Below are 144,179 nucleotides of genomic sequence, written 5' to 3' on the forward strand. Positions count from 1 at the left end.
ATCACGGTTAAGCAACCAATTTTTCGTCCAGGAGGTCCGCTTCTTCTTCCTATTGCTCGTACGTCGTCTCAGAGCCAAAACTCCAACACTAACGACAGCAACGGACGAATTCACGGTCGCCATAATAAATTCTCGAACGATGTCGCGGAAAATAGCGAAATGTCGTCAACCAAACAAATGCTACCGAAATCAGCGCGAGATTCCCAGAAGGGTCACGGCCAAACACTCATTTCCTCTTTTGTAGCGGCGAACGTGCGTGGAACGTAGTGACGTCATTTTCTGTCGGAAGACAAATGTCCTGGGCAAGTTTAGAGCACTTTTCAACAGACAAACAACAAACACACCAGCCGCGAACATTTGTAGGACGTTCTGTCGGCCGACGATCGGTACGTGTGTACGGGGCTTCAGTTGTGAAAAAACATTGCCTGCTTTAGAAAAGCATGACATTACAGAGGAAGGCTGAAGCAATCTCCTGAAGGGGGAGGACAAGTGCAGGGTGTGTGTTAATGAGGTCAGCTGGTGAACTTCTTCCCTTAGTTCACTTCAGTTTTCCAATCCCACATACCAAATACCAGGACAAGTAATAGAGGAGTTTTCTCTAGGAGACTGGAAGGCCTGTCCTAGAAGACAGAAAAAGCTTTTTTTTTCTGCAACAGAGGTACATTAATGGTATATTGGTACACAGGGAAGCTGGAAGTTAGAAAAAACTTAGACTTTAACAAAGAAGTTAAATTCGTTTTATTTTTTAAACCTTTTTTTTTCCCTATTTGCACTTGGTAATACTGCCAGCAGTATACTCATAGTCCTAGGATGACAACACTTCTTCACCCTTCTGTATTAGGACAACAAAAAAACAGACACCAAAAAAAACACTTTCAGTGATATAATTACCATATCAAAATGTGCCAAATAGAGAAGTTTAGATAGGCTTTTAATAGTTTTAATGTAGTATTAAAGCATAATTTTTTTAAAATAACAAACATGTCATACTTACCTGCTCTGTGCAGTGGTTTTGCACAGAGCAGCCCCGATCCTTTTCTTTTTGGTTCCCCCATTGGAGGTTCTTGCTCTTTCCCCTCGAGCAGTGCCCCCAAAGAAAGCCGCTTGCTCTGGGGGCACCACTGCCTGCTCGCTCACAAGCTGCTGCTCTATAAATCCAAAGGAGTAATAGAACTGCAGTGGGAGCAAATGGAAAGGGAGAAAATCACAGGACAGCTGAGGCTATCGTAAACATCACTCGACCGGAGAGAGCTCAGGTAAGGATTAAGGGGCTGGGGGGGGGTTTGTACCTTCATGCATAAAAAACCTTTAGCCTTTAAAACCCCTTTAAAGTGGAGTTCCACCTAAAACAAAAAAATACATAAAAATACCCTCCGGGACAGTCAGGGCTAGTGCATTCCACAATGGATAGCCTCTGAACTGTCCCGGGTTGCACTTACCTTTTAGAATAAATACTTACCTTGAAAATGTATTGTCCAGCGCTGCCATCTCAGGTGTGGGCAGCTGAAGCCAGCTCGATCCTCTTCTGCGTCCGCTTCGGTCCTCTTCCGTCCTCTTCGGTCCCACGATGCACTGCACCAGCCCCGTCGTCATTTCCGGGGCTGCAGTGTCATCCCTGCACACCTTCTGGGCATGCCCAGAAGCTGTTTAGCAAGGTATGACACGCCTGCACCGGAACTGACGTCAGGGCTGGTGCAGGCGCATTGATTCCTGGGAGCGATGACGTTCAGCTCCCAGGAATCATTGCAAGCCAGGAAGTGACGACTCGCCATGGCCGCCGAGGGAGGAAGAGGATGTAAGGTAAGTATATTATCTTCTAAAACAAGGTAAGTAAAAAAAAATTGCGATTTATCCATTTGTTTTCAGGTGACCCGGAGCAAGAAGATGGACCGAAGTTAAATTTTAGGGTGGAACTCCACTTTAAGTACTACATTTCAAAAACATACACATTGTACTACAACCATCCAAAATGCGCTTGTTTGCAAGCCATGACAATGTCATGTGTTAAAAAAGAAAGATACATACCCTTTTAAAAGAAATGGTACTGTGTTTACAAAAAAAAGATTTTTTGGCACTTGTGGTTAAGGAGCGATGGGGTAGGTGCTGAAACACATGTGCAGGAACAGTAACATGGATGGCTTTTGTGACCAAAAAAATAGTCCACAAATATGGGTTCAGAGTGGCTAGTGCAGCAAGCCACTTGCTTACCATGAAGGCTTTGCAGTAAAGAAGATGGAAGCCCCAGACTATAACTTACTTTGGATGTGAGCTTAGACTTACACAGGACCGCATGCCAAAAAACTGCAGTCCAAACAACAAATGTAAAAACATCTCTACCTCCTCATAAATATTGTTTATACTTATCTTTGGTAATGATTATGTAGGGAGGTTGCCTAAAGGTATGTTAGTTTAGCTAGTGGCTGGCCCAGGCTTGGGGAAAGAGTTAATTTGTGTGCTTCTGTTCCTGGGCTTTTTGTTACAGCCTGCCAACCTGTGATATAAAGAGGGGGAAGGCTGGGGCTTGCTTAGCGTGTTTTGGATGCTGAACAGATATGCTCTAGGTCTGCTACGCCTTGCAGTCCGTTGGAGGGACAGTCAGGACATGGAACATGACAGTCATGCACAGCCACCTGTAGAGGTATGCCTGGGCAGCCAATTGGTTGTAGTTAGGGTCAGGTTGTGGACATTGTTCATCTTGAACTGTATCGCCAAAAATTGTTAAGTAAAGTTGCAACAACTGTTCTGAGCCTGGTCTGACGTTATGCAAAGGGGTGCATGTTGGTTCTGACGTATGAAAGAACTTGGGTCAGTAAGGCACCTGTGGGGTATGAAGCAAAGTTGCTGCAAAGGTCTACTCAGCAAGTCAAGCAGGAGGAATAACGCAATTGCTACAGGTAACCAAGAACTAGCGCAAGATGCAGTGCAGCCATTCGCAAAGCATGGTACCTGATATAGCTGATGGATCTTCCAGTAGTAAAGGGGTTGATGTACTGGCTCCCTTCCCAGCAGTCAGTTTCCAGTAGCAACCTGAATCGAAACCGTGTTACGGAGATCCATTACCTGGTCTCAGAGTGAAGGATCTAACAAGTGCATGCATGAGGTCCATGCTAGGTACACAGCAGGACAACATTCTATTACTGGGAGTGAGGTAACCAAGGTATTCTGGACTGGTTGAGAGGGCGCGGGCTCAGCAGCATCCCTCCTTTAATGCAAAATACATTAAGCTAAAGTGTATAGTGTCACGGCACAGTCATTTTCAAAGGAACTCTGTACTTTTATTGCTGCAAAGAGTGATAAAGCTCATCTCTAAGTCAGGGAACTGCCTTAACGTAGAACTATAGGCAGAACTTTTTTTTTTTTTTTCATTTTGCACAGAGAAAGGGAGGGTTATAACCCCTGTAAGATTGTTTTTGCCATCTGTGTCCTACTTTCGAGATTTCCCTTCACTTCCGGTTCCATAAGTGAGGGGAAATCCTTGCAAACTAAGGGGAATTCCTTGGGGGGACCCCCATGTCACCAGAACTAGTGTTCCTATTGGACGATTTGCCCTCTATTACTTTTCTGGGGACAATCCAAAATGTGGGATTTTCTTTTGCTTTCACTTCCGATGAATATGGTAAACAGGAGAAAAAGAAAGGGTGACTCTCTTTAATGGAGCACAGACAACAATAAAAACTAACAAGCATTCTAATTCATTTCTACTCTATCCAAAACTTTTAAAAAAAAGTTTTGCTTTTAGCTATACTTTAATCTTAGATTTTCACATGACCGCAGTCCCCATCTGGTCCCTGGCATTGGTGAGTGTGTGCATGAGGAAAGGTACCCCCACATGCTGGGCAGATGGCTCTGCCCACAACTATGTTTTGCTTCTTTGGGCCTCCAAAGGCAATGTTGCATGCCTAGGTTTGATGGTTGACTTAATTTTTATTTATTTTTTTCTTTTAAGGGGTATCCACTGTAGGACTTATTATAATGCTGACATGTTCTAATAACTTTTTTTCAGCTCATGTGTCTGTGCTTTTATGCTTTCTGCTGTATAGGTAAGGAACCCAAAGCACCACTTAACTAGTTTTCCACAGAAGGGGAACACAAATTACCTTGCAACAATCTTTTACAGCAGTAAATGTTGCATCATCTGTATATTGCATCAAATGTTCACTCCAAATCTATAAACGTCATGACATTAGTGTGGTTTATCCAGTGCTGCTATACGGAGATAAAGGCCATTATTTAGCTTGTACCGTGATGTTTATTAGAGAAGCACTGCTGCTACTGAATGATAACAATTCCACAAAGGAAGGCTTTAGAACTGAGCTATGAATAGAGGTTTTGTCTCTCGGTCATGCCCCTCATATGTTGTTTGTAGATACACCTTGTACACACGCATTGTGTGCGTATGCTATTTGATAAAGGACGCGTGAATGGGGTTTAAGGCAGTAGTAAATTACACGAGAGAAGGACTTATGCTGCTGATAACACCACTATATATATTGCATCCTGGTGTTTATTTCATAGTAGAAATTCACATTTTAAACAAACTGCTAAAGAATATGTCATTTAGAGTGAATATAACAGGTTTGTTGTTATGTTACTAAAGAGGAAATATAGTTTTGCTGCTTTCCACAGCTATAAGAAACGTATACAGTATATTTACTGTTGTATATGGGAGATGATAGGCAAAATTAATCCACTATTGTATCTTGAGTCCTAACTTAAAGTGATCCTTTACATTCTCCAAATTTATAAACACAGTAGTGTCTTCATAATTTGTCATATCAGCTTTTTCAAACATACTCTTTCCTTAACCACTTCCCATCGCTGCATTGCCTATTTACGTCGGCAGTGTGGCTCTCCCAGGCAAAATCACATTAATAGGCGCCATCTGCCTGGGAGGCCACTAGGGGGCGAGTGCAATATACCTAAAGCCTGCCATACATGGATCAACATTCAGTGGGTTATGCAGGGACCAACCGAATTTCGATCCATGTATGGGCCGGCTGGTTGTAGAGAAGTTGACCTATCGATTGACTTGTCTACAACCAGCCTGTTGGGCTTTTACTGAACGATCAGTGCCACCAGTTACAGCCTGTAACACTGATCATTGTATTCTGACATAGGGGAAGTATTCCAACAGCCAGAATGCAATACCACAGAGAAAAGGATTTCCCCATCCACATCAAATGTGTGGATAAGGGAATCAGCTACTTTTTTTTTTCCTTCAGCTTTTTGGTTGAATGAAAATAAAGCTAATAATGTATAGCCAGCTTAAACAAATAATACAAAAAATTGACATTAACCACTTAAGCCCCGGAAGATTTTACTATAATCAAAAAAAGAGAGACAATTTTGCAAAAATAACAATATTTTTCACATTTTTTTATATGAAATCCCCAAACAAAATTTAAAAATCTAAATTCTTTTTAATTTTTGGCCAATTTTTTTTCTGCTACCCATGTTTGGTAAAAAAAAATCACAATAAGCGTATATTGATTGGTTTGCGCAAAAGTTATGGCGTTTACTAACTAAGGGAAAGATTTTTGTCATTTCTGTTGTTTTTTTTTTATAGAGTAATGGCGGCGATCTCCGGCGGCGCACACCCGCCTGCTATTGGCTCCCAGACTACTGACGTACTGGTACGTCACATTGCCTGGCCAGGGCTGACCGCCGCAATATATGTACTTGCGGCGGTCGGCAACCGGTTAATGTATTAATTCTCCTAATCTAAATGAACAAAAAAGCAGATTTGTTACATGGAAAAAATAAAACCAACCCATCAAAGCCATTAAATTATAGCCAAAGAAATATTATGAATCAGATGTTCCAGATACGGTATCAATGAATGGACCTTCCTTAGGGAGTATGTGGGTCTAGGGCCCTCAGAAAGAAGTATGTGGATCCCTGTGAGTCTGACAAGGGATTAAAAAAGATCACCAAATTATTTGAAACTCCACTGTAAGGAAAATAATCTTCAAGATGCATACATTTCTGGTGACTGCTAACCTGTCCAGTACTGGCCAGCCCAGCAAATTCATTCCAAGAGGTAACCTTGTGATGCTAAAGAAAGTCTCCAATAACCACAAAATTTAATTGTGGAATCTGAAAGTAACTCTTCCAACAGTTGGTGTCATAGTGCATGCATCTAGAATCAGAAAGAGAATTGGGAGTTGTGCCTTAAAAAAGCCTTTGCTGTCTAAAAATATCTTTAGTACAAGACTACAGTTTGCCATTAAACATACAAAAAGACCAGGTTATATTGAACAATGTGCTGAAAACTGATCAGTCAAAGAGTTGTTTGAACACAGTAGCAGTAGGCTGTGTTTCAGAAGAAGATCTCAATACCAATTGTGAAGCATGGTGGTGGAAATATTATGGTTTAGGACTACTTTGCTGCTTGAGGGCCTGGGCAGCTAGTATGATTGAGACAGCTGTGAATGCTACATTATATCAAAGTGTGCTTGAGGAGAATGTGTAGCCATCTGTCTGAAGTCAAACTGGAAATTGATCTTTTAACATAATGATGATCCAAAACACATGAGTGAATCCACCAAAAATGGCCTCAAATATAGAAGAAGTGGAGGGTTATGGCCTAGTCAGAGCTTTGATGTGATTCCCATTGAAAGACTGTGGAGGGATTTGAAATGGGGATAGTTAATGTAATGAACTGAATGAATATTGAATGTGAAAGTGCTAAAAAATTCACAGACTGGTGGGCAGCTTTACAGACAAATGGCGAACACCCCAACCTATAATTAGCTGCTAGTTATAGGTTGGGGTGGCTGCCATTTTTTGTACAGTTTGTGGATGGTGTGGGCATGCACCAGATACCTTTAGCTGCCATTGTGACCATGCTGGGTGTCCCCTGCATCCCCTTGCTCCCCCCAGACAACCTGCCCGTAATCTATCCATTGCTTCATATGCGCTCTAATTTAGGAGACTCCCAAAATTATAGCGTTAGGACCACAGTACAGTGGGATGCCTTGACATGGCCACTGTGGCTTACACGTATGTTTACAAATATGTGCAACTAAACCCTTTGCTTTTAATGTGAACTGTTAGACTGGGTCAGTTTGATTTGGTTGCAGGCTAGCTGGTAAGTGAGCTGGGAGTTTTTGTTTGTTTTTGGTGGGCAGTTATACAAAATCTCTATATGAAGTAATTTCTGCTATAAGGGACAATATCACCTTTTCTTTAGTACACCATTATATCTATGTATATTTTTATAAATAAATGTTTAGAAAGGCCAATTTTCTTGTGTTATTATTCAGAATATCACCTTTTAACTGTAGGTACTGTTTGAATGAAGATTTACTGTTTGCCTGCTCATGTATGTTAAGGAACTCTTTCCATTAGGGATACTTAAATTGGTTCTCAAGGAGTCAGGTTTCTCTCTGCATTAAGGTAAAAAAAAAAACATTCTGTAATCATGATCCCCCCTATACTTACCTGAGCCTGATCTCGATCCAGCGCTGTACCCGAATGCAGCAACTCTCCTAATACTGTCAATTAAATTGTGTGATGAGAGGGCGGGGGGGGGGGCAAGTCGCACTATTAGCCACATTATCTGTGTCATTGGATGCAGGCAGTGCACAGGGGCTGACTGGAAACTTTTGGCCCAGGGGGCAAGTACAAACCAAAGGCCCATGGTGCAGCAACTTGACCCCCCTCCCACTCTCCCTCTTCGTTGTCTCCACCTGACCCCCATTCCAGGCTGAAGCTTCACTCCAGGTACTCTCTACTCACTGGCTGAATCCAGGTTCCCGACCTGGCCATTGGGGAGAGCTGGAACAGCTCAGTCGGGGCTGCCTGGGGGAGGAGAGTCTCCAGTGGGGCATGGCACTAGCCTCTGTTCAGACACAGTTTACACCATCCATGCTGTGGGAGAGGCCTGTGCTCTGTCCTTGTCTTCATCCCACACTCCCACACTGGGGACTTTTAGTTCTTTTCACCAGGAATCCTTTAGGCATGTCTGTGGCAGGAGCGGTGCAGCCTTTTTACAGGGCTTCAGAGCATCCCAGGGGGCAATTTACCCCCCTGCCCCCTGGCCCAGTCCTCCCCTGGCAGGGCGGCTCGCTGAAGAGGAGGAGACAGGGGCACCGGCAAGGAGGCTGAAAAGAGAAGAAGGTTCGGGACTGCTCTGTGCAAAACCATTGCACAGCAGGTAATGATTAAGCACAAGATGTATGTGTGAAACGCGTCTACGTGACTTCATGTTGGTGTCTTTAGTGTCATCATTTGTAACATTTTGGAATTAAAAGAAATCTAAAGGCAACTGGAATTCCTGGATGTGCCTCTATTTCTTTTTCTACAAGTTTTCTACGGAGGCGGGCCGGGGCCAGCACTCTATGGGATACTCCATCTCCTAGCTATCACCACACACCTGGAGCAGAGTTCTCTCTCTTCAGTACATTGCACAGAGCAGGTTAGTATGACATGTTTATTCTTTTTTTTAAATAAAGGTTTAGAATCCCTTTAAGCTGGAAGGAATTTGTCTGGTTCAGCAGGAACCAGCCAAATTGTGATCTGTGTGTAGTCCTCTCTATTCAACAGAAGCTAGTCTAATGACCTGCATCCCTCAAATGGACCTGCTGGAAAACCAGCATTCGATCAGCACATGCAGTCAGTGGGCTGCAGCACTGATCAGAAATTCCTCTGTCAGAATACAAAGACACAGCGGGGAGGATTTCTCCAACCACCTTCAATGTGTGGATGGGGAAATCAGCTCTGATTTTTTCATTCAGCCTGCTGTGTATAGCCAACTTTATTCACATGACATGTCTATTTGTATTTTTTGAGACCTGAGCAAAAAAAAAAAAAAAAAAATCAGCTGTATTAAAATCTTTATACAGTCCGTTTAACACCTAACCCAAGCCATAATATAATGTTTTAACTCTTAATTTCCCTCAACACTTAACCCTTAATCCCCTTACATAACTCTCACACTTAACCTACATACTAAAATGCCTTAACCTTATACACTCCCAGCTCCACCCACTTAAATGTTAATGTTAGCTTAAAACCTTAATCCTAGAATACAAATTAGACCCCATGACTGTAAACCTAGTTTACCTCTAAAAAAACGAATCTCTAACACTAAGTTTACCCTATTTTGTGCTGAGAACAGACCAGTTACAACTTCTGCTCACACATCTGCTGACAGCCCTGTGTTGAAGGATGTTGGTGCAAACCATAAACATCCAGAATTATGGGCCGTACACACGATCCAAAAATCCGACGAAAAATACCACTTTCAATGCAGTCGTACAATAATCAGATCGTTAGTACAGGGCTTTTGGGAGCCGATCACGACATTTCATCCGATATTATCTGACAAGCACGAAAATGTTTCTTGTACGATAACAAATCGTATAATTTTCGTTTAACCAGTACAGTTGTCGCCCGAAAATACAATACAAATACAATACAAATATAATACAACACATTACATCACTTTCCGAATTTTTATCCGGTCGTACGAGAATTTTCATAACTTTAGTAACTTCTCCATTTTCGATATGCGACTAGCATGCAAAAAAAAAAATTTGGATCATGTTTACGGGACATTAGTGACCTACATTTATGGATTTGCATGTACATTATCAGCCAGAAAGGCTTTTGTGTAAAAAAAAAAAAAAAAAAATATATATATATATATATATATATATATTTGTATACAGGGTTCTAGATAAGTAGACCAGTGACAAAATTATATAAGGCTAGGATTAGTGGTCTCCATTACAATTATATCATTATGATTCTACAGAATTACAGTGCATTGTGTCTGTAGGATCATTGTTTGCAATTTGCATTTTAGTCAACTAAAGTATTTACTATTTTTAGGTTTCTGATGCTAAAATATTGTTATTACAAGCAATAAAACAGTATGTAATATTAAACACAGCATACAGTATCAAGCTCATAGCCTCCACTGAATGGAACATGGTCAAGTAGAAGCCTGCAGAAGGATGGGACAATAGCTGTTTATCCCTCAAGTATTCCTTACTGCCCCTCCAGTAATTGTGTTGCTGGTTTGCCAACAAGTGTCTAAGTCGGGGTTTCTCAACCAGGGTCCCTCCTTAGGTTACTAGGGGTTCCTTGAGCAATGGGCAATTTCTCCCTCTCAGATAAGTTTCCAATGACACCATTGTTCCTTTAAGCTATCTGTAAGGGGGTAATTCTTCCCAATGATGTCAAGAGTACGGAGCATTCTTCCCACTAACTGTCACACTAATGTGTCATGAGTTGTAGATTTTTCATTTTTAGCAGGGGTTCTCCCGAGACCAGAAATTTATTTCACGGGTTCCTCTGTGTTGAAAAGGTTGAGAAAGGCTGGTCTAAGTGGATCCAAACAGGAAAAACAATGAATCCAAAGAGTTTAAATGAGGATCCTTTAAATCTGAAGGCTATTATAGGTAATAGCTCATGAATGTTTTATTTAGGCAACTTATTTACATAGCATTGACACACTTTACCAAGAACAACTAAACTTTTTCTGTGATGTTGAAGATGTATATCCACTCATCCAAATGGCGTGTTTTTGTAATTCTGTTGAAATTTGGGGGCGAAAGGAACTCTTTCAAATGCAGGGTAAACTATAAAACTTCAGACAGGTAGCATCCCTAGCAAGAATCAAACTCAGGACCCAAAGATGAAATATACAATTGATTGGGTAGTATTTTAATACAAGTTAGAAGCGGTGGCAGATGCTGTAAGTACATACTCTATGTTTATAGCACAAAATTCTACTACATAGTCAAATTAAAAAGTGTAACAGCTGTATTTACATTAAGTTTAGAGTTTTCTCTTTCATTACATCATTAAGAGAACAGTTTGCAGATTCGTGCTACATCAGCTGCTTTTTAGAATAGAATTGCTTATTTGCTGCATTAGAAACCGAATATAACATTGGTTATATTCACAGCCTTGTAAGGGGGGTTAGTCTGCTACATTCTCGCTGTTTCTCTCTCTTGTTGGGCACCAAGCAAGGGTCACATGAGAGGTTACCCCTTGGGGTGGGCTCTTTGGACTACGCCAGGCATTGAACAGCGTCACTAACCCTTGCATAGGGTAATACTTTGCCTGAGGGCGTGCTCACCAATGCTCAGGGACCAGGCAGGAGCCGTGGTCATGGGAAAAGTCAAACATTAAGGCGGTTTCCTAACTTCATGAGCCACATGTGTGCAGTACCCATGTAAAGGAGTTCCTCCTTAACCACTTTGCCGCTGCTCACTAGAGCTCTACTGCGGCAAAGTGGCTCGATAACGTCTGGCGACGTAGACCTACGTCGCCAGACATTCCCCTCTCTCGGCGACGCGTGCGCGCCGCCGGAGGCTCGCTCCCGCTGTATTCAGTCACAGCGGGAGCCGGGCCAGGGGAGGAGCGGCGGCGATCGCCGCTGCTCTTCCCCGATCGTCGGGGAATCGAGTGTGGAGATCCGCCTGCTTGTGTAAACACAAGCAGGCGGATCTCCTAAGTGACAGGCAGGGTCAGATTGCAGGGTTCAGCATAGCTGAACCTGCGATCTGTCCTTGTATCACACAGTCCCCTCCCCCCACACACGTCAGTAAGCACCAGGCATACATTAACTCCTTGATCACCAATAAAAATTAACCCCTTCCCTGCCAGTGTCATTTTTACAGTAACAGTGCATATTTATAGCACTGATTACTGTAGTAATGTCACTGGTACCCCCAAAAGTGTCAAAAATGTCAGTCAAGGGTCCGATCTGTTCGCCGCAATGTCGCAGTCCAACAAAAAAATTGCAGATCGCCGCCATTACTCGTTAAAAAAAAAAACACCAAAAACGACAGAAATCTTTCCCTTAGTTAGTAAACGCAATAACTTTTGCGCAAACCAATCAAAATACGCTTATTGTAAATTTTTTTTACCAAAAATATGTAGCAGAAAACAAATTGGCCTGAAATGATAAAAAATTTTGATTTTTAAATTTTTTTTGGGAGAATTTCATATAAAAAAATGTGAAAAATATTGTTATTTTTTCAAAATTGTCGCTCTTTTTTTGTTTATAGTGCAAAAAGTAAAAATCGCACAGGTGATCAAATACCACCAAAAGAAAGCTCTGTTTGTGGGAAAAAAAGGACGTAAATTTTGTTTGGGTAAGGCGTTGCATGACCGCGCAATTGTCAGTTAAATTCGCACAGTGCCGAATCGCAAAAAGTGGCCCAGACGTAAGACAGCAAAATCCTCCGGTGGTAAAGTGGTTAAGCTTCTTCATTCCATGTCCTACACATTTAATCTAATGTACGTTTTGCATTCAGAGAGACTGCTGCCCACTTCACCAGTCAGCATACCTGTTACCTCTTTCCCAGTAACAGAAAGGGGTTCCGCCGAGCACATAGCACAGGCAAACATGTGTACTCTCACTTAACTCCGCTTGCCTTACCAAGTGACCAGGCATAGATCTCCAGTGACTGACAGAGACCGACAGCTAGGGAGGGAGTTAAAGCACTGACTCCCTTGCTTCTGGAGAACCTGTCACCTATCAGGTACCACACCAATGACTGGTTGCTGTTTCTGCTTGTAGTTACTCATAAGTCTTTGCCATAGTGATGTTACGCATACCCCATATTGTGGTTGAGGACGCAAGTTCTTTAAAAATATGCCTAGACCTCACATGCACCCCTTTGAATAACTTCAGACCAGGATCCAGCAGTTGAATCAAGTTTTACTGTACCTTGACAAACATACACTATATTGTCAAAAGTATTGGGACGCCTGCCTTTACACTCACATGAACTTTAATGGCATCCCAGTCTTAGCCTGTAGGGTTCAATATTGAGTTGGCCCACCCTTTGCAGCTTTAACAGCATCAACTCTTCTGGGAAGGCTGTTCATAATCCGGAGTGTGTTTATGGGAATGTTTGACAATTCTTACAGAAGTGCATTTGTTAGGTCAGGCACTGATGTTGGATGAGAAGGCCTGGCTCGCAATCTCTGCTCTAATTCATCCCAAAGGTGTTCTATCAGGTTGAGGTCAGAACTGTTCAGGTCAGTCAAGTTCCTCCACCCCAAACTCACCCAATAATGTCTTTATGGACCTTGCTTTGTGCACTGGTCCAAATCATTTGGTGGAGGGGGGTAATGGTGCGGAGTTGTTTTTCAGGGGTAGGGCTTGGCTCCTTAGTCCCAGTGAAGGGAACTCTTAAGGTGTCAGCATACCTAGCATACCAAGACATTTTGGACAATTTCTTGCACTGAATGATCTCTAAAGACGTCAGCGTGCTGACGAAACACGTAGGATTGGAACGCACGTAGCGTCGTCACGTGGGAGCCGAGTGGAACTCAAACCGGAAGGTACATGCTTACAGCTCCAGTACCACGTTCCTCTCTAGTTCATCTGATTACCGTGACGGTCGCGCACTTTTTACATTGGTTTATGTGATTTTATGGATTTTATGCCACCTATTTTATGTAAACCCTAAGTGGGAAATACATTTTTTGTATTGGAAATACTACACTATTTGGACTTTGCTTCCTTGCATGACCCATATTGGAGGAAAAGACATCTAGGAAGCTGCTGACACAGGCCAGATCTATTGGATTGGACCCGTCACATCTTTACCCAGTGGGGAATACCACATAAGCGTTTATGGTCATGCTGTCATATGACAGTCATGACCCACCACATCTGGTGAGCGATTAATCTTTTCACGTGTGGATCACGCACCACAGGAGGAAGTCAGCTTGATTGTAAGCTGAAGGGGAAGAGCACCTATTTTCAAGCACCAACACTTTAAATATAAAGACTGTGTTTTAACAATTGTTTTTGGACATTTGAAAGACTGTTCGCTGATTAACTTTATGTGCACTGAGCACTTTTGGTATAATTTATTGCACCTTTTGCACTTGTTACATATAATTTGCCTATGCAATCTTCATTTATATTTATATTTTTCTTGTATATTCACTTGTATATATTTATATAATTTATTAATGACTTCATTATTATTGCACAACAGTTATTAGTTGCACATACTCATTGATTTGATACATACGTGCACAGACGGCACAATTTTAATTATTTTGGTTTATCAAGTACTTGGGCAAGCGCTGAGGTTGGTTTCTCTACTAGAGGCCATTTTATCCACTGTGGTAGATTAGCTCGGTGGCGGGTATGGATGACCCCTTGAGGGGGTTTGTTACACAGGGAGATAGCCGAGAAGTGGTTGCAAACAGTTTGGTTTATTCATGCAATTTTCTTCACCAGACTGCAAGCTTCAAAAACAGCATAATTCAAACTAAACATAAATAAAATAAATCCTTGCCACTGTGGGCGGCTACCTTCTCACATACAGGAACCTACCTACGGAGTCTGTCTCCAACCTACTGTTGGGCAAACTTTGCCGATCCTACAGCAGACACTCAATAGTCCATTTATTTTCTCTTCTCACAGCACATGTTCATTGGACTTTCCTTTCACATAGAAAACATCCCTTTGTTTGTCTCTTCACACTCTTCACATAGCAACCATTCCTTTGCTTGTCTCTTCACATAGCAAACAGTGCATTTATTTCTTTTCACATAGAAATAGTCCAAGACCTCACCTTGAGTAGTCTTCAGTCTTAATTAATTTCCCCTTCACACAGGAAATGTCCAATGGTTTCTTTTCACATAGAAACGATCCAAGACCTCACCTCGAGTAGTCTTCACACTTGTTACCCTCCTCAGCGCACATCGCTTCAGGAAGTCTTCCCCATGCTCACACAGCTTTCAGGGGGCACACATCTGACTGTCCTCCTCTACCCACACGGCGTCAGGAGGCAGCAGTCCTTCTCCCAGGCTTCACACAGCGTCAGGAGGCAGCAATCCTTAGACTTCCTTTGGACAAATTATAGAGGCCTTAACTTCCTCATTCCGAACAGCTGAAGGCCTTTCAACTTCTTTACACCTTCCTGCTGCCTTTGCAGCCGACACCCTATAGTAATTAGTGAATTTTCTAAACCAGGTGGAAATGTATCTCCTGTCTGTGACTACATCCACAGATTTACCTGACTTCCTGTCACACCACCTACTAATTTACTCTTCAGCTGCTGCAAATCTTAATACTTAACAGATAGGTCTTCATATCCAGTGGCACGAGGGCTATACCCTTATTAGGTATAATACTTGTTATTAGAATTTAATTAATGATAATTACTAACAATGATTTTGACATATAGTGGAGGGGATATTTAAAAATAATCTGCCTGGGCTCGGGTGTAAAGTATGCTAGATACACTGCTGTCAGTAAGAACTCTACAGAGGTTCGAAAACCCTTTATCTCTCTTCCCAGTTTTGGCTGAAGTTTGAAATTGAAGCTAATATAGAGCTCACGTTTCTCTATCCATATTTTTATTACACTAAATTTATACTACTAAGAAATATATATTTTTACAGGCAGCCTGAGTAGAGAATGGAATAAAAAAAGCTTTCATTACTCCAAAGCTCACAACAGACAAAGATATAAAAATTTATTGCAGGAGGCGAAGGGAACTTGTACCAACATTAGAGCACCAAAGCAATAACAGGAAAACCTCAGATGAAATATATGTAGCCAGGCTGTCACAAGAGCTACTGAATTCAGGGAAGAGATGAGGTCGTTTACTTGCCTAAGTATCGGAAATAATGGAGAGACAAACTCAAGGTCACCCAGAAAAAGCCTCAATGGTTCCAGCATTATTTTTAAAATTACATTTAGCAGTATTGAAAACACAGCACAGCAGACTAATGTTGACATATTGTAGGCTTGTATTTCTAAACCAATGAGCATTCAATTTGCGGTTGGCTTATGCAGTGAATCCTGATTATTACATTTTGTTTACTTATACCCTCTGCCTCGGTTCACAATGCTGACCTTCTAACAATCTACAGGACAGATGTCTAAAAGGAAACAAAATATACACATTAGTGTGTCTACACTGCTCTAGACATATAGCAGATAGAAACTGACTAATTACCATGGGCAACATAAACTTTCATTTTTATTATTGCTATTTGAGTGACTGTTAGGCCCCTTTCACATTATTGGTCCGATTGGGTTGGCCTGTCAGTTTGCATGTGGCCGTTTACACCTGCCTATATCCAATCCAATCCAAGCCACTAAAAATGGACAGAGGGGGGTCCATTTCCCTTTCGTCTAGCGCAGTGATTGCCAAACTGCGGCCCAGGAGCTGAATGCAGCCCTTTGCTTGCCTATATCCAGACCTTGGGGTACTATTCCTCACACTTATTTGAGACACTATTCTTCTAGCTGACATCAACAATGGGGTACTATTCCTCCCAATGAGACCAATGATGGGGAACTATTCCTCCCCATAATATCAAACGTGGTGATGTTTTCACCCATTGATTCCAGGAAAATTTCTGTTCTGGCTTCAGTCTGCCCCCCCCTCCCCCCAAATTCTGAATGACATTATACTGGCCCTTTGTTTAGAACGTTTGGAGACCCCCTGAGCTAGCGGATAGGATGGCCATAGAGGAGAGCCAGTTGTGTCTGTGTCCACTCTGCATAAGTGGAGCGGACACTGACCAGCCATCCACCTCCTCATGTAAAAAGTGGAAGCAGCCTCAGCCTCAATTCTGCCCAGGCCACACCCCCACAAGCCCACATATATAGAGACAGAACCTGAGAAAGTCTGAGGACTGAGCAATGAAAGGTCTTTCGCTGTGCTGGTACCAGAGCTGGGGAGACCTGTTGCCATGTTACACTTATGAAAATAGATTCTTGTGGGGACCTGATCGTGAGGACTGAGAAACAGGGGACAACAGACTGCCAATCATTTGGGACCAGATCCATTGTGTACCAGGAGTGGTGAGAGGAACAAATTGTGCCTATCCCATTACTGACCGCAGTTAATTCCACTGTCCCTCACTGTCCCTTACTTAGCAGCCCTACAGTCCTCCACTGCATACAGTTTAAAGAGACAGTAACAAGTGCACCACCATACAGGCGGGCCCCAACGTTAGCTTAAATTTGCTAATTGGGGCACCAAGTACTTTACAGCCTTCCTCAGGGGTACTCTTTTCAGGAACGTGTACACTCATCAACTCTTGGTGGTGCATGGGCAGTGCGACACTTATTGAATAGTTATAGCCAGGAGTTACAGTGCAACTCCTGGCGAGTGTCATTCACGCATTTCATGGTTGATGTTGTTTTTGTCAATGCTGTGTATACCAGTTTAATGTGGTTTAACCTTTTTGCAGTTTAAGAATATTTTTACGACCTTCACCGTGCCCAGAACTGGCAGTGGTTGCCCGGGATGTGGAGGGGGGGGGTATTTGTGATACTTTCTCTAGCCTGAAACTGTGGAAATTGTGAGAGGTTGAACTTGACGAAAACCTCTTCATTTTCTGTTGGGTCCATTCAGACTTATGTGTTACTCGTGTGTTACTATAACATGCTTCGCTTTGTGCAGCCGTGTCAATGGGCTACAATACCATGGTACATGTTATTGCACAGCAACATGGAAAATGTGTAAATGTAGCCTACGGCAGGTTAGAACATGAATGCAGGAATGCTGAATGCTTTTACTATGTGTATAAAACTTACCATAGGTGTGTGCAGCCTATTGCATTAGGGTGATCACCCCAAAGCTCAAACACACATGCCTTTCACAGCAGTGAATGAATGGGAAGTGCTCTGTGCTGAGAGGCTTCCTGTTCAATCACAAACTGAAGCAAAGTAAACACAGTTTCCTATGCTTCAGTTATGAATGTACACAGTGAGTGAGTGTGTTTATTGTGTTTATTTAGAAATGGAACTAGGTACTAGCCCCTTCCCCCACTCTCCAACCTGAAACATCCCCCCGCAGCAGCCAGGGGGAGAGGAGGGAAGCTGGCAGCACTGCAGGTGGAGAAGCCAACAAAGTGGAGGGAAGCCCAGGCAGTAGGGGGAATCAACATAGTGATTTGAGTGTGCCCATGCACATCTGGCACACCCTCTGCGCATGCCTATGAAACGTACACTTTTACTTTTATGGCTTAGCAGAAACATTTTAAAGTATGTATGCAGAAAGCTTTTTATTTTTTACATACATACTTTATTTTTTTCTTCAATATCTCCAGCTGTGGTTTTAGATTGGTATCCATAAATGATAAAAAAAATGTAGCATTTTTTTCTATAGTGCTGGATGTCTGAATTAGTAAAATGTATAAATTAGCTGTCAATTATGTAAAATAATCTACAAAAGCAAAATAGATCATTATTCTTCATCTGCTTTCTGTCCTGTAAGTGTGAAAAAGGATGAACTGAAATCACTTTTATTACAACAGCCTGGGACAACCTTCTGTGGTAATGTATTGTTATGTCCCATAGACAATAGACAGCTTGAATGACACTATATAAAGACCTGTGCACTGCCGGATCTATTAGTGTCTAGTGGCGGAGCAGAGTGTAATCTATATCAGAGCTGACCTGTGTACAAGAGCCAATACATCAGACAGTATGAACCCTGCCAAGCTCAGGAGCCGGACAGAAAATCAGTTCAAGGAAGAGCAAGAAATGGATAATTTGGGGAAAAGAGCTTGGGATAATCCAGCCTATGATGGTTCCCCCTCTCTGAAGATCAAAGCCATATACAATCCCAAAACTATTCTGGAAAATCCATATGACAGTATGGACCACTTGGGGGACCCTCCACCTTACCAGGAAGAAAGGAAAACTAAAAGGGGCAACCTATGTTCACGATTCTGTTGCAACATTGGCCGAGGAATTAGAGGTAAATTCACTGATCTTCAGCAAAGTTTATCTATCCATATTCTCTGGACAATACTTGTGCAAGCTGGAGCACCACAATTATAGGAAACTACAATTTCCAGGGGGCTTTGTCAGCTGCTAGCAATGCTGAGACATGTAGTGCATCAACATTTAGAGAGTATATTTGGTTCAGGTAGATGTTTTAAACGGATGTTAATATAATGACAAAAGAGAAACATTACTACTATGCAATTTGTGTCAATCTGCTATGCTATTTAAATTGCCACCAAAATGAAGGCATTTGAAATGTGTCAATTTTTCTCAAATGAAACCTGTACGGGAAAGGATAGAAGATGCCGTTGCAGGCTTCCTCTTCTGAAAATACTTGTTTTCTGGCTCTTGTTCTATTGCAGTACTTTAGTGCAGTGCTTTAGTACTTTGAATCACTGGGGTTGATTTATTAAAGGCAAAAAGGCTGTTTATTTTGCAAGGGAAGTTACACTTTGCAAGAACTTAGTTATTGTGGTGAAGTTTCACTTTGCAAAGAAAAGCAATCATGAGCAAGGAAAATGTAAAAAAAGAGATTAAGGAATTTTGCTATAACATGTTTGAATGATGACATTCAGCAGCGCTTCACCTCATTCACTAGATCTGGGGAAAATTCCCATGCAAAGTGCAACTTCCCTTGCAAAGTAAACAGTCTCTTTGCTTTTAGTAAATGTTCCCCACTGACTCGGAGATGGAGATCATGACCTTTGGCCTTCCAGATCTGAATGTTTCTTCCAGGCCAGTGCCCTAGAGAGGATTGAAGTCAGACACAGCCAGGTAGCTAGCAATATCAGAATGTCAACAATGGCAAACGTGACAAATGTTGATAAAACTATATAGATTTTTTATGATAAATTTAGTTGGGTCTCTGTCTGTATATCTCATCTATCCCTTTCTTATATTTCCTTAAGATCTAAACTGTATAACAGACTATTTTGCATAAAATTAAATAGCTTAAATAATGCCTGCAACTTTAAGATGTCTATTCCCTGATACAGCCATAATTGAGACATTTTTGCTTGATACACTTATTTATTAATTTGTGTGTTCAGGCACTTAGACTCACTTGGGATAGAGCAAGAATTCCGTCTTTGTGCCCAGTGGACAAGACCAGGCCAGCTAGACACATTTATATGATTAATCATAGCTCTCCTTAGTGTTCTACAAAATGACATATTTGGGCTTTTTAGGCTTGTTCTTTCCATGTGTAATTTGTATTAGTCATTGGTTGTGGACTGCTATGAGTGTATTTGTTTTAGGTTGTTTTTATGAATTTTCAGTCTAAATGTTCTGTATAGATATATGTTTTTTACGGGTACTGTAGAGATATTTAGTCCTAAAATACAGTTGTATCTTGACAAGGGGTAAACGTGATTGAATCCTTCTCTTTCTCTTCTCTCTCTGCTTTCTCATTCTTTTTCTCTCAAATTCAAATTATCTTTTTTTTTGGCAGGATCAAATACATTTTAGCATTGTCAGAGCAATTGAAGAATGGTTAAGGGTTAGATTTGGGGGGTGGAGGGTTGTGGAAAGAATGTGTTTTAAGACATTATTAGGGGTAAAGGATAATATAAAGGGAACAGGACGGGAGTCCAGGTATGTTATCATGTTAAAGGATAACATAAAGGAGGATAGGGGGAGTCCATGTAGGGGATTTATGAGTCCCCATCTTTGCAAGTCCCTATCAGTCTGTGAAATGCTGCAACAAATTGTGCAGCTTATTTGCAACACTGGCTCTTCTTCTCCTAGTAGAATGTGGATTTTCTACTCCTCTTCTATAATCTATAAAAGTGAGTGTTTCTCACTGCTGCATACTTGGGGCACCAGAGCAGGACATGGCCTCATCCTGGGCCACCTGATTACACCACTGGCATAATCTACTCTCCATCAGTTTGTTGGTTGATGTCATCCTGATTCGATTTCCCGACTCTGGGCACTCAATCTGTACAGGCTCAGAGTCTTTCTGTCTTCAGGTCTCTCCTGGTCTTAGATATTTCATCTTTCCTTCCTCTGACATAATTATCTCTGAAATTGTTCATTATGTCCTTTATTGATGGGCCACATTTTTTTGTTTTTTGAATGGACATTGTGCTGATAAGTTGGGGCAGTGTGCACGGTTTTCCCTGGTCGTTGCTGGTCAGTAAAACGTTATGATGATATGAGCTGGGCTGCTGTTTGTTAAGCGGCCCCAGTATTTTAGTGCCCACTTCTGTATTGGGAGCAATAGAGGTAATCTGACAGGTTTAGACCAGCAAGTATTGTTGGAGGTGCTCCAATGGACTTGCTGCTTGCTGAATTCAAGATTAGATGAAATAATTATATTGGGTTGGAGTCCCATTTGAGAAGGTCTAGGTAGTTGACAGGGACCTATGCTTCACTGCCTTAAAGGAGGATTAGGGTGATGACACTGTCAAAGATTTTAAACCAGACAGTTAGAGGTTTAAATCAAATTCTTAGATGCAAGTCTAAAAACTCCTCAACAATTCTTTTGGAACTAGTAAAAAAATAAACTTCCATGGATTATTGTAAATTATGTAAATGAGATATTGTCTGATGTACTCAACAAAAAACTGTTGGAGAACGTTTGAACATTGTGGATTAAATATCTTAGATTCAAAATGCATGCTGGTTGCAGGGTGTCGGTGGTTGCAGAATTAGGTTGGTTGGAAATGATATGTCCAAAAACCTTCTTCTTTCCTTTTTCTCTTCTCATATACATCCTTGTTTGCAAGGTGCTTCCAAAAAGGCCCAATGTGTGCCAAGAAAACCTTTCCCACATTGTTGATCCTGTCTCCACTGTGGCCTTGCTTTCCTGCTCTTATCTGACAGGAAAGAAGATGGCATCAAGGTCTTCTGCTCCTGTAGCAATCAAGGTTTAAGATGTTGAAAGTACAGTATACCCTGTGCACTGCATTGTTGTAAAGAGAGGTTCTTTGAACCCCTCAACAAGATGTATTTAGCAACAGAACTGACACTCACTGGATGCTTTTTGTCCCCAAATCATCTGGAAATTATAAAATCTATTGTGTTGGAAAATACCAAGAGGTCAGCAGTTTTCAAATGCTAAGACTACCACATCTAGCTAGCTAAAGTCATTGCAGAGGTAGGTTATTCTGTACAGTACTTTTCTTGGATGCATTCCACTGAATTATTTATAATTGAAACCTTCACAAACTCTACCCACGCTTGAAATATGAATAGTCCAAGGGCAGGCAAGGCCAAAGGAATACACCATGTATAATAAATAGACCACAGTTTTTGTGGAGAATGAGAGTTCTTTCACTTAACAACCCCACCTTCCCCGAGTTTTATAGCTGCTGGCTAGGTCACCATTGGGGTTGTTTATCTATTAGATGATTTGACATCAAGGGTTTTTTGCTAATCTATACTAAATAATAATGAGTAGAATTTAATTATTTTCGAAGAAACTTGGATAAGGCTTTGATGGTAAATACAATTAGATCCAAAAATGTGGACATGGACATCGTTTTTAAGTGGATCCACAGTGGATTTGTATTAAAGCAATCAATATGTGATTTGTAGACTTTCAGCTTTAATTTAAGGGGTTTATTAAAAAAAATATTGCTGCCTGTTTGTTGGTCTTTCTGCCTTCGGTTTTGTCTTCAGCAAGTAAGATGCATGTTCAGTTGGGAGCATAGAGGTAGCTCTTCCAAATTTTAGACGGTGTAGGGAGACTAGTTGGCTATTCCTGGTCTGGCCCAAGCAGACTTATGCCTCGTACACACGCAACGATTATCGTCCGACCGATCGGCCGTCTTTTGTCCAGTGTTGTTGTGTTGGTTGAAATGTGCTCTAGACTGCACACGAATTTTCTCGGCCAACAAAAACCAACTTCAGAAGTGATGTCATGTGCTGGTTTACTTTCCGTGTGTTTTTTCTTCTCTGAGCATGCCCAGTCTTGCTCATCAGATTTTTGTCTGCCGAAATCTGTACTGACTGACGGAAAATCGGCCGTTCTGTTGACAGCCAACAAAAATTTTATAGCCTGCACACCAGATTTTGTTCGGCCGAAAAGTCAGAGTCGGTTGTCGAAAGCATCATACTAACAAGCCGAAAATCGGCCGATCGGACGTTGGCCCAAAATTCACGGCCAACTTTCGATGCGTGTGTACGAGGCATTAGTGATGAACAGGCTATTGCTGTAAAAAACATTGTAATGCATTTGGCTATGTGTACCATAGAAAAATGTGTGCTCTTGATCTACAAATATTTCAAGAATGTATATCTGTTTTGGTATGGTGGCCCTGGAGTTCGGTTTGTACAAGGGTGCCAGCCCAGGCCCAGACTGGAGAATGTTATATTTCATGGGAATTGTGTTTTAGTACTGTCAAGCTGGAATGTTTTCTGGTGTGCACTACAGTGGATCTAGAAAGTATTCACAGCGCTTTACTTTTTCCACATTTTATGTTACAGCTTTATTCCAAAATTGATTAAATTCATTATTTTCCTCAAAATTCTAAAAACAATACCCCATAATGACAATGTGAAAGAAGTTTGTTTGAAATCTTTGCAAATTTAAAAAAAATAAAAAATGAAAAAAATCCCATGTACACAAGTATTCACTGCCTTTACTCTATACTTTGTTGAAGCACCTCTGGCACCAATTACAGCCTCGTGTCTTTTTGAGTATGATGCTACAAGCTTGGCACACCTATTTTTGGGCAGTTTCTCCCATTCTTCTTTGCAGGACCTCTCAAGCTCCATCAGGTTGGATGGGGAGCGTTGATGCACAGTCATTTTCAAATCTCTCCAGAGATGTTCAATCTGGTTAAAGTCTGGGCTCTGGCTCTGCCTCTCAAGGACATTCACAAAGTCGTCTCGTAGCCATTCTTTTGCTATCTTGGCTGTGTCCCTATTGTCGTTGTCCTCTTGAAAGATGAACCTTTGCCCCAGTCTGAGGTTCAGAGTGCTCTGGAGCAGATTTTCTTCTGCCACTGAAAAACATCCCCACAGCATGATGCTGCCACCATCATGGTTCACTGTAGGGATGGTATTGGCCAGATGATGAGCAGTGCCTGGTTTCCTCCTGACATGATGCTTGCCATTCAGGCCAAAGAGTTCAATCTTTGTTTAATCAGACCAGAGAATTTTGTTTCTCATGGTCTTAGAGTCCTTCAGGTGCCTTTTGGCAAACCCCAGATGGGCTGTCATGTGCCTTTTACCGAGGAGTGATTTCTGTCTGGCCACTCTACCATACAGGCCTGATTGGTGGAGTGTTGCAGAGATGGTTCTTTTTCTGGAAGTTTTTCTTCTCTCCAGAGAGAAACACTGGGGCTCTGTCAGAATGACCATTGGGTTCTTGGTCACCTCCCTGACTAAGGCCTTTCTCCCCCGACCGCTCACTTTGGCCAGGCGGCCTGCTCCAGGAAGAGTCCCGATGGTTCCAAACTTTTTCTATTGATGGATGATGGAGGCTACTGTGCTCATTTGGACCTTCAATGCTGCATACATTTTCTATATCCTTCCCCAGATCTGTGCCTTGACACAATCCTGTCTTGGAGGTCTAGAGACAATTCCTTGGACTTCATTGCTTGGTTTGTGCTCTGACATGCACTGTTAACGGTGTGACCTTATATAGACAGGTGTGTGCCTTTCCCAATCATGTCCATTCAACTGAATTTACCACAGGTGGACTTCACATAAGTTATAGAAACTTCCCAAGGATGATCATTTGAAACAGGATGCACCTGAGCTCAATTTTGAGTGTCATGGCAAAGGCTGCGAATACTTGTGTATATGTGATTTTCTTTTGTTTTTTATTTTCAATAAATTTGCAAAGATTTCAAACAAACTTCTTTCATGTTGTCATCCCTAAAAAATCTACAAAATGAAGAGGCAGTCAGTCTTATATGGGGCAGAATTTTGATGTAATGGAAAGGGGCAGTTAACAGAAAGCAGTTGAAGCTAAACTATTTATTGAGACCTTTGTGTGCTGCAATTTGAAGGTGGGTATTGGGTGATTTCATTCAAGAAAATGGGGTGCAACTGGCTGTGTGGAGAATCAGGAAGACAAGGCTTGTCATATAGCTGATTGCTGATCATTGAAGTGATCTCTTAATGAAATTATGGTTTTGACCACATAATACAAGCTGCACAGGCAACAGAGTAGATAGCTCACATATTCTGGGGTGCTTGTAAGTCTATGCTTAATAAACATTTGTTTAGATTGAGGGTGTAAAAAATACTGTCCAATGAGCCAGTGCCATTTTAAGAGCATTAAAGGACCCAGGGCAATGCAGTGCACTGGAACCCTGCCTACACAATCACCCACGAGAATAAAAATGCAAAATATTGATAAGGCGATATTTATTGGTACAGCAGTGCCAGGCTAATGACAGCTTCCAAGTTTGGCGGCTGGGTTCGGTGAACACACACATGGACGGGAGTCAGACTCGACTGTCCTGTGTGTGCCTGTTCCCGTGGAGACAGACAGGCATTCCTGCAGTTGTGGGCTCCCCCTCCACGACCCAAGTGGCCTAACAGCAGCAGAGGGCCGACAGGCGCTTGCCACCTTTCTAAGTTCAGCAGTGGGATGCATACGGGAATCGGCACTAATGCTTGGCTGGGGCTGGGTCGCTGGCCAGGTGGGGCCCCACGGGCAAGTGGGGCCCATGGGCAATGGCCCAGCGTGCCCAATCAGTAAGATGGCCCTGCAATGAGCATATTTCTAACTCAGATCTCAGCATAGACAAGCCAGCCTAGTCCTCTATTAACCCCTGTCATGCTGGAAGATTACAGATGCGGGGTATGGGAGGGTGGCAGAGGACAGGAGATTTCAACTATGACAGCCGGCACCAGCAAAAGGTACACTTTGGACCTAAACCAAGGTTTTAAAGCAAACCTGTACTGAGAGAAATATTGGTTTGAGTGGGGACTGCCATTGCTGACCTTCTAAAAATGCCAGGTGCCTGTCTTCCATAATTGATAACTTGTTGACTCAGAATGATCATACGGGAAAAGTCAGGACTCCTGATATGCATACTCAGTTTGATTAGGTTGATTTGAATACTTTCTCAGTCAGTGACCCAGATTGAAAACTCTGATCAATATCTTTATATTTCTTTTTTTCAAGTATACACTAACTATACAACTATCAGGACTAAATACACTAAAACATTTTTGTTTTATATTCAGGAGTATGCTTGCAGTGTAAAAGTCAGTATGCTAAATTAGTTCAGATCTCAGTGTCTGTGGTCCAGTTTCTACACTATTCCAATCAGCAAATGAATTCTTAAAACATTACACATTACATTAAAACAAGTACCCTCTATTGCTCTCAGCCTCCAAATCTCCAAACTATTTTTTTTAGTTTTTTTTTGCTGCTGTGATTCAACTTCCTGTTAGAAGGTGGCTGCGGGCATTCTCGATGGTCCCCCAGGCAGAAAAAAACTGTAAGAAATAATTTCATTAAATACAAAAATATGTGCAGCGCTAGAAGAAAAAAATTCCCAACAAAATAAATTGTCCAATCGCAGGAAACATTCCACAAGTAACGTAAACAATTGATGGTGAGAAAAAGTCCAATATATAATGGTGCAAATCATATATAAGTGCAGCAAATCCCGTCACCAGTGAAGGTAGAAATATATTGCGCTCACCAGATGGATGGGACCCCAAAACACCTTATAGTGTAGGAGTCAAACAGGCTTAAAAATGATGGAGTGTCCCCACAGATTTTTCACCGATTCCAACGGCAACCATGCAAATCTCCGGTAGATGGAATAGTTCAGAGATTCCCCTTCCACATGGTGGGTGGTAAAACCGGAAAAAATGGAGGGACATATAGCGTAATATTGCTAAAATCAATTTAATATCAATAAAGCTGATACACTTACAGACATCCGTGAAAGACAGGCATATAAGATGTAAAACAGCTGGGCTGACCAAGTCCTCTTTACATGTTTCGGCATAAATGCCTTTTTCAAAAGATAAAGTCAGCAGGTAGCCAGTGTTCTAGAAATAATTTCATGCAGGAACAGTGACGTATCCATACCAAGCTGGCAGGATCTGGACAGCTCCATAGAGACCTGATCTCATTGGAAGCCTTATGCTTGCTTAATGTGGACTGTCCATGTGCCCTCTCTAAGCTATACAGCATCCTGCTTTTGAGAGCTTTTCCTAATAGCCCTCTCTGTGTCTGAGACTGAGAGCAGGAACTGAGACATATCATCTCTGAAGGGGATTGAGACAAAGGAGGAGGATTAAAGGGTAACTCTACTTTTGAGGGGGGGAAAAAAATATAGCCCATAAAAAAATAAATAATATGGTGTAGCACCATACAGGTAGGTGCTAGGTAAATGTATAGTGGGCCCTGTCTGCCTAACAGCAGGACTGTGATCTGTTTAGATAGGGTGTCAGGGCTTCCAGATGTGCCTGCTGAGGGGAGAAGTATCCCCACTGGCTCCTGTGAGAGGCTTCTCATAGGGCAGTGTGGGAAGCCCAATCAGGGGACACATCCCAGCTTGTAACTACCCCAGAAGGCAGATTATGCTTCAAAGGATTCTGGGAGTGGGTATAGGTTTGGGGGGGAAGTGCCTGGCATGGTGTCTTTGGTGGGAGCAGAGTCCCAGGAAGGAGAGTGCGGCTGTCTCTCCTCCTGTCAGAGGAAGGTGGATGTCTTGGGGTGTCGCCTGAGTATCCAGAGAGAGTGCTGAGTTGAGCTGAGGAGATCTAGTGTGCCGAGAGCCTGCGGAGGGCGAGAGAGAGGTCCAGTCCCAGGAAAGCCTACACAGGTTGTGAGTACTGCGGATTGCGCCTGGGGGTCCGCCTGAAGTTAGAGGGAACCACTCCGGAAGAGGTTCTGGGATCCAGTGTCAGCTAGCTTTAAAGGGGGTATCTAGGTTGAGGACCCTGAAGCTACAGAGGGGGTACATAGTTAGTGGACCCTGAAGAGTTTGAGGTTAAAGGGGGCACCTGCAGTTTGGGCCCTGAATTGTATAGTTACAGTGACAGCTATACAGAGTTCTACTATATACTACCTCAAGCTGTGCCAGGAGGGGGAAAGTATTCAGTGACTTTCACAGTGCAACAGTGTCAGGAATTCTACAGTTCTCAGTCTTGGATCTTCTGGACTATAAGTCGAGGATTCAGCACTTCTTCTGTTTTACAGAATATTCTCAGTGTCGGAGAGCGTTGGCTGGTGTCGGCTGGTGTCAAGGAAGCGCCAACGGGCATTTCAGAAGTAAAAGTCCCAATTGTAATTGGTTTAAGCCTCAAGGAGTATCCCACTCATTCCCTTCTCCCATCCCCTTAATTCCAATAAAAACCACAAACAAAGATGCCGGAGTTGTCGCTGATTCAGTTATCACACCCAGGGTCACAGCTAACATGGGCTGGAGAGATTACCGGTACTAATGGCAGACCCACGTCAGGCCATAGGCCTGGAAACCTTGCTACAATATACAATTGCAAAATAAGTCATATTGAATGTGATTAGAAATTACCTTTCCTCTTCAATCTGCAGCTCTGTAATTTTCTGTAAAATGCAATGCAATATGGCTACCTGGAGGTGTTCTGTACACAGAATGTGAACAGAACGCCCCCCCAGAAACATCATTTCCTGCTTGTGTGATTGGCTCACTGATTTTCCTGGATTCCCAGATTTTCCACAAAAGTCAGGCTTCAGGTATCTTCTGCAACAAAAATGTGATTTTTGATGAGGTACTCCCAATAAGAAATCACGGCTAGGAAATCATGTCTAAAGGGATGCAGAACCTGCAATTTTCCTCACTGGAGTCCTGCAGGTGCAGCAGCTGGTTGATAATTATGAAGCCACTCCCATCAGACTCACTGAGCACATGGGCAAAGACAAACACACAAAAAGTTCGAATCTGCAACAAAGTTTGTTAAAATCCTTGCAATGTACACAGATTCCCCCAGTGGAGTTATTTTTCAATGCTTTGACAATAAAATCTAAAAGCTGATTGGTTACTATGCACAGCTGCACCAGTATCTATGTGTACCAGTTATAGTAAATCTCCCCCAAAGCCTTTCACTTCACCTTTAACCAAAGCCTCATAAACCCAAGAGAGAAACTTCAAACTTAACTAGGTGGTATAGAAGCCCAGCCATGTTATGCAAGATTATATTGTTGATTCCAGACCGATGCTGGAGATGCGAGGAGCCAGGGGGCGCACACTTACAATTGTGGTGGTCTTGCTCCCAGATCAGACCTTTTTTTGAAAATCTGTATTTCAGTTATTGTCATCTAATCACTGGGAGGACCTGGCCAGAAACCCCTGGAAGGAGCTCTTGGTCAATTATACCAAGGTCAATTAAGAAAATAAAGAGGGGTTTATTTTGTTTTCTAATATTAGCAGGTTGTGCCTTGATCCCCAGACACTGGAAAACAACCACTATCTCTACAATTAGGGAATGGGTGGCAGAACCTAAGAGTATTATGAGGTTGTTGGAACTAATAGCCTGCCTTCGTTAGAACAACTCGAAGTTCCTGGAACTGTGGTATACCTGGATCGACTTTTCAGGCTCAGCTAAAATCCTACCTTTTCTCTAACAATAACAAGGTCTTTTATTCAACTTTCCAATCAGCCTCCCTCTCGGGGGAACCACCTTTCCCCGCTTTTTCCTTTTTTTCTTTTCCTCTCTTTTCTATCCCTCTCCTTTTCTGGTCTTCTTCTTTTCATAAGTGGCTTCCCACCATTATTTTTTGCTCTTCATCCATGTGCAAGAGAGAGCATGGGCTGTGATCAGGACCTAGTGCCGCCCTGGTGGTCAGCTTGGTACCTTGTACTATTTATTCATAACCAGCTCATATTTTACTTTGTAAAAGAGATTGTCAACCTTGCCTAAAAACCTGCACTAGTCTTAACACATTCACAAGTGAACCTTCTAAGGATTACAATTCCTCTGAAATATTATATTTATGGCTGTTTGTTACTCACCTGTTATTTGTAACAGACAATTGGTTAATTGCACTGTTGTAGTGAGTCACAAAAGCTAAACGTTACCCTTTAAAAAAAAAAAAAGATTAACGATTTCATGAAAAATTAGGGACAGGGCCATTAAGTAGTGAATATGTGTGAATTATTTTTGGAGAAAAATGATTATTCTAAGGATTATTTAATGTCACTTTAATAACTTTTTCTGGCTGTTTTTTTTTTCTCCTAATCAGAGCCTTAGAGGTAATAAATAATAAGAAATAGCTCATTTGTTGTATTTTTTTATAGGACTTTGGGGAACAACTTTGACTGAAGATACTGCAGAAAACCGGGAGCTGTTTGTGAAAACCACACTAAGGGAACTGCTTGTCTATATTATCTTCTTGGTGGACATTTGTCTGTGTAAGTTTCTTTACATTTATATTATTTGTATTGTTTTGGATGTTTTTATCTCAAGTTACTCATGTCACTCTAGCGATCCTGTCGCTGACCCACCAGCAACACGTTTACCAAAGAAATGCCCACCTGCTGCTATGTCGCTCCTTGGCCGCTCCCTCATTCGCAAGTGAGTTTCTGCACCATTTCGAGCGAGAGAGCAACACCATAGAATCAATTCAGCGCTCTTTTTAGCGTTTCTGTTGCTGGCAGGTGGTTAATAGATTCCTAACATGACACATGACACAGCCCTATACAGATTGCATCTGTCTTAAAGTGTATGCAGAGCCCAAACTTGTTATTATTTTTAAAAGAGTAAAGAATAAATTATCTGTCAATGTATATATTTTTTCCTTTCCTTTTCATTTTTTTTTTTGCTGCTTGTGTCCCGTGGGAAGATTTTCCATTACTTCCTGTCCCAAGGATGCAACAGGAAGTGAAAGAAAAGCCTCTAGAAAGTGAGGACCATATCACTCTTAGGCTGGCCATATATTATACCATTTTTTTGTTCAATTTCCTTTAGATTTACCTTTAAACTATGTAGTGCAAGGGCCTGCCTGACTGCATACAAATTGTGTTTAGGTTTGACCTCATATTATATGATTTTGGTAAAACAAAAGAAAAAATGCATTTTTGCATGCATTTTTACACACATAGGGCAACCTATTCATTTTAATGTGCTGCCCCATGCATGACAAAAGCACCAGAGTAGCTAACATATCTTTTTGAACATCCCAAATTTTGTAATGTGCATTTTGTTGTGTGCAAAAACACACATCTACTTGCCGCATATAGGGTACCATTAGCAATGAATGACACCCCAAATGTAACATGCATTCATGAAATGTGCTTAGGTGTGAATGCAGCCTAAAACTTTGGATTTTTTTACCTGTCTTTCTTGGTGATAATGGTCACCAGGACAAATAGAGAGGGAGAACCTCCCCAATGGGGATTAAGACAGTGGTAAAACATGATACAGGGTCTAATCCTGTAATATGCATCTAAAACTAAAAAAAAAACTTTTACTAATGAAAGGCTATGCCCATCAAAAAATTTTTAGGTTCTTTGCTGGACAATGGAGAGCTGCATTTGCTTGCAGGTTTTTACATCTCTTGGGGAATAATTTGTGAGATATCCCCAAAAAAAAATTACTGGATCTACTTAGTCCCCATTTTTACATAATGAAGCCAAGCTAGAGAATTCCAATTCTGGTGTAATCAGGAACAAAAGTCTTCGAAGGGTGGACAGAAATTTTGCTATCTTCGTTCCCAATTGCTAAAAGTATGCCAAAAGTATGGAATCACCACTCTTGGAAAATGTTCATTCAATTGTTTAATTGTGTAGAAAAAAAGAATAATTGCAGACATGCCTCAAAACTATTATCATTTAACATTCAAACCTTCTGGCTTTAAGAAACACTTAAAAAAAAAGAAAGAATACTGTAGTCAGTTGCAACTGTTTTTGCAGATCAAGCAGAGGAAAAATATACAGATTCACTCAATTCTGAGGAAAATATTATGAAATCCCCATGTAATTTGCATTAATAAAACAAACATCTGCATAATTAGTCTGCAGTTAAAAAAGAGTGCTTGCACTCCTTGGTGAGCCGTTGCACCAACCTGATTGACATGAATCAAGGCTCCAACACAAGAGATGTCAGTTGAAACAAAGGAGAGGATTTTAAAACTTCTTCAACAAGGTAAATCATCACCAGTTGTATAAAGTACTCAAAACCCATACTTGAGTAAAAGTACAAGTGCTCGATCAAAAAGTGACTTGAGTAGAAGTGGAAGTGCTCGATCAAAAAGTGACTTGAGTAGAATTAGTAAAGTATTCAACATTTTTTTTTTTAAATGTTGCTACTCAAGTACTGAAAGTAAAAGTACCAGTAGTTTTGAAAAAAATTGCTACTCAAGTACTGAAAGTAAAAGTACAAGTACCGCGTTATGTAGTTATTAAAGAAAGAAGTCAAAAGTTTGAACATCATATTGTTTTTTATTATTTCAAATGCAGCTTTTATTTATACATACAGTAGCATTTATTTTCGTATGCGCTGAGAATACACATGTTTTGAGCTTCATGAAACCTGCCATCTACTGTTCTGGCAGGGGTAATTTTTATAATTGTAACGAGTAACTATGCAGCACAAAAAAAAAATATCGGAGTAGAAGTATTGAAATCATCGAAAAAATGTAGTGAAGTAAAAGTGGAAGTAGGAGAAAAAAATTCTACTCCAGGAAAGTACAGATACCGCCTTTCGGTACTTAAGTACAGTAGTGAAGTAGTTCTACTTAGTTACTATACATCTCTGATCATCACCTAATGTTGCAAAAGATGTTGGTTGTTCCCAGTTAGCTGTGTCTAAAATCTGGACCAAGTACAAATCAAATGGGAAGGTTGTTAAAGGGAAGCGTACTTGTAGACCAAGGAAGACATCAAAGCATCAAGATGGAAAACTTAAAGCAACATGCCTTGAAAACAGAAAATGCACAACAAAATAAATGAGGAACAAATCGTCAGAAACTGGAGTCAATGTCTGTGACGGAACTGTGAGACATCGCCTAAAGGAAATGGGATTTACATACAGAAAAGTCAAACAAAACCATCAACACCTAAACAGAAAAAAGCAAGCTTACAGTGGGCTAAAGAAAAGCAGACATGGACTGTAGATGACTGGATGGTGATATTCAGAATGAATCTGCATTAGGCAGGGTGATGATGCTGGAAATATTGCTTGGTGCCATTCCAATGAAATGTATGAAGATGACTGTCTAAAGAAAATATGCAATTTTGCACAATCATTGATGATACAGGGTTGCATGCCAGGTAAAGGTACAGGGGAGATGTCATTAAATCTTCAATAAATGCACAAGTTTATATTGATATTTTGGACAATTTTCTTATTCCATCAATTGAAAGGATGTTTGATGATGATGACATCATTTTTCAGGATGATAACGCCATAGGGCAAAAGCCGTGAACACTTTCCTTCAAGAAAGACATACAATGTCAATGGCAAAGCCTGCAAATAGTCCAGCCCTCAATCCAATTGAAAATCTCTGGTGGAAATGAAAGAAAAATGTCCATGACAAGGCTCAAATCTGCAAATCTGATCTGGCAACTGCAATAAGACAAAGTTGGAGGCAGATTGATGAAGAATACTGTCGATAGTTAAATCCATGTCTCACAGAATTCAAGCTGTTATCAAAGCCAGAGGTGGTGCAACAAAGTACACCTTAATTCTAAGTCACCTTAAGAATTGAAAGCACCAGCACCTGGTCACCTGATATCTGCACAGCACAGAAAGGATCACCTATTTTTATGAACTTTGCACCATTTGCTGATGACATTTCACTTGCACTTTTTTTGTGGTACTTACTATTCATGTATTGATGTTTATTGTGGTACTCACTTATTTATTTATGGATCTATGTTTGTAAGACACTTGATATTCACTTTGTTTTATTATTTTATCCTTTGGCGCTACATATCTTATTGGTTTTCTTATGATTAGTGTTAGGTGAATGCACTTTATGTAAGCAGCCTTAGGTACCCTCATTTGGCGATCCCAGCCGACTATTGGGGTTTTATTGATTTTTTTCTTTAGAGGTCAGCGCTGATTTACCATTTATATATACTGATAGGTTTGTTGCAATCTTCTAACTGCCACTATCCGGTCAGTTTGGTCTGTTAAAGTTAAAAAATAACAGACTTACTGGCTGGTTACCCAGGTGAAAATAAAGGGCGCTCTCAGCTCCTCCTCCCTTCCAAGTGCCCCATAGAAAGCTGCTTGCTATTGGGGTACTTGTGCAGGCTCGATCTCGAGCTGGGCTGTATGCGATTATTGATACACACAATGTGGTTCAGCCGTGCCCCATGCTTCCTCCGCAAAAGATTTGATTGACACGAACAGAAGCCAATGATTCCCACTGCTCTCATTGAGTCCAGTGAGGGGAGAGAGAGAGAGAGATCAACGCTGCTGCTCTTCGGAACAGCACTGGATCAAGATTGGTCTCAGTAATTCTAACTATTTCGCAGAAGCTGAACATGGAAGGTGTTTTACCCTAATGCAGAAAATGCATTAAACCTTTAGCCTTTAAAATCACTTTAAGGTGCAGTGCTACCTCTGTAGGAGCCACTGGATAGGATGAGTTCTCTGTTCTTTGCCCCAACCTTTTTAAGAACCTAAGCCCATCTGACACACCAGGTTGAGTGTACAAACATACAATATCATAGAAAACCACCAAACCAGGTAGAAAAAGCGAAATTAAGCCGGGTACACACGGACCGAATGTCAGGAGGCATTTGCTGGTTAAAAAGAAACAAAAAAACAAGCGACATTCAGCCGTGCGTATGTCTGGCCGGCTTTTGTCAGACATGCATGCTGGAAAACCAGCAACAGACTGACTCCCAATTAGCGCTCTCAGCCAATGGCAGAGAGCATTGATCGTTGTGTTCTGGCGGGGGGCCGTCCCTTTGTCAGAACACAATAGCTCAGCGGGGGAAGATCACTCTATTTACTTCGCATAGTGAGTACAGCGGATCCGACCAGAGCAAAAACTTATAGTGTGTACCAGGCTTTGATATATTGTCACCCAATAAGCTTGGTAACTAGGCAAGCGCAAAATGGATTAACAATGGTAATAAAACAATTTAGCATACAAGACCACCTCTAGTGCAGCAGTAAGCAGTAGTAGAGCTTAATCTACAGAGTGCTGGAACTATACTGCCAGGGATCATTTATGATGGTAATGCTAGTCCTATACCGAATAGGTATGCACTGTCCAAAAGAAAAGGACAGTAGTGGAGGGGGCAGGAGAACAAAGGTAGCTTGCAGAATAATTTTTACAGGAGGGGCAGTCCTTTGAGATGTTCTTCTGCCGGCTATCATTGTGGCCCTTTAAGAGCAACTTTGCACTTAACGACAGTCCCAGTTAACCTGCATGCAGTATAGGTACGGTATAGGCTTGGCACAGGTGCAACGTAGATGTGGTTCAGGTATAAAGGTCCAGTACTATTTGGTATAGGGTTAGTATAGGTGCAGTCTAAGTTTAGTATAGAGTGCAGTATGGGTACGGTATGGATTGGGTACACTTTTTGACCTGCTCTGGTCCAGTCCCTGCTGGCAGTATCAACATTGGGTGAATAGCCCTCTTACTAATTCAGGATGCTGCGGTAACCTCTCGCTGTATAAAGGGGGCTCCCTTGGTCTCTCTCTGAAAGCTGTAGGTATCCATTGGGAAGCAGATTATGAGTGGATGCTCCAGTCTCTCTGCTGCAGCAGTGAAAGTGCTGTGATATGGCTAGTGCTGCACTGCCCCCCGGGTTTCCTCTCACAGTCTCAGGCTTGAATCTCTGCTGGTATGGTCTGCAGCTAGCAGGTGAATATTCAGACAGAGGTGCACGCTAACTCTCGTGGTGCCAAAAGGAAGCGCTTTTCCAGGCAGTTTAATAAAAATCATCTTTCCACTCCTCCTACTACAGAGTGCCTATTGGGGTCTGTAGTGTAAGGGGTCCATTTGTCCCATTATATGGCTACCCTCTCATACTACCATTCTCAGGATTTTCAGCACTCTGCATACAAGTTTTTAAGCTTTCTTGGCTTTAGTTATCCCCCCCCCCCCCCGCTAGCCAGAGGAGGATGGTACAGCATAACATTAATATCACAGTAGAGGGAGAGAGTCAAATAAAGACCAATGGCTCCTTTTCCATGTTGTTGTAGACCAGCACCTGGCTACAAAGGTTCAGTCTTTCCAAGGCAGATACCAATGGATGCTTTTGTTTACACCTATGCCACTCTATCAGTGTGTAGAGTTACTTTTTGCATAGCCCATTCTTCAGAAGTCTGCAGAGAAAACAAGAAGATGGGTATGTGCTCTGGTGCCTGGTTCACACTATGGGTTATTTTTTTGTTTTCGTTCAGCCCGCTGGAAAAAAAAAAAAACTAGGAGATCTCTGCACTAACTATGCGATCTTAGTACAGCGATCTCCCCACTGAGCTATTGTGTTCTGACAGGGGGACTTCTCCCTGCCAGAATACACCAGTCAGCACTTGCAGCCATTGGCTTTGAGTGCTGATCGGATGTCGATTGGCAGATGTTTTTCTAGCATGCCCTTTCTACAGAAGACGGATGTTCAGCCGGCTTCTGTCGGGCAGGCTGCCATACACACATGCTGAATGTCAGACGGTTTCTGTTAAAATGGCCGATATCCGGTCCATGTGTACCAAGCTTAAAGCTGCAGAGGATCTTGTGTTTACACGTGCACACCAATTACCTCCTACAAGGGTCCAGTGGCTGCTATATAAGTAAGGAAACCTTCTGTTTAAATGAAAGTCTAGTGACAACTGGGGATTCAATTACATATCTCTGAGTGTACTCTCTAAAATCACAATACAGTGTACAAACACTGAAAAACAAACAATGGTACTTATGTAGTCCTAATGGTAAAATCAATTGTTTGGTGCAAACATCTGTTTCAGTGTTTGTAGCATGTAAGCTAGTAAAGTTCAATAGAATTTGTGGATTAATGTTAAGAAGGTATAATAGTTTTATTGTAATGAAGAACACAATTTAGTTTAGAAAGTTAACCCCTTTCTGACCACCTAACACATATGCAGAGGAAAAATGGTGGGCTTTAAAGGATAAGTTAACCTTTGGAACATGTAACATGTTCCAGCCCCTTCCCCCCTTCACCCCCTCCCCTTTCCATAGACAGCAGGCTGTCATTTTATAAAAACAGTGCTCCGCCCACATGGCTGCATTGTTCATTTCCAGATTCCTGTGAATGAATGAACTACAAGTACCATCTTCCAGAGCAGAAGAGGGACTTGCAGTTTCAATTGGCTGCAGGGGCACTGACGATGAGTGCTCTCATAGTCCACTGACATTTCCTTCTTCTTTGAAACAGAAAGCCCATACAGAGGTGCAGGCTGAAAGCTCGAGGACGTGTCTGCAGGAGCCCACATTGCGCTTGTGATCTACTGATCGTGGGTACAATGCTTGCAATGCTCCTGCAGGAAAAATTAATAACTGCACATATTTCTTTTCTGCAATGCATTTTTGATTAATTCTTTAAAGTGAACTTAGCCTTTAATGCTTACACACCACACATATGCATTGCTGGGTGGCCAATGTTTTTGTGAGAAGAGCGTGCACCGTGCATGCTTCCAGCACAGTTACTGAGCTTTAAAAGGCAGCTTTTGGTCCCTGCTAATGATCTGTAGCTGGCGGAACAGCATATCATAGTGGTCATGTGATCATGCTTTCCACCCCCTGGCATTCAGAACTTTTTAAAGAGAGATGCTGGAGTGGGCAACAAAAAGGGTAAATATGCCTTCTACTTATGTAATGGAAGAGCTTCCAGCTGTCCCTAATTTACAAGGACAGATTTGTGACATAAAGATTTGTTAGTTCCAAAAGGCCCTTCTTTCTGCATTTTTTTTTCAATTTCTTATTGCTGATTTTTATCTTAAATTAAGAATATTATTTAATTAATGTTTATGACATGTACGGTATATATACTGTATATATATATATTCAAGTATATTATTTTGCACGAACCCAGAGGTTTGTTTATTAGCTTAAATATTCTTGTTAATTGTATATATCTCAGTTATTTAGGTAATAAAACAAATGCCTGGAAGCCTCTTATAGACGCAACATTTAGTCTGAAAAGCTTCAGCATTGGTGCTTGTTTGCAGTCGGGAAATCTAAGAATAGATATTTCTATCAAAAAACTTCTCACAAATGTGTTTTGATTCCTGACAGTTACTGTAGATGTTTAAAATGATAGCACAAATAGTAGCAGGGCATTTACTGTTTAGAGATTATTCATACTTAGGATTTAAAGATACAAACCCGATTCCAAAAAAGTAGGGACACTACAAATTGTGAGTAAAAAAGGAATGGACTCATTTACAAATCTCATAAATGTATATTGTATTCACAATATAATATAGATAACATATCAAATGTTAAAAGTGAGACATTTTGAAATGTCATGCCAAACATTGGTTCATTTTGGATTTCATGAGAGGTACACATTCCAAAAAATTTGGGACAGGTAGCAATAAGAGGCCGGAAAAGATAAATATACATAAGGGACAGCTGGAGGACCAATTTGCAACTTATTAGGTCAATTGGCAACATGATTAGGTATAAAAAGAGCCTCTCAGAGTGGCAGTGTCTCTCAGAAGTCAAGATGGGCAGAGGATCACCAATTGCACCAATGCTACGGCGGAAAATAGTGGAGCAATATCAAAAAGGAGTTTCTCAGAGAAAAATTGCAAAGAGTTTGAAGTTATCATCATCTACAGTGCACAATATTATTCAAGATTCAGAGAATCTGGAACAAGGGTCAAGGCCGGAAAACCATACTGGATGCCCGTGATCTTCGGGCCCTTAGACTGCACTGCATCACATACAGGAATGCTACTGTAATGGAAATCACAACATGGGCTCAGGAATCCTTCCAGAAAACATTGTTGGTGAACACAATCCACTGTGCCATTCGCTGTTGCTGGCTAAAACTCTATAGGCCAAAAAAGAAGCAATATCTAAACATGATCCAGAAGCGCAGGCATTTTCTCTGGGCCAAGGCCCATTTAAAATTGACTGTGGCAAAGTGGAAAACTGTTCTGTGGTCAGATGAATAAAAATTTGATGTTCTTTTTGGAAAACTGGGACCCCATGTCATCCAGACTACAGAGGACAAGGACAACCCAAGTTGTTATCAGCGCTCAGTTCAGAAGCCTGCATCTCTGATGGTATGGGGTTGCATGAGTTACATAGTTACATAGTAGGTGAAGTTACATAGTTACATAGTAGGTGAGGTTGAATAAAAACAATAGTCCATCCAGTTCAACCTGTATAGGTGTGTGTGGCTGTAATCATCTCACATAGCCCTGAATGTTCTGATCCTTGAGATGTACGTCTAAGAGTCTTTTGAGAGCCACCATACTTCCCGCAGAAACCACCTCTTGTGGTAGAGAATTCCACAATCTTGTAGCCCTAACAGTAAAGAACCCCCCACGTTGCCTGAAATATAAACGCTTCTCCTCTAATCGCATTGTATGCCCTCGAGTCCTTATGCAATCCCTTCGACTGAATAGCTATTTTTCTATGCCGAGATCCCCATTGAGATATTTATAAATTGCTATCATGTCCCCCCTCAGGCGTCTCTTCTCCAGGGAGAATAAATCAAGCGATTGCAGACGCTCTTCATAATTAAGTTCCTCCAATCCCCTAATCAGTTTAGTTGCCCTTCTCTGGACTCTCTCCAGCTCCAACACATCCCTCCTGAGGACTGGCGACCAGAACTGGACAGAATACTCCAGATGCGGTCGGACCAGAGTTTTATAAAGTGGAAGGATTATAGTCTTATCTCTGGAATACATCCCTTTCTTTATGCATGCTAATATTCTGCTGGCTTTGGCATCTGCCGCTTGACATTGCATGCTATTGCCTAATCTATCATCAACCAAGACTCCCAGATCTTTCTCCATTTTTGATTCCCCCAAGGGTTCCCCCCCTAACGTGTATTGTGCTTTTATGTTTTTAGTCCCCAAGTGCAAAACCTTACACTTCTCCAAATTAAACCTCATTTGCCATGTCGTTGCCCACTCCGTTATTTTGTCCAGGTCATTCTGTAGGATATCTGCTTCATGCTGAGCAGTTATTGCCCTGCCCAATTTTGTGTCATCTACAAAAATTGATATCGAACTACTGATCCTGTCCTCAATGCTGTTTATGAATAAATTGAACAAGGTTGGTCCCAGGACTGAGACTTGGGGGACTCCGCTTACCACCTCAGACCAGTCTGAGTATGCGCTGTTTATTACCATCCTTTGGACACGCCCTTTTAGCCAGTTCCGTATCCAAGAGCAAACCCTGCTGTCGATACCTGCAGACCTTATTTTGTAGATTAAGCGCTTGTGGGGAACTGTATCAAACGCCTTATCGAAATCCAGGTACACCACATCCACTGGTCTGCCCCTATCTAGCTCACAGCTCACCTCCTCGTAGAATGTTAAGAGATTGGTTTGACAAGAACGCCCATTTGTAAACCCGTGCTGATTACTGCTGATGATGTTGTTGTCTTTAGCAAACTCTACAATATAGTCCCTTATCCCCTCCAGAAGTTTACATACTATCGATGTCAAACTGACAGGCCTATAATTTCCCGGGATATGCCTCTGGCCCTTTTTGAATATCGGAATCACGTTAGCTTTCCTCCAAACCCCTGGTACATCTCCTGTCCTAATACTGTCAGCAAAGATCAGGAACAGTGGTCTAGATATAACCTTACTAAGTTCCTTGAGAACTCTCGGATGTACGCCATCCGGGCCTGGTGATTTGATTTGTTTGTGTTAAGTTTATCTAGCCTTTCCCTGATTACACCCTCTGTTAGCCATAGTGGCAAGTCCTGTGTATTACTACTAACCATACAGTCATGGTCAGTGTACCCCTCCTTTTCCTGTGTAATGACTGATGAGAAAAAAGCATTCAGCACGGTTGCCTTTTCAGTGTCATCTGTAACCATCCTCCCATCATCGTTAATTATGTGTGCAATATGCTCTGCCCTAGTTTTTTTGCTGTTGATATATTTAAAGAATTTCTTTGGGGTTTTTTTACTATCCTCCGCTATCTGTCTCTCAAAGTTGATTTTAGCCATTTTGATTTCGTATTTACTTTTCTTATTTGCCTCATTGTATTGCTCGAAAGCCGATACTGTGCCCTCTGATTTATATTTCTTGAAGGCCATTTTTTTTTCCCCTAATAAGTTTTTTAACGCTACGGTTTAGTCAGCCAGGTTTGGCTTTGTCTCTTCAAAATGTATTTCCCATAGGAATGCACTGCAAGATGCATTTGCTTAATATGTTCTTAAAGCATTCCCATTTTTCCTCTGTGGTCAGTGATCCCAAGGTTTGGTCCCAGTTTACCCTTTCCATCAATGAGTACAATTTTGCAAAGTTTGCCCTTCTGAAGTTTAGGGTTCTTATGTTCCCCTCTTGCCTTGTTATATTGTTATTTACTCTAAATGTGATCATCCTGTGATCGCTAGAGCCCAGGTTGTCCTGGACTCCTACCTCCGAGATTAGGTCTGGGTCATTAGTGATCAATAGATCCAGGACTGCGTTTTCTCTAGTAGGAGAATCCACCAACTGCGACATGTAGTTATCCTGTAAGGTTTCCGTGAATAGACGGGCCTTTTGTGAGTGTGCAGTCCCCTCTTCCCAGTCAATGTTGGGATAATTGAAGTCCCTCAATATGATGACTGATCCCAGTTTTGCCACTTTACCCAATAGTGCTAAAAATTCCAGCTCTACCTCCTCCCATTGGTTGAGTGGCCTATAGCAAACCCCCACAATTACTTTTGCCTTTTCTCCTTCCCTATGGAGTTCTACCCACACGGATTCTAACTCCATACTCATCCCTTCCTTAATGTCACTCCTCTCTATCACCTTTACATTATTCTTGACATAGAGACATACCCCTCCCCATCTTTTTCCTACCCTGTCCTTCCGGTACACCGAATACCCTTGGATATTGGCCAGCCAGTCATGTGAGGGGTCAAACCAAGTCTCCGTTATTCCCACAAGGTCTATATCCTCCTCATGTACTAACATTTCCAACTCATCCATTTTATTAGCTAGGCTCCTGGCATTAGCATATACCCCTCTTAGTTTTGTGGAAGTTAATTGTGAATGGTGATTATGTTTATTCCTGTTTGGTCTGAGGTTTTCCCTCACAGACCCCCCAATTGACGTTATTGGAACTACGGTCGCTGCTGACTCTACTACTGCCTTCGGTCCTTTGCTCCTTCCTGACTGACTCTACTTTTGAGCCCTCCCCCCGTCTCCTAGTTTAAAAGCCCCTCCAACTTGGTGGCCATCTTTCTCCCCAAAAGAGCTGTACCGTCCCCATTAAGGTGCAGCCCATCCTTACTAAAGAGCCGGTAGCCAACTGAGAAGTCAGCCCAGTTCTCCAGGAACCCAAACACAGTGCATGTGGCATGGGCAGCTTACACATCTGAAAAGGCACCATCAATGCTGAAAGGTATATCCAAGTTCTAGAACAACATATGCTCCCATCCAGATGTCGTCTCTTTCAGGGAAGACCTTGCATTTTCCAACATGACAATGCCAGACCACATACTGCATCAATTACAACATCATGGCTGCGTAGAAGAAGGATTAGGGTACTGAAATGGCCAGCCTGAAGTCCAGATCTTTCACCCATAGAAAACATTTGGCGCATCATTAAAGCGGAGTTCCAGCCTAAACACACTCACCTGTCCAACGGTCCAGCGATGCGGCCGCCCGAAGCCTCGCTCTTCTCCCTCTCTGCTCTGCGGTGCCGGAATCACTGGTGTGGGCACCTGGCTGTGACAGTTTGGGGATTCACAGCCGGGTATGCACTGCGCATGCGCGATTTGCTTTACGCGTCATGATTGGCCGGCAATCTTCTGAGACCTCTGACATGTCCCGGAAGATTGCAGGGAGGGAGGGGGAGAGGAGAACTTCCGCTCAGGGCGCCGCGGCGCTCCGAGCGGAAGTGGGAGCGGGTACATGTCAAAACTAGGTACCCGCTACCCCCCCCCCCCCAAAAAAATGACATGCCAAATGTGTCATGTCAGGGGGTTAGAACTACCTTAAGCGGAAGTTCCACTTTTGGGTGGAACTCCGCTTTAAGAGGAAGATGCGACAGAGAAGACCTAAGACAGTTGAGCAACTAGAAGCCTGTATTAGACAGCAATAGGACAACATTCCTATTCCTAAACTTGAGCAACTTGTCTCCTCAGTCCCCAGAAGTGTGCAGACTGTTTTAAATCAAATAGAAGAGGGGATGCCACACAGTGGTAAACATGGCCGTGTTTCAACTTTTTTGAGATGAAATTTAAAATCAACGTATTTTTCCCTTAAAATTATACATTTTCTCAGTTTAAACATTTGATATGTCATCTATGTTGTATTCTGAATAAAATATTGAAATTTGAAACTTCCACATCATTGTATTCTGTTTTAATCACAATTTGTATAGTGTCCAAACTTTTTTGGAATCGGGTTTGTAATTTAATATTGACTTCCTGGTTATTTTTTATTTATTTTTTTTACCAGAAGGGATAAATCTATATTAAAACTTAACAAAGGGATTCAGTAAATAAAAGCATTGATATATCTTGTAGCACTTCATCACAAAGCCTGCAAGCCCCCAGTCCTGCTCTCATCACCGCTTCTACACACCCCCACCTTTGCTCTCACCACTACACCTTTTCTGCATACTGGCGCCCTACAATTCTCCCCACAGTGCCTCAACCTAACCTCCACATCCCACCAGTTTCAGCACCATGCCTGCACCCTGTCTCACTACATTCTAGCATCCCACCTCTCCCCCACACAGTACCTGACACCTTCCTCTTCTGTTCTAACCAACCCTACCCTACACCTGCTCTCACCATCATGTCTGTACTCAACAAGCCCCGCCTTAACCCACCTGCGGCCCCTCAAACACTGTGCCTGCCCCTTTTCTCTCACAACCACATCAGAAAGCTCCCCCCCCCCCCACTCATGGATGTGCCTGACCTCCAAGACCATCTTCACCCATCATCACCGCCAGTGTCTTCACTGCGCATGGCCCTCATTCCCCTCTCACCACTGCACCTGCCAGCACCTAAATCCTGTGCTCTCTCCACTGCAGCTGCCAAAATCTCAACACCTCCTGCTCTCACCACCACACTTGCCAAAAATCCCAATCATCCCCATCCTCAACCTTGCCCAATTTGGAAAGGGCACACTTTTGCTAGTTCATTTCTAAGATAACAGTGATGTGACTATCACGTTAATCACGTTAGAGATTCAGCACTAAAAAAAATAATTATTTTGTTTTATCATTGCTGTGACTGAAGAGACAATAAGTTGTATATAGGGGTCTATACAAGTAGGTTATACAGTAGAAATTATTTTACTATGGCTCAGGAAAGTATTTGTGACTAAGCTTTTTGGGTCCTATTTATAAGAACTGCAAACTGAATTCATATAAAGGCTAAGTTCACCTTTAGTAACATGGTACATGTTACACCCATATGTAGGGTGTAACATGTAACATGTTATTGTGTACCACTTCCCCCTCCCCCATGACAATGGGCAGGGGTTCTTCTCCCTGCACCCACTGTTACAATTTAAGAACAGCTTGGCTCTGTGGGACTCCACTCACACCATTCATTCACAGAGATCTGTGAATGAACTACACATCTCGTCTGCAACTGTGGCGGATGCTTGTAGTTTGCCAATGAACTGCGAAGGTGCTGATCCCTCGTAGTTAATTACACTTCCTGCACTTCAGTAACTGTCTGCCTGTACGGAGGTATGGGCAGACAGCTGTACTGAGTGTTTGCAGGACACTGACATTGCACCCGCAATCTGCTGATCGCAGGTGCAATGCTCTGCAGGCTTTTTTAATTAGTGCAATTCATTTTTTTAACATGAACTTAGCCTTTAAGTTTTTTGATTTTTTTTTTGTGGCTGTTTTACTTCTGTTTATATAAGCTTGAAACTGTTATCTGAAAGCAATCATGGAAAATAGTGTATTTAGGTGAAATACATGGGAGACAAAAACTGAATCCAGCAAACAAAAGAACAAATTTTGCAGTGAACCTACTGAGGGCAGTGATAGAACCTGAGTTATCACAAGGATAGTCCCTTTCCCAGCTTTCCTCCAAAATAGATTACTCCAGGTCAAGTGTACCATAAAAAAGCCTCTATTTTTAAATTGGTAAAAGACATTAAGAAAATGGATTTCACGGAAAAAGGGCTAGTGGATCATTTGGACTAACAGGCAATTTCATGGTCAGCTACTCTTAAAGTATAACTTTTTTTCAGTTTAAATAAAATGGGAACTAGGTAAAACTCCTGACCGAGACTTCTGACATCTGTGTTCCACTAATGAGATTTTCATTTAACTTTTGTTCTGTAAACAAAAATTAAGTAGGATGGAAACTCTCTAAAGTTAGAGAAATGCCTTCTTAGATGTTTCCCCATTGAAATAGCCCTAAAAACATGAGTATGCCCTAGGCCTTTAAATGAGGTGCAGCACACACAACCACTAAATACATAGTAGACATGGTTCACAATTTATTAATGAATAAATACAATTCTTGTCACATTAAATAGAATACAAATAGTTTGATATCAAGCAAATTTGTAGTAATTCCACAACAATACATTTGATACATAGTAAAAAGTTCAATATATCAAGACATGTTTGGATGAAAAATTGCATCTTGAACACTCAACGCGTTTTGTGAGCCAATGCTCACCTCCTCAGGAGTACATGCAAATAATAACAAATGTCTCTAACGTAAAACATCAGTATAAGGTATATAGGACAATTGATATCGAATAATGAAATTCCAGCCTCTACGGCCACTGTAGGGGATCCTATACTTACAAATCAGCTAAAGTTGGATGCAAATGTTAGTATTTCGGACCTGCGAGGACCCAAGGGGGCAAACAATGTCCATCCAATTATATTGCCCAGAGTGATCGCTACAAATCATCGCTTTGAACGATCAATGAAAAAGAAAAATGTTGTGAACAAATATATAAATGTACTGTAAGTCCAATGGTAGAAAAAGAAAGAAGAAAAAGAAAACCAAACCACCAAGTCAACAAGACAAGTAAAGAAAAGATTGAATGAATATTAACAGCAAAACCCACTATGGGTGTAACATTATGGAACTGAAGAGCCAATTGTTGCTTCGCAGTCTCAAGGTGGAAAAAAAAGCCACCACCTCCTATCCCTCCCATTTATACCCCAAGGGGGATCACAAATGCTACCCAACATCATGTGAGTGCAGCCAGAGGGGAGGTGCACACACAGAAGCGAGATTGAAATATCCCTGTTCTGGTGGCAACCAAGAATTTAGAATTTCTCATTACCTGTAGTCCCAGGGACACTGGTCCCTTAGCAGGGACGTGGACAGCAATAAAAGCCTGACAGAGGTTCTAACCCGCTACCACTGTATCCAAGACATAAAAAAAAAAACCCTTCCTATATAAATATGCTAAAATCTATTTTCCTTTGTAACTGAAGCGCTTACCCCCCACATGAGCCGCAAGTGATGGCGGGTCCTCTGTTTTGCTATGACTTTCTTAACTGCTCGGTCCCACACTGACACACTTGGTTGTAAACTAAAAGCCATTTACACCTATGGACTTAAGAGTTAGTAGGTTACCATTCTATAATGATGCACAGGAATTAGGCCACAAACAGCTTGGTGGTAAATTAATATTATAGAGTATGGCAATGAAATTCAACAAGGCATAAATCAACAAACAAGTAATTATTGTACACAGACCTAAGTGCGCTATAATAGATGAATGGTCAATGATGCACTGACTGGAACTTAAAGACAATAGCAAGGGTAAACTGAACTTTAACAGGTGCAACTAGAGTCTCTAGAGCGGCACCAACTAACTCAGAAGAATAAAAAGGGTTCTTAGTCCAAAGCGGTGCCTACCATGTTACTCTCGACTGACGCCGAAAGCATTCGATTGAGTTGATTGGGAATTTATGTCCTCTATATTAGCCTTCCTGGGTCTGGGAGGCAGTTTCCACGGATGGATATCAGCTATTTATTCTCATCCAACTGCTATGGTTAGGATAAATGGGACACAGTCAACCTCATTTGCTCTCTGAAGCGCTACGCGGCAGGGCTGCCCTCTCTCTGCACTCATTTTCATTCTTGCAGAATTAGGAACAGCCCTAATATTAAGGGGATAGTGATAAAATTGTTGTTGTTCCGTCATTTAGTCGTGTCTGAATCTTCATGACCTCATGAACCATAGGGCGCCAGACTTTTCTGTCCTCCACTGCCTCTCAGAGCTTGCTTAACTGTATGTTTATTGTTTCGATGATGTTATCTATCCATTTTGTTTTCTTTCGTCCTCTTCTCCTTTTTACCTCCTGATACCTCCCAGCATCAGGCTCTTTTCCAGTGAGTCCTCTCTTCGCATTAGGTGGCCAAAGTTTTCAAGTTTTAGCTTCATGGTTTGATCTTTTTGCCATCTAGGGGACTTTTAAGAATCTTCTCCAACACCATATTTCAAAAGCATCAATTCTTCAGTGTTCAGCCTTCCTTATGGTCCAACTTTCACAGCCATCGGTTACTACTAGATATACCATAGTTTTTACCTATGGCACTTTGTCAGTAGGGTGATATTTTTGCTTTTTATAGCATTGTCTAGATTTGCTATTGCTTTCCTCCCAAGAAGCAAATGTCTCTTGCTTTCATGGCTACAGTCACTGCCTGCCGTGATCATGGAGCCTAGGAAGATACAAATCTGTCACTGCTTCCATTTATTCTCCTTCTATTTGCCAAGAAGTGATGGGACTGGTTGCCATGATCTTAGTTTTCTTAATGTTCAATTTCAGGCCAGCTTTTGTGCTCCCCTCTTTCACCTTCATTGGGAGACTCTTTAATTCTTCTTCACTTTCTGCCATTAGTGTGGTATCATCTGCATATCTCAGGTTCTTGATTTGATGACCCTGGTATTTCGCATGATGTACTCTGCATATAGGTTAAATAGGTAGGGTCACAATATACATCCTTGTCACACTCCTTTCTCAATTTTGAACCAGTCAGCTGTTCCATGTTCTGTTATAACTGTTGCTTCTTGACTTCTTGACTTGCATACAGGTTATTCAGAAGACAGGTGGGGTGGTCTGGTATTTCCATTTCTTTCAAAATTTGCCACATCTTGTTGTGATCCACACAAGGATGTGTAGTCAGAGGAGACAGATGAGGCAGAGCCTCGCCTGCCATGAACATAAAAAAAAAAAAAAAACATCGAGCTTCAAAGGTCACAGAGACGCAGCTTGTCAGAAGCAACATATAGTGTAGCCAGTTTATATACAAGCTGGCACACACTGTTTACAGCAGACTGAGAGGATGAGCTCACAGTGCCTCTGAGTTTTTGTCAGAGGCACTGAGCTCAATGGACAGCTTGGAGCCTTGGACCAATTGTAAAGCACCATTGGTCCAAGCTGTCCAATAAAAATGCTGCAGTGGTGGCTCACCTCTCACTGCAGTGTCATAGAGGGGGGCATGTGTCTAAAAGACAAATGCTCCCTTCCAGCCCAGCCCTCTTAACTACAAGAAAAAAACATGGGTTTAGGGGTATAAGGTTTACCCATAATCCCATGTTTTTCTCACACAGTTAAGTGGGAGAATCTGCTGCTGCTGAAATGGTACTTTTTTAATCAAGCAAAATAATATATTATTATGCTATTTGTAATAACATAATAATTTATTATTTATTTACTGGTTTGAAGTTATAACTTCAGTAATTTTTCTGTTAAGCCACCTGCTTGAGTAGTTTTTGAAAATATAGTTAATTACCTTAAAACAATATATAATCATTGTTTGTATATTACTTACTTATGGTAATGAACCACTTGCCACCCAGGCCATTTCTGACACTTCTCTCATACATGTAAAAATCACCATTTTTTGCTAGAAAATTACTCAGAACCCCCAAACATTATATATATTTTTTTAAATGGACTGTTTCACTGTCTTACCGTTTGTTTTAAATTCTCCTGCATTTCACCTTTTGGTAAATAACCTTGAATCCATTATTGTTTCCTTGTTTATTACTGAATATTACTGTTATATGCTGGCTTCAGAAAATAAAGAGACATGTTTTATTTTTTTCTACAATCTTTATTTAAAAAAGAATAGCGCACACATGCAAAAGAAATGACTATCAAATATGAAGACAATCCATAAATAAAAATGAGGATTTCGTCCCACCATATGGCCATATCGTGCTCAAGCCCACCACTACATCAAAGTACCCCATTGTCAGTGGGTCCTACACTATCAAAAAAATCGGATGAATCCAGCCTCTCTAACCTTGGAGACAACACTCCTTGCTGGGAGAGATGTGCTAATGCACTACAAGGGACTCCTCCTATATCTACTTGATAGTGGACACTGATAGAGTACAGGTGTGTGTGTGGGGTGGGGGGGGGGGGTGGGGGGTGCTCAACCTCAGAAGTCTGGTCAGACCAAATACATAATAAACAAGCAAAAAGTTGGGGGAGCAAACCCTGAACATGTATTTCTAAAGCTGGTGCAGCTATGAACCAAGCGACATGCATATTAAAAAAGAATAGCGCACACATGCAAAAGAAATGACTATCAAATATGAAGACAATCCATAAATAAAAATGGGGATTTGGTCCCACCATATGGCCATATCGTGCTCAAGCCCACCACTACGTCAAAGTACCCTATTGTCAATCTTTATTGTCATCTTTGCTAGTAATATTGTTTCCAGCATCAACAAAAAGGGTGACTGAAAAGCATCTTTTTTTTTTTTTTTTTTAATCTTTTTATTTGGATTTAAACATGAATAACAATAACACAGTATGAACTTATGCAGGGAAGAGTAAAGAATACATTGATTGGTTGATGAAGTTACTCAAACAGTATGCATATAAAATGAGGTAATGCAGATGCAAACTATCGACATAAATTGAAAGCATAATAAAAAATGCGTGATATACAGTATGGGGTAAAACATTTAACAAGGAGGAGATAAAAAGGGCATAGGTAAAGGGCGCAGACAGATAAGGCAGGCAGGTACTGTACGCTCTCCCGGGGACACCCAAACGGGATCTCTTTACGTCCCAGGGGGGAGCCAGCTCCTCTGTTTACTAGTCGCCAAGCCAGTTTAGGGTACACCACTAAGACTTCTTGTTTACAAAAAGTTTCCACTGAAAAACATCTTAAAGGGACAGCATTTGTAAATATTTTTGTTAAATGAGTATAACTAGTAGAACTGCAATTGCCTACATAATGAGGCAATTGCAGCTAGACACCCTGAAATTAAGCCCAGGCCTGTACAGCAGTGTGCCTCTACAGCAGCTTCTTGGATTCCAAAACTCATTTAAAGGGACTGAGTGAGTAACTTCAACTCCTACATACCCCAAGTCTGTATACAGTAAGGACATTAAAGCATTTAGAAGCTTATAAAAAGCCAGGAGGCAGCGGCAGGAAGGGGTTAAGTCCTTCAGCATTTTTCCACAACTGCATTATTGTGGATGGATGTACTGTATGAATTTTAACTGAAAATTAACTGCCTATGTTACCATGTTGACGATATAATTTTGTAACATATTACCATAATAATTTTAGGTAATCCACACAAAGTCATACTACTTTATATCCCTCCAGGATATTATTAAAATTACTAAAAAGAGCTGGACCTAGTACCATAAACTATACTGTTAACTTACCCCCCCAGTTTAAATATGTTTTCGTTTGTAACACCCATTTCTCTTCTGTCCCTTATTTTAAATATGTTGATTGTATATTTTGCTGACAGTTATCCCAATTTAACTTTAAACAAATGTTCTTTTTCTAGTGACTTACGGGATGACAAGCTCTAGCACTTACTATTACACCAACGTGATGTCCAACCTTTTCCTGCAAACTGCTTCTGATAATGGAGTCACGTTCCAGAGTATCAACGACATGAATGATTTTTGGTCGGTGAGTGGAAATTCTCAATCAGTATTAAACTATTCTAGGTTTAGAAATAATTAAGTATTTAAAAATAACATCTATAGTTTAACTAAATGGTCAGCCTATCCAACTCCTATTTCAGTTCTGAGTAGATGCTGGAACATCCAATTCACCTTCTGGCTTCCTATAACCCTTACAGATGTTGGTTAGGAGATCTATGGAGCCAGTGTCATCAGTTGTCAGGGAGATGGGGGAGTGGCTTGGAGCAGAGCCTTGTGAGTTAGTGTGCTATAGTGATTCTATTGTGAGTCTAGAGAGTCAGTTTAGTGTGAATACAGTGATAGTGCAGGGTCAGAGTAGTGTGTCCGTGCATTTTTACTGTGGGGTCAGTGTAGTGTGTCCATGCAGTTTTACTGCAGTATATTGATTTGTGTCAGGGCAGTTTTACTGCAATATATTGAAGTGTGTCAGTGTAGTGTGTCCATGCAATTTCACTGCAGTACATTAAAGTGTGTCAGTGTAGTGTGCCAGGGCAGCTTCCCTGCAGTATATATAAGTGTGTCAGGGCGGTTTTACTGCAGTATATTGAAGTGTGTCGGTGTAGTGTGTCAGGGCAGTTTTACTGCAGTATATTGTAGTGCGTCAGTGCAGTTTTACTGCAGTATATTGTAGTGCCTCAGCGCATTTTCAATGCAGTATATTGTAGTGTGTCTGTGTGCTTTTACTGCAGTATATTGAAGTACGTCAGTGCACTTTTATTGCAGTATATTGTAGTGCGCCAGTGCAGTTTTAATGCAGTATATTGTAGTGTGTCAGTACAAGTTTACTGCAGTATATTGAGGTGACATGTCTGTCAGCGGCAGTCCCCAGTTTAAAGTGCACCAAACACCACTTTCCATTGATTAAAATGCATCCAATTACACATTTCCCCGTCTCTATTACATTTCGTAAATAAGCCCCCCCCCCATCATGTCTGGGAGGGCAACAAAAAGAGGCAGATGTTCCCATGCCACTGTGAGGGGGCCATCAGTGTATGTGTTGTATTGTGGCCTCATCATACAGACTGGCTCCTCAAGCTGTTGTTTACAAAATAAAGAAAGCTTGCATTGAAAATGGCATTTTTTTTTTCTTTACAAAGTTCATTTTTGCTGCAGCAGGTTCTCTACATGGTACCGATGCCCCACTTTATAGGAAGACTAAGATGTCCCACCAGGCACTATATTTAAAAGAATTTTTCATTTTTATTGTTTCATTTTCATCATCATTAAATCACTGCTCATTTAAAAATTATCTTTCTTAAAAAAATGTTTTATGCATTGATACATGTCCCTCAGGGCAGTATCTGGACCCCATTTCCTTTGTATGCCCAATAACTTGCATATAAGCCTTCAAAATGGGCACTTTTGGTTTTCCACTTTGGACCCCATAGCCTTTAATGGGGTTCTTTGTTCAGTTCCGAACTTTTGCGATGTTTGAAAGTTCTGGTTAGAACCAAACAGGGGGTCATTCGGCCCATCTCTTGTGAACACATTTTTGGAGCACTTGTAAACCAGGAGTGCTGGTGATCGGGGACATTGTTGACCAGATATCAGGGACACTGGTGACCACATCTGTAGAGATGCTAGTGACCAGATGTCTGCATCCACATTCCCAGCTCATCGCTATATAGAAAAATAAGTGAGAAAAGCTTTGAGCCTTGAGCTATGAAATCTAGCTCTCACTACTGAAGCTCCTAAGGTAAAAGAAGCCAGCTGGTGATAAGCCCATGAGTGTCCACACTCTGCAATACATGTTGTAAATGGACTAAGTAAATGGTAATATATAATGCTAACCACAATATACTATTTATTTCCCTCTAGTATACACAAGGGCCATTACTAAATGGCCTTTACTGGACCAAATGGTACAATAATGAAACTCTAGATAACAGCCAACATTCATTCATTTATTATGAAAATTTACTTCTTGGAGTACCGCGGATGCGCCAGCTGAAGGTGGAAAATAACTCTTGCGTGGTACATAAGGACTTTAGAGACGACATTTATGGGTGCTATGATGTATATTCAGAGGGTGAAGAAGACAGGAATCCATTTGGATTGATGAATGGAACACCGTAAGTAAAAATATTTTTCAGATCTTTTTAGGTCAAGCAGATAACAAGGAGGATGTTGTGACGTGCAGCATAAACAGCATATCCTGACTTTGCTTCCAAAAGACAGAAGGGAGTCATGGTGAGAAGGCTAGTATGAGCTGTTAGCAGCACCATTAAAATGAATCTGTTGCTTTACCCCGCATGGGTCTGTTATGTCTCAGTTCTCTAGCGATTCCCTATAAAGTATAGCAACTGTGTAAACTCTGTGTAAAAATCAACAAAAGTCTGATTTAATCTCCATGTTTAGTTTGCCTAGATACTGTAACATTACTTATTTTCCCAATTGGCTGGAATTATTATTTATTTTTTGCTTATTAAGGGACAAAGGATTCAGTTATTCTGATATGATTGGGTTATATTCAGCTCCCTGCAGGAAGATTTGGATAAAAGGCAAACAAAAAGTAATTGTCCAGCGAGGTATAACACCTCCCACTCCCAGCAAACTTCAGTTTTTTGCTTGTGTCCCAGGAGGATGGATACATTTTTTCTATTGAGAAGAGTTTACCCCCTTTTTTACTTACCATTTCATTTTTTTTCTTCAGTCAATACAGCTATTCGATGCTGAGCTGGGTCTTCTGTGCAGCTTTTTGGATTGGCTTATCCTTGGTGAGGCCTTGGAGGCCATACCCATACTCCACTGTAAAATTACTGAGGCTGCCTGGAATGTATCCTTTGGGCTCTGGGCTCCAACAGTGGTGCTTCCAAAACTCGGGTACTGTGTTAGATAGCCACAGAGTGCTTAACAGGACCAGAGCCATAGCCCAGCTTCTGGTGTGACCCAGTCTCTGAGGACTTTCAAACAGTATGTTATTGATCTGAGCATTGGGAGCTACCACACTATGCCACAATTACTCCCCTACTCCGTCGGTTTCTAAAAAGAAAAGGTTACCATGCTCAGAAGTTACATTCTGCATCAATGGCTTGAATGTCACCTGCACACCCTCCCTGTTCTGTTCCCAAAGTTTTTTTCCTTCGGCACGAGGTAGCTTCTTCCTAACATAGGTCTTATCTACATGTGACATGCAGTTCTTACCTTGATCAGTTCTTGCTGCTGTCCACATTGGCCTGGTCCTATCTGGCCATTAACGTCCTTTTCTTAAGCAGTTGGTTGTGAGTAAACAAAATCTTTTTTTTTTTTTTTTTGGTCATTTATTTATTTTTTTGTAAAATCATTTTTATTGTTTTGAATTAAAAAATAGTACAAAACAGTTCACACAGCTACCACATAAAAAAGAAACAGTGTATAAAAACAAGTCACATTGGTTCAAAAGGAGACATTTCCTACAGCATCAGGTCTCTGCAGCTCACAATCCACTAACAGTTGAAGGATGATCTAGGGCAGGGATATGCAAACTGTGGCCCTTCAGATGTTGCAGGACTACAAGTCCCATGAGGCATAGCAAGACTCTGACAGCCACAAGCATGACACCCAGAGGTAGAGGCATGATGGGACTTGTATTTTTGCAACAGCTAGAGGGCCACCGTTTGCCTATCCCTGATCTAGAGGGAAGCACAGGCTTTGTCAGCAGCTAGTTTGGTAACAACTATGTGAGCCAAAGAATAATGCTTACGTATAAGACTAAATAGTGTCAGAAAGTAGCAGGCTTTTTATTCTTTATAAGCCTGGCTCTTTTTTGCTCACATTGTTGCTGCCAAACTAGCTGCTGACAAGGCTTGCACTTGTAATCACCCTGAAAAAAGTAAGGTTGCTTTTCATTTCCCCACCAGATCTTATCAATAATAACTTGAACTAAAGCCAGCCATATATGGATCAAAATTTGTCCGGTTTAGCAGGAACCGACCAAATCTCAAACCATGTATGGTAGGCTGGTTGTACAAAAGTTGATCTACCAAATCACTTCTGTACAACTAGCTTGTTGGAAAATTTCCATGATCAGCACTGCCAGCGATAGCAGCGGGGAGACTCAAAAACGCAACAGGGAGGATTCTTCCATCTAAATCGTGTGTGGATGGGGGAAATCAAGTGTTTTTCTTTTCTTCAACCCGCTGGATGAACGAAAAAAATGACTCGTATGAGCTGCTTAACACGTAAGCTAGCCATAGATTAGTCAGTTATTTTTGTTTAACACAGCAGGTTAAACGAAAAAAAAACTGACCTGATTCCCCCATCTGCAATTTCGTGATGGATAGAGAAATCTTCCTACTGTGTCATTGTATTTTGACAGCGGGGAGGCTTCCCCGCCATTAGAATACACAGATCGAGAGAAAATTTTCCAGCAGGGCAGCTGTACAGAATTCAATCAGTAGATCAGTCGCTGCTGAGCCGGCTCAATTTTGATCCATCCATAACCAGCATTGCTCTGCTTTCACTCTGTGATTTCTACAGATAACATTAAGCCCAGGTTCACACTGAGGCCATATTAAAATCATGCGAGTTCAGCTGAACTCGCACGATTTCAAGCCAACATTTCAGACCGACTTCGGGGCGATTTCACAGACATCTGTGCGGGTTTCTGAAGTCACCAAAAGTAGTACAGAAACAACTTTTGGGAATTGGTGCGGCGCCGCAAAGTCAGAATCAGACATGATTCGGACGATGCAATTGCCAGCAGTTGGCTCCGATTTGACATGTCAGAACGCATGTACAACCAGACCAATGTGAACCTAGGCTCAAGGTTCAGTTCACTTCTAGTCCATTCACATTGTTTTCAATCAAGGTAGTTAACAGTTTTAACTCTTTTATATTCATCTTTGCAGTGTATATAACTCACATTAGTCGCTATTTGTGCATTTTCAACTCATGAGACTGCCTGTTTATTAGACCACATCATGCTGATAGGTTAATTGGCTCCTTTCTAAAATGGCCATAGTATGTGCATGTATGGGAAGGAGCTTAGACTGTAAGCTACTTGAGGGCAGGGACTGATGTGTATGTACAATATATATGTAATGAATCAGATGTGTCCTTTTTTCCGCTGTGCATTGACCCAACAGCTTCCAGGTGTGTTGGGAGCAGGGCTGCAGTCCAACTATCTTCTGCCATGCACAGGCCTGACAGCTTCCAGGTATGTGTCAGGGCTGGAGTTCTTCCCTCTGATTTCTCTGGTCAGTTTCAAATTTAATGGGTCCTGAGGGTCTACTTTACTCAGCCAGGAGTCTGTGTGGTCAGCAGCTCACTTTGCCCTAGAGTGATGTATCCAGGGGGTTACCTCGGCCACCTAAATGGCTGCGGGAGTTGAAAGCAGGACAGTATAGGGGCCTCTCCATCTCTGCCCTAAAGGGGTTACATTCCACTCTTTCACCCACACTACATCCCTTGGTACAAAGGAGTAGAATGGGTTGGACAGACTTATGGGGAGTCTCTCCTGAACCCATTTCCCTATGCCCTGCATTTTCTCCCCTAGTTTCTGTAAAAGTTCACCACCCTCTCCCTTTCCCTTGATATCTTTTAATAATGGGAGGGGACCTACCATATAATACTTCAAAAGGGGACAAATTTGTCCTCTTTGTGGGGAGTACTCAGAATTCTCAGCAGAGCAATGGGCAGCATTAAGGTCCACTTCATTTTGGTTTCCTGGCAGAGTTTGGCCAGTTGCAACTTTAGGATGTGATTCATCCTTTCCACTTTTCCAGAGCTTTGAGGCTGGTACGCAGTATGCAGTTTCCAAGTAAACCTGAATGCTGTTGCTAATTCCTGGAGACACAAAGGCAGGACCGTTGTCTGAGCCTATGGAGGAGGGGATTCCATATCTGGGGATGATTTCCTGGATCAGGCTTTTGACCACTTCTTTTGTAGTCTTAGTTCATGTGGGCCAGGCTTCTACCCATCCAGGGTAGGTACAGACTGCAACCAGCAGATACTTATATCCTTCTGAGGGAGGCATGACAGTGAAGTCAACCAATTAATTTCTCCATCGGTGAGGCTGCTTGTATTCCAGGAGCTGGTACAAGCCCTTCTCTGGGGTTGTTTCGGGCACATTATACGCATTTACTGGCTGCAGCTTGTGCCAGTGTGGGTAGCCGGGGAATATAAAATTGTCTCTGTAGGGCCCTTTTAATGACTGTTTTGCCCATGTGTGTTCCCCTGTGGAACTCTGTCACTTATTCAGTTGCTACAGCAACTGGGATGGGAATTCTTCCGTCCTGCAGTTGATACCACCGGTCCTGCCTGTACGTTCCAGGTTCAGGCTTAATCCATTCTTGTTCTGCCTTTGTATAAACCGGATCCCATTCAGAGAGTGGTACTGGGAACAAGGGGGAAATTATCTGTGTGGGGGCCACTGGAGTGCTGCATGCCTGGCTGCTTGATCTGCTTTTCTATTGCCTCTAGCCACCTGGGAGTGATGGCCTTGGCAGTGGATCACTGCAACTTCAGAGGGGGCACATACTGCTTCCAAGAGCTCCAGTATTTCTGTCCCATATTTGATGCTCTTCCCTCCAGATGTAATGAGCCCTCTTTCTGTATACAGGGCTCTGTGAGCATGGAGAGTCAGGAAGGCATACTTAGAGACCATATAAACATTCAGTCTTAGTCCTGCAGCCAGTTGCAATGCTCTGGTTAGTGTGAGTACTTCCGCTTTCTGAGCAGAGGCTCCCTGTGGTAAGGCTCCTGCCTCTATCACTGTCTCCTGTGTAACCACTGCATAGCCGGCATAGCAAATCCCATCTTTCACAAAGCTGCTGCCATTAGTGAAGTTCTCAACATCTGGCTTTCCCAAGGGGCTGTCTTTCAAGTCTGGCCAGCTTGCGTAGACTTCATCCATTACCTGGAGGCAGTCATGCGCCTGAAGTTCTTGTGAGGTGGGAAGCAGAGTGGCTAGGTTTAGGGTATTAAGAGTCTCTAAATAGCAGGGCTCGAGCCCTGCGGGAACACGTGGGAATTGCGTTCCTGTACTTTTTCTACAGCAGGAATGCCCGTTAGCAGCCGTGTTCACCCGACACGATCCCAGTGCCTGGCGCCTACTCTGGGATAGCGGGTCAGCAAGCCCAGATTGCGGGTTCCTGACCCACCATCCCCGAGCACAGTGTGAGGAAAGAAGCCGCACCACAGGAAGCAGAGCTGATGCTTCCTGTATAGTGCCGGCTAGTGTCACAGGCGGAACAATACCAAATGCACTCCGCCTGTGACAGGAGCAATACAGGAAGCATCGGCTCTGCAGAAGAGAGAGGGAGGTAGAGAGAGGAGGGAAGGAGAGGGAGATGTAGAGAGAGAGAGAGAGACGAGAGAAGGAGAGGTAGAAGAAGAGATAGGTAGAAGGAGAGAGATGAGAAAGAGAGAGAGGAAGGAAAGAGAGGTAGGAAGAAAGAAAGAGAGATGAGAAAGGTATATATGTGTATATATGTGTATATATATATATATATATATATATATATATATATATATATATTGTAGAGAGTCAGCCTGGGCCAGGCTGAAGAGAGGGTTAATTATAGAGGGCAGGTACTTCCCTTGCAGACCTGCTTATTAGGCAGCTGGTATGAAAGTGTGTGGTGCAGGTCAATGGACAGAAGGTAGTAGCGCTCCTTGACTCCGTCCGTGCAGACAGGTTACAGAAAACCCTGGTGTCAGGGAAACAGGTTGGGGTCATCTGTGTGCATGGTGATGTGAAGGAGTATCCGGCGCCCTGTGTGACCCTGTGTACACCTGCAGGAACTGCTACACTAAAAGTGGGGGTGGTCCCAGGATTGCCTCATGACTTACTAATCGGGCGAGATTGCCCCATATTTTGGGACTTGCATGAGCACAAGCTCAAAGGTTCGGGGGTTTTCCCCCAAATGCAAGACCCCACAGAGGTTGTGGATAATGTTGCAGAATTTTAATACTGATGAAAAATTCCAGGTAGCTGAATCTGCAGAAAGTGAGCCCAGTCCCCTGGAGGTATTAGTGGGGTTGGAAGCCAGAGTTGTCAGAGCTCCAGGGCTCCCAGGAAGATTTCCTTAGTGCCAGGGAACAGACCACGGTATTGAACGGTGAGCCACAGCAACCAGGGGCGGATACACAGTTTCCCCATTTTGCTGTGAATCATGACTTGTTGTACAGGGTAACCAAAGTCAATGATAAAGTGTTGGAACAACTGGTGATACCCAAAACTTTTAAATCTAAAGTGCTACATTTAGCTCATAGTCATGTACTTGGGGGTCACCTTGGCGCGGTTAAAACTCAGGAACGGGTTTTACAGTGTTTTTATTGCCCCGGGCTATATCTGGAAATTAGGGACTACTGTGAGTCCTGCCCCACCTGTCAAAGAACCGCGCCAACACCCCATTTTCTTAGTCCGCTGGTACCGCTTCCAATTATCGAGGTAGAGACCATCCAGAAGTGGCCCCGCCCACTCACAAAAAAAACAGGTGCGTTCCTTTGTTGGCATTGTGGGGTATTACAGGAGGTTTATTCCCAACTTTGCCAGTCTAGCAGCACCTTTAACAGATTTTACAAAAGGAAGGAACTCGACTGTTGTTCTGTGGAGTGCTGAAGCAGAAGCAGCATTCTGCCATTTGAAGCAAGCTTTGTACCAGGAATCGGTGCTTGTAGCCCCAGACTTCCACAAAGAGTTCCTGGTAAAAACGGATGCCCCAAAGTGGGGTCTGGGTGCAGTTCTGTCCCAGATGGTTGGGGAAGATGAGCACCCCGTTGTGTACTCGAGCCGGAAGCTATCACTGGCCAAGAGGAATTATTCCACTGTGGAAAAGGAGTGCCTGGCGATTAAAATTGGCTTTGGAGACACTCCACTACTACCTGTTGGGCCGACCCTTTAAGTTAGTGTCAGACCATGCACCCCTTACGTTGATGGCCCAAAACAAAGACAAGAACTCCAGAACCACCCGGTGGTTCCTTACCCTACGGTACTTCAATTTTACGGTGGTACATAGACCAGGGAAGGTACACCAGAATGCTGGGGCCCTTTCCCGGGTCTATTGCTATTTTGTGCATGGTGGCCAGAACCCTGGCCTGGAACGGGGGGGGGGGGGGGGGGATATGTAGAGAGTCAGCCTGGATCAGGCTGAAGAAAGGGTTAATTATAGAGGGCAGGTACTTCCCTTACAGACCTTCTTATTAGGCAGCTGGTCTTAAAGTGTCAGTGGAGCTATTTGCTAGGAGTGGAAGAGACACTAGCACGTTGGGAGGGGAGCACCGTTGCTGTCTGTGACCTGTATTGGGTGAGCCAAGCCTAATGAGAGACTGTAGCTCTGGCTAGAGCTGTGTAATAAGTTTCCTATAAGCCTGTTTGGTCCAAAGACTGTGGAATATTATTTCAAGACAAGCCTGTCGTTTTCTATTTGTTTTGCTGAATAAAAGCATATTTAATTTCACTGGACTGTCTCTGAGCCGGCTGTTCACCCCTCTGATCCCGTAGAATATATATATATATATATATATATATATATATATATATATACACACTATCACACAAAAATGAGTACACCCTTCACATTTTTGTAAATATTTTATATCTTTTCATGTGACAACAGTGAAGAAATTACACTTTGCTACAATGTAAAGTAGTGAGTGTACAGCTTGTATAACAGTGTCAATTTGTTGTCCCCTCAAAATAACTCAACATGCAGCCATTCATGTCTTAACTGCTGGCAACAAAAGTGAGTACACCCCTAAGTGAAAATGTCCGAATTGGACCCAAAGTGTCAATATTTTGTGTGGTCATTAATATTTTCTAGCACTGCCTTAACCCTCTTGGGCATGGAGTTCATGAGAGCTTCACAAGTTGCCACTGGAGTCCTCTTCCACTCCTCCATGATGACATAACAGAGCTGGTGGATGTTAGAGACCTTGCGCTCCTCCACCTTCCGTTTGAGGATGCCCCACAGATGATCAATAGGGTTTAGGTCTGGAGACATGCTTAGCCAGTCCATCACCTTTACCCTCAGCTTCTTTAGCAAGGCAGTGGTCATCTTGGAGGTGTGTTTGGGGTCGTTATCATGTTGGAATACCCAGGCTCCGAAGGGAGGGGATTATGCTCTGCTTCATTATGTCACAGTACATGTTGGCATTCTTGGTTCCCTCAATGAACTTTAGCTCCCCAGTGCCGGCGGCAGTCATGCAGCCCCAGACCATGACACTACTACCATTCTCGACAGTAGGCAAGACGCACTTGTCTTTGTACTCCTCACCTGGTTGCTGCCACACACGCTTGACACCATCTAAACCAAATAAGTTTATCTTGGTCTCATCAGACCACAGGACATGGTTCCAGTAATCCATGTCCTTAGTCTGCTTGTCTTCAGCATACTGTTTGCAGGCTTTCTAGTGCATCTTCTTTAGAAGAGGCTTCCTTCTGGGACCAGTATGAGAGAGTGAGAGCGATAACGCCTTATTTAACGCACCTGCTTTCCATTCACGCCTGAGACCTTGTAACACTAATGAGTCACATGACATTGTGGAAGGAAAATGGCTAATTGAGCCCAATTTGGACATTGTCACTTAGGGGGTGTACTCACTTTTGTTGCCAGCGATTTAGACATTAATGACTGTGTGTTGAGTTATTTTTTGAGGGGACAGTAAATTTACACTGTTATACAAGCTGTACACTCACTACTTTACATTGTAGCAAAGTGTAATTTCTTCAGTGTTGTCACATGAAAAGATATAGTAAAATATTTACAAAAATGTGAGGGGAGAGGAGAGGAGAAAGAGAGAGAGATTTGCAACTCAAAGTAGACGTAACCCACCATAGTACCCACCAGCAGTACCCACTAGCAGTATCCGCCAGCAATACCCACTAGCAGTACGAGCCAGCAGTACTCAATAGCAGGACCCACCAGCAGTACCCGCCAGCGTTTACCCAGCAGCATTACCAGCCAGCAGTATCAGGCGGCAGTACATACCAGCAGAACCCACCAGCAGTACCAGCCAGCAGCAGCCACCCAGCAGTACCACCAGCAGTCTCAGGCAGCAGTACCCACCAGCAGTACCAGACAGCAGTAGCCAGCACCCACCAGTAGTACCAGCCAGCAGTGCCAGCCAGCAGTAGCCACCACCAGTACCAGCCAGTAGTTCCCACTAGCAGTACCCACCAGCAGTACCAGTCAGCAGTACCCAGCCTGCAATACCCACCAGAATTTCCCGCCAGCAGTACCAGCCAGCAGTATCCGCCAGCAGTACCCACCAGCAGTACCAGCCCTGGAGGACAACAAGTTAGCAGCCACTACCCATACCTGCCTGGGGGACAGCAGCAGCCAGCGATACCTGCAGGAACCCAATTCAATCCAGTTTAAAAAAAAAGAAGGGGATCGGTCCCCTTCTGTCTGGGCAGATTAGATTGGAGGGCCTATAGAGTAGAGCGGGCTGTGTCCATGTCTGCTCTGCATATGCTGACACAGACCTGTCATCTGATCTGCCCGCTCCATTCATTGTGGCCCACGACCGGTTATCAAGTTGCTAAAGTGGCCCTCGCTCCTCAAAAGGTATATATACACGAACACACAATTTTTTTTATTTTTGAGGTGGAGGGTGGTAATGTTGAGGAAGTTCCCACTCTTTTTTTCCCAGGACTTGACCCCTGGATAAATCTGCTCAATCTCTAGACCAACTTATTTACCTGACACCCAAGACCAAGTCTGGGCTCTTCCAACTTGACCGGATCTCCTATCTCAAGGTCTAGTTTACTACCCTGCTTCATTGCCACTGGTTTTAATGTCATGGCTGTTGAAGTCAAAGTCTTGAGAGACAGGTAATTTCCACACCTATAAAAGCTAGGAAATCTAACTCTTAAAAGGTGTACCATCATACATCTCACCTGCAACTCTTCTGTATAACCACCTGCAACTTGAGGTAGTATTGACACCTAGAGCCTCCTTCCTTCTTAAAGCAGTTTCATCCTTTCATCTTCACCAGAATATTGTTCTTTTACCTCCCTGTCCGGTTCCAGTACATTAGAAGGGAAAAATTTCCCTTCACTGCATGGATGTAGTTCATGCTGTATGTGTTAACCTCTTAGCCATTGTTTCAGTTAGAAAGACTGATTTTCATTTTGCCTTTCCTGACAGTCACTGTCTAGCACAGGGGTCTTCAAACTATGGCCCTCCAGTTGTTTAGCAACTACAATTCCCATCATGCCTTGTCATGTCTGTGAATGTCAAGGTTTTACAATGCCTCATGGGATGTGTAGTTCTGCAACAGCTGGAGGGCCGTAGTTTGAGGATCCCTGGTAGCAGAACAAGCTTCTCATTCCACCATTTCTCGGTGGTTTAAAAAGATTATTTTTCAAGCTCATAGTCTTAGTTCCTCCTTTTCCTGTCGAGGTTCCCTTTGGGCTTTTAGACATCAGACAACTGTTTCCCAAATTTTTAAGACACCTGGTCCCCTGTTCACACCTTTTTACAGGTTTTACAAGGTGACTGTTCAGGCGTCAGCTGATGCCAGCTTCAGCAGAAGATGTTCATTAAGGGACACAGTTTCCTCTGTGTTTGTGATCTTCACCTACATACTGCTAGGAGTACAAGGGATTATATTTGGCTGGCTAATGGCTTTTTTGTTTGCCTTTGTCCAAATCCTCCTGTGGGCAGCTGCATTTTACCCATTCATAAAGAAATAAATGAATCCTGTGTCCCTTCATGAAGTTCAACCGAATTTTACAGTAAGTGCAAAAAAACTGTTCTTCTCCCTACTCCACTAACTGTACAATTAAAGTGGTGCATGAAGGTAAAAAAGCTTCTCTGTGCAGCAGCCCCCCCCAAAAACTTACCTGAACCCCATCGCGATCCAGCGATGTGCACGAGAATCTCCACTCTCCTGGGATTCTCGCTCCTCATTGCCTGAGACAGTAGTGGGAACCATTGGCTTCCACTTCTGTCAATCACAGCCAGTGAGCCAATGAGGAGAGAGGGGGCAAAACCAAGCCACTTCTCTGTGTGTGATTGGACTCGCAGAGCCGTGACTCTGGAGCGAGCCTGCCTGGGTGCCCCCATCGCAAGCTGCTTGCTCTGGGGGCACTGGGTAGGAGGTAGGAGCCAGGAGCACTGGCGGGGGACCTGAGAAAAGGAGGATAGGGGCTGCTCTGTGCAAAACCACTGCACAGAGCAGGTAAGTATAGCATGTTTGTTATTAAAAAAAATCCTTTAATATGTAAGGATGATAAATAAATGAGTAATTAAGGATTTAAATACCACTTATTGGTTGTAGAGAATTTGTATTTGCCCCAGGAGCAGTGGTGTAGTCTTAGTCTTTCAGACTTCTTCCCTCACATTATGGTCCTGTAGCTTAGAAGGTAAAGTGAACCTGTATCCAGACTTTGCACACTAAAGTAGTAGCATCATTTAAGCAAGTAGTAAAACACTTTAAAACAAGCCCTTATTCACCTCTGTAACTATAGTTATTGTGGAGAAATGTACCATTTCACAATCGCACTAAAATCTTGGCTGTTTTCCTACAGAAGCTTTACAGCATATCAGTTCTATAATGTAAACAAACAGCAGATGTTCCCAAGGTGTTAAAGGAGAAATATAGCCAAAGCTTGTTTAGCTGTACTTCTCCTTTGGATCCTTTTTTAGCTGTACTTCTCCTATGGAGCACTTCTCCACCCCTGTTTTAAGCCAACAGCGGGCTGAAATCACAGAGCCAGTCCAGGCTTGGGAAAGATCCCGACTTTACAGTCAGAATCCACTCAGCTGTCTCAGCCTCTCAATGAGTTGTTGAGAGCCTGAGCCAGCTGCTCCCGTCCCCTCCATAGCCCAGTGGTCTAGTGAGTGCTGGAGGGACAGAGCAGAGAGCTGGTGACTGACAGTCAACAGCTCTCTGCAGTCTGAAGACTGATCTGCGGTGTTTGATCGCTTAGTTCTCGGTCTGGAACCGGCAGGGGACAGATGCAGCATCGGCCGATGCTGCATCCACCTAGGTGAGTATAATTTTTTTTTTCAGGAATACCAACTAAAACTGAACTTTAGAGTCTCTGTTGTGATATTTGAGAATTAACACCTTACTGACCCCTCTCTAAAGCCAACAGACGGCTACAGTCTATGCATTAAGGTAAAAAACCTTCTGTGTCACAGAATCCCCCCTCAGCCTACTTATATTTACCTGAGCCCAATTTTGATCCAGGGCTGTGCATGAGAGAAGTGGCTCTCCCTGTTCTCTCCCTCCCCACTGGGCAGATTGAAAGCAGGGGGAGCCATTGTCTCCCACTTCTTTTAATCAAATTCTGAGAGGGTGTAGAACCACACTGTCTGTGTCAATAGACGCAGACAGGGGGGGCTTGGGAGCGAGCCCGTTCAAGTGCCCCCATAGAAAGTAGCATCCTGGGCTTTAATCATTTTTGGGGACTTCGGCCACATGATTACCCCATGGACTTTCCTTTTAAAATATTGTGTAAAATAAAATAAAGGTATAGCTGACAACACTGTGAATTTTTCCAAATGCTTTCAGTACTTATATTTTGTTTAACTATGAAATTTCCAGGTGGACATATTTCCCAGAAGATCAGTTGAAAGGCTCTTCCCATTGGGGTATATTAGCAACCTATAGTGGTGGAGGTTATTATCTAGATTTTAACACGACTAAACAGGACACATTAAGGAGTCTGCAAATACTGAAAAATAATCTGTGGCTGGATAGAGGAACTCGGGCCGTCTTTATTGATTTTTCAGTATACAATGCCAACATTAATCTATTCTGTGTATTAAGGTGAGTGCATCTAACTTATACTTATATGAATGATAAACTATAACAGGACACACCTAAACAGTTTATTCCATCTGTATTCATTCGCACAGACCTTTACAATAAATAGTTGTTGGTAGATCTAAAGGATATTGTTGGTGGATCAGATTGTATATTATATAGTAACTTTTACAATGATTGTAGCTACACTACTATAAAACTGCTCACTGGATAAACACACTGACAGATCAAACATGTATTTTGTAGGCTTGTTGTGGAATTTCCAGCAACTGGTGGTGCAATATCATCATGGCAGATCCGTACCGTCAAGCTCATTCGCTATGTCAACAACTGGGACTTTTTTATTATTGCCTGTGAAATAATATTTTGTGTATTCATATTTTACTATGTGGTGGAAGAGTGTCTGGAGCTAAGAATACACAGGTTCAAATACTTCACTAGCATCTGGAACATTTTAGATGTTGTCGTTATAATGGTGAGTCCACTTTCTGTAGAAATATGTGGCTGCTGTTAAGATTTCTTTATTTCTATAAAGGAAAATGACTTAAAGTGGTTGTAAACCCTTACCTACACCCAGAGAAGTGACTAGCCTAGTAGACGATACACAGAAATTAAATAAATCCTCCTAAATTGTACCTGTTAATCTACTTCTATTTGAAGTCCAGAATTTATACAGCTTGGCTGTCAATTACAGGCTGTGTGCTGGAGCTCCTTCCCCTGTCACCTTTTTAGCTCTTGGAGTCAGGAAAACATGTCAGAAGTGATAGCAGAGGAATGAGGCAGCAGACAGAAATGATAGTTAGTGCTTTGGATTGAGACAAGCACACACTATGGAGGGATATGTTTTCTTCATATTTCATGTCAAAGATTTACAACCACTTTAAGGTAAATTTATTGCAATTTTGGCCAACAGAAACAAAGGATATGTTGAAGCAAACGCATAACCACATATATCATGATATAGATGAGCTGCTATTGGGGATCCATCTCTAGGGGCCACACACAAAGTAACACAATGCTCTGCACAGCATTATTGGGTGTTGGGGTGTTCTGCATTAGAAAGCCTATTTCAAATTAAAAGGTAGCAATGCACCCTATTAAATAAAAAGGTTCTGGTAACATTTTATCACAGCACAGTGCAGTGCACAGGAGACCGGGCATTGTGCTGTTCTTCAGGGTGTTGCAGCACACATTTGTGAATGTGCATTGGGGTGCTATTCCACAATAAATGAAACTGCTGTGCACAAGCACATGTAACGTTTGTTATCAAAATGGGCTGATGTGAATAAATACTAGTTGCCAGGCTGTACCCTGTTTACCTACTTCTTAAGCTGGCCATAGATGGAACTTTTTTTTTTTCCTGCAACCATGGGCTACAGAAAAGAAAATCGCTCAATTCCCCCATCAACAGTCAGTGTTAATGGGGGAATCCCTCCGGCAGAGTTTGTGTTTACAGTGATTACTGCTAGTGGCTGTATTAGCTGCTAACAATAATCGCATGTAAAATCCGACAGGGTCATTGTACCCAAGTTGATTGATCAATCGACTTGGGTACATTCAGCCTGCCCATACATGGTTGGAAATAAATAATTAGACCAGCGCAGGTGAAATGCAGCTGCTTGCAATCAAAAGATATAACACATAATCTTCAATCAAATAATAAAATAAAGGATTGCAGCGCCCATATAGAAACACTTAAAAAGTGTACTCATAAGAGTAGCGGTGAACATAAAATCCATCAAGTCCGTGAATGATTAAAGTCCTTAAAGGTAAAAAGTCACTCACCAAAAATCTCCAGAGTATAATGGAAATACCCGGTAGATTCACCAATAAGGAAATCAAGAATGTCCGTGTTGCATTCAGTCTCTCCCATAAAATCACATATGAGGAAAAAGCAAAGAAAATAAAACTCTCATAGTGTAGCCTATAGTTGTAACGGTACAGTCTTGCACAGCAGATAGGGAAGATCACCCGTGTTGAAAAGGCAAAAGACAGACTCCAGTGCTTTACTCCTGTTGCCCCACATGCAATGCGAACTCACCTGACAAATGATTATATAGCGCTTAGCACCATGATCATAACTCCAATCATCCTGTCACCAGGGTCTCAATAGCGGTGGGTCACACACTCTGTCCTCTCCACATGACAATCAAATAGAACAGACAGTGTGTCACGGAAATCCATTTATTAATATCGCCCAAGTATAAAACAATGTTTACAGAGATGTAAATAAGTAAAGGCCACTCACATGTAAAACGCCGCCATGAGCAATGATCGTGGCGGCGTGACGTCATGTGAGCAGCTCTGCCCAACATGTTTCCAGCCAATGCTCGTCCTCAGGGGCCTCTAGTGTCCAACCAACTGAGATTCGAACCGTCTATAGCCGGCCTTAGAGGCTACCATTGTTCACCTCTCCTGAAAATGCTAGTTGCCTGGCTGAAATGTTAGCTTTATAGTGTATGTAAGTCCTAACAATGAACAATGGCCTCTCTTTCTGAAAATTCTATTTGCCTGGCTGCCATGCTGACCCTTTTGCTTTTAATAGTTTGAGTCACTGACCTGAAACAAAAAAAGAAAACAGGGCTTTAGCTTTTTTTCCATCTTTCCTTATCCCTGAACTGTGTACGTCAGGAACGGAAAAGGGAAACCAGTGGGTCAGCATTTTTACAGGGCTCCATTTTTCACTTGTGATGGCTTTACTCTAAAGAAAGCCTTTACTGAGAATGACGACTGAGAAGACTGCTATTGCGACTCTATCTGAAGATGCTAGCTGCCTGCCAGTCTATGGCATTAGTAATATCTGAGTCTGTGACCTGAAAGGAGCATGTAGGAAGCAAAGCCAGGAAAAGCAGAACTCCTGATCTGCATACTCGTGTCAAGTCAGTGACTTGGAAACTGTGTTGAAGTCAATGGATCAGCATGACAACCAGGAAATAAACATTTTGAGAAAAAGAGGCCAGCAATAACAAACATCTTTACCTTTGCAGATTTACCTTAAAAATGTTGGCCCAGTAGGTCTCATGGCTTTCCAAAAATCAGACTGGTACATTAAACCCATGAAAAGGACTTACTGTATTTTGTTAATCTCGCTTTACATAAGCAAAGGTATCATCCAACCAGGCACAGTATTTTCATGAGTTGATTACGAAAAATCTGACTGGTTGTTGCAGGCTACTATCATTACCAGTATTTACAGAATTTACCAAGCCCAGAAGACTCTTTTATTCAGGACATAGAGATACTGAACTCTGGTAGACATTTAAAAGGACATGAATTTAAAATGTAATGGATTCAATAGAACAAACTGATAGCTTATGCAGCCTGTGTTTATGATACCTTCAACATTACAGAATGATTTCTGTTTTCCTTTTTTGTTGTTGATCCTTTTTTGTTGTTGATATCATGACTTAATACATGAACTGTGGAAGTATAAGTAATTGTCACAGTTTTGTCAAGCTTTCTCTTGTAGCCATTGCATTCCACATCTTCCGAACTCTGGAGGTCAATCGGCTTATGGGGACCCTTTTGGAACAACCCACCATGTACGCAGACTTTGAATTCCTGGCCTTTTGGCAGACACAGTATAACAACATGAATGCAGTTAATCTGTTCTTTGCATGGATTAAAGTGAGTATCCAATGGCAAACAGATAATCAACTGTACTTTAAATTTAGTTGTGTTATTAAAGTTCCATTCTGCATTCATATGAGTAAAAATGGCAGAAACTCAATACATAGCAGAAGATTTCTAAATAATGCAGACAGAAGTGGGGACATGGCCTATTAGTAGTTAGACATATGCCGGTTTTCGGTAATTCGATATATCGCGGTATTGCATAGCCACGGTATTGTTATTGTGGCATTTTTAAAATACCGAGTTTCTCTGCTCCTGGGTCTGACTTGTGAATTGATACATTTCAGTGAGCTGGATGACTCATTCACTCACACAGCTAACGCCTAACTATAAACAAAAATGATTACATTGTATCTTTTCCTTCCCTCTGCCAGGGAGAAAGGAAGTTTAACCTCTTAAAGACTGGATCTTTTTCTGACACTTGTTGCTTGCAAGTTAAAATCAGTTTTTTTTTTGCTAGAAAAGTACTTAGAACCCCCAAACATTTTATATATTTTTTTAGCAGAGACCCTACAGAAAAAAATGGCGATTGTTGTAATATTTTATGTCACACTGTATTTGCGCAGCAGTCTTTCAAACGCAATTAATAGACTTTAAAGAATAAAAAAAAAAAAAAAAAACGTAACAGTAAGTTATCCCAATTTTTTTTTTTTGTTACACAGAAAATCGTGATCTTTATTCCAAGCTAAATAATCGCGATTCTCATTTTGGCCAGAATCGTGCAGCTCGTGCATACATATATATATACACACACATGCATAGCAGCCCACATTACATTATTATATAGCCATCAAGCAGTGTCTGGCCTACCTGGTGATGACTGGTCCTGGCGCTCTGATCCGATGGCCTGGTCTTTAAAGGGGCAAATCCTTGCGATCCAGAAGTGGTTAAACCTGCAGGAGGAGGTGTTTTTACCTATTAATGACTTTACTATTGCTTTAGGCCTGGTTCACATGTATGCGGGTTGGGGGCCCACATTTGCACAGGCATAGCAGCCCATTGATGTGAATGGGCTTGAGCTGCTATGCCTGCATTTTCAGCTGAAAAAAGGTGCATGCAGAATTTAAAAAAATGCAGTGGCCATGAAATCCATCCTTCTTTTGCACCATGCGACTTACCTGCCGTTGCTGCACACGCAAACTGTTTTTAAATGCCGTGCCCACATATACAAAAAATGCAGAAAGCTTGCCAGAGCAGGAACTGCAGGTTAGTCGCATGGTGCAAAAGCAGGATGGATTTCAAGGCCACTGAATTTTAAAAAAATGCTGCATGCACCTTTTTTCTGCGGAAAATGAGGGCATAGCAGCCCGTTCAAATCAATGGGCTGCTATGCCTGTGCAAATGTGGGCCGCCAACCCGCATACATGTGAACCGCCAACCCGCATACATGTGAACCACCAACCCGCATACATGTGAACCAGGCCTAAAGCAATAGTAAAGTAATTTATAAACAACACCTCCTTCAGGTTTAACCACTTCTTGACCACAAGGATTTGCCCTCTTAATGACCAGGCCATCGGATCGGAGCCGAGCGCCAGGACCAGTTATCACCAGTTAGGCCAGACACTGCTTGATGACCTATTTTAGGCCTGGTTCACAGAGTCTGTACTGACTGACTATATAATAATGTGCATAAGTGAACCAAAGCCCCTAAATTCAGCAATGAAATTCAAGTGAGGTAGAAATTTAATAATTTAAATTTAATAATAGAATACCGTGATAATACCGTATACCGTGGCAAAACCTTAATCAATTAATCGCAGCATGAAAATCTGATACCGTCACAAGCCTATTAGTAGTAAGCTAGGAAATCATTTAAATTATTTTTACATGCCATTGTAATTAATATGGAGTTTTGTAGATTAGCTACTAGACCAAAATCTGTGCATTTGCTAAGTCTTTTTGTTTAATCAATAATGAAATACAATATATGATACATAGTGGCCTAATATTATGTCAGACCCCCGTGTACATATATAATTAAAAACTATACATTCGATTATAAATATTAAATCCCAGCTCAAAGATTCCTTTTTTGGTCCTTGACAAGGTTATGTGACATCACAAGCCCTGGTCCTCCTTTTGTCTTCAGAGGTGAATAATTCTGAATGCTGCAGATAATGCTCCTCGTGCTATTATGTCAGTGCCATTCTCTTCAGCATTCTCCTGGCAGCTGAGGTTGGATGAGAGAGTACACTGTGATGTCTGTGATGCCTTGGGCTCACAGAAAGTTGGTTGAATTATGCTGGCCATCAAACCTAGAAGAGGGACCCAGCTTCAGGATGAAGAGGAGTATTGCAGCGAAAGCTATTTTTTTTTTTAAGTAAATGACTGCAGCAATTAATATTTTGGAAGCTGGGCCTTTACATATAATAACAAGATAATTCATATTTTTTCCATAAAGGCTTTGAGTTTTAACAAGAAACAAGAAAGTATGACTTGTTTACAGCTTCAATAATGTCCAAAGAGACAATAAGCGTAAAATTGACATGAGAAATAAGAGAGCATATGAGAGCATATTCACTTTGGGTATGTAGAATGGGCAAGTTCAGATGTAGCAAATAATTTGAGTAAGTCCATCAAATATTGTACCAAAATGTACTAGTAGACTGTAGCAGGTATGCAAGGAGCCACATATTTTGGATGCCTAGTCTAACCGAAGCCTCTTCGTAGATTAGCCTATGAGGGGGGCTCTGATCATAAGGCTGGTAGTAAGGAGGACATTTACGTGAGGGCACACGGTGCCATGAGTTGGAGAAATGTGGGTAACTAAGATATTTGGAAGAGGAGAAAGGAAAGGGAAAAATAAAGAAACATGGTGGAAACTTCAGCATGATAATTAGTATTAAGCTGATTTACTTGACATGTATTTCCTTAAAAAAAAAAAAAAAACATAACATTTAAAAATCCCTATTTAATTATGATCTATGTATGAGAGTTGGTAATAACATTTACCCTGTGGTTCCATTCCAAAGAGTTAATGAATGCTATAAGGCTTTAGGTACTTTCAGTCTGCTTTTATGAGTGAGCCACATACATTCTTATTAGAATTTATATTTTCTTTCAGATCTTTAAATACATTAGCTTCAATAAGACAATGACACAACTTTCATCCACTCTTGCCCGCTGTGCTAAGGATATTCTTGGCTTTGCAATCATGTTCTTCATAGTGTTTTTTGCCTATGCCCAACTTGGATATCTTCTTTTTGGCACACAAGTGGAAACTTTTAGCACGTTTGTTAAATGCATGTAAGTTTAAGCTTTATTTATGTTTCAAATGTCATCTTTGGATATAGTCTGTTTAGGAATAAACAGTTTGCAAACTTTCTATTTTCCAGATTTACCCAGTTTCGAATCATTTTAGGAGATTTTGACTATGACGCTATTGACAATGCTAACAGAATTTTGGGACCAATTTATTTTGTAACCTACGTATTCTTTGTCTTCTTTGTGCTGTTGGTAAGATTGTGCTAAATTGTAATTGAATAAATATTCCATTGCTCCAGCAAAGCAGCACTGCAAGAAGATCGTGGCTTGAGGGAGAGGAAGACAGATTAGGATGTGATTGTAGACAGGGGAGAGTAGAGGAAATGCAGGGGGCAATTCATACTAAGGGGTAGATGGAAACAGGAGCAGCACCTGATCATTGTACACTGAGAACAGCATGTGGGCTGGGGTGGGGAAAGTTGAAGGTGATCATGGCATGACAGAATGTGGTGTGTGTGTCGCCAAAACAAATGTCTGATGCTGCATGCTGTGTTGGTTGATTTAGTAACATCCATTAAACTTATTTCTGGGTTATATATGAACTAATGCAAACACAAAGAGTCAAGATATGTATGACAGAAAAACTAGTCTCATAAATTAACTCGCCCCGCGTACAAAAATATATATAATGCTGATGGCAACTGTAGTGGAAAAATATTGAAGACCCAAAGTCTAAAGCAGCTGCTATACAGTAACAAATGATGAAAAGGTGTCATAGAATATTTAAATCTTAAAAAATAAATCTAAAACACTAGCAGCGCTAAAACCAGAACTTGTGTGTACAACCAAAAAGTCCTTCAAAACCTCATATGATGTATAGGCATTTAGTCCATAAAAATACTTGATCAAACGAAGTCCATCAAACAGGGTAGGGGAGTGAGAGATCTTGACTATTCACCAAGCTTCCACCACCCTTTGGTGCTCCCCCCCTATTTGAAACACTCACCAGAAATCAGTGAAAACAGATCCTTCAAATGTATCCACCAATCGACGGGTGTAGGACTCACAGCTGGACAACACCTAGCTCCTTCCTCCTCAAATAGTCCTCCGTTTTTGTTTTTTTTTTGGTTGTACACACAAGTTCTGGTTTTAGCGCTGCTAGTGTTTTAGATTTATTTTTTAAGATTTAAATATTCTATGACACCTTTTCATCATATATGAACTAATGTTCCTCACACCAGTTACACTGAACCATGGGTTAAGTTACAATCAGCAAGTTGTTTTAAATTTCGAATGATTTCTAACTTGTATATTCTTGAATATACTGCAAATGGATATGAAGGTCCTAGTACACTTAAGTTTGCTAATAAAAGAAGCTTCTATTATTAAAAATGATTCTAACTTTTGCATAGCTACTTTAGGTGGCCATATTCTTTAGAAAAGGTTACTGCACTGGAAATTATAGATCCATTACCAATTTTCTCCAATAAAGTACTAGATTGTATACTCTAACGAGCATGGCCCTCTGATTCCTACTGTATTAAATTGTATTGTAATTGTACTGTCTGCCCCTTATGTTCTAAAGCGCTGAGTAAACTGTTGCCCTTATATAAATCCTGTATAATAATAATACGGGTGAACTATGTCTTACAACCCAAGGATTCAGTATGCATTGAAAGTAAAGCAGAAACAAGTGCTTGGCCTTACTTTTGCAAAATTACTATATTGTGTTTTTTTTTCTTTTCTGTAGAACATGTTTTTGGCCATCATCAATGACACCTACTCAGAGGTCAAAGAGGAACTTTCAAACCAGAAGAATGAGCTACAGTTTTCTGACATTTTAAAGCAGGTGACTGTAATTACTAAACCTTAAATCAACAGCAAATTGTCACAATGGAAATTCATGAATGTCTCAGGGCTTGTGTATATGTCCATTTGTTACCATTAGAACTGTTTTTTTTTCATATACACATCAATTGGAAAACAGAATAAAAATGGCCAGAGTCTACATAAGCCCTCAGGCATGTGTATGTGTAATTTCTGACTATTTCCAACATTTCTAAACAGCAACCTTTCACTAGTAATTGTTATTTTTAAGTTTTTCAATATTTTAAAGTATTTGATAAATGTGTTATCAAGAGCATAATCACTATAAAAGATATGTGCACCTTACTTCCTATATTTAGGGTTACAGGAAGACATTGATGAAGCTTAAGCTTAAGAAAGAACGGATTTCAGATGTACAGAAAGCATTACAGAACGCTTCTAAAGAGGTGACCTTCGAAGAGTTCAAGAACAGTCTAAAAGAGTGAGTGGTAAAAAAAATGTACATTTGTCACAACACATATATCAACAGGTGTCCTAGTCTCTAAACTGTCTCTAAACAAATAAAACGGTGTTCATCCCCTAGCTGTCCCCTATGTGATGTGAAAAAAAAAAAAGTTACACCCACGCACCTAAACCTCAGCCGCAAACCCCCCCCCCCCCCCCCATACACACGAGCATTAACACATGTGTTGTGGGGTGTCTATGCGCAAAAGTTAACATGATGCATACTGCCAAACATGCCAGACAGAGCAATAATTCCTAAAATTTCAAGCAATTATTTACGGTTAACACTAAACTAGTGACATGTATGGGCTTTTAAAATGCCGCCTACCAAAGTTTGTTACGGTTTCACAGGTGCTTTATATATATATATATATATATATATATATAATTTTTTTTCAGTATCTCACAAAAGTGAGTACACTTTTCACATTTTTGTAAATATTTTATTATATCTTTTCATGTGACAACACTGAAGAAATGACACTTTGCTACAATGTAAAGTAGTGAGTGTACAGCTTGTATAACAGTGTAAATTTGCTATTCCCTCAAAATAACTCAACACACAGCCATTAATATCTTTAAACCACTGGCAACAAAAGTTTGTACACCCCCTAAGTCAAAATGTCCAAATTGGGCCCAATTAGCCGTTTTCCCTCCTCGTTGTCATGTGACTCATTAGTGTTACAAGGTCTCAGGCTTGAATGGGGAGCAGGTGTGTTAAATTTGGTGTAATCGCTCTCTCTCTTTTACTGGTCACTGGAAGTTAAACATGGCACCTCACGGCAAAGAACTCTCTGAAGATCTGAAAAAAATAATTTTTGCTCTAAATACAGATGGCCTAGGCTTTAAGAAGATTGCCAAGACCCGGAAACTGAGCTGTAGCACGGTGGCTAAGACCATAGCGGTTTAACAGGACAGGTTCCACTCAGAACAGGCCTCGCCATGGTCGACCAAAGAGGTTGAGTGCATGTGCTCAGCGTCATATCCAGAGGTTTGGGAAATAGACGTATGAGTGCTGCCAGCATTGCTGCAGAGGTTGCAGGGGTGGGGGGTCAGCCTGTCAGTGCTCAGACCCAATGCTGCACACTGCATCAAATTGATCTGCATGGCTGTTGTTCCATAAGGAAGCCTCTTCTAAAGATGATGCACAAGAAAGCCCGCAAACAGTTTGCTAAAGACAAGCAGACTAAGGACATGGATTACTGGAACCATGTCCTGTGGTCTGATGAGACCAAGATAAACTTATTTGGTTCAGATGGTGTCAAGCGTGTGTGGTGGCAACCAGGTGAGGCGTGCAAAGACAAGTGTGTCTTGCCTACAATCAAGCATGGTGGTGAGAGTATCATGGTCTGGGACTGCATGAGTGCTACCGACACTGGGGAGCTGCAGTTCATTGAGGGAACCATGAATGCCAACATGTACTGTGACATACTGAACCACAGCATGATCCCCTCCCTTCGGAGACTGGGCCGTAGGGCAGTATTCCAACATAACTACCCCAAACACACCTCCAAGATGACAACTGCCTTGCTAAAGAAGATGAGGGTAAAGGTGATGGACTCGCCAAGCATGTCTCCAGACCTAAACCCTATTGAGCATCTGTGGGGCATCTTTAAACGGAAGGTTTCACCAGCTCCATTATATCGCCATGGGGGAGTGGAAGAGGACTCCAGTGGCAACCTGTGAAGCTCTGTTGAGCTCCATGCCCAAGAGGGTTAAAACAGTGCTGGGAAATAATGGTGGCCACACAAAATATTGACACTTTGGGCCCAATTTGTACATTTTGACTTAAGGGTGTACTCACTTTTGTTGCCAGTGGTTTAGACATTGATGGCTGTGTGTTGGGTTAATTTGAGGGGACAGCCAATTTACACTGTTATACAAGCTGTATACTCACTACTTTACATTGTAGCCAAGTGTAATTTCTTTGTTGTTGTCACATGAAAAGATATAATAAAATATTTACAAAAATGTGAGGAGTGTACTCACTTTTGTGAGATACTGTATATATATATATCATATTTACCAATTTAGGGAGTCCAGAATTGTTCTTCCTACACTGCTTTTCTCCAGGGATGCCATCCTAAATCAAGATCTGGTGAATGTGCACACACCGTGGCAGTCCTTTCCAGGTCTAAAGGGTGAAGATCCACTTTAAGAAAGTTTGGTTTGTGTACAGTGTGGAGGATTTTGTGACCTAACAATCACATATACTTTTGCAGGATGGGTCATGATGATCACGAAATTACAACAGCCTTTTCCAGATTTGACCAGGATGGTAACCGGGTCCTTGATGAAGAAGAACAGAAGAAAATGAGAAACATTCTGGAGGAAAAGAGGGTAAGCAAACAAAAGATATAACCCAGTATCAGGATGTTATGGTACACACTGTCCAAGTGTATCTCAATGTCCAAATAAATATTATGTTAGTTTTAGGGCCAGCCAAACACAAAATATTTATGTAACATATAGGGATGAACGATATTCTCTATTAGCTTGTATTGACTACAATCTCCAGCAAAAATTGTCAGAGGATTTCTGGATTCATCCCCCTTAAACTGTGGCAAGCTCATTCCTCCCACTACATTATCTGTAACATCAGTATCAATTGAAGTGAGATACTTTCATAAGGACCACAGAAGGAAGGTAGTCCTGAAAAGATCAGAACAGAACTCTCTAGACTGAGTACCTGAGAAATACAATACTTTGGTGATTAACCCTAATAGCATTTAGCAAAGTCAATTGATCTTTTAAAAACTCCCTCTCTACAAAATTTTGGCCACTGTTACACAGAGCTGGGCTCAGGTTGTGATAAACCCTGGAACCCGTGCTCTCTTCAAACTTCGAAACTTGCAATTTAAAATACATCTAATTATTTATAAATGATCAAAGAGCTGCATTGATGTCCATCTTTTATATCGGGTCAGGGTTCAACTTTTAAATGAACAGCTCGTGTAAAAAGAAACAGGTTCAGGGGTGCATTGGGCTCCACTTGGTGTAGTGGGCCTGACTGTGGAAGCAATACAAGCACCAGGAAACTGCTTTTAAAAAGTAATACAACTTTTTTTGTAACATGAAAGGGCAAACAATGTTATGCAAAAACATATCAACTCTTGTGGATGAAAGCAGTTACAAACTAGCAGTGGCCTCAGGAGTAGGGCGATCTTTATCAAGGGAAGCAGATATACACTATATTGTCAAAAGTATTGGGACGCCTGCCTTTACACACACATGAATTTTAATGGGTTCCCAGTCTTAGTCCATAGGGTTCAATATTGAGTTGGCCCACCCTTTGTAGCTATAACAGCTTCAACTCTTCTGGGAAGGCTGTCTACAAGGTTTAGGAGTGTGTCTATATGAAAGTTTGACCATTCTTCCAGAAGCTCATTTGTAAGGTCAGGCACTGAGGTTGAACGAGAAGGCCTGGTTTACAGTCTCCTCTCTAATTCATCCCAAAGTTGTTCTATCAGGTTGAGGTCAGCTCTCTTTGCAGGCCAGTCAAGTTCCTTCACAATGGGGGGCGGGGGAGTGGCTCAGCGCTGTAGTGAGCAGCGCATATAGCTCACCTGTGCTCCTTCATGCTGATGAGGTGACTGGTGTGTCCCCAGTAGGAGTGGGAGATAGGAGCGATACGGACGGCAGAAGGACATGTCGAGGAGCGATGCTTTGGACGCTGGCAAGGTGGCGGTAAGGAGAGAGATCTCTCTCAGAACTCCATCTCAGCAGGTCAGCATCGGTGGTGGCAGTCCTCTGTGACTTCCCTGCATGCCCGTGTTGCCCGCTGTTGATTAGAGGAAGTGTAGCCGCATTGTGGGGGATGAGCGTGGGACAGATTCCTTCGACCCCTGGCGGGTCCTATTTGTTTCTCTTCAGCTCCTGTTGGCTTCCTCCAGATTCCTTCGACCCCTTTCGGCTCCTCTCTGCTTTCCTCTGCCCCCCCCCCCCCCCACTTGCTTTTGACTGTTCTGGCCATCCCTCTCCTGACTTGGAGGGATCCCCTGAGGTTTCCTGGGGATTTCTTTTTTTTTGAGAGTGCATCAAACTCCCTGTAAATTCTCTCTGCCATTAACCCCCTATTAGCCCTCTATTGGATTGCAGAATACTTTCACCTCATTGACTGACTCCCAGACCCTTAAATCTGTACGTATAAGTGAAGTTTATTTTATTTTTATTTTTTTTTACATTAATCTGTATCTAAAATAATTTGGAAAGGGGAGAAAGGAAAGTAACAGCTGCTGCCACCTGGTCAACATGCTTATAACAAAGCCCTTACTTATTATATATCTGAAATACAAGATTAAAAGCAATGACAAGGAGAAAAAGGAGACATAGTGCCACAGGAGGCCTCTAGCTCGCAGCCCCAATGAGCAGTAAAAGAAAAAAGTAAAAAGGAAGCGGTAGCCAAATTGGAATGGTTGGCACATAACCCATCCCAAAATTAAAGGGTCGCAAACCTATGATATCTTTGTCACCTTTTACAAGCCTTAAGTTTGAGTAGCAAGCCCTCCAAAATGGATTCAGCACCCTCTACCCCGATTGCAGGGGGATTACTTGATCTTTCTGTTTCAGAGGTTTCATTGACTGATTGAGCCATCCTTAAGAGAGGTGTTAATGGCAGTAAATGGATGCAAATCTGCCCTGTCAGAAATTACGGATCAGCTGAAATGTATAAAAGAGGAAATGTCATTTTTTAGGCATAACCTACAAAAGGTACGGGGCTGGAAGGCAGAGTTAGTGGAGTTGAGGATGAAATAATACCTATGAATCAAGAAAATAAACTACTAAAGGGAATAGTCGAGAAACAGGGTGATAAATTAGAAGATTTGGAAAACAGACTGAGGAGGAACAATATTTGCATAATTGGTTTACCAGAGAAATGTGAAGGGAACAACATGAGAGACTTTTTGGAAAAATGACTTCTGCAGGTGTTTGGGAAGGAAGAACTGTCCCCCTTTTTTTCTATAGAAAGGGCTCATAGAGTCTCGATGAGAACCCCTGCCTCGGGAGGGATTCCAAGACCAGTGATTGTGAAACACCTTTTTTTTTTTTATGGACAGAGGAATAATATTGCGAAAAGCAAGAGAAAAGAAGGAAATCAGGTTTAATAGGGAAAAAAACTAATTCTTTCCAGACTTCCCTGCAGAAGTACAGAGAAGAAGGGTGAGATTTATAGACATCAAGAGGTGGCTGCGGCAGTTAAATGTGCAATATGCTATGTTATATCCGGCGCGAATGAGATTCGCAGGACATGGTGAGGTTAATTTTTTTGAGACACCTACTGCAGCCGCAACTTGGTTAGAAAGAAATGAGCAGTCTATATAAGTCTTGAGACAAGAGGTACAAATCTTAAGATAGGGACACATGGGTCTTTACCTTAGTTTGGTAATATTTTTTGTACATAGGAGCATTATAATGGAGTTATGATTTAAGAGTGGAATTGTTTAGAGTGTCACAGGTGTTTTGACAAGTTATTTTATATTTGACCAAGTTATTTTTTATAGGAAGGAATCCTGGTATATACACAAGTGGATTATGGGACCACAATTAATACCCCCATGGGGTGAAGGGGTGGGTGGAAGAGGAGGGGGGAAGGTGGAATACCCCCAGGGGGAAAGGGGGGAGCTTTTTTGGGGGGGGGGGGGGGGCAAAACTAGGACAGAAAGAAACAGACTCACTTATTTGGTATAGAAAAAAAAATGGGTATGAGCCAGGCACATTGGAATTTAAACACGAGAGTATGTTCAAAACATTTTTGTAGATCTCGGGTTTAAAGTATAGAGGTAATGAGCTTAAAGAAGATAGCACCTATATATATATATATGTATATATATATATAATATATATATATAGCAGGTCTTCCAGGCCTGTGGCCTGATGTGGGTCTGCCATTGTTACCGGTTACCTCTCCAGCCCATGTGAGCTGCGACCCTGGGTGGGAGAACTGGGGATGGGAGAAGAGAGTGAGTGGGATACTCCTTTAGGCTTAACTAATTACACTTGGGACCTAATCCTAGAAAAATGCCGTTGGCGTTTCCTTGACGCCAGCCAATGCTCACTAACACTGAGAACACACTGTAGCTTGATAGAAGTGCTGGATCCTCGACAATAAGTCCAGAAGACCCAAGACTGTAAATTGTAGAATTACTGACACTGCTGCACTGCAAAGTCACTGAACACTCCCCTCCTGCCTTGCACTGGCTTGAGCTAGTAATCTGTAGATTTCTATAAAGCTGCAACTCTCACACTCTGTCCAATTCAGGGCCCATAAGTGGGTGCCCCCTTTAACCTTGAACTCTTCGGGGTTCACTGACTATGCACCCCCCTCTGTAACTTCAGGGTCCTCTACCCAGGTACCCCATTTCAGCTAGTGGCACTGGATCCCAGAACCTCTTCCGGAGTGGTCCCCTCTGACTCTGGCAGACCCCCAAGGCCAATCCACAGTACTCACGACCTGTGTAGGCTTTCCTGGGACTGGACCCCTCTTTCGCTCCGCAGGCTCTCGGCACACTGGATCCCCTCAGCTCAGCTCAGCTCAACACTCCCTGGATCCTCAGGCATCCACCTCCTCAGACAGGAGGAGAGACAGCCACACTCTCCCTCCTGGGACTCTGCTCCCGCCAAAGACACCCTGTCGTGCACTTCCCCCAAACTTATACCCACTCCCAGAATCCTTTGCAGCATAATCTGCCTTCTTGGGTAGTTAAAAGCTTGGATGTGTCCCCTGATTGGGCTTCCCACTCTGCCCTATGAGAAGCCTCTCACAGGAGCCAGTGGGGATACTTCTCCCCTCAGCAGGCACATCTGGAAGCCCTGACACCCTAACTAAATAAATCACAGCCCTGCTGTTAGGCAGACAAGGCCCACTATACATTTACCTAGCACCTACCTGTATCTATATATATATATACACATATACATAGGAGGGTACACAAGTTATATATATTAAAATTTTCTTTTTTATCTAGAAGTAGGATGTGTGGCGAGGTGACGGTTTGCTCATGGAATGTGAGGGGACTGGGAGACTCGCTTAAAAAATAGCCCTATTTAAGTCTCAATTCTTAGAGTATCTGTCCTTTGTTTGCAGGAGACACAAATGTGGAACTTTTCCACTGCAAGTACCGGCTAGTACCGGCTCGGCTCTACTCGGCCCTGCTTGGCCCGGTTTGCTTTTCCACTGCGGTACCGCATGGTATAGTGTCGGAACGGTTCGGTACGGTACGGTACGGTATAGGTTTGCTTTTCCACTAAAGTAGTACTAAAGTTAAGTGGGTGGGATAACAACGGGGTGGGTGTGATTCTCTGACCAATCAGTGGCTAGTAGTGACTGCATGCAAAGGATTGTGGGATATGGTACCAGTTTGGTACCTGTTGGAACCACAATCGAGTAGGTACTGTTTTTTCAGAGCCGTACCGTATCGTACTGTTCGGTTCCATGCAGTGGAAAAGCAAACCTATACCGTACCGTACCGAACCGTTCCGACCCTATACCATGCGGTACCGCAGTGGAAAAGCACAAAAGCGTGCCGAACCGGTACGGTTCCATGCAGTGGAAAAGCGCCATAAAGAAACAGTGTCACGTTTCAATTCTAAAGCATTCCCTTATCAGTACCACTCAGTGTATACATCATATTCAAGTGGAACGAGTATTTTAATACATAGATCAGTAGGGTTTTCCTGTAGACAAGTTAAAATAGATGGGGAAGGTAGATACATATTTATATATTGTGTGCTGGCCGAGATGCCATGTGTACTTGTGAATGTGTACATTCAACCTCCTTTTAAAATATAAGTAATTACCATTTGTTGAAATTTATAGTTGATAAACCAAGGGTGCCAGTCCTAATAGTAGGAGATTTTAATATAGTGATGAACACTCAGGTTGATAGATTCCCATTGGGAAGGAGACCGGAACAGAGCCCTTATACGCCACTGTATAGGATACTGGAAGAGATGGGGCTGAGGGACATTTGGCGTTAACGCAACCCAACAGCCCAAATCTTTTCATGCCATTCCAATACGCATTCATCACTTTCTATAATAGATATGGCGATAGGGAATGATACCCCTATCGCATTGGTTACAGATATTAGATATGAGGCTAGGGGATTGTCGGATCACTCCCCTTTAGTCCTAACATTAAGGTCGGGGAAATGATGGGACAGGGGGAGTAGAAAGTTAATCCTTTCTGGCTACAGTTAATTTCCCCTAAAGATTACATGATAGACACACTTCGGGAGTTTTTGGGACATAATAGAACAACAGCAACACAAGGTATAGTGTGGGATACCCTCCAAAGGCTACTTAAGGGGAATTAAATCCAGCAAAAATCTAAAAGAAAGAAACTCACCAGGGATTGGGAGCTGAGTATAATGGGGAAAGTGATTGAGATGGAAAAAGTATATGTAGAAGATCCATCATCACACAACTTAGCTAAATGGACAGCAGAGGTACAGCAGTTATACCAAACATTGTCCTTGAAGAAGGCTGAGAATATAATTTTTTTTTCTAAAACAGGCCCATTATGAAGAGGGAGAAAATACTGGACACATTCTGGCCCTCCTGGCAAGGTCTCAGAACACAAGTATGCCTACTACAATGTCAGTTGAGACTCATACTGGAAGGATAACCATGTGTCCAGTAGAAATAGTGAATGTCTTTAAAGACTATTATTCCGATCTACAGTATATAGGTCTAAGGTAGGGGAGAAAATTAGAGAAATGGGAGATTTTAACCAGGGTTTGGCTATTCCGCATCTATCAGAGGAAGATGGGGCATCATTGGAAATGCCTATTACTTTTACTATTAACCACTTTAAGACCGGAAGGATTTGCCCCCTTAATGACCAGGCCCTATTTTGCACGGTCGTGCGATGCTGTACCCAAATAAGATTGATGTCTTTTTTTTCCCACAAATAGAGCTTTCTTTTGGTGGTATTTGATCACCTGTACGATTTTTATTTTTTGCGCTATTAACAGAAAAAGAGCGACAATTTTGAGAAAAAAAAACTATATTTTTCACATTCTGCTATATGACATTCTCAAAAAAAAAAAAAATTAAAAATCTAAATTTTTACATTTTAGGCCAATTGTTTTCTGCTACATGTTTTTGGTGAAAAAAAATCGCAAGGGGTTAAATGTGAGCCTAGGGGAGTGATTCTAACTGTGGGGGGGCAGGGTTTCTGAAATGACCATAGAGACATGAGATCCTTTATAGAAGGATCACATGGGCTCTATGATCTTTGCAGGGAGAAGAACGATCAGCTGTGTTTACTCTCTCTTTCTTCTCTCTCAGCGGGGAACGATCGCGGGTGTCAGGCAGCAATCGGAGCCACCTAACACACGCATCGGCTTCCCTGCTGACGAGCGGGGGCTGTAGCGCACCGCTGGTGTCGCACGCTCACCCCCTAGACTCCAAAGAACGAGTGACATATACCTACGTCACTTTGCCCAGGAGCAGCTGCCTGCCACAATATGTCTGTGGTGGGAAAAAAAATAAAAATATAAGAATGAAAAGAAAAAAAAGGTCCTCCACCCTAAACTTGCTCATCTATGTGGTTAAAGAACTACAAGAGGCAGTAAAGGAATCAGCTGATCATAAAGCACCAGGGTCAGATGGATTGCCATATGAGATCTTTGGGGAATATGGAGAGATAATGTTGCCAGAGCTGCTACAGGTGTTAAATGAGGCATTGGAAAAGGGAGAACTATCATTATCAATGACAAAGGCTACAGTTATAATATTACCAAAAGAAGGGAAAGATCCAACTCACCCTGCCTTATACAGACCAATTTCTTTACTTTGCACAGATGTTAAATTATTGGTGAAAGAAGTAGCTATTGGATTAGGTAAAATAATTCATACTATAATCCATCCCAATCAATGTGGATTTATTCCTGGTAGATCAACATTGTTAAATATTAGGAGATTATTTTTAAATTGACAAATTCCAACAGAAGAGTTGAGATCATAAGCAATATTGTTCCTTGATGCTGTCAAAGCATTTGATAGCATCGAGTGGAATTTTTTGTGGTTGGGTCTGTCGGCATTTAATGTTGGTGCCATTTTTATAAATTGGATTAAACTGTTGTATGCTGGCCCAAGGGCGAAAGTGAAGATTAACGGAAGATCCTCGGAATGCTTCCCGTTGTTCCAGGGGACAACGCAGGGGTTTCCTTTGTCGCCCCTGCTTTTTGCCATGGTGGTGGAACCTTTGGCCATAGCCAATGGAATAGCAGAAGGCATAAGAGGTTTTAGAAGAGAGAAGGATGAGGAAAAGATTTTGCTATATGCGGATGATGTCCTTTTTTTGGAAGATGTGAACCATTCATTGATCGGATTGGATATTATGAAAAGATTTGGTTTGTTCTTGGGACTCTCCATCAACTGGGAAAAATCTGTTCTTCTCCCAGGGGATGGATTGGAGCAGGAGCTACCGAAGAGTGCTAGACATCTGCAAGTAGTAGAGAGTTTTAAATACTTAGGAATAAATATAACAGCAAACCCTAAGCTGTATGTATTGAAAAACGTAGAGCCCTTAATGAAATAATTTAGATTAAAGTGTGTCATTGCAGCCTGATTAAAATTGAATTGTTGCCTCAATTGTTATACATCTTGCATAATTCTCCAATATGGATTCTTGGAGTATGGTTTAAGAAATTGGAGGCTTTTTATGAAATTTATTTGGAGGAAAGGGCAGGCTAGAGTTTGTCTGCGAGTACCGCAGTTGCCGAGAGATAGGGGGGGTTTTGCCATCCCCCATCCCCGGAGCTACTTCCTGGCAGCCCAGCTACAACAAGTAGGGGGCTGGGAAGTGGGTAATGACACCACCAGTTTTAGCTCACGAGCCTTGTTGGCCTTTACCTCACATACATTGCTAATAGAGGATTTGGAAGCAAACTGGGGGGAAGGGGGGGGGGGGTAGGTCAGTGGCCATCGGCAAGGTTGCTGCAGAAGGTATGGAATATAACAAGATCAATATTTCAGTATTCAGGATTTACAGAGTATACACCTATTTGGGATAATGTAAATCTAACTGAGCTTATGAGATTGGAGAATTTTAGTAATTGGAAACAGAAGGGGCTCATAAGACTATCACAATTATATAAAGCAGGGATATTGAGGACATTTCAGGAGCTGAAAGAGGAATTTGGTTTCTCAAACAGAGATTTTTCTATATATTTACAATTGAGACATGCGTTGACAACACAATTTAGGGAAGGAGGACTAGAATGGAGTAAAATCCCTTTGTTGAAAACATTGATAGAGGCCACATTCTTAAATGAGCTGATCGCAAAACGATATAAAAATATACATGTAAAAGTATTGGAAAAAGACTCTCCGCTGTCTAGTAGAGTAAAATGGTAGGAGGACGTGGGGAAATTAACATACGTACAATGGGATGGTATAGTAACCTCAATAGATACATTATTCCTCTCAGCAGCCCAGAAACTTACATAGTTTTACATTATTCATAGAGCATATTACACACCAAAATAGTTTTTTCCGTTTGGGGGACGCTCGGATGCATCCTGCCCCAGATGTAAGGTTGCAATTGGGGTGTCCAATGTAACATAGATACTGGGAGGAGGTGCTGGATAGAATAAACTCAGTGTTAAAAACATATCTACAATTGGATCCAGTACTATGTGTATTGGGGTACATGGAAAAGAAAGTAATATTAAATGTTTGTTACTGTTTTTTGTATGTGAACTTTTGTTTATTGGAAAAAAATAAAAATATAAGAATGAAAAACAAAAAAGCTTCTCCACCCTAAACTTGCTCATTTATGTCTTTATGGACCTTGCTTTGTGCACTGGTCCAAATAATTTGTTGGAGAGGGGATTATAGTGTGGGGTTGTTATTCAGGGGTTTGGCTTGCCCCCTAGTTCTAGTGAAGGGAACTCTTAAGGTGTCAGCATACCAAGACATTTTAAACCAGTTCATGCACCCATCTTTGTGGGAACAGTTTGGGAATTACCCCTTCCTGTTCCAACATGACTGCGCACCAGTGCACAACGCAAGGTCCATAAAGACATGGATGAGCGAGTTTGGGGTGGAGGAACTTGACTGTCCTGACCTCAACCCGATAGAACACCTTTGGGATGAATTAGACTGCAAGCCAGGGTTTCTCATCCAACATCAGTGCCTGACCTCACAAATGCGCTTCTGGAAGAATGGTCAAACTTGTGGACAGCCTTCCCAGAAGAGTTGAAGCGGTTATAGCTGCAAAGGGTGGGTCAACTCAAAATTGAACCCTTAGACTGGGATGCCATTAAAGTTTGTGCGCTTGTAAAGGCAGGTGTCCCAATATCTTCAACAATATAGTGCATCTCTATGTGTATGCTTACCCTGTATGGCAAGAACACAGTGCTGGGAAATTTGTTGTGTCTGGTGAGCTTTATTTTTCTATTATTGAATTTTTTTAGCTGGCACTGAATGCTGAAATTGAAAATCTTGGAAGATCGTATGGCAGCAAGGCTCTGGCTGAAGGGCTCAACTTATCGGACATAAAGAACAACCTTTCTACCAAAACCAACTGGGTGTCACAGGAAGAAGTCACCACGTATGGCACTTTCTTTTTTTTGTTTAACAGTAGAAGTGCAGGTTGAAGCAAGGTTTCATGTGCATTTTTAATGTATAAATCTGATTATATTATACCAATTAGTAAACTAGTCATGAGAAATTATGTAGGTTGCCGATTATGACTGCCTTCTTGAAATGCTTTTAGAGCTATTAACCCAAACCAAGGAAAGAGATGTGGTATTAAAGCAGAACAAATGTTCGGTGGACAAAATTATAAACATTGCTGAACAGGTAAGAGTGCAGAAGAGACTTTGTATGTCTTACCTTCCAGCAATGTTTTTTTCTGAATGTTCACTGAAGGATCCAGAGACTCTGAATAAGAAACGGGAGGTGATCTCTAAACTGAAACACAGGGTTGTTCCTATGCAGATTCTTTACTACAATCATGATTCACACAACCAAACTGAGTGGAACTGAAATGTAAAGGCTGCGTTCACCATCTCTTTATTTTTTTTCCCTAAATTCCAGGTTCCTTATGTACCAATACACCATTTTCCTGGACCTCCTCTTGTCAGCCTACTATGGGTTAGCTCCGCCCCTCTGACCCCTTTAGGACAACCTCTAACAAGCCTTTAAAGTGTGGCTGTCTCCCCTTTTTCGTCCTCGCTCCGGACACCTTTTAAAAAAAAAAAAATTTTACCTTTCCTTGTGGCCTTCCCAGGTTAAACAAGGAAAGGTCCTAACGCTTATGGTTCTGTGAGTGTAAATCAGTATATAGAAAATATAGTTATGGCGGCTGCTGACTAATAAGGTGTCTGTGCCTTTAAAGTGAATGTTGGGGCCAGCGCTGCCTTCAGTGTACAAATTCTTACAATGTATAAATGAATGTACCCCTAAATAGCACAAAATGTATGCATAAATAAATATAAAAATAACAAAGTGCTGGGTGCAAAAAAATGTTCAAACCTCCGTGAATGCTCAATAAATTAATCAATAAATAAATGTCCTTCAATATAATAAGATCAAACAAATGTCCTTCAATAAGTGCCCAAAATTTCATAAAGTGGCTGTGCTGCAAGGTGCTCCAGTGCTCCACTCCTGTAAAAAAAGTGCTGGTGCTCCCCCTTAGGTATCCCTACTCACCGGAGCTCTGTGAGTGTAAAGCCTTGTACACAGATGCTGTTATCAGGTGATCCAACGTTGTGTCTATATTTCACTGCAGGGGCTGCTGGAACTGTGTCGCTGGCTGCATCTCCACGCATTCATTAAAGAAAATAGATCTTGCCATGGTGAAATACGTTTACATAAATTTATTAAAGCAAAAGAATATATATTGCACTTACAAAGATAAAATAAATACTGTGTGTGTGTGGTCCAGTGGATGCTGCTCCCGCAGCGTGCGTTCCACCGACCGGAAGTGCCTGTGACAGGACATTACGTTGTACGCCGCACGCTCTCTGCCTTGCTAGACGCTGGAGTTGGAGGTTCTTTCCTCGTTATTGTTACAGTATGAATGATGATAATGAAGCTGGCTAGCGATTTTCTTGCTGTATTTTTTTCCCCCATGTAGTCCGCTAGAGATGGTGGTTTTGCATTCTCCAGCATGGGGGGAGGGGGCCAGCCTGGGCTTCCTCTGATCACTATGGAGCTGTCGGGACGCTTTTAATCAGCGGAGGCAGTCTCCGGGTGTGGCTAACTTCCTTTTCCCTCTGCGGCCAATACACTGTGTAAACTGGGTCTCTGCCGCCCTCACTGTGAGTACATGCACATACTTGTCTACTTCGCCTGTGTTGAAGCTTGGGGTATTTTTTGTCTAAAGCTGCAGCCAGCCTCAAAGCACTGAAGATTTTTTGAGAAGGAATTTGTTTTGTTTTTCTTTATCTTTTAAAAAAAAAAATAAGAGAGTGATGCATGTGGCCAGGACAGAATACATTTTCGTCAGTTGGTCACTCCGAATAGACCTGATCGAGTGGGGTCAGTTTGACTCAGTCTTGTGTTTAAATTTATGTGTGCTGGCCGGAGGAATGTGTTTCAGCTGCTTTAAAGAGGCAGACAGGATCTCCCTCATATTGTGTGTAGCCACAATCAAGTGCTGTCAGGGTGCGGGGTCGCAAGGCTCGCTCCATGGTGTAGTGGGGATGAATGTGAAATATGCACCCTGTAACCTTGGGTTCAATTCCCCAGTAGATCACATACTGAAATATTGATATGGCTGTGAATGCTGTCACTTGGCGAATGCTTTACAACATCATCTTATCACTAATTTGGAAGATGTGTCAGCAATACCTTAAAGAGGTAGTCCAAGGATCTTCCCCTCATTGTGCCACATTAAGGTGCTGGGAGGCTGCGTTGCCAGGAGGGAGAATGTGTCTATGCCTTAATGGGGTAGTCAGATATTCTCCTGTTCAGTTTTTATAGCCTCAAAGTTACTGTCAACACTGGATGTAGTTACCATACCCAAGTGTTGGCATATAGCTTGCGCTGCTTTACAATACTGTTGCTACCTGCTGCAGAGAGCCTCCCACAACAAGGTTACTTCGGTTGGCAATAGTGTTTGTTTGGAAAAGTATGGACTTTATAGGCACTGATTAGATAAAAAGTAAAATTTTTATTGATTGACAATTTTAAAAAAGAAAAAGAAAAGGGAAACATATACATACATAAAATGAATCGCCTCAAAAAGGCGTTAATAACAGTAGTCCAGCAACCACAATGTTGGTATAGGGATATAGAAGAATTATTTAAATGCAATAGAGATCTGAATATATACGTCACATCATATAGGTCTCACAGACGATGACAGAGACTTGTACTGTCCTCCATGAGGCCCACTGGTGCGACATCTAATATGTAGACACTTCATGCAGCCAGAATGCTCTACATGTTTCGCTTGGAAAACAGCTTCCTCTGGAGCTACTGGTACATTTGTTCTGTATGATAGAATATTAACATTTAGCTCAGATATAAATATCATACATTACACAAAACACAGTGTGATTTTGAACAGGGTAGAATACTGTTATACAAAAGCCAGTAAAACCGGTGAAACATAATAACAAACCAAAGAATATAGAGTACATTTATATAAATGTCAATCAAATAGGTTTTGTCAAGATGTATGAGTGTAACCATGGTAGACACCTGAGAGGGACCAAACATAAGGGAAACCCATATGGGGACTGGTGCATGAAAACTCTAGGTAGAGAGGCTAAGTATAAGAAGTTAGGTCATAATCTCGCATACCTGAGTATATCCAAATAGTTATTCAGCGGTAGCCAGTAAGGTAAAATGTAGATAACGAGGAAGGTGGAATATGATGCCAGAGACGTAAAAAAACTGGTAATAAATATTTATAGGGAAATCACCTGGAATGTTAAATTTAGGATGATGAGTATATATATTTCATTTCAAACATATGATACAGCTGGTATAGGCCAAAGAGGGGGAAAAAAAAAAAGGCCCGTAGTTCCAGGATAGTGTAGAGGGGACACCCATGTGAATAGTTCAAACACCTGCAGAGTGGTGGTTGTGTAAAAAAAACACACAAGGTGATCCTCACATGTTAGTTTGATGAATAGAGCCAACCTAACTAATAGAGTGAACACACACTATCTAGGAAAGTGGAGTGGAACCAGAACCACCAGTAGATAGGTTAATGTAACTAAGAGGTAATGATGGGGTAGAGTGGAGATATTTTTAAATTTGGGGGGTCCCAGTGCTCACCCGGTCATATATGTGTTGAGTAAGCGGGCCTGAAAGTAAGTAAGCCCAATAATCCATATAGTAACACGAATATATACTTGAAGTCAGTACCTAATGGATATAAATCAAGAGGTATAGGCGATTAATATTAAGCTTATAAATTGTTATTTGAAGAGGAATGGTGTGGGATCATACCTGAAGTGTAAAGATTCTTACCAGGGAGTCTCTGAGCATGACATCTCCAACCTTTCCCGTATGGGGAACCGCCGCCATGCAAGGGCTTGTTTGTATGCGCCAATCCCAGATGACGTCAAGCCGCCTGGCCGGTTCGACTGCGCATACGCGGATCCGCACGTGACGTGATAAGCACTGGGCGTGTAAGGGAGATGCACATGCAGAAGAGAAAGGGCTGGATCATCCAGACAAAGTCTGAACTGATCAGCCCTGGTGCCACGAATAGACCACGCCCAAAGGGGCGGGGTACAATGCGCGGCTACCCGGCCGTATATGGGTCCCAATAGGGTCCAAAACAGGACAACTGACAACTATAGTAACAATACATCGAGACAGAAAAACTAGTAGGAAAAAGGAGAACAGTATGGAGAAAAGCATTATATGTATGTGGTGAGCATGTATGTGTGTATATCATCCGGGTGCCAGATAAGGCAACCCGGTGAGAGATCACAATATACTTAACATATAAATCTATGTAACATGCCTGTATAGTGTTCAGGCATAATAGTTATAAATTATAAATATAAAGAATAAAAAAGACTCTATGGATAATGAAAAAAAGGGGGGGAAAAAAGAGGAGGAATGAAAAAAGAGGGAGGTAGAATAAGGAAAAACAGAGAAGGGGGGGGGGGAGAGTAGGGGTGCTCCAATATATATATTGTAAACATATATTTGCTAAACTGGATTTTTACATATGGGGGTATTTTATAAATCCCATAAGGATAAGTGTAGGGGACAGCAATTACCAAGTTTTGTTTAGTAATAAGAGCAGGTATAATTTGATCAAAAACATACGTTACATGGGGGGCGGTCACGTATGAGGGGGAAGGGGGGAGGGGAAAGGGAAGGAAAAGGTAGATAATTATATCTGTCACCAGGAAGTTTAAAATATGCCCTATAGGAAAGATTTGTGTGATTGGGTTTCGTTCAGCCCAGGGCGGCAAGTGGCATTCAAACGCTCAATCAGGTGTTTCCCTCTGGAGGATGCGTTGATTCCAGTTGCCGCCAGGCGGGTCTTGGGGCACGACCTCCAAAATGAAAAAACGAGCATTGCTTGTGTTGAATCTATGGTATAGATCCAGATGCCTGCTGACAGGGGTAATCATTTTACCCCCTGAGGAGAAATATACGTGGTCATTGATACGCCGACGAAATTGGCGAATCGTTTTGCCAATGTAAAATATACCACAAGTGCAATGCATAAGGTATATAACGACTTGGGTGTTACAATCGGCTCTGAATGTGGGGACAAATTGGTCGCCATTGGGCAGTGTGAATTTTTTACCCTCGTCGACCCATGGGCAGAGAGCGCATTCGTGACATTTATATGTGCCCCTAGGTCCCGTATGAGGAGAAATATGTTTCCGAACTATAGGGTCTTCTTGTAGTAGATGCCAATGATGGCTGAGTATATTTCTAAGTGTACCTTGGTGGCTAGAAAATTTGGTTATTAGTTTTACTGTGAGTCTTTTGGGAGTGGAGTGGGTTTTAAATTGTAGAGAGTTCCTGGTTTGGGATAGAGCTTTATTATAAGCTCTACGGAGAGTGCTTTTCGTATAGCCTCTAGCGACTTCGCAAAATTGGCCTGCTTTTTGAAATCCTCAAGTGAGGTACAATTGCGTCTAAGCCTTACATATTGTGCGTAAAGTATGCTACGCACCAGAGCGGGAGGGTGTGTGCAAGAAGCATGGAGAATGGTATTGCCCGCTGTTGTTTTACGGTACAAGTTAGTTGTTACATGGCCCTTCGAGTCTTTCCTGATTGTAAGGTCCAAAACGTTTACCTCTGATTTGTCAACTGTAAGCGTGAGTTTCAAATTGAAACTGTTGATGTTTAGATGTTTTATAAATTCAGTCAAAAGTTGGTGTGAGCCCGTCCAGACTACAAACACGTCATCAATGTATCTTAGCCATACGGCTACGTAGGCAAAGTAACTTCGGTTGGCAGGTGACAGACAACAGCATAAGCTGGCACGTTATGTGCAGCTTGTGGCTATCCTATTAATCCTTATTGCTTATGGCAGATTAGGTTCTCCATGAGTGGAGGAGAAAGGGATCCAGGGCTCTGGTTGGGAAGCTTGTTTTAAGCTTTCTAAGTTTCAGGTTATGGCTTGTTTCCCTGGCTGAAGACAGTGTCTCTTGGAGATGGCCCAGGACTACAGCATCAGAGCTGCCTTAGTGGAGATAGGCTATGGCCACACCACCCTGTATGTGCTTGATCTCAGAAGCTAAGCAGGATCAGACCTGGTTAGTAGATGGACGGGGGACCACCTGGGGAATCTCAGGTTCTGTACTGCAGCACATATACCTCTTAACCAGCAGAGGGCAGTAATACTGTTAATTGTGCACTTAGGTTTCTGGGTCAAGCCGCCCCAGTGCTGTGGGGGATAGTTTGCCACTCTAAGTCCATGGGGGCCCTTACATGTTCTGCATCTTGGGGCTCTGCAAAACTCTAGCAGTCATAGGCATGCCTCCTCAAGGCAGAGACAATAGGGGGTTTGTGGTTTCGGATCAACTGCAGGGCTGCGATTGGCAACCCTAGTTTGCCTTGCTCTGGGGTGGTGATGGCTTGGTGCTCTGGATGCTTTGGGGCTGCATTTCCCATAATGCTCATGCACTCTGCAGTGTGGTTCTGGGGTGCCGGGGTTCACCGTTGCTGCTCTAGGGCTACGGTCAAATGCAGGTTTTAAGAAGAAAGCAGTGTACAATATTTGCATTGCTTCTCATACCCTCCCATACCCTGGCAGACCTTTTTAACTTTTTGAGTATCAATGATAGATAAATGTTCTCATCCCTGCCTCAGTTTCCTGTTCCTTACCATAGCTCCCATGCTCCACCAATCTGTCAACAGTTTAAAGGAGTAATTTGTGGCTCAGGTCATTTTTTCGATACAGATGCAGAGGTGGAGCACGAATATTCATTCCCTCCCTTGGGTCGCAAATATTGGATGGCCTTGGATTTATTTTAGTGCTAAGCACGTGGATGTGTTTATGAAAGGTTCCTGTCTTCATGACAGAATCCTGGAAAACCATTATTCTGGTGGTGAGGAAGGGACGCTGATGCCCTTTTCTGGACTTAGCAGACGCTAGTCTACATATTCCTATAGTCTGGGTTCGCCTGCACTTTTCTAGCAGACGATGACTTGGCCTAGGTCATGGTATGTTTTTTGGTTGGCATTCTCCCCAGAACCCTCTTGAGGGTACTATCAATATTTATGGCATTTATTTCCTCAGGTGATATCCTGCTGATAGCTAAGTAGAAGTGCTGCTGCTAGGTAATGTTCTAGCCTGCAGGACCCTCTAGAGCTTTGAGTATCTTGTCAATTTTTAGTGGATTCAAATTCAGTCTACTTAAGTCCTGGATCGCTGTTCATTGCAAGCGAAGGTCATGTCCATCCTTCGGAGTCCTGGTATGCTTTTTGGTCATGGCACCCACCCCCAGAACCCTCTTGGAGGTACTATCTATCCTTAGGGCATTCGTTTTCTCAGTGATATCCTACTTATAGCTACGTAGGAGCGCTACTGCTAGATAACGCTTTAGCGTGCAGGACCCTTGAGAGCTTTCATCATGTCAATTTTTAGTAGAATCAAATTCAGTCTACTTAGTCCTGGATCGCTGTTCAATGCTAGTTAAGGTCATGCCCATCCTTCGGGGCCTGGGATCCTGAGCATTTATGCAGGAGGAAGGTGGAGGACAGGCTCTATCTATTAGCAAGTGATGTGTGCTTGCTTGGTCTTCCTATCCTCCACCATGCCTGGGCTGGCAAGGGGCAAGCGGTGAAGTAGATGACTTGAATTTATTTTTCCTCTACAATGGGATTGCCATTCTTCACTGCTGAGAGCTGGTTCTTCCCAGTTCCATTAGCCCACTTGTATTGACCCTCTGCCTCTTGCCAGTGACATGGGCGCTAGGAGGCTAGGCCCAATACTAGCCTTAGAGTCTTCGTGTGATCTTGTGGTGACTTCTTGTTAGGTGACAATTGGCATGGGCTCTATTGACCGACCCAAAAAGATCTTTCAGGCATTCCAGTAATTTGGATGGGCCAGAACCTCCAGATATCGTCTCTGGGACTAACTCACCTTTTTGAATATCTGGATATTCCTGCACACAGCTCAGGAGAGGGGCTCTTTTCTGACTGATAACTCTCTCTCTTCCTGGTTCTGCTCTTTTCTGTAACAGGCCTTAGTCCTAGGGTAATGTCAGGTGGGGCATTTCCTGTGCACCCAGGCAATGTATACGCCTCTGTTTCTTCAGTAGACAGGGTGTCTCAGTCTTGGAACAAGTAACTTGCCTATTGCTGGGATTTAGAGGTTTGTCTCTGGAGCATAGAGGAAGGAGCAATTGATGATTGGACAGATGAAAACAAATCGACTGAAAGTGAAGATGATGAAGTAGAAGAACCACAAGGAGCCAAATGTCCTATGTTCAAGAAAAAATCTCATATTTTTCCCTCACTAAATGAGAACCCCTCAATAGCCCTCTTCGTTAGGGAAACGACCAAAGAACTTGAAAAACTAAAAAGCAACAAGATAAAACAAAACCTTACCAAGGAACAAAAAACTGCCCTACAAGGACTCAAAAACAACAAATCCATCACAATCAAACCTTCTGACAAAGGGGGGAACATTGTGTTAATGGATAACGACGACTATAAAGCAATGTGCCAGAGGATCCTTGACAATACACGATGCTACAAAAAGATTATGCCCATCATGGTTGAGACATACAAAGAGGACTTCTACAAAAAAATTGATGGAGCTCGGAACCAAGGAATGATCTCAGAAACACTTTGGCAGTTCATGAGGACAAAACATCCTAGAACCCCGACCTTCTGCGCTTTACCTAAAATCCATAAGGATAAAAATAACTCCCCAGGTAGACCTATCATATCAGGGAATGGCAATTTGACGGAAAACACAAACAAAGTCATAGATGCTTACCTAAGGCCTCATGTAACTAAACTCCCCTCATACACCAGAGACACAGGACACCTCCTGCAGATCATTGAGGGTATCACCATACCAGATGATGCATTCCTCATCACCATCGACGTTGAGGCTCTTTACAATAATATTCCACATAAAAAAGGATTGGAAGTCATCAAACGAACATTAGAAGAACAAAGTGGACAGGACACAAAATTTAATGCCTTTATAATCATGATGTTGGATTATATCCTCAATAACAACTTCTTTGTATTCAACGGCACCTATTACTTACAGACGTGTGGCGTCGCAATGGGCACTAGTTGTGCCCCGTCCTACGCGAACACATTTCTTGGAGCATGGGAACAAGAATTTCTAGCCGAGGAAAAAAACAGTACCTTCGCCAACAATATCATCGTTTGGCAGAGATTTATAGATGACATTTTTATAATCTGGACTGGCTCAGAAAGCATGATACATGAATGTCTTCAAGCCATGAATAAGAACACTTATAATATGTTCTTCACAATCAATTATGACAAGGAAAAAATTCCCTTCTTGGATACGTGGATCATGAAAGACAAAAATGGACTCCTTAAAACAACTTTATATCGAAAAGAAATGGCAGGTAATTCCATATTACATGCATCGAGCTTCCATCCCTCCTCACTAAAAAGTGCAATCCCATACAGTCAATTTCTTAGGTTAAGACGGAATTGTACCACTGAACAAGACTTCCAGAAAGAAGCCGATTCCCTGACTGCCAGACTAAGGAAAAAGGGTTACACAAAGACGACCCTAAGAAAAGCCTTTAATAGGGTAAAACAACAAGAAAGACACGAGATCCTATTCAAAAAGAAACAGATATCAGACAAACAAGAAAACCAAACTAGGGTCATCATGAGATTCACAAACGACCACCCCAAAATAAAGAATATCATAGCCAAACACTGGCAGATCCTACAGGAGGACCCTGCGATAAAACCTTTCATACCGGAATACCCTCAGATCACATATAGAAAAGCGGGATCTATGAAGCAATCACTCACCCACAGTGAGTATAAAGAAACAAGAAAAGATCCCTGCAAACAGAAGGGCACATTCCCATGTGGGAACTGCGGGCAATGTAATGTCATCAAAAAACGCACAACCACAGCACTTCCCAATGGAGAGCCCTTTATACCTCGACATTTTGTAAACTGTCGAACGAGAGGGGTGGTCTACCTCATGAGGTGCCAATGCGAATCCTATTATGTAGGAAAAACCAAACAAGAATTTGGAAAACGTGTAAACCAACACATCAATAGCATGCAGATGTGTAATTTTTATGTACCCCTAGGCAGACACGTAGCACATCATCACAAAAACAAAATGCCTAAAGTCACATTCACAGCACTGGAAAGGATTCACATACCGTGTAGAGGGGGGGATTGGAACAAACGCCTGCTACAAATGGAAATGAGATGGATAAGACGTCTCCAAGCCACAAAACCACCTGGATTAAACGAAAACGAGAGTTTTCGCCCCTTCCTAGAAGGGTTTGCATCAGGAAAGACAGATTAATAAACCAATAAACCTCTCCTAGGTAAATATAACAGATGGCAAACATTGGTATAATTATCGACCAACACACCCTTCTGTCTTGAGTTATCACCTTCCCTCCTCCAACTGAGATTGTATGGTCTATGGCAACCCAATCTATAAGATCTATCCATATTCCTTATTCCCCCTCTTTTTCATTTTCTCATTTACGTGCTCTTTAACAAATTAGACTCGGAATGAGACATTCAAACCTGCCCCTTACACAAGAGGTTTCAACCTTTCAATGTATATATACCCTATATACACTGACCTTCCATGTCCAATCTTGTTAAACATGATCCCGGGACAACCCTGGATGATCATGCTATCGGGATTCCCTCTCCCTATCCATCAGGTTCACTGTGAAGTGGGTTTTTAATGTTTTTCTGCTGCAAAAAATACTCCTTGTTTGTACTATATTTTGTGTATATTTTTCGATTTTCTATGATAAATGTGTCTTGGTACACCACTAAGTTTGAATACACACGACTCTGAGTTTAATAAACGATTATCCAATCATTGTAACAAGCATATCTTGCTTACATGATTTGTAGCTGTCAGTGCTGCAGACCGGCCCCTTTTCATCCCGGCAATCACACCCAGCACGGGTAGCCCCTACGTATCCTCGTAGGGGCTGTCCGGGACCCATCCAATCACCCTCGGGGAAAGGAGGGCCCCTCCTCCCGTGCTGGCAGCCTATGAGCGTCTCCTTACCATATACTCCAGCGCCTGCGCTCGCACCCTCTCGGCGCAGGCGCACAACCAGGTGCCACGTCACGCTCGGAACGAGCCCTCCGACGTGCAGCAGCCACTGCGCATGCGCGGAGGGCTTTAAAAGGCCGGGGATCGACGTCCAGTCCTCACTTCTCTCCAGCAGAGGAAAGAGGACGGACGAAACCTGCGTTAGCCGGACGGATCATCTCCACCAGTTTCTTCTACATAAACGTAAGCTCCCATGGACTCCCTACTTTTAAATAAACCTTGGGCACCGAAAGTCACCTTTTTATTGTATAAACACAAGGAGTTTCCAACACCTACATTGGGGCAAAAGTCACTATACCAATATGTATACACAGTGAATTGAGGTAACAAAGACCACTTTTACTGCATTTCAATATAGACCAAGAAACTTGACAAAGAGAGAGGGAAAAAAACATTCCCCGTGGAGGAAGTATTTAACCCCTTCAGCTCATACAAATGTAAGTGGTCTTACCTTCAAGAGACATCTGATACAATGTGTCCCATAACCCACTAACAAATTCCCATCCCATTACCATCCTAGGCAATATGCATAACACGATCCCGCTGCGATTGCAACAGGATGAGGGGAGCCGTGCGCAGTAACTGTTAGCTACATTCATGTATGTAAAAACTCTTTTCACAAACCGAATTTAAATTATACTTGACGACAATAAGGACATAAACCTATATATATATATATTATCTCCATAGATTAAAGTACAGAGTGACCCAACGCTTTGAAAAAGGCTCAGAGAGAGCCGAAACGCATCAGCCAATAGGATCCCTCTGGGGGACAAGTGTCCCTTCAAACATCTGCCGGAAATCCTATTTATATGTCACTAATTTCACCATTGTCACTGATTCCTTGCTGAATCAACTTCTTTATTACTTCCTTCACACCGGGGTCTCTACCCCCAAGCACAATTGTTCACCAATACATTACTTTACAATACTTGGAATAATATCTGTTGTAAATAAATTTTTGTTTATTTTTGCCAATTTTCTATCATTTATGTATATACTTTGTTCTATACCTATGCACTTGCCCATAAAGTCCCATTTTCTTTGGCCTGAGGCACCAAACCCCCCCCCCACAATAGTTTCACCTCCTTTTCTTTTAGATGGAGTTGGGAAGGAGAGTATGGTTGACTTTTCGTGGTTTTTTTATCTCCGTCTTGCAGCTCCAAACTAGTGTCTACACACGGCAGTCCTTGGGACTGGGGTGCTCAGTGTGTGGGTCTTTATGCCAAGGATTAGAGAGGGCAAGAATCAACCTCAGTTTGAGTCTGTTGAAACCAGAAGCAGACTGATTTGTTCTGATAGCAATTCGGTCTCTTTTAGGAGGTCAGGGTGTGCTTTTCAGACAACAGGACCATGGTAATTTGCTTAGTCCACCAAGAGGTAGTAAGGAGTCTACCACTCTAGAGTGTATTGTGCTGATTTTATCCTTTGTCCCGAGTGCAGGTATTATCTTGGAGGGTATTAAATCTTCCATGGTCACAGTTTTACCAGTCTGATTTACCAGAAAATTCATAGATCCCTGTGAATTCACTCTCAACCTGGAACAAGGGTGGTTCTTCTTAAAACATTAGGTTACGCTGCCCATACATCTGGTAGGGTCAGCAGAGATATCCCAGTGTCCTTTCTACTTTTCCTGATCCTGGGACTCTCAGACCATAGGTCAGGGCGCCTTGACTAAAATGTGGAAGCTCCACCTGGTGTGGTTTTTCCCTCCAACTCTGCTGATTTTCAGGATGATTCAAAGATTTGTTGGCCATTTCCACTATTGTGCTGCCATGATTTCATATTCCAGGAGACTAGTATTTCCATCCAGATTTGGAAAGGCAGAAATGGATGGTCTGTAGGTTGAAATGTGGTACCGGTGATCATTTTATATTGCCAGAGGGAAAATAGGCTCCATATTGCAGAATCAAGTGGCTATTCCACTTATCCCCACAGGTGGTAGTCTTCTTGCGCGGTTCTTCACGGAGGATTGTCTTCCTCAGGTTTAGATTTTGTTGTATGCCACCAAATTGGTTAGAGAATGATGTGGCATTCAACTCATTGAATACCCTACATCCTGCGGCAATGGATACTTGCTTCTCTAGAAAGTATCAGGATTATGCGTTTTGGTAAAATAAAAATAAATTAAAAAGTCTTCTTTAGGTCTTTTCGGCCAGATGGCTTTTTCCCAAGTTCCAACATTCCATGGACTACGTTCCAAGTGAACTGAGAAACCACTCTTTTCAGAAGATTAAAGAGAGAGTCTATGAAAACGAATTCAATCTGAGTCTTCCCCTTCGGCTTACTTGGGATCAGTTTGGTCTTTTCAAACGGAATGACCACTTGGTGTCCCAAGTGGGTTTAGGGGAGTTTCATAGCATTGGCAGGGGTTAGTCCTTCCTGAACAGTCAGAATGGTTCAGTTTGACTATCTCCCTGCGGCTTCCTCTGTCTTCAGAAATTACGGCACATTGCACAAAACTAGAGCAGTTCCTTGAGCATATAGGCCAGGGGGTTGGCAGAAGTTGAGTGTAAGCATCGGGCTATGCTGGTAAACACTTTCATTCACCAATAAAAGAATAGGCCTGAACTTGCTGCCTTCTGAGGAACTTCTTCATATGATTTTCTGCGGCTGTCTCTCGTGTAAATAGGTTTAGACAGCAGGTTGAGTTATTTTGTAGTCTTTATTCCCTCCCTTCCTGAAATATTGCTTGGTATGTCCCATAGTAGGCTGACATGAGGAGGTCCAGGAATAAGTAAAATTGTTTTCTTACTTACCGTAATTTTCCTTTCCTGGATCCTCCTCATGTCAGCCGAGAATTTCCCACCCAGGTCTCCGTCACGAGGCTTGTAAGGGAACAGTTTCCTAGGGGAGACAGCTGCACTTTAAAGGCTAGTTAGAGGTTGTCCTAAAGGGGTCAGAGAGGCGGAGCTGACCCATTGTAGGCTGACATAAGGAGGATCCAGGAAAGGAAAGTTAAGGTAAGTATGAAAACAATTTTCCTTAATTGTACCTCTGTTGCAGAAAAAAAAAGCTTTCTCTGTCTCTTAGGACAGGCCTTGCCTCAGCCTCCTATTAAAAACTCCTTTATTACCTGTCCTGAAATTTGGTATTTGGGAAGGAAAAACCGTTACAAGGAAGTACTTCACCAGCTGATCTCATTTAACACACACCCTGCACTTGCCCTCCCCCCTGCAGGAAATTACCCCACCCACCTCTGCAGTTACATGCTTTTCCAATGCAGACATTGTCGGTGAGCCTCTCCCAGGGGTAGGCAATCATTGAGCAGTGGAGATCTGTTTGAACAACATATAAGAGATCAAATATTACATTGGTTCAGCACCCTTTTTTTTAGGTTTTTAAGAAATTTACTAGCAGTGCCTAACTAAATAGAGGAAATCCTACAAACATATAATAAAACAAATTCCACTGTAAAAATATAAACTTACCTTAACAGTGGACAGTGTCAGTCAGTAGTGCAGTGGACAGTGTCAGTAGGGCAGTGCACGGTCAATTAACCACCAACGAGAAAGCCTCTCCAAGTGAGCACATTAGCCTTTTTATCCACAGCATAGCCAGGGTTTAGGTGAAGGTACTAGCACAGCTCCTCTGTAGATACACAATCGAAAGAAATCCAGAATTCGCTGAAAGACTTCACCTTTATCGATCCTTCACGCAAAAGACATCACAAGTTATATCAACATGGGGAAGTAATATATTCACAAATAAACTACAAAAAAAATTAGAAGTTGTTCAGACCCCCATTTGTTCCCATGAAGTCAAAGTACAACCCTCATGCAGCTTAGCATGGGACATGCAAGGTTTGTCTAGTACCACCAGGCCCTTTGATGTATCATTTATAACAACATATACATGTATAAGTAGAACAATTCACCACAAAAGAGATTTCTGAAAGCATAGTTTACTATATTACCAACTTTAATAACTCCTAAAGATGTATAGTTATAAGTATCAAAGTTGGAGTTTGGAATATAAAAGCCTGTATATAACCTGTATTCCAGAATTCTGAGACGGCTTCAGCAACTTGAAATGTCCATCGGTGGAATAATGAGAAAAGTTGAAACGGTAGAGATGAAACTGGAGACGATGGAAACAAACAAGATGAAACAGACAAACCTGGTAGATAATCTACAGAACAATATAGTGAAGGTGAGTTTATGAATGCTGAGCTTCTACAAACACAGCTGCTCAGAGAACTATGTAACCAGAGCTATCGGCTAGATCACCATACAACCTAGAACTGTGCTTTACTACAGACCTTAATGAAATTCCTTAATTGACAATGCCTTAAGGTAAAAAACCTTTAGAACCACTTTAAAGCGGTATTAACCTCCCTGGCAGTCTGATTATGTCCAGATTTCTGTGCTAAAAGCAGTACATTCTTTTGCATGGAAATCATTTGTTTTACATTTTAAAACTCACCTTCCGCTGCGATCCCCCTCCGTCCTCCCGCTGTGTGCTTAGCCAATGCCTGCACCTGTCTTCTGGTTCCCTTCCCTGTGAGCGTTGCGTCACAGGGGGTTGGAACTGGCGGCAATTTAAAAAATGTAAATACACAAATGACATGATACAAAGTTGTGATCCTAACAGGTTACACTGTATCATGCTATTTCACCACAGGATTTCACCTGGTGACTTTTCCAGTGCCCTGCCTTGTGCTTTTCCAGTTTTTTGTGCCTGGAAAATTTTGAACGACCATGGTGTCCAAGAAGCGCTCTTTTTGCGCAAAAGAGCTTTAAGACCAATTGGAAGACAGCAAAACTGAGTTACTTGAAGAACTGAGCGATAGCGAATCATGGGAAAATTCATCATCGGGTACGGAAAGTGACGACAGCAACGATTCTGATGCCTCTTTCTGGCACATAGCTCCGTTGGAAATTCTGAAGAATCATTTGATATACTTCCCAAATTCCACAAGCTATGTGCCAGAAAGAGACATCAGAATCGTCGCTGTCGTCACTTTCCGTACCTGATGATGAATTTTCCCACGATTCGCTATCGCTCAGTTCTTCAAGTAACTCAGTTTCGCTGTCTTCCAATTCGTCTAAAAGCGCTTTTGCGCAAAAAGAATGCTTCTTGGACGCCATGGTCGTTCAAAATTTTCCAGGCACAAAGTACTGGAAAAGCACAGGCAGGTGCAATCCTGTGCTGAAATAGCATGATACAGTGTAATCCGTTAGGATCAAAGCTTTGTATCATGTAATTTGTGTATTTACACTTTTGAATTTGCTGCCGGTTCCACCCCCCTGCGCCGCAACGCTGGCAGGAGGGAACTGGAAGGCAAGTGCCGGCAATCGGCCGTGCACAGAGCGGGGAGAGAGTGTGAGGACGCCGGGGAGGACGGTGGGGGATCGCAGGGAAGGTGAGTAACATTCTTGGGTAATCCCGAGTGTGGCTCAGGGTTACAGCTTTTGGTACTGAAATTTAACCTCGAGCCACACTCGGGAATACCGCCAGGGAGGTTAAACCGCTAAACAAAATTACTTGTTTTTGTTTTAAACCTGCAAGGCAATGTCATAATGTGCTAGGATGCATTGCATCCTAGCATATTATGTGAAATGTACCTTAGAACGAAGCCATCCAGCGGCGAGCTGTCACCGCTGAAGGCGTTTCCATCTTCACCTGGTCTTCCTTCTGGGTTCACGGACTCCAGCTGTGTAAAGTAGCCAAAGCCGTGATGACGTCACTCCCACGCATATGCGCAGGAGCCGCTGTTTACAGCACGGGACTCTGAAGGAACGACACCTTTAGGAGATATTTACAGTACCTATAAGTAAGCCTTATTATAGTCTTACCTATAGGTAAAATTCATGCATGGGAGTTTACTCCCACTTTAATGTTGAGAATTTCAGTTTTACTTTGTTCTCTAAAAAAGGTCAAAGTTCATTTATCCAGAACAGTTTAGGGTGGATGCAGAAAGTTTAAATTTTTAATTGGCAGGAGACAGGATTTGAATGAGGAACCTCATTGGGAATACAGACAGTATTTGAAAACCTGACTTATTCTTATCTTACCCCACTATCCCTATTACAGGTACTTATATAGAGCCATCAATTTATGTAGCGCTTTATATCTACAGTGTATTGTACATTTACATAAGTCCCTGCCCTCAAAGAGCTTACAGTCTAAGGTCCCTAACTCACATTCATACATACACATATCCCATCCCCCACACACACCTGTACTCTATTGGTGTCCTCTATCAAGTAGATATAGGAGGAGTCCCCTGCAGTGCATTAGCACACCTTCCCAGCAAGGAGTGTTGTCTCCAAGGGTAAGAGAGGCTGGATTCGCCCCTTATTTATGGATAGTGTAGGACCCACTGATAATGGGGTACTTTGACGCAGTGGTGGGCTTGAGCACGATATGGCCATATGGTGGAACTAAATCCCCATTTTTATTTATGGATTGTCTCCATATTTAATAGTCATTTCTTTTGCATGGTTGCGCTATTCTTTTTTAATATACATGTTGCTTGGTCCATAGCTGCACCGGCTTTAGATATACATGTTCAGGGTTTGCTCCCCCAATTTTTTGCTTGTTTAATACATACACATACTAGGGATAATTTAGACAGGAGCCAATTAACCTACCAGCATGTTTTTGGAGTGTGGCAGGAAAGGGGTACCCAGAGGAAACCCACGCAGGCACAGGGAGAACATGTAGACTCCAGGCAGGTAGTGCCATGGTTTGGATTTAAATCAACAACCCAGCACAGTGGCTAACCACTTAGCCACTGTGCTGCCATCAGGAATCTCTATGTCTGAGCCCACTGGGATAGGTGGTGGCAGGTGTTTAAAGTCCCTGCAAAAAGGAAGAGCTACGATGAGCACCAATTAAAACATTAATCCTTGTATAGTAAAAGAAAAAAGCCTCTGGCATGAGGAAGGAAGAGGAATAAGCAGCTGAAGTTAAAAGAGGGACTCTGGCTGCCACCAATGGATGTGGATCAGAATATGGGTCTGTAGCAGGTGCATAAAGCACAATCCTTTCCTGTACTTAGTTTAGGCCTTGCAGAGTACAAATAGGCTGGCTCTGGCTATGAGGAAGAGGCACGGCCTCGAAACACATCAGCCCTCCGTCTTTACGAGATATTGGACTCCTATAAAGATGCTGCTTTATGGAATTGAAATGCTTGACCTTTACGCATGTTTGTGAGTAGCTGATTTTAAACTTTTTTATCATTAAAACTCGCTGAGGATAATGCGCTAGGCTGGTGTGCCCCTTTCTTTGTTTTCTATTTACAGAGTACAAATAGGGCCCTGGTTAGATGGTTCACCTACAGTGGCAGACATGCTAAATAGCATGGACTGCTGTAATAGATGGAAAAGAGACTTCCCCCCAGAACTTGCTGGCACGACCTTTAAAATGGTGGGCAAACAAAAACAATGCTAGGTCACCAAAGGAAGAGAAGAACAGTGAAATGCTCCTGTCTCTCCCCAATAGAAACAATAAATGGAAACGTATCTTTGCTTAGCTGTCAGAAGCAAAGGGGACAGTTTAACAATTTACAGCATGAAGCCAACATTGGTAACTACCAACAGTCAAAACTTGCAGTGCCCAGCCTGTATGTAGAAATCATTGAAAAGTACAAAAATATAGAAAAGCTACAAATTTTTTTTTTTTCTCTTCACGTAAAATTTCAGCCATTGGGGATACAGGAATTCAGAAACAATCAGGTTATACTTCCACCTACAGTAGGTTGGGACAATCTCCATCGTCCATTGAGGGGCACAGGAATTGAGAAACAGTTCAAAAGAAGTCTATCTGATAGAGTGGGCACCAGCCTTGGATAGGAACAAATTTGGGAACCATCTGCATTTTAGGGGTATCTGAAGGACCCATGCTCAAATCAAGGCTAGATCGGTAAAACCCTTGCAAGACAGGGGAACTACTACGACCCAGGAAGGGCACAGAGGATCAACCTGGTGTTCCAGATCATGACAGAGTCACCAAGTGGGAGCTTCTACATGAAGGAACAATGGGCTCTGACCAGTGAGAGACTGGAAGGCCCCAACAGTCCACCAAAAACTGGTGGGAAAACAGTATCTAGTACCTGAACAGGAAGAACTGACCTAAAAATGAGATTTGGTTAGCAAGTAAAAATTCACATGGTCCAGCCCCAGATCCCTAGAGGAAAGTTTGGGCAAACAAAATAAGTCCAAAAGAGAAAACCAGAAAGTCATCAGCAGAAGGCTCAAGCCTAGCATTCCCAACACTGAAATTCAGGGAATAGAGGATCTGCAAGGAGGAAAGTTTTTGTCCAAAACAGACAACCATTGTTGCAACAAGACAAAAATGGTTTTTAGAGCGCTCACAGAATACTAACCCAAAGGATAGAAAAATGTATCTCCAAGACAGGTGGAAAAAAAAACTAAGGGTACCAACACTGAAGTCCACCTAAAGGAAAGAGTAAGGTGAGCAAGCAGGGGTGAGGTATACCAAACACTAGTGCACAAAAAAACAGGATGAGCAGGACTTCTTCCAACCAAACACCATGTGGTGTTTCATTGGGGTGCAAACCTGCATTACCAAGTACAAATTCCATAATTCTAAAAATAAATAAAGTGGATGTAAACCTGATTCATGAAATTTGACCTAGGCACATATATCTGCAGTGTTTTCTTATCTCTCTTTAAAGCCCTGAGTCCTGTGTGTTTCTCCAGCGCTATTCTTCTGTTACCAGCATGATAACTTCTGATGTTCTCCAACAACCAAGATAAAACCAGGCTGAAATTTGTGTTGGGTAGGTGCTATAAATAGATTGGCAGAGAACTTGTTCACAGCGCGTATTCACAGCACATTCCTTTCTTTCTTTACCTATGTGGAGTGACGGTGTGTGCCTTTCCTCCAGTCAGCTGTCTCACAGTGTCTGCCAAGACTCCATACCCAGTGCTGAACAGGAAGAGAAAAATTCTAACACAATGTGCACTATCTAAAGAATATAGCAATCTGAAGACAGCAGATATACATGTAAAACTTATGTAGGGAGGTTTGTTTCATCTCTGTGTATCATCTGAGGCTGTTCATTTCGCTTGGTATATGTGAGGGTTTACATGCACTTTAAACCTATCCTGGATCAGTGCAGCATCCTTAAACAATAAGTAAGTGGAGCCGCTGAGAGCCTGAGCCCGCTGCTACCACCCCTTCCACAGCCCAGCGCTCCAGTGAGCAAAGAGAGGGCAGAGCAGAGAGCTGCTAACTGACAGTCAGCAGCTCTCTGCTCATGGAGCTGTGAGAACTGAGCGGTCGGTGGTGTTCAGACTGATGCTGCATTCACCTAGGAAGGTATAAATAATAAAAAACCTACATCTCTTTTAATCACACTACTAAGAACATTCATCTCTTTGGGAACAGAAAAGAGTAGGAATCTAAGAGGACTTAGTTCACCCACAGAAGAGAAACCTCTTTCCCGGAGTTGATCTCTTAGGTCTTTGGATTTATCCCATTCCCACGTAGGAAAGACCTTCACCAGCAAGTTCTAAACAGGGCAATCCAAGGATTGACTCTTCCTTTCAAACAGGAAAAGGGGGGGGGGGCACTCAGGTGCTAACCTTTTAACCTTTAATGTGGAGACCATCCACTGAAGGATCCAGAAGACATGCGTTGTCTCTAGGGTAGGAGATGTCAGGAAAGACACACTCCGTGGCATTTGACAATGATAGCAGGTCATGCTGTCACAGGAGAATTCCCAAATCTTCTCAGAGCATTTGCAGTGTTCAGGTGCAGTGTTCAGGTGATGTCCAACCAAGGGATATGGACCATGTCAGGATATAGACCCAATGAAATACCCACAAATTGGTAAGTGTCTGTTCTGGGGACCGAAAACAATTTCCTAAGCATGAAGATATACCCATCAGAAATCCCCCCCAGGATGGAGGGAAGAACCTGTCCTACTTCCGCTTGAGATCAGCAGATTGTGTTGGGGAGTTCCTGGTCCAAGGAGACCAATTGGATGTATCCCATAGAGTCCAAGTTCCTAAAAATAGAAGAGCCGAGTCCGTACAAGATGGAGAAACCATTCCGAAGAGGCATTGTCCACCCACACCAAAAACCCTAAATGGGGAACATGGGGGAACTTCTGTGCAGATGCAAAATGTCCACAAGAAGTGGATTACCTTAGCAAGGGTCTAAGTACAAGAGCTTCCTCTTAGGTGACCCAAGGTTACCAGTGCTAGATACGTGGTATAACAAGGTCTGCAGATGATGAAACTCACAAAAGGGCTCAGACTACAAGAGTCCAGAAAATTGATCTTATTCAGGGAGGATCTTCTAAATATTCCAAAGTGGTGGGAGTGTCAGGAATAAGCACTAGCATAGGCATGAGAACCAATGCTAAATACAGAGACTGGAAATGCTGGAGGACACTGAAGGGGCAGGTCCTTACTAGGGACAGGAACAGAGGAAACTGGTCCCTGTCAACCTTGTAGGTCAAGAGGTCTCTCAAAAGAGAATGGGAATGAGGAGTATCAAGTACTATAGTACTTGAGGCCTCATGGCGTGGTGCACCCAAAAGAAGCCTGGGAAAATACATGATTTTTAGCAATATGAAGAAAGGAGGAGGAACAAATAAAGGAGATGACCCACTCAAAAGTCAAGCTTGAAGGCTACAGGGGGTTACATGTGCACCCAAATGATAGAAAGGCAAATTACCAGGAGATCGAGCTGGATAAACAAAGATTGCCCCACACGTGGAAGTGAGGGGTGCACATTTATGCAGACCAGAAGGGTTTGATGAACTCTGGCTTTGAGCCATACCGCCTGAATGAGATGTAGGCTCTTAATACCTGTGTTCTACTATAGTTGAAGTAGATGCATTATGTAATGGGTTCTTCCACTCCTGGTTGACGCAGAAGTGTGACTTGGCCACCTGTGGCATTTCTACTGACATTGTCAAGAGTAGCCTGAAGAGACAACGTCCCTCAAAGAATAACTGAGTCAGATGCTCCTTAGCTGTGTCATCAACATCCCAAACACAAAGCCAGAGTGCCCTATGCATGTAAACAGACAGTAGTCCTATGTGGGACAAGTTTAGATGCTTGTAACAAGCTATTGCAACTAAAGTGCAAGGCTCCTGACATTTGCTTCAAGCACTTTATAAAATTATGTTCTACCACAGTGATGGAAGGATTTTACTCACTCCGATACAGTTTGACAAATATAAAAGTAATTGGCACGCATGATAGACAGCCACCCCAATTAATTCAAACTGGGATCTATGAAGGAAATTTAACATTCCTTCAGTGAAATTGTGGAAGGTGAGAATGCCATCAACCCATTTTTATTGCTGTTAACGTATATCACTGGAGCGGGGACAAAAAAAACAGAGTAGTAAAGTACCTCTCAAGGGTAAATAGCTCCGACACACACTCAGGAGGATCCCAGGATCCTACAGTGTGCCTCCAGTCCTCATAGAGGAATGACTTAAAGTATAACTAAAGCAAAAACCTTTTTCTAAGTTTTGGACAGAGTAGAGGTGAATTGGAACCCCTGTCAGGTATTATTGCTATCTGTGTCACCGTTAGAGCTATTTACCTTCTTTATTTGTCCTAAATACAATTATCAGTAAAAGTAAAAGAAAATCTAAAATTCTGAGTTATCCACAGAACAGTAATAGATGGAAAATTTTCCAATGGGGACACTAGTTCTAATGACCTGGGGGCCTCCAGAAATTCCTTTCATTTGCAGGGATTTCCTCTCAATTCCTGTTTTGGCAATGGGACAGGAAGTGAAGGGAAATCTCATTAATGGGACAAAGACGGCAAAAAAAATGACTGACCATACATGGATCTAAATTCAGCCGGTTCAACAGGGGCTAGCCAAATTTCGATCCATGTATTGGCAGACTGATTGTATCTAAGCGAATCCATCAATGACTTAGGTACAACCAGCCTGTTGGATTTTTATGCATGCGATTACTTCCAGTGGCAGTATTCAGCAACAAAAGATGAACACAGGAGTCACCAAGAAAAATCTTCAAGTTACAGAAAATGTTTCTTGTGACCTGTATAACTGTTCTGCTGTTATCAAAGAAAATAAAATGCAGCCTACAAATGTAGTCTGACTCCTGACAAATACCTTTAGTAAATCTAGTCCCCTTCTGAATTTCCTGACAAATATCATTAGTAAATCTAGCCAGATTCCTTGTTTTCAGTCCATTACTGTAATCTATGTAAGGATCTTTAATAAAAAATCCTTTACTTTTCTTAAAAAGGAGAAACATCTTAGCCAGGAAGAAGCTCTGCAACACAAGGAAGGCTGGGAGTCTGAATACAAACCCAGGAACATAATGGAACCATCATACAGAAACAGTAATGCAATGTATCCGAATATTAACGGCTCACAGAACTCTTTGAACTACCCTTAGATTGAGGTAGTGTGGAATCTGAATGTGAATCACAGACCTGGTACCTCTAAATTAACAATGCACAAATGTTGAAATTCTGATTAAATGTACAGTAACTGTCTGTTTATGCTAAACATATCACTCAGAGCCACTTTAAAATGGACTGCACTTTTTTTTATTATTCCATCCAATATTTGGTACATTGACTGCACAATACAGTTAGTTGTACCTTGTTACATACTGCCTCAATTTACAATAGATGAGGACATTTTGGATTAGTCCTGAAAGTGAGGAATCATACCCTTTTACTGGTACAGGTAATGCCCACTAAATCTCTGAAAGCCTTGGCTTAGAATAAAAAAAGGCTTCATTTATGTTAAAAAAAATGCATAATTTTTGCCAAAGCAGTTAAAAAATAATTAAAGTGATTCCTCCTCTACTTCTAAAATATTAAAAATAGAGCTACCCTGTAAATGGAAGATAACTACAATATTTGTTCATTAGAGCTATAGGCAATGCCAGTATCTGTACTTACCTGGTCCCCCACAGGGAACTGTGATTTCTCCTGCAACCTGCTACATTACTGCGTTGTCCTGTGATGATGTAGTGGCTGGCGGAGGAACCGCAGCACCAAGCAGGGACATGCTATACAACACTGGTAGTGTTCAGCTTTTATGCAGGCTGTGTAAATTATGAATCAACTAACCATAGGACTGGTCCATTCTAAAGAATGGTTGTGTGATATGTCAAATTAAAAGATTTCACATGACATTAAAATATTATGTGCAGTTGGCATTTGGAGCAGTGTTCTCTGCTGTAGGTCTCTATGTTGCCAATGATTTGAATGCTCCAAAGCCTAGGAGTCACTACCGCATTCATTCCATTGGTGAATTTAGGAGGTGGATCTGTGACCACTTATGTTCCACAATGCTTGGAGGCAGAATGGAGGTGTGAACAGCATCATCCTTAGAGAACTGCAGGAAAGTGCTAAAATAAGTTAAAAGAAACCTCTACTGAAAGGAATATGGAAGCAGATAGTGCTGAACTTCTGAATATAGTAGTGGCCTGGGTGCCCCTGGTTTAATACCTTGGAGGTACTTACAGAACAAGCATGCAACAAGTGAAGTCAGAACTGCACGCTTGTTCCATGTCAGTTACTCTGAAAATAATGAAGGTATTGGATCAGCATAATAGCTGGGCAACAAGCACTTTTTAAAAGGAGCACTCAGCAGCAACAGCCCACATATTACCCCAGTAAAGGCGACCTTTAGACTTGAGCTACACACCTCTGTATGGGATTGCTGTTACAAATCTGGAGGAAGAGTGAAAATATTACGAGCGTACTGATCAATACGCTCATATTCCTTTGAGAACTGCAAGCCCATCTGCCCGGACCTGAAGTTTCTTCATTCACAGAACGCAGTGAATAAATGACATTGCTGTGTGAGTAGGGGCCCGCATGGCTATACCGATTTTAAATGTGGCAGTGGGTGTGCGGAGGCTCAGGAAGTGAGGGAGAGAGCTGGAACATGTTACACCCCAAGTATATGTGTAAAATGTTCCCAATATGAAATTATCCTTTGACACTAAAAAGAAAAATAAATAAACCTGTGCTAAATGTCTATGTAAATAACAGTGATCTTTTCAGCTATCTGTAAAGGAGGCTATTCTACTGACCTCTAGTGTAAGGAACATTCTTCTCAATGGCCACCAGTGTTAAAGGATAAACTTAATTTGAAACCACAGCGCAAACCCAAACTCAACAGTCAAACCTCAAAAGTCAATAAAAAATGTACCCAACGTAACACCACCAAAGTGCTAGTTGTACAATAACTAATATAATAAATACACCTTACATAAATTATATATGGTGCAACAAACATATACATTCAATGTGAAAATAATAGTCCAGCATTTTAGGACAAGCAAGTAGCCAGTGAAAGTCCTCAATTGAATAAGGAAAAGTGCTTTCGTGCTAAAAAATCCTGTCAATATAGTGACATGCATGTGGCCAGTGAAAGTTTCTTGATGATACTCAAATAAAGTGCTTCTGTGCCAAAGTGCTGAAAATGTTGAATATCTCAGACTTTCTCAAAAGTTTTTGAGAAGCCGACACCGAGACCTGCACTTGACGTGCGTTAAACATGTGTACCACGGAGAATCAGATGTGACGACACTGAGAGACCGGTATCCGCATTGACGTGTTTCGCCCCTCCCACAGGGCTTTCTCAAAGTCTTTGAGACTACCCTGTGGGAGAGGCGAAACGCTTCCATGCAGATTCCGGTCTCTCCATGTCGTCACATCTGGTTGTCCGTTGTACGCATGTTGGAACGCACGCCTAGTGCAGGTCTCGGTGCCGGCTTCCGAACCAGTTAGAATGTCACATCTCGCTTCTGTTTGGAAACTTTGTGAACTGATGTCTACATGATTGTAAGTGCATATTTTATTGTTTAAGCTTAAAATAAAAGAACGTATTACACTATTTCTGGATTCTCTTCTTCCCATTTATGAGCCATGGTCCTGTCAATGACTTACAAGAACTGAAACTGGTTTAATTGACCAGACAAAGCCTGCTTGATTCCCGTGCTATATGGCTGGGGGGTCCACATCATCTGGTAAGAGTTTATGCTGCTTGGGAATGGAAAACTGAGCACTGCATGAGCTATTCAACATTTTCAGCACTTTGGCACAGAAGCACTTTATTTGAGTAAAGCGTTGGACTATTATTTGCACATTGAATGTATATATTTGTTGCACCATATATAATTTATGTAAGGTGTATTTATTATATTAGTTATTGCACAACTAGCACTTTGGTGGTTTTTAGGCACGTTGGGTGTATTTTTTATTACCTTTTGAGGTTTGACTATTGAGTTTGGGTTTGCGCTGTGGTTTCAAATTAAGTTTACCCTTTAACAGAAGAATGTTCCTTACACTAGAGGTCAGTAGAATAGCCTCCTTTACAGATAGTTGAAAAGATCACCGTTATTTGCGGTTAGTGCTTACATATCTAAGAGGTAGATCTTTGCTCAAGAAACCCCTTGCAAACTCTGGAGGAGCTCTAGTTAGGAATGACTGAGCTAAAAACCCCTGAAGGACAGTTTAACTAAGTCCCAAATCGAGTTACTATGTGATGCACAAGTCCCATTACAGGCGTAGGCAACCTTTTAGAAGTTGAGATCTACCTGGACAACATGGAGGAAACTAGTGTCCTTCTCCCCTTCACAACCCCCCCTCCCCCCCACTGTACTGTCCTCTGATCTTCTTCATATCAACCCACTGTAGTGTCCTCTGTCCCCCCTCTATAACAGTGTCCTGTGCCCCCCATTCACATCACCCACCGCCCCCATAGTGTCCTCTTCCCCCTTAACAAAACCCACATGTAGTGTCCTCTGCTCCCCCTTTACATCACCCCCCCCCCCCCACCAACTGCAGTGCCCTCTTCCCCTTTGTCCCCTTCACATCACATTCTCCCCCACTGTAGTGTCCTGTGTCCTTTGCCCCCCTTCACATCACCTGTCCCTGTAAGGTCCTAGTGTCCTCTGCCCCTACTGCCATAGTGTCCTGTGCCCTCTGCCCCCCTTCAAATCACCCCTCCCTATAGTGTTCTCTGCCCCTCCCCCTTCTAAACCATCTGTCCCCAATACACCCCCTTCCCACTGTAGTTTCCTTTGCCACGCCATCACAGGAAGCTGCATTAGGTGGACTTCACTGCCAAGCTCAACAGTTGTGTGATATTACCGTATATACTCGAGTATAAGCCAACCCGAGTATAAGCCGAGGCCCCTACTTTTACCACAAAAAGATGGGAAAATGATTGACTCGAGTATAAGCCTAGGATGAGAATGCAGGGCAGCGGGCATGGTACAGGAGAATACAGGGCGGCAGGCATGGTACAGGAGAATGCAGGGTGGCAGGCATGGTACAGGAGAATGCAGGGTGGCTGGCATGGTACAGGAGAATGCAGGGTGGCTGGCATGGTACAGGAGAATGCAGTGTGGCTGGCATGGTACAGGAGAATGCAGTGTGGCTGGCATGGTACAGGAGAATGCAGGGTGGCTGGCATGGTACAGGAGAATGCAGGGTGACTGGCATGGTACAGGAGAATGCGGGGGGACTGGCATGGTACAAGAGGATGCGGGGTGACTGGCATGGTCCAAGAGGATGCGGGGTGACTGGCATGGTCCAAGAGGATGCGGGGTGACCGGCATGGTACAAGAGGATGCGGGGTGACTGGCATGGTACAAGAGGATGCGGGGTGACTGGCATGGTACAAGAGGATGCGGGGTTGTGGGCTTACTACAGGAGATGCAGTGCTGTGGGCATGGTACAGGTGGACCATGCCCGCAGCACTGCATCCCTTATAATATGCCCGCAGCCCTGCATAATGGCAGGTAGTGCAGCTGTCTCACTTACCTGTTCCAGAGGCGCCTTCAGTTTAAAAATGGTGCTGCCCGGCGCCGACACGTCATTGCGCACGCGCCGCCGCCGCTCATATACGTTCGGCTATTCCCGGCCTGTCCCGAGTGGAGGCAGCGCATCCACGGTGACATATATGCGCCGGGCGGCGCCATTTTTAAAGCTTAAGCACGTCGGAGCGGCCAGGGACTTTTTTTTTTTTCCCTTGACTCGAGTATAAGCCGAGGGGGACGTTTTCAGCACAAAAAAATGTGCTGAAAAACTCGGCTTATACTCGAGTATATACGGTAATTTATCTGCATCCGATATTAAAAATCTCCTGTGTAGTTCTTTGCAGTATTTTTTGAGTCACTGACTTAGAGCAAGCATTAAACATGTTAACGCTGAACTACACTGTATCTGAGTACCACAAGCCAAAAACTATATTTCATTTATTTTTAATATCCAAAGCAAACTCACCTATCCATCCGAGTCCCCATGCTTTATTTTGGTGAGAAATCACTTTGAAAATCACCCCCTACCATTTCTAGCCTTGGCCATTTTGAGTAAGGGCAGATGATTCATGTAGCATTGACTTAGAATCCATGTGCCCCCTGCTCAGGCATTTAAGCAGGAGGTTGTGCTTAGCGGAGAACCCCCCCTTTCCTCCTAAAGACTATTGGGCTGTATGATATCATGTGCCTAAGCTTGGAAACCAGGAAGCAGTGGCGGCTGGGGAAGTTTTAAGATGGTGGGGCGCCAGACTTCGCACCTTCCTTTCGGACCCCTCCCACTTTTCATAAGCCCCACCCATTATAACTCCACCTACTCCGTCCCCTGTGCCCATAAAGCACAAAATGGTTACACCATGTAGCATAGCGACCTATATAAATTATAGAAATATATATAACATACAATATTGCCCATAAATTCCCAATTAACTTTTTTTTTTCTTCTGCGGTGCTTTTCACCTGGCTGCAGGCAGGGGAATTAATATTTTTCCAGAACTCTACTTTCATGTTCTCCTTCTAAGAACCCTTAATATGGGATATACTGAGACCCCCTAAATATAAAAGAGGAACTTTCAGTATATATCCCATATAAGGGGTCTCTCACTTCCAGTATATCCTATACTAAGGGGTCTCTCAGTACTAGTATATCCCATAATAGGGGGCAGGAGCCCTATTAAGGAACATACTGTGAGAGACATCCTAAAGCAGGGATCTCCAAACTACAGCCCTCGAGCTGTTGCAGAACTATATGTCCCATGAGGCATTGTAAAACTCTGACATTCACAGACATGGCTAGGCATGATAGGAATAGTAGTTCCTGAACAACTGAAGGGCCATAGTTTGGAGACCCCTGCCATAAGGGATATACTGAGAGACTCCCTATTATAGGGTATACGGACTGAGAGTGAGAGAGAACCCCTATAATAAAATGCTCTCAGTCACTCTCAGTATATCCCATATTGCCTCTCAGTATATATCCCATAATGGGAGTTAGGGGACCTATTATGGCCCAGTCCGCACTCACTGCTGCTGGTACGAGCTGACCCCAGGCTCATTGTGCAGGTGGCTTCTGTTGGTTCCCCCACTCCTGGCCGGGAGGAGCCCCACCAGCCCCCAGAGCCGCCATCACCTGCTGAAGTTGGGGGAAGATCCGGATCATCCGGGGAAACCGCTTAGCGACTAAACCCGGGCAGATCGCATCCCTTGCCCAGGGAATCCCGCACTGAGACCCAGGAGGGAGAAAGACAGAGACAGAGGGGGAGAGGAGCCTCACACAATCTGTGCATGCCATGCCATGCAATCCCTACATACTTCTTCTATGGGGTGAAACTGCACAAGGGGAAGATCTCCACCCCCTGGTGGAAGGAGAAAGGGAGCTTAAAAGGTGGGCCAGGTCACTATTTCCACCCGCCTATTGAGCTCTAATTAAACACAATGGGGAACTGCCAGGCAGCCAGTAAGTGTGGATAAATTGTTATTTTCTAAATTACAGTTGCAAATGATTTTTCAGATGGATGGTCTGCTAGGCAGATTACAGAGAAAAAAAAAAGTCTAATCATGATCAGACTTTTTTTTTTTCCTAATCTACCTAGCAACAGCAAAGAGAAATATAACAATTAGGGAAGGGAACTGCAGGTGCAGGACTAGCAATTAAAGGCAGAGAACACATTTTATTACACAGACACATATTAGGTGTAAAATTACACAAAGTTAAAATCTTAACAGAAAAAATTATATAGTTTATTTTTTCCTACAACAAAAACTGGTGGGGCAGTGCCCCAGGAGCCGCTATGGGTGAGCCTCCACTGCAAGGAACTAACTAAAAAAAAAAAAGAAAACTAAATGAAATATTTACTAATGCTAGCTGCATAAGGATTAAAAATAGCCATTGTTGATTGAAAGTGAAGTTCCACTTTAGGTAAGACATCTGATTTTCAGACTTGTTCCAGGACAGCCTCAAAGTATGAACATGATGAATGCCAGGCAACTAGTATTTTAGAAGATCAGCAAAGGTAGGCTGTATGCTTCTTTGCACAGGTTTAATTTAGTGACTATAAAATGAAAAGGCTATTAATAAAAATGTCTCTCTACAAGTTAGGTTATATTTTGGCTATCTATACATCTTAGTCAAATGTGCAGTAATATCAATATCTGATGTAAAGCAATGTGATAACTTGTGGTGTATTAGATCTTGTGACTGCTGCTCACATAATGTGTGCCCAGCACCTTCACGCTCTGTCAATACCTAGTGTAGGCTTTTTAAAATATAAGATCTCTTCGATTGATGGTATCTATATATGTGCTGAAAAAATTGTAACAAAAACACTGACTCTTATATGAAAACTTGCTGTATGTAAATAAATAGTATATGATGACTAATAATCATGAATTGAAGTCTATTACAATACAGAGTATTAATGGGGAATAAAACATTTCAAAGGATTATTTTCAAAAAACATTTTGCATAGTCAATCAATAAAAAGTAAAGTTTAATTAAAGATACAGTTTACAGGGCGTATTGATTTCTTACTCATTCCAGTATATCAAATAAAATGGAACACTGCTATAATCAGAGAACACACAGATTTACCCAGCAGAGCAGATGGAAGATCACAGCGATGAATGCCGATTGCATGTGTGTATGGACTGCAGAACAGTTCTATCTTTCAATTTGCAACCAGCTTGGAATCCCCAAAACAACTGGACAGATGGAAAGTCCACGGAAGCTGTGAAATAGTTAAAAGTGGTCAAAAAAATATTTATTATCTTGTCTGTTCCTATAAATAGCTGGTCTATCAAAGCTCTGATCACAGTGATGGTGCTTTAGCTAAAATAAAATGAACACACTGCTCAAAGAAGCAAAGGTCTTAATTATTTACAGAGAAAATAGAATACTAACATAGAAATCTAAGAATATTACAGAGCATATAGAAATAAAAGAGCAGAGATTATATGTTATGTAAATCCATCCTACGTTTTCTGTGTCTTTTAGCTAGGCTCAATGAGAGAGAGAAGAAGAAATAGAAAAGAGAAGAGGCCTTCATCGCTGCTTTTTAAAGCACGCTCAGACACAACCTGCACAAATACCCTCTGCACGCCAATGTAGTTCTCTGTCCAATGAACAAAAAGGCAGTAAACTTTCAGGAAGAGTGTTGCTGTCCTCGATAACCATCAGCAGATGGCGTTGCTATTTTGTCGTCTCTAACCCAGGTCAGCATCACAGCCCACATCTGGTCCCTTTGATGTGTTGGTTGAAGCAAAGCAAAAAGGCAGTGTAATCTTCACATCACCAGGTCTGAGCTCATGCTCTCTTAAGCCTTGTACACACGATCAGATTATGGGACAAATTTTTGTCTATTTTATTAGGTTACTTTCATATGAAAATTCTCGTATGACAGAATTCAACTTCAGAAGTGATATCATGTGTTGAATGTTTTTGTATGTATTCTTTCGTTTGGGAGCATGCGTAGTTTTACTCTTACGATTTTTTTTCGGATGAAAAATTTACTAATTAACCACTTGCCTACAGTGCACTTTCACCTCCTTCCTGCCCAGACCGATTTTCAGCTTTCAGCGCTCTCACACTTTGACTGAGAATTACTCAGTCATGCAACACTGTACCCATACAAAAATTGTGTCCTTTTTTTCCACACAAATAGAGCTTTCTTTTGATGGTATTTGATCAATACTGGGTTTTTTATTTTTTGTGCTATAAATAAAAAAAGACTGAAAATATCGTGAAAAAACGCATTTTTCTTTGTTTCTGTCATAAAATTTTGCAAATTAGTCATTTTTCTTCACAAATTTTGGCCAACATTTATACTGCTACTTATCTTTGGTAAAAATAACCCAAGTAAGTGTATATTATTTGGTCTTTGTGAAAGTTATAGAGTCCACAAGTTATGGTGCTAATCATTGAAAATTGATCACACTTGACCACACCTGATGTACTGAAGGCCTATCTCATTTCTTGAGACACTAAAAAGTCAGGAAAGTACAAATACCCCCCAAATGACCCCTTTTTGGAAAGTAGACATTTCAAGGTATTTAATAAGGGGCATGGTGAGTTTTTTGAAGTTGTAATTTTTTCCCACAATGCTTTGCAAAATGAAGATTTTTTTTTTTACAAATTGCCGTATTAACAGGTTATTTCTCTCACACAGCACATGTATACTTGCAACTACACCCCAAAACACATTCTACTACTCCTCCTGAGTATGGCGATACCACATGTGTGAGACTTTTTCACAGCCTGGCCACATACAGAGGCCTAACATCCAAGTAGCAGCGTCCGGCATTCTAGGAGCATAAATTACACATATAATTTCCTGACAACCTATCGCACTTTTGAAGGCCCTGGAGCACCAGGACAATGGAAACCCCCATAAAATGACCCCATTTTGGAAAGCAAACAGCCCAACGTATAATTTTTGAGGCATAATGAGTCTTTTGAATATGTCATTTTTTTCCACAAGTTTTTGGAAAATGTGGAAAGAAAATTAAAACACATTTTTTTTACACAAAGCTGTCCATTTATGCAATATTTCTAACACATAGCATGTACATAGCAAAAATTGTACCCCAAAATACATTCTGCTAAATACATTCTGCATCCTCCTGAGTATGGCGATACCACATGTGTAACACTTTTTCACAGCCTGGCCACATACATAGGCCTAACATCCAAGTAGCGCTTTACACAAAGTTGTCCATTTATCCACTTTAAGACTGGGCCTATTTTTGACACTTGGTGTTTACAAGCTAAAATCATTTTTTTTGCTAGAAAACTACTTGGAACCCCCAAACATTATATATTTTTTTTTAGCAGAGACCCTAGAGAATAAAATGGAGATCGTAATATGCAATAATAATAATAATAAAGATGCAATATTTTTTATCACACCATATTTGCGCAGCAGTCTTCCAAATGCAATTTTTTTGAAAAAAATTCACTTTTTTTGAACTAAAAAATAAGAAAACAGTAAATTTAGCCCAATTTTTTTCCATAATGTGAAAGATAATGTTACGCCGAGTAATTAGATACCCAACATGTCATGCTTCAAAATTGCGCATGCTCACAGAATGGCGCCAAACATTGTTACTTAAAAATCCCCATAGGCAACATTTTAAAAATTTCTGCAGGTTACTAGCTTAGAGTTACAGAGGAGGTCTAGGGCTCAAATTATTGCTCTCGCTCTAACGATCGTGGCGATACCTCACATGTATGGTTTGAACACTGTTTACATATGTTTGCGGGACTTGCGTATGCGTCTGCTTCTGCGCGCGAGCTAACGGGGACAGGGCGCTTTAATTTTTTTTTTTCCTATTTATTTTATTTATTATTTTTTTATTTTTACACAGTTTAAAAAAAAAAATGTTTTGATCATTTTTATTTCTATTACAAGGAATGTAAACATCCCTTGTAATAGAAATAGGCATGACAGGTCCTCTTTATTGTGAGATCTGGGGTCAAAAAGACCTCACACCTCACAACTACACTAAAAAAGAAAAAAAAAAAAAAAAAAATTGTTGAAAGAGGAAAAAAAAAAAAAGAAAAAAAAAAAGAAAAAAAAAAAGCGGCCATTTAAACCGGTTGCTAGGCAACGTCTTTTGACGTAGCTCCGGTCCTCCAAGACCATAGAGTCGAGTGAGGGCCATCTTGCCCTCACTCGACTTCCTGTCTCCGAGGATCCGGGACCGGATAGTTTTCCCCGCTGCCGGCGGGTCCGGTAAGCTGGGAAAACGTCTGGGACGCGGCAGGAGGGGGGGGGGGCACCTCTTCCCCTGCACCGTAAGGGTAATTCCGCGGCGAATCTGCCACTGGGACCACCCTTTTCTGAAAGCCAACCGCCCGCCGTTTCAAAAAATACCGGGGTTATGGGGGCTATCTGCTGCCATAACCCCAGTATTTAGCTTTTAATGGCCGACGCATATAGTCGTTAGGCGGTCAGTAAGTGATTGCATGTATATGGCAAACAGGTGACGATGACTGATAGGGTGACAGGTGACGATGACTGATGGGGTGACAGGTGACAATGACTGATGGGGTGACAGGTGACAATGACTGATGGGGTGACAGGTGACGATGACTGATGAGGTGACAGGTGATGATGATTGATGAGGTGACAGGTGATGATGATTGATGAGGTGACAGGTGACGATGATTGATGAGGTGACAAGTGACAATGATTGATGGGGTGACAGATGACAATCACTGACGGGGTGACATGTGACGATGATTGATGGGGTTACAAGTGACGATGATTGATAGGGTGACAGATGACGATGACTGATGGGGTGACAGGTGATTGATGGGGGTGACAGGTGATGGTCACTGATGGGTGACAGGTGACGGGCGATGGTGCACGGCGGTACTGATGGCAGTCTCTGGTGACCGGTGAACTTTAGGCTATGTCCACATGTGAGCGTAGCGATCATGGGCAGAATCACTGCAATTCTGCCCGCGATCCAGAAATCATTGCAAATCGTGGGGCGCCTGTGCGTTGCCCGTGATTTGCAATAGCACCCCAAACGCTGTGCGATGTTGCCGCCATTTCCGCCTGCCGAATCGCGGTAACATCGCGCAAACAACGCATGACGCCCCAAAGAAACTCTTGTACCTTTTTTGGGCGTCATGCGTTGTTTGCGCGATGTTACCGCGATTCGGCAGGCGGAAATGGCGGCAACATCGCACAGCGTTTGGGGTGCTATTGCAAATCACGGGCAACGCACAGGCGTCCCGCAATTTGCAATGATTTCCGGATCGCGGGCAGAATCGCTGTGATTCTGCCCACGATTGCTGCGCTCACATGTGAACGTTATGGGTGTCAATTTCTGGGCAATGTTGGGTGACAGGTGACATTGGGGGGGGGTGGGGCTGAGGACTGTGTGGGGACATTTATTTCTGTGCTTTTACTTTGTGACAGGTACACAGAGCAGTAACTCCCTGTTTCTAGCTCTTCTCCCCTCATACTGGAAACTGTATGAGGGGAGAAGAGCTAGTAACAGTGAGTTACTGTTCTGTTTACATTTTGTGATCGGCTGTGAATGGATTCACAGCCGATCACATAGTAAACAGTCACTGTTAGTGACTGTTTACTACTGCCGGTGACAGCTGTGTTCCTACGGAACACAGTGCCACCGACATGACCGCGCTGCGCGCTCCCGATCGCGCATGCACGGTCATCTTGTGGGCGCCTTCATTGTGATCGGCTGTGTCATTGGAACACAGATCGCGCGCCTGCCCTGCTTAAAGTGCCGCCGTCATATGACGGCAGCCCAGGATAATGGTCGCTCCGGGCGGCAAGCGGTTAAATGAAAATCAGACGTTGTGTTCACTTAAGATAACAATTTTATAACCTGCAACTTCCGATTTTGTTGTCTGAAAATTCGTAATCATCTGTCGAAAGCACCATATGAACGATCGGAAAATCGGCAGATCATTGGAATGAAATTTTACTTCCGATTTTCTTATGTGTACGGGCCTTAAGGCAGGCCATACACTGTTTGAATCTCGGCCGGTTCCTGCTGAACCGGCAGAGAGTCGAACTGTGTAGGGGTAGGCTGAATTGGGTACCAAGTGGATCGATCAACTTGTGAACAACCATCATGCCGGGTTTTACCTGTGATTATTGCTAGAGGCTGCTATAGCCACTATCAATAATCAATGTCTTCTCCTGGCGGGGATGACTTCACCCTCCAACCTGCCAGGGGAAGACAATGCCCAGCAGGAAGGATTCCCACATCAACGCGGTCTGGGGGGATAGGGAAATTGAGTGAATTTCTTTCCTGCAACCTGGGGATGCAGGAAAATAAGTGCTCTGTGTATGGCCGGCGATATTCCCCTACCCCACTGCCAGGGGGCATGCATGAATCCTCTCCCATATAAAGACCTGATATGCACACCATAATCAGTTATCTTGCTCTGCTGGTAGGATGCCATTTTTATTATTTAAGCCTGGCTTATATATTCATATATATATAGGCTTCAGTGGTTTAAAGGGCGGCGTGTTCAGCAAGCTTTAACAAAGTAAAAGTTAACATGGATGTCACATCAGGGCCTGTTATGTTTTTTTTCTACATTTAAAAACTGGAACTTTCCAGACCCAATTTGAATTTATGGGTGTCTGCTTCTATCAGAAACTCCAATCCTTCAGGCTTGGGTCCAGAAAAACAGAAGAGGATGCAGACCATTTTTATCAGACCTCGATGGATATAAACAAATACAAGTCTGTTTACATCTGGTCTGACAATTTATAGGCCGACCTGAACGTACAAACCATGTGAAAGGGACCCAACACAGAAGTGTGTTACTGGCTGGACCACCAGCTGAAAAAAAAAAGCCTAAAAAGAGAAAACAAATGCAGGTGCCACATTTGTAAAATAATAATAAAAACAAAATGCATGTAAAACACAATACAGAAACGCACTGAAAAATCCATAATTATGTAGCAGCACTAGCATGAACCCAGGCTTGGTCTTCAGTTTGGGAATGTTGAAGGCAGGTAATACTAACAGTGCTGGCTGTCACTTTAAATTTATTGAAAGCCTGCTAATACCTTCTTTGTGACAGTCAGCACTTCTAGTTTGATCTGGATTTAACCCACCCAAACTGAAGTTAAAAGAGTGCTTTAAAGACTTCCCGAAAGCTTTGAAATTGCTGTGTAAAGTCATCACATATACATTCTTCTTATACAAGCTGAACCCTGTTTGTAAAATGCGCACCCATCTGTGAAGCTGAAAGCTGTCACAGCCAGGTGCCCACACTTGTGGTGCCTGATAAAAGTGAGGAAGAGAACCAAGGGCTCGGGCGGATACATGTACACTGACTATGTGACTCATCTGGTGCACTGGGTTAGTACAAGTGCACTTTATTTGTGAGTAAATAATTTGGAAAAAGTTTTTTGATACTGCATCATAGGAGTTTTTTCCATTTTTTTCCCCCTATATTGAATGGTGAGGTGAGCTTTCACCATTGTAGTGAAAACATATTTCAGTTATCCTGAGGATATCGATGAATCACATTACCCACTGTGCTGGGACACGCATGTTTGGACTTTACCTTGTGTAGGTCTAAATTTGAGGTAAGGAGCCATTTTGTAAGGTGGAGGTGCACTGTGGTGGATTACAGTTATTTTCTGGAGTAGATGCTTAGCTGGTTTTGGACGACATTATATAATTAAGTACAAGGACACGCATAAAAAGACTTCATTATATCTTAATTGGTCACATGTATACAAAAGTTACCATTTGTATTTGTTTTTTGTATATAATCATTTATTTAAACTGATGCAGACAAATATTATTAGTCCTATGTATTAACCACTTAAGCCCCGGAAGATTTTACCCCCTTCCTGACCAGGGCCTATTTTGCGATTCGGGACTGCGTGAATTTAATGGACAATTGCGCGGTTGTGCGACGCTGTACCTAAACGAATTTGGCATCCTTTTTTTCCCACAAACAGAGCTTTCTTTTGGTGGTATTTGATCACCTGTGCAATTTTTTGATCATGCGCTATTAACAAAAAAAGAGCGTAAATTTTGCAAAAATAACAATATTTTTCACATTTTTTTATATGAAATTCCCAAAAAAATGTAAAAATCAAAATGTTTTAACATTTTAGGCCAATTTTTTTTACCATATGTTTGGTAAAAAAAAAAAAAAACGCAAAAAATCGTATTTTGATTGGTTTGCGCAAAAGTTATTGCGTTTACTAACAAAGGGAAAGATTTTTGTCATTTTTGGTGTTTCTTTTTTTTAACGCGTAATGGCGACGATCTGCGATTTTTTTTTGCAGGACTGCAACATTGGGGCGGACAGATCGGACCCTTGACTGACATTTTTGACACTTTTAGGGTTACCAGTGACATTACTACAGTAATCAGTGCTATACATATGCACTGTTACTGAAAAAAAGGCACTGGCAGTGAAGGGGTTAACTTTTTGAGAGGGAGGGGTTAAGTGTGTCCCTAGGGGCATGTTTCTAACTGTGATTGGCTGTGGCTTGATGTGTAAGAACAGTGATCAACGGTCCTACATAGTAGAACCGTTTGATCACCATTCTTACACAGGGAGAACTGACAGGCGGCTTTGTTTACACTAGCCGCCTGCCTTTCTCCCGCTGTTACGGACGATCGAGAGTGCCCGGCGGACATCGGGTCCGCCGGGCACACGCGCAGGGGGGGTCCGTGACCGAACGGGAGCGCGCATCCAGCGGCGTGCGCTCGCTCCCAAAACCCTTACAGGCTAGGGACGTAGCCCTACGTCGCTCTGCCTGTGAGGGGCTGACTGCCGACGTAAATAGTCGTGCGGCAGTCGGCAAGTGGTTAACATATATGTGGTTGAGCTGCACTTTGTTGATAAATTAGGAAGAGACATATGTTGTGCCTGCCAGCCAGGCAGGAGTGCGCACACACAAAGGTGGCTCCATAGGTCACTACAAGAAAAGGGAGCCACCTGAAACAAGGAATTGAGAAGTGATCACTTTCATAAAGGGTGAGGTCAGCAAAGTAACCACAGCCTTGAGAAAAGGAAGACTCACAGAAAACATGGTAAGTGCAGAGGTCTGTAGCACTACATGCATTTTCATGTAGAGGGTTTAATAACACTTTAAACTAATAAAAAGATAAACTCGTCTCAAAATAGTTAAACAGGACAAGAAGATAAGGTGACTGCTACGGAATTCAAACTCAGGCAAAAAAATTACTAGATTTCCTGCCAAAAAGCAGCTGCTAAATATTCCTCTATGTGCAGCGGAGCTGATTATTGCACTTACTGAAATACATTTCCTTGCTTCCCGTCCTAGTGACTGCTTACCAGAGGTGGGGGACTCAAGTCACATGACTTGACTTAAGTCACCAGTTTGAGGACTTGAGACTTGCTTGACTATAATTAATAAAAGACTCGACTTGACTTGGTATTCATGACTTGAGACTTGACTTTGACTTGAGACATATGACTCGAAATTACTTTACTTTTTTATGTTATTAAATATTTGCATTTCCTCAAGATGTGTTAAAGCAAAATTAATGTGCCTGTTATGTTTCTGACACCACAGTCACTTAAAACCAGAGTTGTATAAAGTACTCGAAACCCATACTTGAGTAAAAGTACAAGTGCTCGATCAAAAAGTGACTTGAGTAGAAGTGGAAGTGCTCAATCAAAAAGTGACTTGAGTAGAAGTACTAAAGTATTCAACATTTTTTGTACTTAAGTATTGCAAGTAGTTTTTTTTTAAATTTTGCTACTTAAGTACTGAAAGTAAAAGTACCAGTAATTTTGAAAAAAAAATTGCTACTCAAGTACTGAAAGTAAAAGTACAAGTACTGTGTTATGTAGTTATTAAAGAAAGAAGTCAAAAGTTTGAAAATCATATTGTTTTTTATTATTTCAAATGCAGCTTTTATTTATACATACAGTAGCATTTATTTTCGTATGCGCTGATAATACACGTTTTGAGCTTCATGAAACCTGCCAACTACTGTTCTGGCAGTGGTAATTTTTATTATTGGAACGAGTAACTATGCAGCACAAAAAAAAAAAACACTGGAGTAGAAGTATTGAAATCATCGAAAAAATGTAGTGAAGTAAAAGTGGAAGTAGGAGAAAAAAATTCTACTCTAGGAAAGTACAGATACCGCCTTTCGGTACTTAAGTACAGTAGTGAAGTAGTTCTACTTAGTTACTATACATCTCTGCTTAAAACACCTCAGTGTGTTCTGATTTGTAGGACACTGGCTGTTTAACAATGGAAATATTTAACATGTTTTTAGTGACTGTGGTGTTGAAAAATGACCGGACGAAGGATTTTGAGCTGTTTGGGCATTCAAAGTGTGTGTTTAATATGCCAAGAAAAAAGCACTAAGCAGTTATGTTAATGTTGAAAATAAAACAAAACCTTTCCTGACCACGGACTTTTAACTGATTTAAAAGGTGAAAATTGGGGTAGATCAGTATTTTGACTTGATTTGTGACTTGACCGAAATAAATGACTTGACTTTCTTGACTTGGCTTGCTTGCTTTTCGCCACAGTAACTTGGGATTTGCTTGAGACTTGAAGGTTAAAGGCCCGTACACATGATAAGAAAATCTGTAGGGAAAATTCGTCCGACGACCGATCTGTCGATGTTCGGATTGTTAGTATGGTGCTTTCGACAGCCGACTTGACTTTTCGGCTGACAAAATCCTGATGTGCAGGCTATATAATTTTTGTTGTCCGTCAAAACAACGTCCGATTTTCGTCTCATTAGTACAGATTTCACCGGAAAAAAAATCTTAAGAGCAAGACTAGGCATGCTCAGAGACGAAAGAACACATACAAAACAATCCAGCACATGACATCACTTCTGAAGTAGAATTCCGTCGTACGGGAAAATTCGTATGAAAATAACCTCTTCACTTTCCACATCAGACTAGCATGCCACAAAAAACGGACGACAGACCGTTCGATAATCTGATCGTGTGTACGGGGCTTAAGACTTGCTTGTGACTTTCACATGTGTGACTTACTCCCATGTCTGCTGCTTACAGTACATCTTCACAGGGGAACACAAATTGTGCCAATCACTTGCTAAAGTTGTATTTCCTTTGCATCCTTACCAAAATAAAGAAGAAAAAAAAAAAAAGCTCTGGTGTAAGTTTCATTAAAAAAAAAAAACGTGATCTCCATCACATGCAAGAAGATCGTACAGTACTGGGGGGCAGCCACCAGCAATTAATACAGGGTTCCAAATGGACATCCCTAGAAACAAATCCTTATGCAGTGGACTACTCTTGACTTTCTCACACTTGCGTGTGGAAGCAATAACTAAGTAGCACTGTATGGATGGAAAAAAAATGTATGCCTATCTAGTATACCTGATAAATGTTTTAGGATATGGGGGGGATCCATGGATTAGGCACTCCTAGAGAGTGAGCACGCCTTATAGTGTTGATACTACTCGCGGCCCAAATGGATTAAGAGAACAGCTGCCCTGCGATTCTTTATTAGGGATTTCACCCACTACCGAGGGATGTTGACAACCGGGTCGTGAGATGAGTTGAGCGATCTCCATTTGCAATGTATTTTGAGTCATGGGATACATGCATGTTATTGAGGCACCACCATATTCTGACCTGTGCTCCGCTGATTGACAAAAGTAATTGCGAGGTCCACTATACTACTTCTGTATGATTTAAAAAGAAAAACACCACCTCAATCACCTGCCTAAATACAGCTTAAGGCCTAAAATTGCTACTGCAAACCAGCAATATTCCAACAAATAATAACCACTTGCTGGCTGACATGTACTGCGGACGCTGTAGGCAAAGCGATGTACTGGTACGACGCTGCCTACTTCAAGGTTTAAAAAGGCACACACATGCGAGCCCCCCCACCAGCTCCCACTGTGATTGTACAGTGGGAGCCTGTCAGCAAGTCTCAACCATTGGTTCATGGCAGGGACATGTTGATCAGCTGTGTACATTCACAGCCAAGAGCTGTGTGCTGAAAGAGCCCTGTGCAAAGGGCTCTGTACACAGGGAGCGATCTGTCAATTTTTGCAGGGAGAAGAAATTAAGAGATTAGTAGAAAACAGCACACTGTACACACATTACACATAGGCACATCTTTAACCCCTTAATCTACCTGGATTTTAACCCCTTCCCAGCCATTGTCATAAGTTCATTAAGAGTGTATATTTTTACCAATGAATGTACACTTATTTGGATTTATTTTTTTAACAAAGACAGTTAGCAGGATTCATTTTGGCCAAAATTTATAAAGAAATTAGTTTTTCATTTTTTTTTATTGGATACATTTTATAGCAAAAAGTAGAAAATATTGTTTATTTCCCCCAAATTTTCATCCTTTTTCGTTTACAGCGCAAGAAAAAAAAAAACAATGGTAATTACCACAAAATTAAAGCTCTATTTGCATGACCGTGTAATTGCCAGTTAACGTAGTGCAGTGCCGAATAGCAAAAAATGGCCTGATCACGAAAGGGGTAAAATCTTCAGGAGCGGAGGTGGTTAAAGTCAGTCATTCTGAACACGATTCACTTTTTTTTTTCTTTTTTTTTAAATGGGATTTTTTACTTACCGTAAAATTCATTTCTCGGATGTTCATTGACAGACATAGCTCCTGATATTAACCATTTGGTTATACTGTCCCCTACAGGAGTAGGACACTAGGCAGAAAAAAAGTCTGGCAACGTCTATGGGCAGTCCCAGGGGATATACTCCCTCTCTCTGCTATAGACACTCAGTTTAGTTACAAGCAGTGTCAGATCGACAACTCCAAAAATCCAATTTTCTCTTTCGTTCATTGACGGACACAGCTCCTGATATTCTTAACCATCAGGCTGTCCCAAAGCAGTGTTAAACATGAGGGGCGGGAACAGCGGAAAAAAAATTCCCAAGGCTAATTTATTGTCAACCAGGTAAACAGGAGCTCAACCAAACCAACTGAAGCCCACCTGTAAAAAAAAAAAAAAAAAAAAAAAAAAACAATACACCCTTAAAAGAGGATCAAGTCCTCTTCAACAGCAGCCTGCAAAACCATCTGCGGCCAAAAGAAGCAGCCGCAGATGCCAACACATCCACCTTATAGAACTTTGTGAAAGTGTACACTGACGACCAGGTGGCCGCCTTGCAAACCTGCGTCACTGATGCCTGATGATGGAAAGCCCAGGGGGCACTAAGCGCCCTAGTAGAGTGTGCCTTGACAAGTAAAGGAGGAATAGGCCTGAATAAACCATCTGTCTGACTCATCTGGAAATGGTCGCAGAGGAAGCGGACAACCCTTTACGAGGTCCATCTGTGAGAATAGAGTCTGACTTCCTGAAAGACTCCGTAGCTGCCAGGTGCACCCCAATCGCCCGTACCATATCCAAGGTACGCAAGGCAATTTCCTTCAGATGTTTAGGCCTGGGACACAGGGAAGGCAACACAATCTATTCATTCAAATGAAAAACAGACAACCTTTGGAAGGAACGACGGACAGGGCGAATAATCACCTTGTCCCTGTGAATCACCAGGTAAGATGGACAGGATAACGCCGCTAGTTCGGACACCCTGCACGCAGAGGTGATAAACACCAAAATGTCACCTTCTTGGACAGTGTAAGCAGGGGATATTCCTGAAGATTCTCAAAGGGAGGCTTCTGGAGAACCAAAATCAACAAATTGAGATCCCAAGGCAGCAACGGAGCCCACACTAAAGGAACCAATGTCAGACAGCCTAAAAAAAGGTACACACAAGGGAGTGTGTGGCCAAAGGGCGTTAGAAGGAGACCGCCAAAGCAGACACCTCGCCCGTGATGGTACTCAAGGCCAATTTCTGTTCAACCCCTGTTGAAGGAAGGTCAAGATCCGAGCCACCGAAGGAAGGTCAAGGAGCGAGGATGAATCCCAAGAGACTCACATCACCCAATGGACGTCTTCCACGTACGATGGCAGATCTTCCTAGAAGCAGATTTCCTAGCTTTCAACAGGGTAGAAATCATCGACTCAAATAAACCCCTATCCTTCAGCACCTACCATTCAACAGCCAAGCCATCAATGCCAGCAGATCCTCCCTGAGAGGAAGCTTCCAAGAAACATCGGCGATCAGCCACACCAGATCGGTGTACAAGAATGGCGAGGCCAGTCCAGAGCCCCTAAGATGACCGGAAACTCTTCTGCCTCGATCCTGCGAAGAGGTCTTGGCAGAAGCTTGAGAGGAGGAAAGGCGTTAATCAGATGATACTGATCCCACTGGGCAACTAGAGCATCTATGGCATCCGCCAGAGTATTCCTTGACCGAGCCACAAACCTCTGCACTTTTCTGTTGAGCCGAGTCGCCAACAGATCCACCGTCAATGAAAACCCTCCGGATGAAGAAACCACTCTCCTTGGTGCAACGCCTGCCGACTAAGGTAATCCACCTGCCAATTTTCCACCCTGGGAAAGTGTACGGCGGAGAGGGCTGGAACAAAACCATTCTGCCTACCTTAGAATGCTGGCTACCTCAATAGCCGCCAGGACACTTCTTGTGCCCCCTTGGTGATTGACATAAGCCACGGTCGTGGCACTGTCCAAATGAATGCGCACTGGACAACACTGAAGACGATCAGTCCAATGGTCCAGACACAGTCTGATTGCTCAGAGTCCAAGACATTGATTGGTAGTCTGGACTCTTCCAGTGTCCAGATCCCCTGAGCAGAATGCTTGCCGAGGAAGCCTCCCCAGCCGGACAGGCTGGCATGTTTGGTGCCAACTGTCCAATACAAGTGGAGGACGAATTTGCCCAGCCAAAGTGCCGGAGAACAAAGCCACCATATCAGGACTCGTTCGTTGGTCAGAATCTCCCTTTGTAGTGACCACGCATGCAACTGTGCAAACAGAACTGCCTTGAAGGTAGACACCATCAGGCCCAGCACCCACAGGCAAGTCCGGAGGAATGAACTGCAGCCTGCAATTTCTGGAGTTTGCTCAGAGGAAGGAGCACTCTGGCTAATGCCGAATCCAGAGATAGGCCTAGATAATCCAGCTTTGTGGATGGAACCAGAGCAGACTTCTGAAATTCAGAAACTAGCCTAACTTCCACAGAGTGATCTCCAGGTTTTCCACCAGAGCAGGAGACTCCGCTCGCAGAGGGATTTCGTCCAGGTAGCCCAGTACCCCAAGCCCCACTCGGCTTAAAGCTAACACTTGTGAAGACCTAGAAGAGCAGAGGCAAGATCAAAGGGTAATGCCACAAACTGATAATGCTTCTCTCCCACAGCAAAGCAAAGAAAATGCTGGTGACTGGCACATATTGGAATGTGAACGTAGACATCCTTGATGTCGATAGAGACGAGGAAATCCCGCTGACGCAGGTATGCCACCACCATTAGAATGGACTCCATTCTGAACTTCAGCATCTGCACAAACCAGTTTAGCACCTTGAGGTTCAGGAATGGCTGCACTTTGCCTTGCTTCCTGGGAACTGTGAACAGGTTTGAATAAAACCCCTGAAAATAATCCAGAGTCAGAACCGGGAGAATTACCCCTTGAAGTACCACCCCAAACAGGCGATCCGGGGACAGGCACTGGAAGGAAAGAACCTTGCCGGGGGACAAGAGCGAAACTCAATCTGGCAGCCGGCCCGAATGACTTCATGGACCCACTTTTCTTGCACCAGGGCTCTCGGCTTGCCAAACCAGGTTCATTTTTATCCTCCAGAGGAGGCCCTGAAAGGCTTTGAGCCCTTGTCAGACGACTGAGGGACAAAAAAACATATGAGCCAAGAAGGAAGGCCCACGTCTACGACAAGGTTCCTTGCCCTTAGAAGCCTGCAGATGAAAATTACTCTCTCCCCCCCCCCCCCCCATGAGACCTTTAATGATGTCATCCAGGGTAGCTCCAAACAGGCAATCTCTTTGAAAAGGAAGAGCAGTCAAGGCCTTTTTAGAAGTCTGGTCTGCAGACCAGCACTTAAGCCAAAAGACACGCCGAATGCCAAGACAGAGCCGAGCCACTAGGGGAGCCGCATCCAAAGAGACATTACAGATAAACTGCAGCCCCTGGACCATCTGGTCTGCCAGCTAGGCAAAGGCAGTGGGGGGAGCTGTTCTCTCTACAGGTCACGGCATGAGAGCTTAGCCCACTCAGTGAGAGTTTGCGACACCAGGGCAATGGTGAATATTGGCCTCATTGCCGAACCAGCCAGAGTGTACATATTGCGGGCCACAGCCTCCGCCTTCCTGTTAGCTGAATCCTTAAAGGCCGGGGACTCTTCAACAGGAATCATGGTTGCCTTATTTAATCTTGAAACCAAAGGGTCCACCACTGGTGGAACAGTCCACTTCTTAAGAAGGGACTCCTCATAGGGGTAAACGCCTAGTAAAGCGCTTAGGGACCCCACGGGGACGCTTTGGTCACCCCCACTCTTTAGTGAAAATGCTGTCAAAATAGGCAGGGAAAGGAAACACCTTTGCCGCTCTGGATGGCTTGTGAGTACCAAAGGGAATCTGCGTCTCCATCGCAGCTGCTTCCTTAGTCTTCAGGGTCTCATGCACAGATACAATCAGTGCATCCACCAGCACCTTTTTGTGCATAGTTGCAGACGTGGAGGAATCATCCTCACTATCAGAAGTTGCAGACCCAGGAGGGTGAGCCACATCCGTGGCGGTCAAATCAGATTCAGGATCGGAGGAGACAGGTGAGGCAGGGGAAGGTGGGGGCGCTTTTTGGCAGCCCGTCGACCGAAAGCCACCTCCACCCGGGACACAAAGGACTCCAGGACCGCCATCAGTGCACTGATAAACGGTTGGGACACAGAGGGCACCACAGCCTCAGAGAGGGGATCAGGTGGGGAGATGTGCTGCAAAGACTCCATGAGTCACCAGGGGGAACCCACAAAAAGTGTAAACACTGCAAAGGGACAAACCCCACCCCGCAGCACCACCCACTTGCCAGGCACAAGCGATCCTCAGCAGAGAGGGAGAGGACCCCACCAGACTCACCGCCCTGCAGAAACAGGCACCTACAGCCATCAGGATAATCTGCACTACACTTTCGACGAAAAGGAAGTGAAAGGATCCAGGAGTCAGCACCAGGGAATGAGGGGGGCTCCCACCGCCGAAATAGCCGCCCACAGGGCTCCACTGTCATGGCCGCCGCCATTTTCAATGGCAAATCACAGCAAAACGGCCGCCGGACTTCACAAACATGGCCACCTCAAAAGAAAAAAAAAAACACACACACACAGGCTACAACAAAATGGCAGCACCGCATGCCACCACAAGGCTCACAGGGACCCAGGAGAAAAGCCAGGCCTCAAGGACAGATCCAGGCAGGACATGGGGCCTTGGCAGAAGCCAACCCCCCCCCCCCCCCGCGCGCCGATGGTCCGGTTGCCGGCAGCGCACTCCCCGGCCCCCATCGCCAGGTAGCGCCCTGCCCCCACCACAGGAGGTAGACCAGACCACCCAAATGTGGAGGGGGACACTGGAAAGGGGGCTGCCTAACGGGAAGGAAGGGAACCCGGGGGTCCGACCATCCCAAGGAGGGGCCTACATACACCCCAAAACCCTCCTGGGGGAGAGGGGGGATAGCTACTCAATACCAGGAACCAGGCGGGCACAGCTTCAGACAGAACCCCTCTCCATCGAAATGGGGGGGCTGTTGGCCAGGAGGAACGCTGCGACTCGGGCTGAGACCCGCCGTATGTGACCTCACAAGGTCCAGTGGGGCTATGTCGAAGCTGACTCAGGGCGGTTGATTGTAGATCTCACAGGAAAAACCCAGGAGAAAAATGTTCTATCTAAAAATAAAAAAAATTTGCTAGGACCAAAGATCCCAGCAGGGGACTAGGTCCTTACTCCTGACTAGGCAGGAAAAAAAACTGGAGTGCCTATAGCAGGGAGAGGGAGTATACCCCCTGGGACTGCCCATGGGCGTAGCCAGACTTTTTCTGCCTTGCGTCTTATTTCTGTAGGGGCAGTATAACCCAATGGTTAAGAATATCAGGAGCTGTGTCTGTCAATGAACGAAAGAGAAAAAGCGGGTTTATACTTACCTGCTCTGTGCAATGGAACTGCACAGAGCAGCCCCAACCCTCTTCTTGGGTCCCCAGCCGGCACTCCTGGCTCATTCTTTTATTATTTCACAGCAAGTACAAAAAATAAAAATAAAAAAAAGTTTCCATGTGCACCAGACCTGTGCCATGATTGGAGGAATTAACCTGATACAAAAGAGTAAACCCTACTGCAATAATCACAATTATACTACGTAATTACTTTGTTTTACCAAATGAAAACAAAAGCGCTATGTGAAAAACATCAACTTTTATTATCATAGAAATCTACTAATTACATTTTTATTGTAATATAAATATACAAAATACTTAAGAACTTTTATAAATAGTTCAAAACAAACAAGAGTCCATATCAAAAAACAAATACAATAGCAGCTTAAAATTGGCTTATTCACAACAAGTATTATGAAAATTCTTTTAATACCATGAAAAAAAACAATTTGCCCATTTAGCTTATTAGCCTAAAACAAATGAGGTATTTTTGAAATGCTTATAGGTGTGGCAGAGAAAAAAGTCGCTTTCCAATGTGTCCATAGAAATAAACTGCAAGTTTAGATCAAAATGGCACAATTATTAGCTTCATCTATCTGGAATCATCTAAGCAGCAGCTCAGTTTGTATGAACAATACTAGTCTTAAAAAAAATTCATACCCAGATTTCACGCAATTTCACATTAGCAAAGTAAACCTAACAACTGAATTGATAAGACTATTTCATGGTGTTCTCAGCCATGGAGATGCTCATGAGCTGCTGGAGGGAGATTAAGAATGTTCTGGTGTCAAGGAAGACAAATATAAAAGCAGGTAATCAAATACAATTAGTGAAGACGACATGTAAGGGTTGTCGGAAAGAAGTTTAAAGATTATGTATCGGAGAATACCTACCTATATGGTTTCAGGAACCATATATTCAGGGTTATTCCCTGTAGAAGTGGAGACCTTTTAGGGCTACATTACAATATAAACAGAATACTAATAAGGGGTTCTTAAGATGCTGAAAGTATAAAAAAAAAAAAACACATGTTCCTTAACAAAATATTTTAGTTTTATATAACCCATATCTATCATAATAGCATAGGCAGTCTGTATCCCTGCTGAGGAGATTTACCCTCATTTGGTGACTAATTTGAAAATGTTTCTCATCTTTCAAGTGGTTTCTTTAAAGCAGGATTTCAGATCGACAAAGAGTGGACATGCTGAGCTTCCTCTCTTAACATACAATGCAGAATCCAAGCCTCAAGAGCCCCCAACACCTTATTTGGGATGGCAGTCTTGAAATGTAATTGAGAAAATGATGAGATCTGCCAGCACAGTACAGACAGGGTTAGTTATGGTAAACATTAAAGCGGTTGTAAAGGCAGAAGGTTTTTTAGATTTTTGCATTCTATGCATTAAGATAAAAAAAACTTGTGTGCAGCAGCCCCACTCACACTTACCTGAGGTCCATCTAGAACCAGAGATGTTGAACAAGAAATTCAGGTGTCAGGACTCTCCCTCCTCATTGGCTGAGACAGCAGCGAAGCGTCATTGGCTCAAGCTGCTGTCAATTAAAGTCAGTGAGCCAATGGGGAGAGAGAGGGGACAGGGCAGCAGCTCAGTGTCTGAATAGACACACAGAGCTGCAGCTCGGATCGGGTGCCCCCATAGCAAGCAGCTTGCTGTGGGGGCACTCAGGAGGGAGGGGCCAGGAGCGCCGGCGAGGGACCCGCAAAGGAGGATCAGGCTGCTCTGGGCAAAACAATTACACAGAGCAGGCAAGTATAACATGTTTGTGATTTTAAAAAGGAGAAAAAAATGGAGACTTTAGTATCACTTTAACTCCACAGCCCCTTCCTTGACATTACATAAGGCAACGCAAAGTTGATAGTTTTTAGCTTATAAAATTCACGAACAAAATGTAAGCAGCATTTTATTTTTTCAAATTATGTTATGTGAATAGTGTCGTGTAACAAATATAAAGAAGGAGTTATCCTAACCTGGCTGCAAAGTAAGTACGTTTTCTATTCATATTTACTTTAACAAAGCCTTTAAACAACTGTTGTTGCTTGGAACAAAGGTATGATCTGGTGGAAACTAGCAAGGTAGAACTGTTTTTCTTTGGACACTGATAAAGCGATAGGAGATCATTGCTTTATGCGTGGATTATGTAATCATGAGATAGTAAATTGTTTATAATAGAGCAATGGACATCTAAAATATATTACTGAAAATGTATTCACATCAAAAGGATATTAGGTTCTCACTCCCCAGATAGCCGATTAGTTGCTGTAGTGAGTCGAAGCGGGAAAGAGTTGGAACGCAGCCCAACAAGATCAGTTTGTGCTTTGCTCGTGTGAGGGCCACATTCAGCCGCCTCCAATCCTTCAGAAGATCACCAAGCTGTACATACAGAAAACAAAATCAGATTCCCATTCAGAGCTTTCAATGTTTATTCTGCTTGTAAGGACAATCTTTATACAGCCCCACCTCTAGCTTCTTCCAATGCACACAACTTACACCCTACAAACCGTAACAGCAGTACAACATCTCATGAAAGGGAAAATCAAAACCTAAAAAGGGTCAGTCCAACAAAGACTTGGGTTTGTTACTTTGAGTGGACAGATTTAAAATAAATAAATTACAAGTGACCAAGTTTTAAATGCATTCATGTAGATCCCCTCGGATCCTAGACCCAGACTGTAAATTGGAAGCTCAACTTCCTATTCTCTCATGGTGCTATTAATTCCAATGTCAGAACCTCTATTGTCCAATGAAGCTCTGGCATTTGACAGCAAAAAGACAACGGCCTGGATTAATCTTAACTTGGACAGAACTAAAAGCCATACAAACAGAATGGACCGAAGTATCAGAGCTTGGCCTGATAAGACAATCACACAACCCGGTACTTATCTACGGTGTTAACCCCCTTTTAGCTCAGATCTAGGATTCATTATCACACTGCTATGAAATTATAAATTTGGTCTTTTTAAGACACCAGCTTTGCAAAGGGAGCAAGCAATGCTTGTTGGGTCTCCAACTAAATTAATTTCAGTAAAGTTTTAAACACCAGGAAAGTGGTACTCGGAGACAAATTTAGTTTAATTACAAATATATAAACCTGTATCTGGCAAAATACTTAATCAGACTGTTGGTTGCTGGTGGCGCATTTATCAAAGTTTTTTTTTTTTTTTTTTATTATTTCTTTAGGCCACTGGATATGAAAGTATCATGTGAGTTCTGACAGAGTAAAAAGATAAGCCTTGATCAACTATCTGCCTACTACTATCAGTAAACCAGGGAGAATAGGAATGAAACTTGCCTTTCCATCAGTATTGCTTCTGACAAATGAAACAATGATCACACTTTTATCTCTGCCCTGGTACTTGTCTACAGTGTTAACCTCCACAGAGCTGGAGGACAGCTTGGCAAAATAAGTGGAGATGACGTTTAACTGATGGCGATAGGGAGCAATAATCCCAATGTCCGATGGTTTACAGCCAGCCTAAAATAAGAAAAAACAAACAAAAGGTAAACAAGCAACACAACTACTTAGCATTAAGGTCCAACACCAGGCTTGTTTTAGGACAGAGAAAAGAGCCTTTTATTGCCATGTCCTTTTTGAGATTATTCCTAAATCAAGTAAAGATGGGAATTGATGAGAAATCTCTCAATTGAGGGCAAAGACTAAATAAAAAAAAAAAAAAACATACATTTTTAGTAGACGGAAAGGTTGAGCTCTACTAAAACTGCAGTGCAAAATCTGGTGCAGCTCTGCAAAGAAACCAATCAGCATCCAGGTTTCATCGTCAAAGCTTAATTGAACAAGCTGAAGTTAGAAGCTGCGTGGCTACCGGGCACAACTGCACCAGATTCTGAGTGCTCCAGTTTTAGTAAATCTGCCTGGAAGGATCAGAACTTCTAAATAGTTTCACTTTTAATTTTGTGTCTTCTAGGCATTACAGGGAATCAGGCGAAGTCCCCCCAATGAGACACAGACAGAAATAGAAACCCATCAAAAATCCCATCTTCTCTCATCTAATATATAAAAACACATTTTGCTGGAGTTAAAGTGGTAAGTTTCTGTTTTGCCTCTAGCAGAATGTAACTAGCTGTAAAACAAATGTTTATCCCTTCTGAAAGAGTTCCAAGCTATGTCCCTCACTGCTGCGCTTCACCATAACTTCAGATCAAGGAGTGCACTCTGTGCAAAGGGCTAGAGCTTGTGCAATGGAACTACATGTCACATGATTCCTTGCGCACTTGTCACAATGCATTCAGCACCTGAAAATAGATGTGTTAGGCCTAAATGCCCCCATTATTCACTGCGCACCAGCCACAAGGAGCATTTGCATCCCAAGGATGATGATACCTGAGCACAAAGCAGCACACAAAGATAAAAAGCAGGCCAGGAGAGAGCACATCAGGGTGGCTACAATCAGCCTCCAGGGAGACTCTACAAGGCAACAGTTATCCTACAGGTAGAAATGAATTACACTGAACCTGCAAAAGCTCATTATGCTGCACACAAATACAGAACTTAAAAAAAAAGCATTAAAAAAGGAGACGTATGGCCAAAGCCATTTTGGTTGTACTGCTTCTCCGGATCACAGGGGTGCACTTTGTTCTACACTCCTGTGACACGGTTTAAGCCGACAGCGGTTTAAAGTCCACTGTTGGCTTATGCCACTCAGCCAGGCCAGGCGCTGGATCAATCCAGGATTTTACAGCCGGGATCCACCCTGATGCCTGGACCGGAAGTTGGCTCAGCCTCTCAGTGAGACGCTGGGAGACGGAGCCAGCCGCTCCTACCCCCTCAACAGCCCAGCTCTCCAGTGAGTCACCGGTCTCTGCTTTTTTTTTTTCCTGTGGATAACAGCTTAACATAACTACAAAAACACAAGTTAAAAAATGTATAACCATATCTAAAAAGGTATCCGATCTTCTAAAAAAAAGGCAGGTAATGGAAATATGAAAATTTACAAATTGAAAAAAAAAAAAGTATCTATCATTTAGGGCTGCTAGCCAGCAGTAGTAATACAATTAACACAGAACACCCCAATAGTGAGGGGCGAGGCTTCCACACTATAAAAAGGAGTTCATCCAAGAGCACCATTTTTATTGAAATGCTTCTAAAGTGTAGCTCCCATTCTGATGTCCAAAATGAATACAATACATTACAGTGTCCAACCTGAAAGTGATCATCTATTAAGGTTAGTCCAGGCTGCAGAGCTTTGTATAAGACCATAACTAGAACCGATAAACACTGAATGCAACTAGCAAGGCAAAAGCTGCCTCTATCATTGTGACATGGAAAATACATAAAAACAACCTTTTGGTAACCAATAAATCAGCATCAACATGGTTACCAGGATTACATACCTTTCCAAAAAGAAATGCCAGGTAGGCTACCAGCTTAGCTTCAATCCAGTTACTGACACCACATTTCTCTTCTGTCTCTGGAGCTGGGATCTAGAAAAACAAAATACCGCCATGCCTTTGTGTTTTTTACTTGTCTCCTGTTCCACACATACACAGGGATGACGGACTAATAATGTAGCAGTCAGACTAGCAATGAAACTGGATACAAATATCTATATGTAACCTTGATCTACAGGAGGCTGAGTATTTGTTTTAGCAAATAAAATGCTATCCCCATTGTGTGCGAAAGGCAGGAACAAATTCAAAAAGCATTAAAGTACCAATTAATTTATTTTAAACAAACCAATAACATAAAAATATACTATCCTCTGTAGTCATTTTTGAAAAAGCTTCTGAAATATTTTATCTTGTAGAAATAGAAGTTCTAGGCTCCTGCTGCTGTCTGTCAGTCATATAATCATATGGGGGGAACAGTAATCACCTGACCACTGCTGAAGATACTTAGGGCACACCTTTGTAAAGCCAGCCAATCAGAATTTCTGCCTGAACTGAATATTTGCCTTAGCAGAGACGTGACCAGAACTCCAACCCTAATTCACATGACAAAACCAATGGAAGAAACAGGATAGGGATACAACTACAGTGTAAATCCACCTCAACATATGCAAAAGCCCCTCTAACATTTAGGTATTTGGTAATGATTAAGCACACATATTAGTGTGTGAAACACGTCTACCTTGCCATTTTTTGCCACATTGGGATGTCCAATAAATCTGGATTTTGACCACATCTGAGTGCAGCCATTTCTTTTCATTATTGACTGTCCACGGAGGCGAGCCGGGGCGAGCACCGCTGTTGGTCATCAAGCTTCCCATTACCTTGAGCAGTGTATCTCTTTCCTTTGTAACATTTAAAGGAAACTGGTTTGGAAAGAAAGAAGTGGCCTCCTCTGACCATTCTGAAAATGCTAGTTGCCTGACTGTCAAACTGACTATTTGGCTTACATCCTTTCAATGACTTTGAACAAGCAGGCATACATTCTGTTTTTACTTAAAGCATACTAGTTAGTGTTGGCTCAATTACACAAATCAGCATGACAGGCAGGCAGCTAGTTTTCTTTTTTCTTTGGAAAACCCTTCCCTCCTGGCAGATAACATGTAACCACGAGATTAGAAACCAAAATCCAGAAAAATGAAATGGCTGTTGAGTACTGCAGGTGGTAATAAAAGCTTGTCTTTATCGTTTGGTCTTCCCCTGCTGGACATAGAAACTAGCTTTTACAATTGTTTTACAATCATGTGACTTCTCTCCTCCCCCCCCCCCTTCCCATTTCCTTTTCACATACTCCTCCCTCCCAACCACACACCCACTTAGTTGTGGATGGACGGTCTGGTCTACCCACTACTCTGTTGCCTAGAGACAATTTCACCTCTTCCTTCGCCTTCCCCCAAAGACCTTCCTTCAAAACCCCTTTTCCTCAATGTTCCCTTTCAGCTACAGCCACTTGGTGAAGAGGGTTACTAACTACTCCACACCACTTTGCTTTCCTTTAGCCCTCCTTTGAAAACATTTGCCATACAAAAACATTGCATCTGTAACGCTCAAATTCTTTACAGCAAATTGAATCACAGGCTATCGCCTTAACTGCTGTGATAACTTCTATTTCCAGGACATATAAGATGAATACCACTGTGGATCCAAAAAAACTACCTTTTCAGCCTATTTATTGGTGATACTGAATACTCCACTTGCTTGACACATGCTGTATCTAACTTTGGATGCACCTCAGCTTATATAATGTTTAACCACTTAAGCCCCGGAAGATTTTACCCCCTTCCTGACCAGGCCCTATTTTGCGATTCGGCACTGCGTGACTTTAACGGACAATTGCGTGGTCGTGCGATGCTGTACCTAAACAAAATTTACGTCCTTTTTTTTTTTACACAAACAGAGCTTTCTTTTGGTGGTATTTGATCACCTGTGTGATTATTACTTTTTGCGCTATAAACAAAAAAAAAGCGTAAATTTTGAAAAAATAACAATATTTTTCACATTTTTTATATGAAATTCCCCCCCCCCCCCCAAAAAAAATGTAAAAAAAAAAAAACAGAATTTTTGTAAAATCTTACCTGTAAAAATTCCTTTCTCTGAGTCCTCCGACAGTCGCCGCCTCCTCTAAGTCATCACAATTGGGTATTGTCCACCTATCCGTAGGAATAGCTAGGCATATAGACTTAGTCAAAAGACAAAAGGCATTAGCATGTACACACCCACGGGGGCTGTCCCATCTGGTCAATACCCCCCCTGCATCACCACTCCCAACTCAGTTTGGTAGCATAGCAGTAGGTAATAAGAACCCCAAAAGAGGGGCGGGGGCGGCGACTGTCGGAGGACTCAGAGAAAGGAATTTTACAGGTAAGATTTTACAAAAATTCCGTTTTCTCTTACGTCCTCCGACAGTCGCCGCCTCCTCTAAGTCATCACAATTGGGATGTCCCAAAGCAGTATAGACATGAGGGGTGGGAGACGCAACCGTAGAAAAGGCAACGCAGTACCCACATCAGGGAAAAGAATCTTACACGCACTGTAAGAACCAACTGGGCAACAACAAAACAATGCTCAACAGGAGCAACAGCCCAGGAAAGCAAATGCCAACAGCCAGGGACCCAGGAAAAAAAACCAAGGGTCCATCATGGCACAGCCGCACTGAGAACTTTGCGGCCAAAGGAAGCATCAGCTGATGCCAGAACGTCTACTTTGTAGAACTTGGAAAAAGTGTGCACCGACGACCAAGTCGCTGCCTTGCACATCTGGGCCACCGAGGCCCGATGCCAATAGGCCCAGGAAGTACTCAAAGACCTGGTAGAGTGCGCCTTAACAGGGAAGGGCGGAACCCGTCCCTTTAAGGCGTAAGCCTGCTCAATGGTCTGTCTGATCCATTTGGCAATAGTTGCTGCGGACGCAGCCATGCCCTTCCGAGGTCACTCAGGAAGGACAAAGAGGGAATCCGTCTTCCGAAAGGATTCCGTAGACTTCAGGTAAACCCTGATCGCCCTAACAACATCCAAGGAATGCAAGGCAATCTCCTTCGGATGTTTAGGCTTCGTACAAAGTGAAGGCAGGACAATGTCCTCATTAAGGTGATAATCAGAGATCTCCTTGGGAAGGAAGGATGGGGGTGGTCGCAAAACCGCCTTAACCCTGTGAATTATCAAGTAAGGGGAACGGCAAGACAACGCCGCCAGTTCCGATACTCTACGAGCCGAAGTGATCGCCACAAGAAAAGCAACCTTTTTCGACAGCAGAGACAACGATATCTCCCTGATATTCTCGAAGGGAGCACGCTGCAAAGCGGACAGGACCAAATTCAAGTCCCATGGAGGTAAAGGCTCCTTTCTAGGAGGAGCCAAATGTCGCACACCTTGAATGAAGGTGCGCACCAAAGAATGAGACGCCACAGGGCGTTGGAAAAGGACCACCAGTGCTGACACCTGGCCCTTTATTGTGGCCAGCGCCAGGCGCTGATCCACTCCAGACTGGAGGAAAGCCAAGATCCTCGACCGAGTAAGAAAGAGGGGAAAACCCCCTGGACTCACACCAGGTGAAGTAGGCCTTCCAGGTACGGTAATAGATCTTACCAGAGGAAGATTTCCTAGCCTTGATCAGGGTAGGAATAACCTCAGGAGATAGACCCTTGTCCTTCAAGACCTGGGTCTCAACAGCCAAGCCGTTAAAGCCAGCGACCGTAAAGCAGGGT

At 42.4% G+C, this 144,179-nt stretch overlaps 2 protein-coding genes across 2 annotated transcripts in view; one reads left to right on the plus strand and one right to left on the minus strand.

Annotated features, from left to right (window-relative positions):
• Positions 1–18,439: 18,439 nt before the first annotated feature.
• PKD2L1 (polycystin 2 like 1, transient receptor potential cation channel) lies at positions 18,440–110,728 on the plus strand (the record flags this gene model as incomplete). Its single annotated transcript, XM_082269276.1, has 15 exons — positions 18,440–18,713; positions 29,947–30,060; positions 50,528–50,655; positions 52,488–52,741; positions 65,151–65,375; positions 65,619–65,847; positions 68,829–68,999; positions 72,073–72,254; positions 72,344–72,464; positions 73,963–74,061; positions 74,399–74,520; positions 76,766–76,883; positions 86,969–87,105; positions 102,273–102,420; positions 110,486–110,728. The coding sequence occupies 15 exons, from the start codon at positions 18,440–18,442 to the stop codon at positions 110,636–110,638; spliced, it is 2,475 nt and encodes an 824-aa protein (XP_082125402.1). The 3' UTR covers positions 110,639–110,728.
• A 26,556-nt stretch (positions 110,729–137,284) lies between these two features.
• The window catches only part of DNA2 (DNA replication helicase/nuclease 2), a gene marked incomplete at its 3' end in the record, with an annotated part of 82,032 nt that continues 75,137 nt past the window's right edge, over positions 137,285–144,179 (minus strand). The window contains exons 18-20 of the mRNA XM_082269275.1: positions 140,423–140,512; positions 138,363–138,545; positions 137,285–137,443 (exon numbers count right to left, since the gene is read on the minus strand). Coding sequence (XP_082125401.1) covers positions 137,285–137,443; positions 138,363–138,545; positions 140,423–140,512 — 432 coding nt within the window. The remainder of the gene's footprint in view (positions 137,444–138,362; positions 138,546–140,422; positions 140,513–144,179) is intronic.

This window comes from Pelophylax lessonae (assembly GCF_965119305.1).
Source record: "Pelophylax lessonae genome assembly, chromosome: 9".
NCBI classification, from domain to species: Eukaryota; Metazoa; Chordata; class Amphibia; order Anura; family Ranidae; genus Pelophylax; species Pelophylax lessonae.